This window comes from Camelus bactrianus, chromosome X (assembly GCF_048773025.1).
Source record: "Camelus bactrianus isolate YW-2024 breed Bactrian camel chromosome X, ASM4877302v1, whole genome shotgun sequence".
In the NCBI taxonomy this organism is placed as follows: Eukaryota; Metazoa; Chordata; class Mammalia; order Artiodactyla; family Camelidae; genus Camelus; species Camelus bactrianus.
Genome location: NC_133575.1, coordinates 23,374 through 163,146, shown reverse-complemented (window position 1 = coordinate 163,146; position 139,773 = coordinate 23,374). Strand labels below are relative to the sequence as shown.

The 139,773-nt window shown below is 53.4% G+C and overlaps 3 protein-coding genes and 2 long non-coding RNA genes across 25 annotated transcripts; 3 read left to right on the top strand and 2 right to left on the bottom strand.

Moving 5' to 3' along the window:
• The first annotated feature begins 21,466 nt into the window (after window positions 1–21,466).
• Window positions 21,467–64,508, top strand: PPP2R3B (protein phosphatase 2 regulatory subunit B''beta). 3 transcript variants are annotated; one of them, XM_074359338.1, is made up of 13 exons: window positions 21,477–22,472; window positions 35,815–35,997; window positions 50,965–51,068; window positions 51,246–51,348; window positions 52,107–52,181; window positions 53,321–53,407; window positions 54,204–54,360; window positions 57,107–57,155; window positions 57,574–57,663; window positions 58,211–58,386; window positions 59,404–59,522; window positions 59,639–59,745; window positions 63,658–64,508. In XM_074359338.1, the coding sequence occupies exons 1-13, from the start codon at window positions 22,140–22,142 to the stop codon at window positions 63,806–63,808; spliced, it is 1,734 nt and encodes a 577-aa protein (XP_074215439.1). In that variant the 5' UTR covers window positions 21,477–22,139; the 3' UTR covers window positions 63,809–64,508. The 3 variants fall into 3 exon arrangements, with proteins under 3 accessions (XP_045375065.1, XP_074215439.1, XP_074215440.1); XM_074359339.1 differs by lacking the exon at window positions 21,477–22,472 and adding an exon at window positions 29,653–30,167; XM_045519109.2 differs by lacking the exons at window positions 59,404–59,522; window positions 59,639–59,745; window positions 63,658–64,508 and adding an exon at window positions 58,816–59,354 and having other exon boundaries at window positions 21,467–22,472.
• LOC123617856 (uncharacterized) lies at window positions 64,413–72,727 on the bottom strand. Of its 18 annotated transcripts, none has more exons than XR_006726129.2 (5): window positions 67,523–72,374; window positions 66,986–67,074; window positions 66,560–66,787; window positions 66,390–66,475; window positions 64,413–65,548 (listed from the first exon to the last, which is right to left on the bottom strand). It is a non-coding gene; the product is annotated as an uncharacterized LOC123617856 (long non-coding RNA). The 18 variants fall into 18 exon arrangements; XR_006726127.2 differs by having other exon boundaries at window positions 66,560–66,642; XR_006726135.2 differs by having other exon boundaries at window positions 66,560–67,074; window positions 67,523–67,591; window positions 68,389–72,374.
• On the top strand, window positions 72,359–84,242 carry GTPBP6 (GTP binding protein 6 (putative)). The gene is made up of 10 exons (XM_010958385.3): window positions 72,359–72,716; window positions 74,819–74,956; window positions 75,521–75,591; window positions 75,732–75,862; window positions 76,211–76,281; window positions 77,130–77,288; window positions 77,864–78,072; window positions 78,497–78,645; window positions 79,041–79,193; window positions 79,480–84,242. Exons 1-10 carry the CDS (start codon window positions 72,359–72,361, stop codon window positions 79,601–79,603), a joined length of 1,563 nt encoding a protein of 520 aa, XP_010956687.2. The 3' UTR covers window positions 79,604–84,242.
• PLCXD1 (phosphatidylinositol specific phospholipase C X domain containing 1) lies at window positions 82,640–101,296 on the bottom strand. 2 transcript variants are annotated; one of them, XM_074359341.1, is made up of 7 exons: window positions 100,771–101,296; window positions 97,318–97,462; window positions 93,028–93,164; window positions 90,181–90,309; window positions 89,222–89,377; window positions 88,258–88,441; window positions 82,640–82,999 (listed from the first exon to the last, which is right to left on the bottom strand). In XM_074359341.1, exons 1-7 carry the CDS (start codon window positions 101,110–101,112, stop codon window positions 82,872–82,874), a joined length of 1,221 nt encoding a protein of 406 aa, XP_074215442.1. In that variant the 5' UTR covers window positions 101,113–101,296; the 3' UTR covers window positions 82,640–82,871. The 2 variants fall into 2 exon arrangements, with proteins under 2 accessions (XP_074215442.1, XP_074215441.1); XM_074359340.1 differs by lacking the exon at window positions 82,640–82,999 and adding an exon at window positions 84,568–85,018 and having other exon boundaries at window positions 100,771–100,919.
• LOC141576364 (uncharacterized) lies at window positions 93,114–97,277 on the top strand. Its single transcript, XR_012504726.1, has 3 exons — window positions 93,114–93,531; window positions 95,507–95,574; window positions 96,539–97,277. It is a non-coding gene; the product is annotated as an uncharacterized LOC141576364 (long non-coding RNA).
• Window positions 101,297–139,773: the final 38,477 nt, after the last annotated feature.

Genomic DNA, 139,773 nt, shown 5'->3' with positions numbered 1-139,773 from the left:
GCAGTGGGATTAGCGCCTGCAGATGTGGGCGGACGTGGCCCCGGGCGCCCAACCCCAGGGAAGAAAGCTGTTTCTTCAAACACAGCCCTGTGATGTGGGAGAAAGGCTGGGGCGTTGGCAGTATTTGTCCAGAAGCAAGATCTCTGTCTTGGCCGGGACATGCGAGGCCACTAAAGAGAGACCGTGGATTCTGGCTGTCGGGAACGTGGCCACGAGCAGGATTTATTGTGTTTGCTCAGTTCTGTTCGGGAGGATGCAGCGTGGGGACCAGCCATGTGTCCGGGCCCTGCCTGTCTCGGGGTCTGGGGGGTTCCCTGGGGGCCTGCAGCCGTGGCTGCCACGGGGAGACCTCGCCGTCTGCTGGTTAGGGGGTCGAGGTCCTTCTTGTGCCTTCATCCTGCGTCAGCCTCTCTGCCCGGCCACACGAGGCTCAGATGGGGAGGAAGTGGCTCTGAATTCCATCTGGGTGGTACTCACAGCTTTCTGCCCAAAGCAGCCACTGGCCAGCTCCGGGGTCGACGTTTACGAAGGTTCCCGGGCAGGGGGTCTCTTCCGACGCCGCTGACCCACTCTGCGTTGGAGGGCGGCTTCTTCCCCACGCCGGACGCCACGCCCTTTGCTCCGTGGACACTTAACACAGGTGGGTGATGTGGGCTCTCCCAGGACATGGCCGTTCCACAGAGGAGGCCCCGGGCCCTCGGGGTATCTGTGGGCTCACAGAGATTCCCACTGCCCAACAGACACCTGGGGGTCACCCACACTTCACAGCGGCCTCCCCTCCCCGTTTCCCCCAAATCCTTGGATTATGGGAAATGGTACTGGTGCGCCCGCATGCCCACCTGTTGGAAGCCCACGTGGCAGGAAGAGGGGACGTGAAGCCAAGTTTGAGGGCCAGGCTTCGTGGCAGGAGGGCCAGGTGGCCGGTGAAGCAGCACGTGGACGCCGAGTTTCAATAAACGAAGCAGGCAGGATGTTTCATAACGTTGGGGTATTTTTAATTCAATAAGGGCAATTTAATTTCTTTCAATTAAATACTTTTTAAAAGCCCACCCCTTTCATTACTGGGCAAGTGGATAGCGAAATAAATACTGATTTTATCTGCACCTACAACGAACCCAAGGAAGCAAACACAACCGCGAAGTAGCAGGATGGTCGAGGAGCCTTGTACAAAATTAAGTGCGCACATAAAAGAGAGTCACGTCCTACTGCATCTGGAAACACAGAGGGGAGGAAAACAGAAAATAAGGCTGTTGGAAAAGCTCGCTTTCTATTTGAATGACGCGGAAATTGATATCTCTAGATGTTCCTTTTCCAGCCACGCTTAATTACATAACATCAGCTCATGTAACATTTAAGAAACCGTGGGAGACCCCAAAGCAATTATAATCACTGCTGAGAAAGTGAACCCTTCACGGAAAGCAATGTTTAAATTAACTATCTCGGTGCATTTTAAAACACACGCAATAAAAATCTCCCGTCCAGACGTGTAAACTGGTAAACCTGGGGGGCTCCCTTAAAGAGTAAAGCATGCACTTGGGTGTGGAGGCAGAAACCGTGTGAACCACAAACCTGATCTCAAAATCCCCGAGGTCCACGGGGCCCACCGCGACTCATGACTTCAGTGTCATTTATTTTTCACAGAAAAAAGCAAGCATGCCATGTGTCGATCTGTGTCCCCCAAATCAGGTATGTGGAAGTCCCCGCCCCAGGACCCTGGAATGTGGCTCTGTCTAGAAATCGGGTCTTTACAGAGGTGACTGAGGTGGGGTAACTGTGGTGGTGGTGGCGTCGGTGTATGAAGGGGACACTGGAGACCATCTCACCAGCGGCTGCACAGAGGTTACTTTAATTTTTCACTCACCATTTCCTGTCCATATGACGTTCCGATCGCAGTGCAGACGCTCACAGGAAGAATTCTAGCGGAGGTGGAAACGGGGTGGGGGCGTTTCCACCTCCTGGGGGAGAAAGCGGGAGACTGCACACAGCCCGTGGGCTGCCAGCGGTCCTGGGTCCTCAGGGCAGCAGAGTACACCCTTCTGGTCTCGTTTTAGGGCGAACGAAGGTGAGGGAGAGGCTGCTACAGGCAGATGTCTGTGACGGGGCGGGGGGGCTAGGGGAGGCGATGAGGCCACGAGGGTGGAGCCCCATGAGCGGGATCAGTGTCCTTACGACAGACCCCAGAGAGCTCCCGCACCCCGTCATCAGTGTCCTTACGACAGACCCCTGCTTCTGTGTGAGGAACCAGCAAAAAGTCACCGTCGGTGAACCAGGAAGAAGCCTCCGCAGACACTAAATCCACCCCCGCCGGGACCGCAGACTCCTGCCCAGAACGGTGAGGAATAAACGTCTGTTGTCCACAAGCCCCCCACCCCCGTCTGCAGGCCTCTGTTACAGCAGCCCGAGGTAGGACACCCCTCTCTCACCGAGAGCAGTTCACTGACCTGAGGGGATTATACCTGAGGGGGGTGGGGCTGAGCTTTCCCTGGAACCCCTAACAGACGGAGCTGGGGGGCACAGGAAGCAGCAGGCAGGTGTGGTCCGCTGAGGACTGGCCCCGGATGTCCACGTCCTAGTCCCCCTAAGCTGTGACCTGCAGGGCAGACTCTGCAGGTGCAGTGAAGAAGTAACTCAAGAAGCGGTCCTCCTGGACCAGCGTGGCCCTAAATCCAGTGACAGTGCCCTTTTACCTTAATCATCTCCTTAAAGATCCTGCCTCTAAATCCAGACACATTCTAAGATTCTGGGGGTTGCAGCTTCAACATGTGAATTTTGGGGACACAAGGCCATAACAGACCCAGACCCTGCAAATGGGACCTTATTTGGAAAATGAGTCTTTGCAGGTGCAATGAAGTGAAGGACCTGAGAGGAGGTCCTCCTGGAGGAGGTGGCCCTGCATCCAAGGACAGTGACCTTAGAAGAGACAGAAGAGGAGACACACAGACACAGAGGAGAAGCCACGTGGAGACGGAGGCAGAGATGGGAGGGAGGCGGCCACCAGCCCAGGGATGGACGCCTGGATCCCCCAGAACCTGGAAGAGGCAGGAGGGACTCTCCCCTGGAGCCTTCGGAGGGAGCGCGGCCCTGGGACACCTTGACCTCAGATATCTGGTCTCCAGGATTGGGGAGGGTGGATGCCTGTGGTTTAAAGCCCCTACGTTGTGGTCATTTGTTATGAAAACCCCAGGAAACTCATTCCCCCAATTTAATCCTGACTAAGCCAAGGGGCCTCTCTGTTCCTCAGGCCTTGGTGGCCAGGTCCCTTTGCAGGAAAAGCCATAAACTCCAGTCTGGCTGGGAGCTCCCAGGAGGTCGGCCGAGCCGCGAGGGCCGTGGTTGGGGTCACCGTTCCACCATCACACCCACGTTCCCCTCAGTCTGTAAACATGACCCAGCAACTCTGGGCTGTGTTTTGCAGTGTTGCTGGTCTGACAGATGGCACAACCGCTGGGTGAAATGACATGGCCTGCGGCCACCTGATGGGCAGGTCCCTCCTGTGCCCCCTGGAGTCCCCCAGCCCCATGGGGAAGACCTGCAGGGGTGGGGGTCCCACAGGCGTGGTGGGCAGGGACGGCAGCTCCGCCCTTTGGACAAAGCCCCCACTGCCTCCCGGGGGGGTTGATCCAGGCTTGGTTCTGTCCCTTCCCACGGCCACGGCCATGTACTTGCACGAGCACCCTGAGAGCGGGCCTTGGAACCGTTCCTTTCACAGTCCCCCTGAACGTTCCTTCCTGGCACCTCCCCGGTCACAAGTCCCACGTCTCCCGCAGAGCGGACCTGGGAAACTTCTGTGTGTTTTTCAAAGGACAGGGAAACCGCTTCGTTCCTGCGCCCAACGCTGCAGGAAGAAACACACACCCCGTGTCTGAAGCCACGTTCAACATCCAGGGGCAGGTCTGCCCTGGCCAGTCCTGCAGCAGGACCAGGGAGCAGAGGGAGCCTGTTTCTCAGGCTCAGTGACTCAGAGTCACCCGTCCTGACAGCAGCGTAGCTCTCCTCAGCCCCCTGCTCGTGTTTTTCGAATGGGACCTGGAAACATCTGGCCCATCTCCTCTCCGGTGATCTGCAGGTTCCCAGCACCGTGCATGGGAGGTGTCACCAAGCCCCCACGTCACCCAGTGAGGGGCCGTCTCCCCATTACCAGCAGCACCGCACACCGGGCGGGGCTGCCCTGTGTACAGCGGCCGGCTCTTGGCAGCCCCCACCTGGCCCGAACCGACCGTCTATTTATAGACCCACATCGCCCAGCAACCACACAAACACAACTCCCATGACAGCTGATGGGCAGGGGCGTGGCCCTGAGGTCTTAAATGCACAGATCCTGTTTCTCTTGTGAGCCCAAAAAAGACCCGAGCCCCAGGGCATCCGGGGGCCCCCTCTCCTGACCCAGCTGGGGGCGGCCGGATTCTCTGCAAGGCTCCGCTGCCGGCCAGGACCCAGAGGACAACAGGGGCTGGGCTGTCACCCCTTGCATGGGTCCGTGCGGGGTGGGTTCCGCATTCCCCCAGGCTGAGGTCAATGCTGGCCGGGTGCTGGCTGGGTGCTGGCTGGGTGCTGGCCGGTCTCAGGGTCAGGGCTCAGGTCAGAGGGTATGGCGTGGGTGTGGTGTGGCCTTGGCCGTGGCCAGGGAAGGCAGTTCGTGGAGATTTACCAGCCCAGCTGCCTCTGGTGTTGAGCCCACTCCGTCTGCCTTTAGAAGATGAATAACCAGGTGGATAGACATGGAGGGGGTTCTGCTTAGTGAAATAAGGCAGATGGAGAGAGACAAACACTGTATGTCTTCACTTACATGTGGAATCTGAAAAACAATACAAATGAACAAGTGTAACAAAACAGAATTAGACTCCCACATACAGAGGACAAACTAGTGGTGACCAGTGGGAAGGGGGAGGGCAGGATAGGGGCCAGGGAGTAAGAGATACTAACCACTATGAATAAAACATTTATATCAATGAATAACTTATAATACGAATAAAGTGAATAAGCTACAAGGATACATGGTACAGCAGAAGGCATCTAGCTGATTTTCTGGAATTGTCATAAATGGAGCAATCTTTAAAAATGGTGACTCACTGTGTTATAAACCTGAAACTTAAAATATCGTAAATCAACTGTGCTTAAATTAAAAAAATCAAAGTAAACTGCACAGTGATTAATGAATTGTTTAAAAGATGAATTAAAATAAATAAGATGTACATTAAACAATGATTTTTTTCCTTTAAAAGACCTGCGCCCTGCCGGGCACATCTGTATCTAAGCCGGGGCACCCGCCATCCCGCCGGCGATCCTGACCCAGCTGTCCCCTCTCCGCCGGCTGCGTCTTGGCTCTTGGAACGTGCGAGCGGAAGGTGGGCCCTCTCAGCTCCCGGCTCTGCCCCTATTAATAGCCACCAGCCTTCAGCATGTGTCCCAGCGACAGCCTCGTGAAAACAAGAGCTTTGGAATTTCAGGCGGGGCCGCCGGGCTGGCCCTGCACGGAAGTAGGACGCCACAGCTGTCCCGGGCCCCTGTGTTTTCCATTTTTATTTCCATCTCCCTGGCTGGACGTCTGGAGACCCCGACCCTGTGGGGTCCCTCATAGCCCTCTTCCTCTTCTTTCCCCGAAACAGCCTGTTTCACGGCTCATGAAAAAGGCGTCTCACACTCATCATGAAAGAGTGAACCTTCACACACAGGAAAAGTCCGCCCCCTGCGCAGCACCGGCCGGGCCAGCCCCGGGACCGTCCTCCCCTCACACCCACATCCCGCCCAGCAGCAGGTCCCAGGGGCTCTGTCTGCAAAGCGCACCCAGGTCCAGAGGTTGTCTCCTCCTCTGCGATGTGAGCTACTACAGCCCGTGGTCTGGTCCCCAGCCCTGGGGTCTCTGCCCCACAGCCCCTCTGTGGTCTGTTCTCACCCTGAGCCCCCTTACTGAGCCCCCCAGTCCCGTCCCATCCCCTGGCATCCATTCCCTCCAGCAGGTCCAGAGTAGGCAGGTCCCTGGGAGAAGAGCCTGTTCAGTCAGCCTTGCAGGACAGAATGGCCACTGCCTGGGGCACAAGGCAGGACATGTCACCCTGGGCGGCCGCAGCAACGCACGCAGAGCCTGGAAAACAGACCTGCCCGCCCTGCCAGCCAGGAGGTCACACCCAGCCGTCCCTGGCATGGCAGCTGCCCACCCCCCAGCCCCGCCATCGCCTCCCCCCGGGGCCACGCCCAGCTGAAGGATGGCTGTGTGATGCACCTGAAACGGGGCCACTTCCCAGGTTAGGGGCAGGGTTTGCAGAGTCACTGGGTCGCAGAAACCAGCATTTCTGTGCCTGTCACAGCAGGGTTTGGCCTGTGTGTGTCGTAAAGATGTTGGCGCGGTAGTTCCGAGGGACTCAGCCACGGTGCTCATGTCCCTCTGGCCCACCAGGGGGCGCTGTCCGGCTCCCTTAAACGCGTTTATTCCCAGCACGGGGATGGGTTTGGAGCCACACAGTCATGCCTTGCACATCCCAGCTCTCTAAAGCTACAGGGAAATCAAGTGAGATAATTTATGAATAACACACTGAGTGAAAAAAAAAAAACACAACTGCAGTTGCCAACAAAAAATAAGCCCATAGTCCCAGTGTTGAATTGAACTTTTTAAAGGTAAGCTGCATCCTTGCCGATGGGAATGTAAAATGGTGCAGCTGCTGTGGAAACAAAATTACCATCCAACTACCATGCAATGCAACAGCCCCACTTCTGAGCATTTGCTCCAAAGAACTGCAAGCTGGGTCTCAGAGCCATTCTTGCTCACCCATGCTCACAACAGGACTAGTCACAGAAGCTAAGACATGGAAGAAACCCAAGGATGATGGATGCACGGATGGATGGACGCCCGGACGGGTGGACGGATGGATAAGCAAATATGCCGTAACTAGTATCTGCACATCTCACCTCCCAGTTTGCCCCTTCCCACCCCTCCCCACGGGAACCATGGGTTTGCCCTCTATTCAGACTTAATGAAGCCGCACGCCTGCCCACCTGCGTGAGGCCAGGTCCAGGGCGGTCTCGGGGAGGAATGAGCGGGGACCACGGTTTGGGGTATCTTGTAAGAATCCCAAGGTGTACGTCCGAGTTCCGTGATTTCTCCAAGTAGACCAACCCCTGTGCTGTCTCTGGACCCACTGCTTCGGGGGCCTCTCTAACCTGCAAACACTCCCAGGAGACAGACACGTCCGGCTACTCCATCCCCGGCTGCAGGTTCTGAGTCGGGGCCGATTCTCCCTGAACAACTTCGAGACAAGTAGCTGTGACAGAGGCCGGAGGGGAGGACAGGACAGGACAGCGGGGGAGGGGCCTCTCCGGCCCGGCCAGGGTGCGTCCTTTACGCCGCGGGGTAGGAACCTACCCTCAGGGACTCGGCTCTCCAGACAAAGGTTTGACAAGCCGTGCGGCCCGTGGGCTGGACTCCACCACCCATGCGGACCTGCCAGGACGTGGGGTAGCTGTCCACCACCTTTAAGGGGTCGCACATTAGTGTCAGAAACGTCTGAGGATGCCCATTCCCTAATATTCACAGCCGTTCGATCCCCAGCCCTCGCCCCCAACAGGAACTGAGTAACAGCATCGACGCTTCAGTCTTCTCCCTTCTCCTGTTTCTGCCCTCCCTCGCTGAGCAAAGATCGTTCTAGAGCCTTATGGAATCAATGGAAAAGCAGCTGCATCTTGTCTAGCCAGCTGACCCGTGGTCACCCTGCTTTGTGCAGCTCTCTGCTCTCCCTCGAAATCTGCGATCGGTTCTCAGAGCTGCTCCCAGGACGGGCCCACCGCGGCCTTTGTCAGCGGGGGCAGGACCTGAGGCCGGGACGCCGGGGAGAGGCAGCTGGGCCGTTCTGTCCACGATCCTGATTCTGTTCTGCACACAAAGACCTGCTACTTGTCACCCTGTGCCAGACCAGACTCCAGAACTTCTGTAATCGATGCAGAAAAAGCATTTGAAAAAAAAATCCAACACCGTTTCATGACGAAAAATCAGTACACGAGGACCAGAAAGGCCTCCCTCAACCTGCTGAAGGGCATCGACGAAAAGCCTGCAGGTAACGTCGCGCTGGACATTTATGTGGACTTCAACTCAATTTGAAAAACCAAAGCTCGATTTGGAGGGGGGGGAGAAGCTAACCGGCCGGCCTCCCACCCAGGTCTCACAGCCAGCGGAGCCCACTTGTGATGCAACGGGCGTTAGGTGTCTGGGTTCACCAGACACCAGGGTGAGGGGGCGGGCTGTCCGCAGGCCCCGGGGGAGAGGGTCACCGGGCAGGTCCAGTCGCGGTGGACCCTAAGCCGCTGGTCTGCCCCGTCTGCTGTGGCCCATAAACTTAGGGGACCCTGGGGTCCCTGTGCACCCAGCCTCGGGGACGTCCTTCACCCCCGCGTTCAGCAGGGATGGCACACACGGCAGACGTAAAGCTACCCTGCATGGAAAACAGGTAAGAAGGCAAATGTTCCGACAGACTTCTCCCAACCAAGCACTCCTCTGTTCCCTTGAGAAACAGACCATAGTGACACCACTGCTCCGTCTGAGGTCAAGGCGGGAATGGAAATGCGTGAACATCACTGAAGGGTTTTGAAGGTTGGGTTTTTTGTGGTTTTGGGTGGAACTTTTTCTCATGAAAATGGCTGGGTTTTGTCTAGAATTATTATCTGCTTGAACCAAAAGCACATTTTTGTCTCAGGAGGAGAAAACAATTATGCTATTCAATTTGTGGCTCCAAAGATGTGCTGTAATATGAAGTAATAAAAGAGGGGAAAACAATACAAAGTAAGAGTGAGATTCAATTAACTCACAGAAACCTGAGGGAAGGAAGCCAGTCTGCTCCTAAGAGTGTGTAATCAATAATACGGTTTATGCGTCCCGTCTTACGACTTGATTAAAAAATTCTTCTATTTATTAAATAAGTCCACGTCCTTCTGAGAAGTAATGAAACAGCTGCTGTGAATCTAGGGTCATTTTTCTTCCAAGAACAGTCGGCGTCCTGCACGACCCTCCTGCCTCTCTCTAACTTTGAACACGGGAAGGACTCGGTCATCTCAGAGATGACTTCACCGCATCACCATTCATTCTCCTTGAAGGAAGAGGGAGTAGAGATAAAGGCCAGTGCAGGCGCCGGAAATCGGAGTCCTGCGTCCTCCAAGACGTGTCCTTTCTGGGATGAAGCCGCCCGGCTATGATTCAGGGCAATTTCTGTTTCCCACTTGGAGGGAAATAACAAAAAGCTTTAATAACAGGGATTCGCTATCTGACCTGGGGGCCTCTGGGCCAGGTGGTCCGGCCCTGATTCCCCAGTTGGAAAACGCTGATGGGGCATATTTTTATGTGGCCAAAAAATGTTCCTACGAAAGCATTAGCGAGCCCCTCAGGTGTGCACACAGCGGCCCCTGCCTCCGCCAGCCGGGTCTCCGCCCGCCGGGCACGTGGTGGCTGTGAGAGCGCACGGCGGGGGCAAGCTCGGGAGTACAAGACGGGGAGCGTCTGTGAGCTCACAGGTCACAGCGCCGGCTTCAGATAGCTCCAGCGCAGGCACCCCAGCTCTGAGTAGACCTGGGTACCTCTGCTTTGAAGCGAGAAGGGTGAGGCCCAGCCAAGGGCGCGCACGGGCCATCCAAGTCTCAAGTGGGCACCAGGCAGAGAGAAAACACGCTGGCCAAGCCCCACCCGAGCCTCAGCAGGCGGGGGGGGGGGGCGAGAAAACACGCTGGCCAAGCCCCACCCGAGCCTCAGCAGGCGGGGGGTGGCGAGAAAACACGCTGGCCAAGCCCCACCCGAGCCTCAGCAGGTGGTGGGGGAGAAGAGGGGCAGGAAGTAAACTCACTCCCCACCTCCCCACCGGTGTCGTCACCCCTCCCCGCCAGCAACACACACACACCTCTGCACAGACCTTCACGTCCTAAGTCGGGGGTGCAGACACACAGCACTGCTGAGCCGCGAGATTCCGGTGTGCTATTTCCCCACCCAGGAAGACACTGACCACCAGAACATCGGGCACACGACTCACCCCGCTCCCCTCCTGCCCAAGCCTCTGCCCTGGCAGCCCCACCTCTCGTGGGAATGTTCAAAACGCTCAGAACCACGCCCTGTAACAGAACCTTCCGTAACATCCCCGGTGAGGAGATGGTGGAAAAAAGTACACCCTCAGTTTAGGAACCAATTTAGAACCCTTCTGTTTCCAACTCACCCCCAGTCCAAGGTGACGAAGTGTAAATGAAAAACAGGGGCTTGGATTTGCAACGTGGGGTCTCAGCACTTGAAAGCTCTCCTAGTCCCAGCGCGAGTGGCCCCGATAAGGGCCGGCCTCGGGGCTGCTCTGAGACGAGGAGGGCTCGGCTCGATCCGGGAGAAGGTCCGCCTCAGGCAGTCCCTGACACTCTCTCCACAGCATGGTCTCACGAGTCCGTTTACCGACGGCTCAGACTTAGGGAGACACCTGCCCTGTGCCAGGCACGGCCTGGGAGCTGGGGTCCCAGCAGTGGGCGGAACAGACTAGTTCCCTCTCCTCAGGGGGCTGTGTTCTCATGGGGGCTTGGTAAAAACTGTGAACCCAGATCCAAAGAGCTCAGTGAACCCCAAGCACAAGAAACATGAAGAAGAACACAGCAGGGTACACTGTAGTCGAGCTGCTCAAACCAGCATTAGGAGAAAATCTTCACAGGATCTGAGGGGAGAAAAAGCACGTCACATACTTGGGAACGGGATGACGCTGACAACAGAAGAGAAGATGGGAAGCACCTCTGTAAAATACTGAGAGAGAGAGAAAAGTCAGCCTAGAATTCTGTACCCAGCCACAGTATCTTTCAATGAAGGCAGAAACCAAAGACATTTTCAGGAGCCCAACAATGGAGAGAATTTACGTCTAGCACGTCTGCACTCTGGAGACATCGAAGGACTTCCTTCAGGCAGAAGGAACACAGTGTCCGGGGGAACCGTGGGCCTAGTCCGAGAAACGCAGAGTGTCAGAAACGGCGGTGAGGTGGGTGATTGTGTACGCCGCCGCTTTTCCTGTTATTCAAATCCCCTTAACGCCTTCACCAGCAGGGCTGTTACGGACTGAATGTGTGTGTCTCCCCAAAATTCATCTGTGGAAGCCATGCCCCCCAGTGGAATGGTGTCGGGAGGCAGGGCCTTTGGGAGGTGCTTAGAGTTAGAAGGGGTCCTCGGGGGGCACGGTGGGATGGGTGTCCTTTTAAGAAGAGGAAGAGATAGTAGAGCTCTCTCGCTCTCCATCGTGTAAGGACACGGGGAAGAGGCGGCCTCTGTGGGCCAGGAAGCGAGCCTCACCGGGAGCTGACCCGCCCCCGCCGGGATCTCGGGCTCCCGCCTCCACGACTGTGGGAATAAATGCCTGCTGTTTGAGCACCCCTGCCTACGGTCTTTTGTTACAGAGTCCTAGCAAGCCTTAAACAAATCTGGGGAAAATATGCTCAAAAGAAGACCTTTTCCCAGCACCTGACTTTCCTCTGAAGTTGTTGGGGAGCAGTAGGAGAGCCCACATCTGTAGGAGACGTGAGAATCACACGTCGGGCATAAATAAAAGGGCCGGTGCTGGGTCTGCCCTGGTGACGAGGGCGACGTTAGCGGCAGATTCGCCTGGAGCTTGGCGAGCTCCCTGGGGCAGCCCCGCACTGGGGTCATCACTGGAGTCATCACTCGCCGCTTCTGGCTTTGCCTGGCCCTTCAATGCCGTCCTCACAGCTGCTTCCGTCCAGTGTTCCTGCCCTGTGAGGCTTTGTACGGGCGCCCGGGCTGCTCTGACAGGGGGTCCCTGCTGAGGGGCTGAACAGCAGGAATCTGTCCTCGCCCTGTCCTGGAGACCAGAAGTCTGAGATCAAGGTGTGGGCGGGGCTGGTGCCCCCTGGGGGCTCTGAAGGAGAAGCTGCTCCAGGCCCCCTCCCAGCTTCTGGGGGCTGCCGGGGACCCTCAGTCTCCTTGGGGGTGTGTGGACACGTCAGCCCATCTCTGCTCCGTCTGCACATGGCTTCTTCCAGTGCACACACATCTGGGTCCGAATTCCCCCTTTTTATACACACCCCAGTCACAGCGGATCAGACTCCACCCAAGATACCTCATTGTAGCCTGTAAAGAAGCCCGTCTCTGAATATGGTCAGATCCTGGGGGTCAGGGCTGCAACAGATGGATTTGGGGGTGCAATCCAGCCCCTCACAGGTGGCTGCACCTGTCCTCCACAGCCTGCCTGCTTCCTTCTGCAAGGCCGTGGGGTACCCTCATCCCGTCCACTCCTCCCTGGCCTCCCTGTCCACCTTGTCTCCCCCTCCCACCTTGAAGGCACACTCACTGGCATGCACATCCTCAGGACAATACAGAACACCTGCCCCTCCACAGAGTCCACATGCCTTGGGGGCCACGGCCGGCTGTGGGGTCATCTTACTCCTTTTCTGCAGGAGTAATGGTCATGCATGCTTCTGTTACACAGGCCAGCCTCAGAGAACTCAGGAAGCCAGGTCCTGGGGGGAGCCAGTTCGATACAGAAGGAAGGAGAGGAGGGGAGGACTGGGGTCCGTGGGGTTTCATATTTAAAAGTCATACACTCCTGCAGGAAAAGAAATATATAGAGAGCAACCCCCCGTGCCCTCCTTGTCCTGGGGAGACTGTTAGTCTGCTTTTGCTGGGACTGACTCTCCTGGGGTCTCGGCCGGAACAATGTAAGTTCCTGTGCAATCCCGGTGGGGCCACAGCAGTGGTGAGAACCCAGACCCAAAGCAGGAAGAGATCTGGGGGAACTACTGGCCATCTGAAGCACGTCTGTATTGTCAGCCTGGAGAGAAGCTGGAGCATGAGTTCCTGCAGACCTTGCTGCATGGAACGGGGAGATTTAACTGTGAACATAGGGACAGGAGCCACAAGATTCACTGAACACCAGAAAGGTTCCCCCAATAGTGAGTTAGCAAGGCAGGAAAAGCGTGAGAACCCAGCACCTCAAGGAGCAGACTTTGCAAGCAAGAGGAAAAATCCGATCTTCTACCACAAGAAAGAGAATGGCCGTGGCAGGCCGCCTGGGGAATTGGAATTCTCTCCGGCTCCTAAGCTGTGAATTCGGACGTTTCAGCCACTCTTCCGTACGCTGAGTGGAGGAAGAGTAAATATGTTAACCAGGCTCGGAACCCCTTGGCTTCCCACCCGACACAGCAAAAACACAGTTTCACCCTTCCTCCAGCTGCCCTCCAAAAATAGAGGTGCCCAGGACGCCCGGAATCAAGTGTCGGACAGATGCCCCTGCAAGCTCGCAGGGGTGTTTTTAGAGTGTCAGGACCTAGTCCACTTGTGCCGTGGCCAGAAATAAACGCTCCCACTCAGACGGAGGAGGCGTCCGGGAGACGCGGGCTGGGCGACATTTGGTCTACCTCCCTCGTGCGCACTCGCGGATAGACAGAGCCCACAGAGGGCAGCCGCATCCCCCAGCCTCCTGCCCTGAGTGGGGGTGCCCCGTCCCACCCACGCCTCGACCCCGAGGGTCCGCAGAGGCACTGCCCTTTGTTAGGACGCACCGTTTTCTCTCTCTCCGTCCTCATGGTCGCTGTGTCTGCGTCCCCGCCGCACTCTCAGTCACGAGCTGAAGGAGCAGCCCGGCGCCCTCCGGGCTCTCAGCCCCCATCTGGGGGGCCCCCTCCGAGCTCTAACCACAGAGCCGGCTCTGATCCTGTCCTTACTGGCACTGCTGTCATGCCCGTTTGAGTCCACAGCCCCCGTGGGACGGGCAGCTCTGAGCCGCAGGGGGCCCTGCGTTGAAGCCTCTGCTGGGGCATTTACCACATCGCCCTGTAACCTTCCAGAGGGACACACCCATGTGCACCGCTGGGGATGGGCAGGACCCTCAGACCATACAAGTCCTGGTTCACCAAATGCTTGTGGGTACGGCCTCCTGAATGCGTGAGCTGATGGCCTGTGCCCAGAGGAGGGGACTCGAGCCCTCAGTGAGGAGGGCTAATTGCTAATAAAAGAGTTGGGCACAAAATCCTTCCCACAGGACAGCATGGCTCCTAGCCTCATACAGCCCCTGAGGTGTGTGGTGGCAGGTCCTGTGGACCCTCCCTGGGCACGTGGGTGGCAGGTCTCTGAGCATGCCTTCACCTTAAATCTGCAGGCTCACAGGGGAAAGAGGAAGACAGGAAACCACAGGTGAATTGGGTGGACCTCAGTGTTTGTGGGGTTGAGGTGTCCCACCAATGTGGGTCGTCTGCTGTCTGCATCCAGGTGGGCCCTCCACGTGGGGGAACTGGGCCACACGTGACACCAGGTGAGAAGTGCAGCTGGGGACCCTCAGCCTCTCGGGGGCCACCCAGGCAGAGGCCATCCTGAATCCCTGTCCAGCCGGACGCAGCCCCAGTGGGAGGACAGCCCACCCCACAGCCATCCTGGGGAGCGTTCTGGGCAGGAAGACTCTGGAGAATTCGCTCCGTGGGGCCTGCACGAGGTGAGAGCCCATGTGTGAAACTTCAAAGTCACCTTGATCATTTGTTGGATTGTAAAAATGATGCAAAGGACCCAATTATATGGCATACAGCATACTACTGGATTGTGTTGTGCTACATGCATGTGCATGTGACAGTGCAGCATACAGCATCATTACTTGTACCGTGGTAACTACATAACATACACAGATACCATGTAATCATAGTGCATCGCAGTATGTGAAGCATGTAATCTCACACTGTAATACATATGCATGCACGTGTTATATGAAGTCACATCTGTTATATAAGGTGTGTACATATGTACTATGTGCACGTAACACGTAACTATGTATTCTGCAATTACATGGTACTGTATATTACATGCACGTTATAGAATATAGTATATATACTTACAATGCATGTAATTTTTATATAAGCATATATATTTATCTCAGAAACTCTTTGCTTATTTCTAAGTGGCATATGTGTATGTATCTTAAAGGAAATACATCTACAAGTCATGTGTCTGTCTGTCTATCGTCTATCTCTCACCTGTTACCCATCTATTTATCATACATCCGTCTGTCACCTACGTATCACCTGTACATCCATCTCATCTACCTACCTAATCTGTGTATCCATGAAATCTATCGTCCATCTCTCTGCCTTCTGTTTCCCTCTTATCCCCGTGTCTGGAAGGAAAATCAAACCCAGTACGTGAGTTACTTTTCCAGGACTCAGGTGTCAACAGTCTCCGTGTATTTCGGAGAAATAATTTAAGTTGGCTTGGGCGATGTGACGGGGTTGGGGTTCAGAGGCGGTCCCAGACAAACCCCAAGGGAATCACCCTCTTCCTTCGTGGAACCCAGCGCTGACCCTGCCACGCTCCCGTGGTCGGGAGACGGCTGTTGGACAAGAAAGCCCACCCACGTAGAGGGACGGGTCTTGAACCGTCATGACGGGGAAGAGAGGGGATGGGGACGTTCCTCAGCTCGCACTGCTGCGTCTGAGCACCAGAGATGCCACCAGCTTGGTGGGAGCTTGTTTCTGTCACCAGAAAGCACGTCGGGAGGCGGAGGGGGTCACAGAACTGCCTGGTCCTGTCCCTGCACTGTGCACGCCCACGACGCCACCGCCACGATGGCCTGAACCCACTCCCGAGCTGTGCACCTCCCTCCCCCAGCAAAAGCCGGGGTCCGCACACCTCATCCTCAAAGTGCCTGACCGCGGTCACCGATGAGGATGAAGCGTTAGCAACATTCTTCAGATCCTGGACCCAGAGAGTAATGCAGCTTCCATGTCATGCATGGCTGTGATTTCCTGAAATCTGCTGGTACGTAACCTCTGGGGCATGAACGAGAGCCCTTAAAATAACTCGAGTTCTGTCCTGCCAATGCAGGTCTGTGCCCAGCTGTCCCTGCAAGGGCATGCCCTCTGCCAGGCTCCTGGGGGGACCTGTCACCCCACGCCCAGCGTCCTCTTCAACCTTGGGGGGCAGTGGTCAGAAAAGGACCATGGTGTGCATGGTGTCCAGGCAGCCTCATCTGGACAATTGGGCTGAAGACGCCCCAGTGGTGTCCAGATGACCACCGAGATGCCTGATCGCACCAGGCACCAGGCTGAAGGGCTGCATTCACTCCTTGACGTGTTGAGGACAGGGAGTCCTCAACTGCTTGGCTGCCCATCAGGACACCACCTGGTCCCCCAGGAGCTGGGCGGGGAGAGTGGCTGGGGTCCCGACAGAGCTGTCCACAGCAGGGGCTCCCCGCACAGCCCTGCTTCTTGCTTCACTGCCAGTGAGTCAGCCCAGGAGATCAGAGGGATGGTCAGGGCCGGGCTACCTGGATTCCCACCTGTGCCCAGGTGAGGCCGGGTGGCAAAGCAGTGAAGTGAGAGGAAAAGTTCGTGCAGCTGGGATCACTGGGGACATCCAAGGACGGGGCCACATCCAGGTCACGCTGGAGAGCAGGCCAGGGGATGGTGATGTCACAGAGGTCACCTGGGGGACGCTGAGGTCACAGAACTCACCCAGAGGATGGTGAGATCACAGATGCCATCCAGGGAACAGTGAGGCCACAGGTCACCCAGGGGACTGTGAGGCCACAGGTCACCCGGGGGACTGTGAGGTCACAGAAGTCACAGAACTTGTCCAGGGGATGCTCTGGGGCTTTCAGAGGTCACTCTGATGTCTGAGTCCTGTGTGCCCTGCTGGTCTGGCCCCCTGTCTGGCCATCTAATGGCCGGCTGCCTCCTCCAGTCTGTGAAAGGACAGAGCTGGCCCTTTATCTATCACTGCCCTGTGGAAACCGCACGTATCTCAACGGGACTTTGAGGTAAATCAGAGTCTTCCTTCTCCAAATGCCTCCTAGAGAGGCCGGTTCCCTCCCCAAGCACCCCCGTCCCCTGCACACCCTGAATCTCCCTCTGAAGTGTCTCCCATTTGGTGACAAAGGAAGAAACAAACTTAACGCCTCATGTTCCCAGGGTAGATATAGGACAGGTCTCAGAAAACACATTGCTTTGTGGGCATATTTAGTGGGAAATATTATCACTCACCCCAAAAACAGGCTGAGTTCCAGGGGCGCCAGAGGTGGGAACGGACATTCCCCGGGTGCACTTTTCTGGTGTCTGCTCCCTAATGTCTCTAAGGATAATGAAACCACAGACCCAGAGCCTGCTCCTTCCAGACTCCAAGCCTCTTCATTTCTCAGCCTGAAGTCTCAGCCCCAATGCACTTGGATGCCCCAGAACCCCAGTCCTGCCTCCAGTGTTGGGATCAGACAGAGCCCCACCTTCCTGGCCCTCAAGGATTTCCATCATGTGAATTTCCATCCTCATGCATAAAGAGGTGTTTCCAATTCTCCATCGCCCCTGAAAGACGCATTTCCCCTTCAAATCCGTCTTAGGAAACAATGTATCAAGGACTTGTGAGGCCCTCCGCTTCTCTTCATTTCTCACAAGGACATCTGTCGTCGTCCCCAGACGCGGTGGCAGGTGTCTGCTGCCTTGCCCTGCCCGGCAGACGCATTTCCATGTGCTCATGTGCATTAAGTCTGAGTTCGTGGCCACCCTTTCTCCCCCCCGAGACAGTGCTGTTAGGGGCACGGTAATAAGAGAACGCGGGGTCCTGGCGATGTAACGGGCGATTCTGCACTTTGCGAGGATATTGAATAGACTTCATTATTTCCCTCCAACCCGCAGCGCACTCTGCCATTTGATTACCTGCACCAGAAGCATTTCCGTGCGCCATCCATCACCCTGACCACTGCAAAGCGCTGAATATTCAGATTAAATTGGAGCTTTTTCCCTATGAATAAGGAATTTGATTCTATTCTATCGTACACACTGTCTCTGGGGACAGGAAATTGAGTTGAAGGTGGCGGAAGGCAAGTCAGGAAATTTTATTATCCAAATACAAAATTCTTTTCCTTATCATCAAAACCTGAAACAGTGCCGTGGGGAGACGGCAGGTCAGGGAGAGAATTCAATTAGACGTGAAAATGGAACAGGGGCATTTTTCAACGTACCGTTTATGTTGCCAAACAAGTGGCCGCGAGGAGGGTGCGAGACAGAGACGGATTTGTCAGGGTGTCCTTCCCAGGGACCCTGACTCATGCGTGATGCTTGCGGGAGAATGAGGAGCAGCCCCGGGAACCCTCGTGAGACCTGGCGCCCGGCACCCTCGGCTTTCTCTGGGAGAAGGAAGGGCTCCTCTCCTGCGACTTGCCCCAGACATTTAAGGTACTTAGAATTCACAAAATGCACTTAGAATTTCTCCGTGTGTCTTGGCGGGCCAGCTCTACCGGGGTGGGTAAAGCTCACATTCTTGGACGTTCCCACCAGAACTACCCTATTTTAACAAGGACCCAGCATGTGAGTGTCCTCTAAGAGGGGCATGACGTGTGACCCCAAACTGGCGGGCTGAAAACAGCATGAATCCATCCATCCTCCCCGAGTGCTGGGGACCAGGCATTTGAGGTCAAGGTGTCCCAGGGCCACACTCCTTCCTGTGGATAAAAGGGCAGATTTGTACACTTTTTAATCTTTTTTTTTTTAGCATTTGGGATTTTTCAGTTCTCTTTAGTTTGGTCAGAACTGCTATGAATTCATTTCATTTTTCTTTTTTTGCTCAACACTCATTCTTTGAAAGCTTATCAAATTGAGTGCTAACAAAATTTTTTTTTTAATTATCAGGTCTATATGACGTTTTACCTAAAATGCTACTGGTTACATAGGACCCACTCAGTGCATGTGCCCTCCTTTCTGTCCAGGTTGCAGGAAAACTGTAGCATTTAAAGAATGACCATAAAACCGTCTTTGCTGAAAAAAACTTCAAAGGCCATTTGATCCCTGGGTCTTCATCTGGAACCCTCTCCCTGGAAACACTTTGCTTTTAATGAAGGGAAAAGCAGGGGCACTTGGCCCTGTGTCTGAGTCCCACAAGGAAGGGGGTGCAGGGGTGTTGGGGTTCACAAGAAGGAAACGTTTCCGAGACAACCCTGGGGCGTGCAGAGCTCCAGTGACAGAATGTGTCTGCTGGGGCTGCCCTGCCGGGACGCACCAGCCACCTTCACACGGTATGAAAGGAAGTCTCATCCAGCAAGAGATGAAACCAAATGCCGCAAAGGAAAGCAGTCAGGAATAAAGCAGAGCAAATGAGCGGAAGGAAGGGGGAACGAGACAGAATTCTTCTGTGGCCTCAGGACACGCCCATCAGAAAAGAGCCCCACAACATACTTGTTTGAACCCCCCCCCCACTCACTACTTTGAGAGGAAACCACTTGAAGTCAAACATACGCACCTCACGGCTATTTTGGAGTCTGTTTTCTCCTGAGAGACAAAGACAAAAAATACATAGAAAACAAGGAAAGACAAAGTTTGATCATTGGTGGCAGATACAGACGTGATCCGTCCGACCTCTAGCTGCACAGGACATACGTGTACTTGGAGCTTCGGGCCAGCCCAGGACCAGTGAGACTGACCACACAGGACACTTGGTCCAGGGCATTCTCACTTCTCACGCTCAAGGTGTGCACTCAACACTCCCACCCTGGCTCTGGCAACAGGCAGGTGTGACACAGAGCCATGCATGCAGGGAGTACCTGCATTTCTGAGCAGCTCCAGGCGGCGCTGAAGCTGCGGCCCTGCCACAAGCTTTGAGCTGGTGGCCCCAGAGGGGACCTGGGCTCAGGTGGGCCAAGCAAGGGCTGCCCTTCCTCCCACTCCCCTGGATAACACACAGGCAAGCCACGTCAGCTTCTCGGGTCCCTCTGCCCTCTTCCCCTACCGGGTCCTCCGGAATCTCCCTCTCCACGTGCACCCTGTCCACCATCACCCTCTACGCCCCCAACTCCCCCGTCTTCCCAAAGGCAGATGCAGCGGGAGAGCTTCCAACCCTGCAATCAGCAGACCCTGCCTCCATTTAGGGGCAGGCTGAGCACATCCCCGACCCCACTGGGACCCACAGGGCTCTCTGTATCCACCCACCCCCACCCCAGAGTGGGATCCTGTACAGACTGAAGGCATTCTGTTTGTGTCCCAGCATTTACTGCTGCCCGCTTGGCAGACATACAGGCTCTGCCTCAGGCCTCACCGTGGAGCCTGGGGTATAAAGCCGTCTTGTGCAGGCACTCAAAAAGACCATTCCCCCCCCCAAAACCACATAGATGAATGGCTGCTGGCTTAAAGACCCAGAGTGAAAAGCACATTTGTTCTTTGACAGGATGTCTGTGTACGATAAACTCAAACAGAGACGTGTATTAATATTTACTTCTCTCCAGAAGTGACAGCCTGGCAGACACAAGTATCAGCCTCTCAGTTAATAGAATTCCTGTGATACGGTCCTCCTGTGACCCAGGACACTCGAATTTTTGTCTTCAGAAGTGAAACACGAGGACAGAGAATGTCACCTGCTGTATCAGTAAACAAAGGATGTTGAGGCCATCAGGCCCTCAGGCACTACAGCTGCCCCAGACTGTGCCCCCTGAGGGGCGCTCAGGATGGAGAAAAACAGGACACTGGCCCCAGACGGTTAAGGTGCACACGAAAGGAATGATTTCAGTGAGCCCAGACTCTTGCATCTTCCCATAGGGAGAAAAGCGCTAAATTCATTAAATTAAGATATAATTAAGATTTCTTTAATTAAGAAACCTTTAATTAAGTAATCTATCAATGTTCCAACTACCTGCTCTTTGTTGCAAAAACTCCTACATATCCTGGTTCCTCCCCTACCTCTTTGGAGCCGTCCCTCAGAGGTTATCCTGGGCTTCGGTGCTCAGCAAGTCTTCCCAGTAAAACATAATTCTCAACTTTTGGATTGTGGATTTTTTTTCCCAGTCGACAAACACAAACGAAGTTTGAAAATATACACACAAAATAAAACCACAGTTTAAAACTTACTTAGTGACTCTGGCTATATTTATTTATACTGCTGAGAAGTAGGAGACCGCCATCCCCTATGAACTTGAAATTACCTTCTAAAACGGAGCAAACCCAAGTGAAAACTTTTAAAATAAAGTTATGTTAAGGGAAAAAAAAGTCCTACCCCCCCAAAAAATCAAGAGACAAAGGAAAGACGTGCACTTGTGCTATGCAGATGATCTAGCGACCCTGTCAAAAGGGTAAACTGAAATACACCAGTCATTGGGCCAAAGGTCATCTAAGTAATTAATTCCACTTCCATCAAAATAGATTTATTGATTATTTTTGCAATTACAAAATCGGTTCATTCTCACCCTAAAAGGCGAGCTGTTTAAAGCAGCTGGAAGCCCCCAACCCCATCATTATAACCAATAAACAAAATTAAGGTAAACGCGACCCCTGCGGTCTGAAGTTGTCCACTATTATCTAAAAACTGCATTCCTACCCTGCCCCCGCCTCGAGCTCGCTCCCGCGCTCCACGGGCACTAACTGCGCATGCTCCCCTACTGTACACCCCTTCCCCAACCAAGCCTCCCGCTCGCTCCCGGCGGGTACGCACTGCGCATGCCCCATCCACCGGCCAACTCCCCCCACCTCCCTGGCGAGCTCGCACCGCGCATGCTCGCGCTTACGCGGCCCTGAGGGCTCCCCGCTGGCGGGGCTTGCGCCCCTAAAAAGCCTGAAAGCTGAAAGGCCTCGGGTGGGGCGCCCGCCAGCCCCGCCCCCGTCCTCATCACAGCTCCTGAGCGACCCCCGGCCCGCCCAAGCGCCCCGGCACAGCGCCGACAGGAGTCGTGGGCGCCGACGGGCGGCGCTGTGATGACGACACTCGTCGCCATGACGCACGACGCAGGCGACCTTCTTTGGGAGCGCAGGCGGCGCGCCCGTTTTGAAGCTGCCCTGAGCTGGGCGGGCCCCGCCGCGGTCCGGCCGCTCGCCTCAGCCAGGCCTCGCGAGTCCGCGCAGCCTCTGGTCGGGGCGACACCTCACCTCCGACTCAGGACCCCAGCCCGCGACCCCCTCAGGGCCGGGCGCCGCCTCCTCTTCCTCGGAACCCGGACCCGCGACCCCCGCCGGCCGCTGCCTCCTGTCCGGACCCATAATCCCCGCTGGGCCGGGTCCCCTACTTGGTCGGGCCCCGCCTCCTCCTCCCGCCCCGAGCCCCTGACACGCTGGGGCTCGTTCCCTAGGGCGGCGGGCCGTAGCTGCCCTGGGGAGGTCCGTTCAGGCCGGACGTCGGTCCCGGCTCCAGGCAGGTGCGCAGGAGGAAGGGATTCCCCCCGGGAAGGAGGGCCCGCGCCCCGGAGATGCCGCCCGGCAAAGTGCTGCAGCCCGTCTTGAAGATGAAGGTTGACGAGCTGTTCCTGTGCTGGCTGAGCGAGTCCAGCACGCAGGCGATGCTCCAGGACTGCCTGCAAAGGATCAAGATGCCCGGGAGGCCGGAGAGGGGCGGGGGAGACGCGGGGCAGCCGGGGCCCCCACTCGCAGCCCCAGCCCCCGCCTGCAAGCCGCGCGGGTTCGATGGCCTGGGGGTGCCCAGCCCAGCTCCCGCGTCCACTGCGCTCCCCCTGGGAGCCACCTCTAGTGCCCGGAGTGGGCCACCTGTTCGAGGGCCTCGTAGATCCGCAGGGACAAGAGTAGTAAGTTACTCTTCCTTCTGCTAACGCCTGCAAAGGTTTCTTGGGTGGCGTAACCACGTGTGGCTTGGGAGTGGCAGAGGCTGGTGGAGGAATGTCAGGCGTGAAAGCGCTTGCACGTCTAGTCTGTTCCCCACCAAACCTTCCCCAGGAAAGTCCTGCACAATGAAAAATGTTGTCTTTGACAGGGTCCCAAGTTGGTCATGCTTCTGAAGTTTGTGTCTAGTCGGTTTTAGTTATCCCCGTGGCCGTTTCTTCCACCCAGTTTAGCTACTGAACCTAGAGGTTTTATCCCTGTGTGTCTTGTTTTAGCCCTAATTTATCTACAATAAGGGAAGTTGGATAGCAGTGTATTTTTATGTATTTCTTTGTTACTATTTTAATGGAGGTACTGGAGATTGAACCTAGGACCTTGTGCATGCTAAGCCTGTGCTCCACTATTGAGCTATATACCTCCCTACTGACAGTAGTGTGCTGAAAAAAAAAAAGGAAAGGTGCTTTCTGACAGTCAATACTGTGTCTTTTTAAAGTAATAAAGCATCTCCAGGTGTTAAACAGAAAAAATGCATGGTTGGTACACGTTGTATCTCTAGAACACACCCAAGCCTGAAGTGCTATGACTTTTCCACTGGGACGTGTTGATGAGGTTTAAAGCTTCCCAGCTAGAGCCGGCACCCATCCCCACCACAGCACTAGGCACGTCATGAAGAAGTGTGTCTTCCATCACAGAGTCTGCTGGCTTCCCAGCCACAGTGGACCAGCCACTGTGGTAGAGGGAGTGGTGGATGTCAGTCCAAAGGGAACTCCCCTGGCTCTAAGTGATCGGTGGCTTTCTGACCTGTCCTACTGGATCCTAGGACATTTTCCCAAAAGTGCGTCTTCAAGGAGAGGGAGGCAGACCTGGAGGCAGCTTGGGAGGCCGTCCAGAAATACCCAGAAGGAGGGTTATCTGGACCTGCAGAAACATATGGCTCCCCACCCATCCCTGAGTCTGCCCCCTGCACTTTCCCACTGATCTGCAGGACCCCAGTGTTGTAGAAATCCGTAGACCTCTCTGAGTGCAGAAGTAGAGATGTCGGAGAGAGGCAGAGAGGAATTGTTTTTAACCCTTGATGTTGAAAAAGTCCGCTTTGTTGAGGGTTTCTTTACACACTATGAGCAGTGCCTGTAGGTGTGTGGGACTTCTGTCACACTAGTGTATGAACACACTCGGCACCAGGTCACTTCTGGAGCCCTGTGCCCCTCAGCCCCAGGTGACCACTTGGACTTCCAGGGCCTATGTTTGAGATGCTCTGTAGTGGTGTGCAGTGGTCCCTAGTTCCTTCTCCCTGCTGAGTGGGATCCCAGTGACGGATGGACCACCGTCTGATTGTCAGGTCACTGAGTGCCGTTTGGGACGTTTCTGCTCCACGAAGGAAGATGCTGGGAGCTTGGTGTGCACAGGTGTCTGCATCTCTTGGATGAATGACCTGGGAGTGGAATTGTTGGGTTTGTACACTGTGTGTTTCACTTGAAAATCATAGAAACTAGAAAGCCTCAAAAGCCCCCCAGTCTAAGGGGGCTGTCACCTCCCAGTCCGGCAGCATGCCCGCGGGTCTCCTCGCCAGCGCCTCCCCAGCACCGGGTGTGCTTAGACTTTTCATTCCAGCTGTCCCGCCGGCCGTGTTGTGGGTCATGGTTTTATCTGCACCTCCCTGTTTTCTGCTGACAGCAAGCATCTTTTCACGACTTACCGCTGCTGTGAGCTCTGCCCACTCCTTCTGCCCTTTTAAAAATCAGGGGTCCGTGTATTACTGAATTGTATGGGCTCCTTCCGCAAAGTCTGATGCAGCCCCCTTGTGAGACCCCTGTTTTGCACGTCCTTTTCATGTCTGCAGCCCGCTTTGTTACTCATTTAAGGTGTCTTTTGAAAGTAAAAGCTGTTATTTTCGATTCTTTCCATTTTCTCTTTGTAAGGTTCTTATTGTCCTGTCTATGAAACATGTGTCTCTCTCAGGGTCTCAAAGCTTTTCTGCCGTTTTCCTTCTAAAAGCTTACTGGTTTTCGCTTTTACATTTAGACTTCTGATCCATTTCACGTAAGCTGTTGTGTGTGGTGTAAGATGCCCGGGTGCCCCAGCAGGTCTGAAATCTCTCCCTTTTCTCGTTGAGTTGCGTGGTCGAAGGTCAGCTGGCCATGTGTGTCTGTGTATGTTTGCTCATCTTGAACCCCCTGACCTGTGGTTGTCCTCTGACCCTCCGGCACTTTGTAGATTAACGTATGTAGATTAACGTATGGTGTACGGCCAACTCTCCTTTTCAGAGGGCTCCAGCCGTTCTGACGTTTGCATTCATGCATCACATTGAGAATCAGCTTGTCAACTGGAAAAGTCCCTTAGAGTTTTGATTGGGATTGCCTTGACTCTGTAGGTCAATTGGGCATAGTTAATCCCTTAAAAAGGTGGAGTTTTCCAACCCATAAGGGCTGATGTCTTTCTGTTTACTTAAGTCTCTTGTCAGTTCTCTGAGCACCGTGGTGTACGTCCAAGTCTCGCACATCGTTGGTTAAATTTATTATGCATCTATTTAGATCTCTGATTCTTTGCAGCCATTTTTGGTAGTCTTAGGGGGTATCCAGCTAACCCTTCATTTCATCAGGACATGAGACCATGTTCTGGAACGCTAGAGGTGGGCTCCTTGGAGACACACTCTCGTATGTGACCACGGGTATGTACACGTGCAAGTACCTACACACACACACTCATTTACTTTGACAGTTCTGTGATGTTTGAGGTGGACGTGTTGCAGACAGAAAGGACCTGGAAACACTCAGATCAGAAGCTTGGGATTCCGAGAGCATTTCTGGTGGGAGCCTGGAGTTTGCCCAGTGACTATGTCTCCACAGTGGGGCTGTGCTTGGCTACCTTCAGTTCTGTTGATATTTCAGCAAAGAACACTTTCTGGTTTTTGTAGCTGGCATTGACCAGAATCTCTGCAGGAAGGAGGGAAACTTTTCAGAACTTTTTATCACCATTCAAGGGTTTGCCTTGTTGAAATGGCTGGAAGAATCTCTCTTCCTAATGAGTGGAACTAGGAGGTTTCTTGGGAGAACGTGGTCCTGTCCTCTCACCCTCCCGCACAGGGAGGGCCCCACCCGTGTTCACAGATCCTGCACTCACCGCAGCCTGGGCGTGCTCGTGGGGGCGCCTCAGCCCAGCCTGCATCTACCCGGACTGGCTCTGGCTGCTGCCTGGGCTGCCCCTCCGGCACCCAATTGGCCCCAGAGTGGGCTGCGTCGGGAGCCTTAGGGGCCTGGGACACAGATCCGCCACAGCCACTGCCCAGGGACAGGGGAGCTGCCAGCCCCACTCTGGGCCTCACCCCCCGGTCTGCAGTTCCCCAGAGTTCCCCATAGTGGCCTGTGGGCCCTACCAGGTACCAGCTTCCCCCAGCCTGGTCCAGGCTCCTTGGCCAACGGGCTGACATGAGGCTCAGTCACTGGATGGTTACTGAGGGCTGAGGGGTCACATCTAGCAGAATGCAGTCCTGGGAGCACTGCTTCAGATGTCGTGTTTCATGAGCCCTGGTTCAGTCCTGGTTTATTCCTGCTTCGGTCCTGGTTTAGTCCTATTCAGGAGTCCTGGGTCAGTCCTGGTTTAGTCCTAGTTCAGTCCTGGTTCATGAGATGCTAGAGGTAAAGTCAGGGAGAACCTGCAGGGGCTCCCTTGAGCTGGCTCTCTATCCCTACGGTCCCACCAAGGCTGAGGGCGTCCCTCATGTTGCCCCACATTGGATGGCGACCTCACAACGGAGCCTGGAGGGAGAGGCGGAATCAGGGCTCTCCCCACCCCAGAGGAATCACCTGCAGATGCCAGTGGTGTGAGCCTGCAGGTGGAGGTCTTGGTGACAGTGACTCAAATCCCACTGCTTTCAGGAAACAAGGGTTTAATGAGTGTTTAGAGAAAAGCTATGGTCTCCCCACCTCCACCTGCTCTGTAACGTTTATTGCCCCGGATCTTCCCAGGAACTCAACACAGTGCTGTGCAAGGTGGTAGAGGGGAGGTGTTTCAGGTCAGAGCCAGACTAAGGGGGCTTTCAGAGCCTTGAAGGTCACTTTGGGAGCAGATCCACAGCAGAGAGAGCTGTAGGGAGTCTGTGTTGGTGTTGTGAACTCATCACCTGCTCGGCACAGTTGGTGACATCCTCCAGGCCACCCCTTGGCCAGGTCAGTGCTATCCCAGGATCTGCATCAGGGTCAGGCATGGTCCGTCCAGGCACGGCTCAGAGGAGCATTCCCCAGCGCTTCCCCAGCGAGAGGCTGCCCCTGGCCCCCGTGGCTCTGCCTGCTTCTCAAGACAGTGTCTGCAGCCTGGCCCGTGGCTCAGGCATCTGGACATGAGAGCCTGGACTGGCCAAGGGGAGATTAACCTAGTAATGTGTCTGCACGTGCTGAGTGCCCGCTGGTGGTCAGAGCTTCCCTGACGGCTGTGCTGCTGAGAGAGTGGTCGCTGCAGTGGGACCGGGTGCTCCCTGTCTGCACAGGCGCCTCAAGCGGTCAGTCCTGTGGAGGGCCACCTGCCTGCCTGTCCCATGCCTGCCCTACCCCATAGCCTGTGGCCTGGGCACATCTCCTCCGCCTGTTTCCTCACCCCTGCCCTCCTCCTGGGCTGTCCTGAGGGTGTGCCCTTGGTCTTGGGGGAAAACATCAGAGGTTACTCAGAGCAGGGCCTGGGGTCTCAATCCCTGTCTCTCTCAAGAATTACCTTTGGGAGTGGGAGGGGCTGTTGATCTTTTCCCAGTTTATTTAGAAGTGGAGAAATGGGTAAAACTTTCCTTTTTTCTATTTGGATTTAATTTCTGGTTTGTAGCAAGATTTTAATCTACAGGTTTGGTGTGTTGGGGTATCTCGGTGTCCCCTCACACCTTCCGCTTGGCAGTTGTACATGTCCCGGCATCACTACAGAACTTAAACAGGAACAGAGGAGTAGGGAGCTGGCTTAAAAAGGCAGGATCTGTGTGACCTGGAGGCCTGTGTCGGGCACTGACCAGCTGTGTGTGTCCCTTGCTGCCCCACCTGCTGCGTGCTGGTGTCTCACACTCAGTGGAGCATCCCCGAGCTTTTCTGTAAACACTCACTGGGCTCAGAGCGAGAGGTCCGCCCAGCTCCCATGTCTGGTGGGCAGCGGGACCAGGTTGGTGGGCTGGTCCTCCAGGGTCTCTCATCCCCAGTCCACCAGGCCATGTGTTCCTGGCATAAGCACCTCCAGTCTGTGCCTCACTGGACCTGTGGTCACCCTGCTGGCCAGTTGGCCAGGGCTAGTCACAGGTCCAAGCCCAGGTCTGGGACAGGACACAGAATCCGCCTCCATCTGGGGTTGGGACACAGGCTCCGCCTCCCTCTGTCGGGGGGGGGGGGGGCAAGGCTCCGCCTCTATCTGGAGTTGGGGCACAGGCTCCGCCTCCATCTGGGGGGGTTGGGACACAGGCTCCGCCTCCATCTGTGGGGGGGCCAAGGCTCCGCCTCTATCTGGAGTTGGGGCACAGGCTCCACCTTCATCTGGGGGGGTTGGGGTACAGGCTCCGCCTCCATGGGGGGGTTGGGTACAGGCCCTGCCTTGTCCTGGGAGGAGCTGCAGAGCAGGGCCAGCCACAGAGAACCTGGCTGGTTTTCAGGCTACAGGAAGGGCCCTCTTCCCCACGGTGGGCAGGGAAAGAGGGAGCTGGACTGAACGGCAGGTATGGCCTGTCCTGGCAGAGACGCAGCGCAGATCTACAGGGCTGCGCCTGTATTTGGAAGTCTCCCAGACAAATGATGCCCCAGTGCTGATGTGGGCCCTGTCTGGCGCCCTGGGGTCAGAAGTCTGTCCTGGACCTGATCCCTGCCTGGGACGTGGAGCTGGGAGGGCCTTCCTGCGTGTGGCGTCTTGGGGTGGACATGGCAGATCTTAGGCCCCGTGGTCTCACACCACCCGCGGCGGCACTGTGGTTGCCTTGTGGTGCATACACTGCCCTGTCGTTTGTCTGGAGAGCCGGAGGGGTCACCAGCCGACCTCCGAATCCTTGAGGATGGTCCAGGAGTGGGGAGAAGGGCAGAATAGGGGGAAAAGCTGGGAAAGAGGCGGAGGGGACAGGAGAGAGGGTGACTCCCGAATGGGAGTGTGGAGGGGTGCTGGGGGCGCTGAGCTTGGAGAGGCGCGCAGGTGATGGAGTGGAGAGAGGGAGCTGCCCGAGGTCCCCGGTGGTCCCTGCTGGGCCACGCGGGGAAGGGCAGGATACACAGGCAGTAAGAGCACGGTGAAGGGAGGGTGGCTGAGGAGCCGGCCAGGCCCAGGGGACTCGAGGGCAGCGAGTCAGCACTGTGTGACTCTGTAATGGTGGACACACGTCACTGTGTGTTTGCCCAAACCACACTGTGGCCAGCAGATGCACGTGGAAGGAAACCTCGAATTCCGTTCACAACAACCTACCAGTGTGGTTGATATGGGCTCAGGGTTGTTACAGAGGCAGTACCCAGTGCACACTGGGTGCAGGGTGCTCACAGCAGGGGACCTTGGGCCAGGGGTGGGGAGCATGCGCAGCTCTGCTTTCTGCCCAGTGTCTCTGTGAAACCAAAAGTGCTGGAAAAAAAAATCCATTAGAGAGACAGGAAGAGGGTGGATCGGTGAGGTGCCTCTTCACCACCTGGGTCATCTTCTTGGGGGCTGGGGGAAGGGAGGGACGGGGAAGGAGAGCGCTGGCCTGGGAGGCGTCCCTGGGGTCCTGCGGTTTCGGGGGTGAGGGACGCAGGTCAGACCTAGAAGGTGTTGGGGGGTACCCTCCAGGTGTGGGACCTGGCTCCGGCTGTGGGTCCCCTGCTTTCACTGCTCACGCTGCCTTAGGATCTGTCCGTCATCCGCGTCTCTATAAGATATTCTACCCCAGCCACGCCGTCTGCATGTCATCGCACCCGCCACAGGCGTGGATGGTGGCCTGGAAGCTATAAAACCCGTCCCGCCACCCTGTTTGAGGAAAGAGTGCGGGAGCCCTTGCAGTTTAAGTGTGCGCTTGAATTCCGAAGTGCGGGTGCTGCCCCCAGCTCCTCTGTCCCGGCCGTTCTCCGGAGGGAACCGGCACCGCGGGGCAGCCCGCGAGCTCGGTAACAGGCTCCTTTCGGTCCTGGACAGGCTCCCCTGTGTGGAGAGAAGTCCCCTCCCTCCCAGGAATAGCAGGCGACTCCCACGTCTTCCGTCGTGCGACCAGTCTCCGCGCTGTCCCAGTCCTGCTAAGCGCAGGAGGGTCTGGGAGCGCAGAGTCGCCCCCCGCCCGCGGGACACTTGGGGAGTCTCGGCTGCGTCCCTCCTGCCCGGCGCGGCCGCCGGGAGGGGCAGGCGGGCCGCACCGTCCCCCGGCGCGGCCATGTGCCCTCCTCAGCCTGTGGAATGCGCGCGGCCTGGGCCCGGCCCCCAGAGCGCCCGGCCGGCGACGCATGGAGCGCGCTGAGCCCGGCCGCCCGGACTGCCCCGACCCCGCCGTCCCCGGCCAGCCCCAGCCCCAGCCCCAGCCCCGAGAGCGCGCCCGGCCCGGGCCCCGGCGGCCCATGCGAACCGACATGCGGCTGCGGGACCTGTCCCTGCGCCAGGACCCCGACTTGCGGCAGGAGCTGGCCTCGCTGGCCCGCGGCTGCGACTTCGTGCTGCCGTCCCGCTTCAAGAAGAGGCTCAAAGCCTTCCAGCAGGTTCAGGTGTGGCGGGGCGTTCGCATGCCGGGTGGGAATGGAGGGGCCGCGGCGCTCTCGGGGTGACTCCGCCTGCGCGGTGCCTGTCTGTCGCGGATCAGGTCCCATCCCTTGGGTAGAGCCGGCTGTCTGGGGCGGCCTGGGAGATTTGTCAGGGAGAGAGCTCTTTGAAGGGAGGCACCCACATCTCTCCTGCAGTTTCCTGCCCAACACCGCGGCGCGCTGGGAATGACCGGGGTGTTCAGGGCTCTGGAGCGAGGCAGGGAGAGCAACCTCAGAAGGTGGTGACACAGGGACTCGGCCCTCCCGGGGAGCCTACCCATGGCTGCTGGAACGTGCGGCACCTGTGTGCAAGGCCCCAGTGCTGGAGCGCAGAGCGGCGTCTGCTCCCAGCATGTGTTGTCCCAAGGGCTTCACTGGATAGTCCCTCCGTGGAGAGCCCTGCCTGCCGGCTCCAGTAGCTCTGGGGCTTGTGAACATGCCGGTGCGTCTGGGCGCTCACGGAGTCATCCCGGTCCTTGGGCTGCACCCTGTCGGTGCTTTATAATTTAGTGCGAGGACACCGTGTAATTTAAAAGCCAGGGCCACCCTGGACCTTTCTGTAACTGGAGGTTCTGCTGTTTTACAGATATTTGGCACGTTAATCACTTGTATTTTCTCCCAAGCGAGGACTTAAGGTCATGTCGTGGCCTCAAAAAAAAAATCACGTCGAGTCAAACCAGGCTGCTTGGGGTGGGGAAAAATGAACTGCTTTCTGCTGATGATTTAATTGGACTTTTCTCTAGGATCATGTCTCACATTTTGCACAGCTTCTCAGTTTTGTTTTTTTTTTTTTTTTTTTTTTTGTCTGATCTCTGTCTTCCAACTTGGGAAATTTTGTCCACGCATGGGTATTGCTTTTACATTTGTCCGTTGTTTTGAAGGAAAGTCTATTTAAAATCTGAACGTGAGACTTTCAAAGCAGAACCAGCCGAGGAACCATCTTGTTTCACACAGTAGGGAAACGAGTGTCTGCTGGTTACTGTCTGTCGGACGTGGTGCATCCGAGGTGCAAGGGGACGTTCCCTCCCCTCAGCAGCGGTTGTGACTTGATGTGGGGCAGGGTCTCCTGGCTCCCGGCAGACCCATCATGTCTGGGCTGTTCTAGGGTGACTGTTCTTACAGAATCACTTTTTGGGAAACATGTCTCATGAATGCCTTTAAGAGGAAGAAGTTTCAAGTTACAGAAAATATGCTCCAGCAGTTCCCCAGGAATGCAGCATGTGCTGTGCAGAGTGGGGGCTCCTCAGGTGCAGAGGCTGAACCAGACAGCCTTCCTTGTGGGGGGGCAGGTACTGAGGGGGAGCGTTTCCTGGCTTCCTTCTCCCCTGGATGTTTGCGTGTGACCTCGGGACATAGCCTTGGGTGGTCGGTGGGAGTCATACAGGGTGTGGGGCGGGGGGAGATAGGGGCGGGGGTGGGAGGACATGGAGGGGTATGCGGGGGGCATGGGGAGATGTAGGGTAGGGGATGGTGGGGCGGTGCTTCACAGGTGACAGCCACACTGGACTCGGGTCTGTAGGGTGGCAGTGCCATGCGTGTGGAGCTGTCCTACTCCCGCAGCCCCGTGTCTGCCCACCTGCCCCACCTGTGGACGCTTGGGCCCGGCGCTAGCTGAGCAGCACTGAGACCCCCAGATCGTCCACTGCAGTGTCCCCTAGACCTTGTCTCAGGCCCATGGTGTCCCAGAACAGCTGTGCTGCCCGCCCCGACCCTCCGTCCCCCAGGGCCTGAATTGCCTGTTCTCTGCACACCAGGCCTGGGCTCCCCACTCCTCACACTGCCGTGTGCCCTGGTCCCATCCAGCTCCCTGCACAGTCCTTCAGGTGGACGACCAGACCCCACCGAGCACTGAGACCCCAGTGCAGCCATCCCCCAGGTGACAGTCCTGGACGTTGAGCTGACCTCTCCTCTTGTGGAGACAGCCTGGCCTCCGGGCCCTGGCCGTCTTGGACACCAGGCGGGGCCACAGCACTGCCAGGGTGGGCCCTGAGTCCTCCCTGGACCCACGATCCCGGGACCCAGCACGCGGATGTGGCTCCTTCCCTCCGTGGTGCGTGACACATGGTGGCAGCGCCCTGTCCCCAACTCCAGCCCTGCCTCCCAGCTTCATGGAGACCACACCGACCTCTAGCTGTGGGTACAGACCCAGCTAACCTCTCAGGCCAGGTGGATGTCCAGCCCCCACCTCGGCCCCACTCGGCTTGGCCCCTCGTGGGTCTGCAGGGTGCCCTGTTCTCCCCCCACCCCCCCGAACCCAGATGCCCCTGGAAAGCTCCCATGGCCTGTGTCGGCCCCTCAACACTGGTCCCTGTCCTGTGGTGATGAGAGGACATTGGGACAAACCCCCGGCCAGGCCTGCCTTTCTCATCATTGTTTTGGAGCCTGTCATGAACTTGGACCGTGTGTCTCTCAGTGCTACCCCACTGTTTGCAAGTCGAGGTGGTGACCTGCCGCCGTGAGGGAGGGGTCCCAGAGCCTGAGAAGAAACTACCATGCCTACAGGGTCCGGGTCCTGGCCTACTCCTCCACGGGCCCCTGCCGGCTCCCAGCCCCCACCAGGGGTGGGCTGGGGTGGGGTCTGCCTGCTCCGCTGCCTTGCCTGGCCTGCTCCTCCCATCCCGCCCCCTGTGCTCTGGCTCCGGCTTGCCCTGCACGTCCACTTCTGTCAGAGTTGGAGCCCAGGTCATTCCCAGCACCCCTCTGGGGCCCCTCACCGCGTCCTGCCCGGCTGAGGTGGTGTTTAGAGGAGGTGTCACAGTGCACCTGCCTGGCTGGCTTTCTTGGGCAGAGAACCCACCCCGAGGGCGCTGGCCTCTGCACAGAGAGACGGCGTTGCCTTCAGGCGGGTGTGGACGGTTCAGCCCCGCGTGTGTTCTGGCAGGCACGGGCCAGCTGGGGTGGCTGGAATTGTGATGAGTCAGGGAGCACTGGTCCGCGTGCCCGCGACAGAAATAGCTCTCTGTGAGCAGGCTGCCATCACCCGCGTGCCCGGGACAGCCTCTTGGGGGGCGTCAGGCACGTGGGGGAGCCCAGCTGCACGGCTCTGGGAGCCAGGTGCCCCCCCTCCAGGGTTGGCTCTTCCACCTAAGAGGCCTCGGCCCTTTTGAGAATTCTGTCTCCACTCCCTCCTCTTTCTCTCTCTCCCTCTCTCTCATGCGCGTGCACACTCACAGTTGTGCTATCTCCATCTTCACCATGGACTTGCTGCCTGACCACAGGCGCTCAGGGAACCATCCCGGGGATCCCTTCGGGCTCTGCCGAGGCCTGTGTGCTGGCCGGGGAGGTGGCCGGCTCCCAGCCATGCCCTGTGTGTTGGAAGAGAATGCGCGTCCTGCAGCTGTGCTGGCCGCACTCTATTTCTGCCCTGGAGATTAGGCCTGGGAGTCTAGTGCGTCCGCACTGGGCTGTTTTGTTTCCCCGTTGTCCAGTGGCTCCGTCACGGGTGCCTTGGGCGCGGAGCCCGGCCTGCCTCTGCCGTGTTGCTGTCTGTCCCCAGCGCCTTTGCTCTGTCTGTGCTGAGCTGCTGCTCAGCCCGGGGCTGGTGCAGCTCCCAGGAGGGACCTGGGGCAGGGGCCGCCTCTCCAGCACGCCCAGACCTCAGCCCGCCTTGTGGATGTAAACACCACACCAGCCTCCTTTCCACAGCTGTCTGCTGCTGCGCCTTTTTCCATTTGTTACCAGGGTTACCCTCTGTCCTTACACCTTGCATGTGTCTTTTTAAGTGAATGTTATTTTCTGTTTTCCGTCTGATCTCTGTGTTCTAACTGGAACATTTAGTCCCCTTACATTTACTGTGACTATTAGCCTGTCAGACTTTTCTTTCATGATCGTATTTTTGTGCTTCTGTCTGAGCTCTCCCTTGTCCCCTTTCATCTTTTCCTCTTCTGGTTTGGAGGACTGTACCCTCCACACTCACTTCCCACTTGCCTTACAAATGGCAACTGCTTCATTTTTCTAGGTGCAGAGATAATCAGTATCTTTATCCTCCAACTGAAAACCCTCCAACACTTCAGCGCCCTCACCCTTTCACTTTGTGCTGTTGTTGTCCTGAGAGAGTCTCTGAAGAGAAACGAAGTGGCATCCTCCTCACTGATGCACGTGGTGGGTGAGCGTGGGCTCACCCGGACGCCCCACTTCCCTTGCCCTTCGTTCCATCTTGAACTTCAGACCTTCGTCTGGGAGCCCTCTGCTTCCGTCTGACACACGTTCCTCATCATGTCCTCAGGCGGCTGTTTGCTCACAGCACGCTCACTTCTGTTTCTGTTTTGTTCTGGTTGTTAAAATGTGTCTGTGTTAGTCTCGCTTGTCAGATACCTCCCCAGCGGGCGCAGCCCTAGGTTGGGTCTGTCCTCCACTTCTGGCCGGTGCTTTCTGTTGAGCCTTGGCTGCAGGGCTGATTGTTTTCTCCTTTGCAGATCATCCCCCGTTCAGTTTTGCTTCTTGTACTTGGGCTGTTTCTGAGCACCTGCTGGCTGTCTTTGGCTTCTCCAGTTTCACTGTCCTGTGTCCAGGTGTGGGTTTCTTTCCGTAACCCTGCTCGGGGCTCCCCAGTCTGTGGAGGGTGTCCGGCTGTCCAGGCTGCAGCCTGACCACATCTCTCAGTCTCATTTCCGCCTTCAGTTACCACACCTCTCCTGAGCCGTGCCTGGTCTGCTCTGTAACCCAGCAGACAAGTGTCTCTCTGCTCACCCATCCCTCATTTCTGGAAGGTGTGTTTGGGTCTGTCTGTGTTCTGCTCCCCCTGTGTTCTCAAGCCTGTCTTACTCCTGGAAGCATACGAGGCGCCTTGGGTTCGGGTCCTGACACGTGAGTCCGGAGGCTCTGCGGGTTCCATCCTGCTCCCTTGTTTCTGACGACTCCCCCGTAGTGCCTTGTGTCCACACGTGTTCGATGGTTTTTGATTGTGAGCCACGCATCTTTTGGGAGTGCCAGGAGTTTTCTGAGTCCTCAGATGAGGACGGGGCTCCCCTGACGGGCAGCGATCTCGCTGTTTCCAGGGCTGCCGCTGGGACAGCTCTGCGTTTGTGGCTGGAGGGGTGGGGACCACCCCGGTGACGTAGGTTTGGTTTCCCGGCTTGGCTGGGCACCCGCAGTGGCTGTGAGTTCTGGGCGGGGGGGGGGGGGGGGACACCCACCCGCCAGCTTACTGACGCGGGGCCAGGTGCGAGGCCAACTGTTCTCCTCTTGCTCCCGGAGTCAGGAACGGGGATGTATTTCCAGTTTATTCTTTGCCCGGAAGGTGTGGCCCTCCAGGATCCCCACTCCAGGCAGCCTCCTGTGCGGGTTGAGGGGCCACTCTGCTGTCACCCCGGAGGGTCCTGTCTCTCCGCTCTCCCTGAGTGACTGGTGCTGCCTCGTCCTGACAGCAGAAGCAAACATGCATGTGGCTGGGCAGCTCAGTGTGTGTGTGTGCGCGCGCGCGCGCACATGTGTACGCGCGTACCACCCCGCACCTGGAGTTGCCTGCGGTGACGTCAGGTTCTGCCCACATTTGGGTCGGCCAGGCTCTGCGCCCCCCAGGTCAGACCCCCTCTGTCCACCGTACGTCAGGAGGGGAGGCTGCTCCCCGTCCCCAGGTCCTCACTGAGTGTGTCCCCGTTCTGTGTCTCAGGTCCAGACTAAGGAGCAGCCCCCGCCGCCTGCCCCCAGCCAGAGTGTGCCCGCCTTCTACTTCCCCCGCGGCCGCCCGCAGGACTCGGTGAACGTGGACGCCGTCATTGCCAAGATCGAGAGGACCTTTGCCCAGTTCCCACATGAGAGGGCCACCTTGGACGACATGGGCAGAGTGGCCAAGGTGGGTGTCTTCGCGGTCATGGTCATGCATGGGGTGGCCCCTCTGAGTCCCGCTGGCTGGGGTTCTTCAGCGTCTGAAGCACAGCGAGGGTTTTGTGCTCACTTCTGTCCTAAATGTTGACAAATAGGGGTGCGTCCACATGGTGTCTGCCTGGGTTTAGTGAGTGTTACCCTCGCCACCTGTTAGGAAGCCGTTTCCCCAGAGGGAGGGTCTCTTCCCTCTGAGGTGCTGCTGTTCTGGTGGATGAACGGGGACCCCCAGTCCGTCCGTCCATCTGTCAGTCCCGAGGGCGCAGCGGGCTGAGACTTAGCCTGAATATTCCCATCACGCTGTGTGCATCTTTGTTTAGGAATGTGGTTTTTCTTTCAGGAGTGTTTCAGGAGGATCCATGTGGGCGCAGGAGGACCTGGCAGGGCATTCCTGTTTCTGTGTGCTGCCTGTGCTGGGAGCACGCCCAGGTCCCCCCAGGGGTGTGTGTGCTCCGTACAGCTGCTCCAGGGTCCCCTGTGGTGGGGCTGCGGGGACAGAGCAGACTCACCATCCCTCCACGAGGGGCTGTGGGTGGCCGAGCTTTGAGGTTCCCGCACCCCTCCTAGCTTGCGGTGACCCTGGTCGCTGTGCCTGCGCATCTCCGGGTGTCCCGTTCCCACGCCCCGATCCCCTGGGCCCCGCTGCTTTGCAAAGCGCTTCTGGATTCGGCGACATTGGGTCTCCTGCCGTGGATTGCTCAGGCCTCTCCTTTCCCCTCCCTCCCCTCCCTTCCTGTCTCTTCCCCTCCTCCCCACCTCCGTCCCCTCCCACAGAGTTTTGTTCACGTCTGGGGTGCTAACCCTTTGTGTGTCACGTGCGCTCTGAAGCCCTTGGTCTGTCTCGTGCACTCTGAAATGTTCTCCTGTCCCTGTGCTGAGTAACTTCACTTGCTCCCTTGTGCTTCCAGATTTCAGGGGTTGCCCTCTTCCTTCTCCTGACAGCTTCCTTGAAATGAGCTTCCCGCGCACACAGCTCGCCCGTGGAGAACGTGCAGCCCAGGGGTGGTCAGTGCGTCACACAGCTGTGTGGCCCTCACAGTCAGCTCTGGTCGCCCCAAGGGCACCTAGTAGCCTCCGGCTGCCACCCCGTCCCCTTCTGCTTCAGCCCTTGGAACCACGACCCCGCTCTGTGTCCATGGACGTGCCCGGGCCGGTGCCCGTGCTGAGCTTTTCCTGTGACTGGACTCACACCACGTGTGGTTCTGTGTCCATGTTTCTCACCAAGCATCCCGTGTTCCAGGTCCCTCTGTGCTGGACCTGGAGCCTCACACCTCCTCCTGCTCTGACACTTGATTATCCACTTGTCCCTCCACAGACCCTTGGTGGTCTGCCCGCTGTCCGTGGTGCTAAGTGTGCGGTGAACATGCACGGACCGCAGCTTTGTGTGGATGCAGGTGCTTGTGTTTCTCTTCGGCGACACCCACAGCGGGGCTGCTGGGCCCAACGGCACTTTCCCAGGGTTCACAAGCCTGTTCCGCAGAGCAGCTGCCCCACTTGATGGCCCCCAGCACTGGGCGAGGGCTCCAGTGTGTCACACCTCCCTCCCTCCCCAGCACTGGTGCCTGAATTGACCGAACCGTCCCACCCTAGTGGGCATGGAGTGGCACCGCCCTGTGGTTCTGGTCTGCGTTTCCTTGACAACTAATGTTGAGCCTCTGCTGGTGTGCTTATTGGCCATTTCTGTGTCTTTGGAAAAATGTCTCTTCAGATCCTTGGACTACTTTTTCAACTGGGTGGTCATTTTATTGTGAATTGTAAGAGCTGTTTATTTATTTTAGACACAATCCCTTACCAGATCTACGGCATGCAAATATTTTCTCCCATTCTCTGGGTTGCTTTTTCACTTTTTTAATACTGTCTCTTTTTTTCTCTAATTGAAGTATAGTCGATTTACAACATTCTGTTAGTTTCTGGTATCATCACAGTGATTCAGTTTTTTATATATATATTCCCTTTACAGTTCTTTTTCAATATAGGTTATTACAGGATATTGAATATAGTTCCCTGTGCTGTACCTTATTGTTTATCTACTTTATATATAGTAGTGTGTATCTGCAAATCCCAAACTCCCAATTTATCCCTCCCCACCCTCTTTCCCCTTTTGTAACTATAGTTTGTTTTCTGTCTATGACTCCCTGTTATGTAAATAAGTTAATTTGTGTCTTTTTTTTAGATTTCACATATAAGTGATATCCCATAATAGTAGTCTTTCTCTGTATGACTTACTTCACTTACAATGATGATCTCCTGGTCCATTCATGTTGCTGCAAATGGCAGTATTTCATTCTTTTTTATGACTGAGTAGTATTCCATTGTATAACTATACCACATCTTCTTTATCCAGTTGTCTGTCGATGGACAGATTTAGGTTGCTTCCATGTCTTGGCTATTGTAAACAGTGCTTCTGTGAACATTGGGGTGCCTGTATGTTTTTGAATTAGAGTTCCCTCTGGATATATGCCCAAAAGTGGGATTGCTGGATCATATGATAAGTCTATTTTTAGTTTTTTCGAGGAATCTCCATACTGTTTTTCAGTGGCTGCACCAAACTACATTCCCACCAACAGTTTGGGCGTGTTCCCTTTTCTCCACACCCTCTCCAGCATTTATCATCTGTGGACTTTTGAATGATGGCCATTCTGCTTGGTGATACTTCATTGTAGTTTTGATTTACATTTCTTTTATAATTAGCAATATTGAGCATTTTTTCATGTGACTATTGGCCATTTGTATGTCTTCATTGAGAATTGCTTGTTTAGGTCTTCTGCCCATTTTTGGATTGAGTTGTTTGTTTTTTTTTTTTTATTATTAAGTTGTATGAGCTATTTGTATAGTCTGGAAATTAAGCCCTTGTCAGTCATATCATTTGTAAACATTTTCTACCATTCTGTAGGTTGTCTTTTTGTTTTGTTTACAGTTTCCTTTGCTGTGCAAAAGTTTGTAAGTTTAATTAGGTCCCATTTGTTATTTTTGTTTTTATTTCCATTTCCTGGGTAGACAGCCCTAGGAAAACACTGCTAAGATTTATGTCAGAAAATGTTTTCTTCTAAGATGTTTATAATGTCTTGTCTTACGTTTAAATCCTTAAGCCATTTTGAGTGTATTTTTGTGTATGGTGTGAGGGAGTGTTCTACCTTCATTGATTTACATGCGGCTGTCCAGCTTTCTTAGTACCACTTGTCAAAGAGACCATCTTTTCTTCATTGTATGTACTTGCCTCCTTCATTGAAGATTAATTTACCTTAAGTCTGTGGGTTTATTTCTGGGCTCTCTATTCTGTTCCATTGATCCGTATGTCTGCTTTGGTTCCAATATCATGCTGTTTTGATTACTGTAGCTTTGTAGTGTTATCTGAAGTCTGGGAGGGTTATTCCTCCAGCTTCGTTCTTTTTCTTCAGTATTTTTTTGGCAATTCTGGGTCTTTTGTGAGTCCATGTAAATTTTAGGATTATTTGTTCTGGGCCTGTTAAAAAAATGTCTTGGGTAATTTGATAGAGATTGCATTAAATCTGTAGATTGCTTTGCATAGTATGGCTGTTTTAACAGAATGAACTCTTCCAATCCAGGAGCATGGGCTATTTTTCCATTTCTTTAAATCATCTTTAATTTCCTTAATCAATGTTTTGTAGTTCTCAGCATATAAGTCTTTCACCTCCTTGGTCAGGTTTATTCCTATTTTTTATGTGATTTTAAAAGGGATTTTTTTTTTTATTTTGCTTTTCTGATATTTCATTGCTAGTGTAAAGATATGCAACTATTTCTGTATGTTAATCTTGTGACCTGCTACCTTGCTGAATGAGTTTATCAGCTCTAGTAGCTTTTTGTGTGGAGTCTTTAGGGTTTTCTATATATAGTATTATGTCATCTACATATAATGATAATTTTCCTCTTCTCTTCCAATTTGGATCCCTTCTATTTCTTTTTCTTGCCTGATTGCTGTAGCTAGGACTTCCAAGACTATGTTGAATCGAAGTGCTGAGAGTGGGCCTTCTTTTCTTGTTCCCGATCTTAGTGGGAAGGTTTTCAGTTTTTCACCATTGAGTACTATGCTGGCTGTAGGTTTGTCATAAATAGCTTTTATTATTTTGAGATGTGTTCCCTCTATACCCACTTTGGTAACAGTTTTAATCATAAATGGCTGTTGAAGTTTATCAAATGCTTTTTCTGCATCTATTGACATGATAATGGGTTTTTGTCCTTTCTTTTGAGGATGTGGTATATTACACTGATTGATTTGCGTATGTGAACCATCCTGTGTTCTTGTCAAGAATCCAGCTTGATCATGGTGTTTGATCTTTTTTACGTGCTGTTGGATTCTGTTTGCTAATATTTTGTTGAGAATTTTTTATTGATAGTATCCTTTGATGCAAAAAAAAGTTTAGTAATTTTTTAAATATATAATTGACAAAAGACATTACATTAGTTTCAGTCTTGTTGATAATTTTTTGGATTTGACATCAAAAGCAAAGGCAACAGAAGCAAAAATAAGTGGGACTACATCCAAGTGGCTTCTGCAACAGCAAAGGAAGCCATCGACAGAGTGAAAATGAAAAGGCAACCTACCACATGGGAGGAAATATTTGCAAATTGTATGTCTCATACGGAGTTTAAATGTTTTTAATTTTATCGAAACCGTTTTATCTGTCTCTTTGTTTGTTGCCTGTGTTTTGGTGTCATACGCAAGCAATCATTCCCTAATTCTAGGTCGTGAAGATTTACTCTTGTTTTTTTCCCTAAAGATTTTATAGTTTTCAACTCTTACATCTTAGTAATCTTTTGATCTATTTGGAGTTAATTGTTGTGTATAGTGACAGAGGGGTTCGATTCCCTTCTTTTGTGTATGGGATTCCAGCTGTCCCAGCGTCATTTTTGAAGAGCATGTTCTTTCCCCATCGAGCGGTCTGGATGCCCTTCCTTCTTGAAAATCAGCAGACTAAATGTGAGGGAGTCCTCCTGGACTCTAAGTCAGGCCCCCGATCCATGTTTCTGTCCTTATGCCAGCACACAGTGTTTTGATTACTGTTGCTTCGTGGTAAGCAGGCTTCTGAACACTCTGAAACAGGGAAGTGTGAGTCCTCTGACGTTGTTCTTTTCCAAGTTTGTACGGGGTCTCTTGCAATTCCATGTGAATTTTAGGGTCAGCTTGTCAGGTTTTTGATTTTTACAAAGAAGGCAGCTGACATTCTGATAGCATTGCCTTGAATCTGTAGATCAGTCTGGGGAATATTTGCCATCTTAATAGTAAGTCTTCTGATCCATACGCCAGGGATGTTTTTCCATTTACTTAGATCTTTAATTTCTTTCAAAAGTGTCTTGTAATTTTCAAGTGCAAATTTTGCACTTCTTTTGTTAAATGTGTTCCAAACTATTTTATTCTTTTTGGTGCTTTTGTAGATGGAATTATTTCCTGAATTTTATCTTTGGATTGTTCATTGCAAGCGTATAAAATACAATTGATTTCTGTGTACTGATCTTGTATCCTGCAATCCTTCTGAGCTCATTCATTCATCCTAACAGTTTTTATTTTAGTGTATTCGGGGGCCTTTGTGTATACATGATCATGTCACCTGCGAGTAGAAGTAGTTTTACCTCTTCCTTCCCAGTGTGGATGCCTCTTATTTCTTTGTCTTGCCTAATTGCTCTGGGTAGAGCCTCGAGTACAGTGTTGGACAGAAGTGGTAAGAGTGGAGGGTCTTGTCTTGTTCCTGATCTTATAGGAAAAGCATCTCGTCTTTGACCACTAAGTGTGATGTTGGTTCTGAGGTTTCCATACGTATCCTTTCTTTATTGGTTGAAGATGCTCCTTTCCATTCCAGGTTTTTATACAGAATGGCTATCGGTTTAGTCAGGTGCTTTTTCTGCATCTGTTGAAATGATCCTGTGGTTTTTGTTTTTTCATTCTCTCGGTATGGTGTATTTCATGAGCTGATTTATCCAGTGTTAAACCAGCCTCGCGTTCCTGGAACAAATCCCACTTGGTCACGGTGTATAATCCTTTTCATGTGTTGCCTGAATCTGTTTGCTATTTTGTTGGTTTTTGCATCTGTGTTCATAAGAGATGACGGTGGCACTCCCGTGATTCCTTTGTCTGACTTTGGCTTTAGGGCATTACTGCTCTACGAAGACGAATTGGGAAATGTTCCCTTCTATTAGGAATTATCTTTTTGAAGTATTTTTTAAAGTTTGTGAGTATTTTTTTATTACATAATTCTTACGTTAAACCTAGAAAACCAGATATATTCAGCTGAGTCCAGATTCTGCCTCTGTCTGTTCAACCGTGTTCTCCTCCTCCTCCCTGTAAGTAACCGTTTCCGTAGCTTTGGTTAACCTTTTATCGTTGTTTTACTTTCTAATATGAGCAAATACACATGAGTATGTGTATGTGCACACATTTAGTTTCTTCTCTTTCTTAGATGTAGAACACAGCACACTAATCTACACCCAGGTATTTTTTCAGTACACCTCGGAGATGAGTCCATGTCGGCACAGGTGACCCTCACTTTGCACTGTTGGGTAGAACCGTGGGAAGAATTACTAGTGTTCTGTAACCTTTGAAAAGTTTGTCTTGAACCTTAGAAACTCCTTACAGTTGGTTATAAATGTTCAGGGAAATGGAGAACATAGTAGGAGTAATATTTAGTACACTAAAATTTAAAACATTAGAAGCACTAATGTTTAAAGTGGGTTTTTTGTGGGGAGGGTATAGCGCAGTGGTAGAGTGTGTCTTAGCATGCACGAGGTCCTGGGTTCAATCCCTAGTACCTCCATTAAAATAAATAAATAAATAAACCTAATTACCTCCCCCATTTAAAAAAAAAAAAGGCTTTAAAAAATAAATAAAGTGGGTTTTTTTTTAGGGGGGTTGTTTTGGTAGAAAAGTTTAAGGTCGTCAGAATAGAGCTTGTCTCCCTGGTGTTGCGTAACTCATGCCCCAGAGGCGAGCTGGTGGCCGTGCTGCCTTCTCAGTCCTGGTCCGCTTCCAGCACCTTCGCCTTTGCGCTTTCTTTGCTGTGAACCATCTCTGAGAGGTCCCTTCAGATGAAGGTTTCGCCACGTCGCGGCCTCATCTGCGTCCACTGTTGGCCGTGCGAGGTCCTCGGGCTGCACCTGCGGCAGCGGCGGCCCTCCTATCGTGGCCACAGCGTCTCCGTCTACAGGCCGCTCACGACGGGCAGGTCAGTACAGAGTCCCTGCTTGTCTCCTGGTTCTTGTCCAATTTGTGATTCAAGGGTGACTAAATGGGTTATCTTCTTTACCATTTTACCCCTCATTGTTTGCCCTGAGACAGCTTGACGAAGAGGATTATCTGTGTCTTAAACTCCACCAAACCAGCTGCCTCACTTCTGTGGAAACACATGCTTTCCTCTTGGACTGTTACTATCCTTCAACATTATTACTTTCTTTAGGATTTTAGTTTCTGGAGTCCATTTTGGTCATTTATATTTTTTCTAAAACAATTTTTTGCATGACTATAAATTTATTACTGTAGAGCTTTTTCCTTACCTTGTTGTATGACTTTTTGAAATCTTTATCAAATGTGCACATGTGACCTTTTTCTTTGTAGGGTTATTTATTTCTGCTCCCTTTTAACTAGTCATGCTAGACAGCAGCTTAGACTGATTTTTTCAGATAAGCATCTGCCAGCTCCTAGAGTAGTTTTTGTTTATCCCCGTCAGGAGATCTCGGCTCTTACCTTCGTTACTTTCTTGCACTTTCTCCTGTTGTTTTTTGTAGCTCTTGAATTGAACAATCCATGCTTTCCTTCAGTCAGCTTTACTGGGGTAAAACTGACACAGAGCAGACTCCCTAGTTGCAAACATGCAGTGTGACGCACTCGACAAATGTGCACCCGCTTCACACAGGGTGGGGAGCGCTGCCCCCAGAATGTCCCGGGTACTCTCGTACTCGATCCCACCCCTTCTTACCCACCTGGGTCCTCGGACCCCTACTCCGTGGAAATGCATGAGGCCAGACGAGGAGTTCAGGGGAGGCTTTGCTGGGACTTGTGCTGCAGCAGGGGGAGTGAGAGCAAGAAACAGGGGCCCTTGGGGGGTGCTAGGGGAGGGAGGGGGTGAGCAGGACCCTCAAATGGGGTGAGGGTGGGGGCGTGTCGGGTCGGGCAGGAGGGGCGGCTCACCCCCTTGGTGGTGCTGTGTGCAGGGAGCACACCTGGCACCTGCTTTTGCTCAGAAGTGGCAGCTGGGTTTGGTCTTTTTGTATCGTGTTGTTCGTAACCTGCCCCAACTGCGCATGCCTGCAGTTATTTTTGGTCCTTTATTGTTTCCTTGAGTCTATTGCTGGAGGAGACGTTTGTCCCGGAGTCAGCACTGCAGCAGAGCGTAGCGGGTCCCAGGTCCCCCATCTCACCCTCTCTCCCTGGCCCTCTGGTGCTTGTGTTTTGCCTTTTGTAGAATTTCACGTGAACAAGATCGTGTTCCGAGTGGTCTCTGGTTTCCGACTTCTTTTGCGCACGTGGTTGTGATACTCGTCCGTGCCATTTGCTGCTCAGCCGTGTCCTGGGCAGCTGGCCGGCTGGTTTCCTGTTTCCTGGTGGAGGACTGCTTGTTACGGTCCTGTCTCCTGAGTGAAGGTGCTGGGTGTGTCTGTAGGCCACATTTGTGTGCATGTGTGCATTTCTCGGTTATAAGGGCCTCAGGGTTGAATTGCTGGGCCACCTGGTGACCGTGTGTTTAATTTCATAGAGACTGTAAAGCCGTTTTGCAAAGTGGCTGTCTGGCCCACACTTCCAGCCGGGGGCGTGCAAGCTGCTGGTCGCGCTGTTATGTGTCAGCACTTGGTACTGGCGGTGGAACTTCAGCCCTGCAGGTGGGTGAGTGTAACCGAGTCCAGACTTGTTCTGCTCGCTGCACGACAGGCCACCAAATCGGAAGACAAGGTGTTGGGGCAAGGAATACCGACTTTATTTGGAAAGCTGCAGACCGAGGATGGCAGACTCATGTCTCAGAGAACCATGCTGCTCCAGTCAGAACACAGGCTCCTTTTGTACAAAAAAGCAGGGAAGGGAGTATGGTGGTTGTTGCAAACTTCTTGGTATGGGAATTCTTTGTTCCTGCAGCCGTCCATGTGGGCCAGGTCATGGTGCTCCTGCAAAACCTCCAACAAAACAAATGTTTTCCTCTGTTCTGCAACTTGTTATCTTCACGTGAGTGCAGAGCTGGCAAGACTCAGCCTAGGAAACAGGGCCCAGGGTTCAAGCCAAAGGAGCAGATGTAGTACGGAGTCAGATTTGTTCTTTTCTGTTTCAGTGCCCCCCTGTCAGTGTCCATTCACAGCCTTGTGGCAAAAGGGGCGGCCACCGCTCTGGCTACCTCCTGCTGAAAAGGGGCGACGAGGGGGTGATTACGGAATGGAGTTGCTCAGCCTTGGACAGGGAGCACTCCTGGGTGTCTTTAGTCTGCAGGATAATCTCTCTCTCTCTTTTTTTTTTTTTCTCTTTCTCTTCATTTGTAACTTTAACCTGATAAACCCCTTAGAGCTTTGTGGGGTTTGCTGCAGACACAAGCAGGCCCGTTGTCACTTTGCAGAGTACCAGGCAGTCCACATCGGGGGTGACTGCCCTAAGGAGGCTTGAACCACTTTGAAGGCTTTTTCTGTCCGAGTGGGCTGTGCCTCCGCCCATCCTGAGAAAGTGTCCACAAACACTGGGAGGTATCTGACATTTCCTGCGGCTCGAGACAGTGGAGTCGAGTCTATGTGCCAGTCCTCAGTGGGGCAGGTTCCTCTGTGTTGGGTCCCCATCTGGGGAGGTCTGACGGTGGACTCTGGGTTATTTTAGCACAAATCACACAGTTCTCAGTGACTCGCTCGATGGTCTTTTGCAGGTCAGGCCCCATTATATACTTTTGAACCCATTGTAAGGCGGCGTCTCTCCCGTAGTGGGTACTGTTATGTGTGTGCTGCAGCGTAGCGTCCAAGGTGCCTCAGGGCCTAAGACAGTTCCTCGTGCACTACATTTCCAGCCAGGTGAGCTGTGATCAAGAGGGAAACCCCACTCTTCGGGCCTCTCCTTGGCCTTTTCTGAGAACACTGGCTGGTAGCTGACATTTCCCCAAACAAGGCCAGGAGCATTCTTAAATTCCTGAGGCAGGACTGTCCAATACTGTTGGACTGCCTGCGTTTCTGGGCTCTGCCACTCAAACGCAAATAGCTGCTGTGATTCTTCTGCAGTGGGAATGCAGAAAAAAGCACCTTCCAAGTCCAAAGCCGAGAACCAGCTGTATTGTCCTGGGACGGCTGTGAGCAGAATGAGCGGATTAGGCACTACAGCGTGTAAGTCTCGGACTGCCTCATTCATAGCCCTTAAGTCTTGGACAAAGCGAGGCTCTGCTGGGTTTGGCTTTTTGACTGGGAGGACAGGGGTGTTGTATGGGGACCTGCAAGGTTTAATCAGTCCTGGTTTGAGAAACTTCTCGAGAATTGGCTGAATTCCCTCTTGGGCCTCTTGTCTCAGAGGACAGTTTTAGCTCAGGTGTCCCAGCATCGCCTTTCAATGGCATATGTATTGGCCATGCATTTCTGGCCTTCCCTGGGGTGCCGTCGGCCCACGCTTATGGCCTTCATAGACCTCGGGGGAAAGAGCTCTGTGTCGTTTTCTGGGCTTTCCGTGAGTGCGATCTGCAGGCTTAAAGTGTGCTCCAGTGGGACCCTGATGTCAAGCTGTTCTGCTGAAAAAGTTATTTGAGCATTTAATTTACAAAGGAGATCTCGGCCCCAAAGAGGGACTGGACACTCTGGCATATACAAGAAGCTGTGCTTCATGGTGAGGTCCCCTAGCTGGCATTCCAGGGGTTGTCAGAATGAACGCTTTTGTACTTCTCCAGAAACTCCTGTGACTGGGATGGACTGGGGAGTCTTCGGTGCCACCTTAGTGTTTACCACAGAGTATGTTGCACCCATATCTGTTAGAAAGTCAATCGGTTTGTCCCCCACTGTCAAAGCTACCTGGGGCTCCTGTGGGGAAATTGGAATTGGGAGCCTCAGATCTACAGGAGCCCCTGGGCCTCTACATTCATCAGAGTGTTCCTCTCCTTTTACAATACGAGGGGCTCCTAGCCTTCTTAATTGTTTTCCTGGATCAGACTCACAATTACGTAAAGTGCGCACGTTGGTGGGTAGAACTATGTATCCCCTAAAAATACAGGGCCCTGCACAGGCAGAGGACTGACACAAGAAGCCGCCGAAAGGAAGCCCCAGCATTAGTGCCAGTCGAGAAAAAGCGTCAAGACTTCCCAGTACTGTGGCCACATCATTTGGAAGCGCCCTGGTGAGGACAGACGAAGACGGAGTTACTGCTGCAGCGAAACTTACTGAGTGAGTTATTCTCATTGGAAAACACACAGCAGGGAACACGGGTCCTTTTAGGCCTTGCTCCAGTACGCACCGGAGGACTGTAATTTTTCCTGAGACACACATCCCTGGTACGACTTGTGCTCCAGTACGCACACGCTGTTTTCTACATACCCAAGATGCCAGCAAGTCCAACGAAGCATAACATCCAAAGGTCACACCAGGAACTGTATTGCCGGTTCCTTTCCAGCCTCCTTGGGGAAAAGGGCCCAGAGATAGAACAGCACGTCGTAGAACCTAAGTTAATGGAAGCTGCTCATACCAACGCAAAAATGTGCTCTCTGGAAAGCCGCCTGGGTGTCTCCCTTCCTGGAAGCCATCACCTCTTCATGTGCAAGGATGGGACAGGCTCTGAGAGCACGCAGCATCCTGCTGTGATCAAGTTTCCCAATCAGCAGCTGTTTCCTTAGCTGCGGCATTTTATCACTGGGGGGGGCCCAGTGCCGGCCGTTTCCTTAGCTGCGGCATTTTATCACTGGGGGGGGCCCAGTGCCGGCCGTTTCTTTAGCTGTGGCATTTTATCACTGGGGGGGGCCCAGTGCCGGCCGTTTCCTTAGCTGCGGCATTTTATCACTGGGGGGGTCCAGTGCTGGTGAAGACTGGCATAGAATAGCCGGGCTCGGCTGAACCTGCGCTTGTCGCCAGTACAGCCGCACATGTCCAGCTGGTAAAGTACACGTCTCTGACACAGCACAGAGTCAAGGAAGCCAAGACATGAGCTGAGTGAGGTTGTGGTGAAGGACACGGGGCACCCCCGGGTGAAGCGGTGAGTGTCTGGAGTGAGCGTTTCCCTGTCGGGTAGCCTAGGAAAGCAACCTCTGCCAGCTGAGAGGGCGGCACTGATTACTGCAGGTCCCTCGCTTGTAGCGTGCGAGCACTTTCATGGGCCTTGCAGTCTGCTGTCGACCTGATAACTCCTTCCCCCAGCTTCAGAGGGGTCTTTACTTGCTTTTTGCTGGGGTTTCTTTGATTTTATCAAACCCAGACTACTGGCCATTAGCATTTAGGGCCCCTGTGGGTTAATGGTGTAGAAGGAATTGTCCCGTGCCGAGGGTGGCTCCTGGTCCGAACGCAGTGCCTTGTCAGCTCTCAGATGGCAACACCAGACCCGGTCCCTGTGCCCCAGGAACTAACAAGGATTTTCTAATTGATCCCTCTAAGGAGGGGGAGCCAGTCCGACCACTTCCTGAGCCCCAGTGCCAGGAACTGGGGCTGGCTGTGTAGGAAGGAGTGGATACACTGGCAGAGCAGCCAGAGCGGCTGGGACAGCTGGCTCAGCCGGAGAGTGGATGTTCGAAGGATCATATCCTAACGCGCATTCCTTTCCTTTTCAGATTTTCCCTCCTGTAGTAGCACAAGTGCTTGCCCACAGGGCATCCCATCATCTTTCCCACTTTTTCAGAGTGTCTGAAATTGCAGGCGTGTGCAGAGCCCTTCAAAGGCCACCGCTCCTCAGCACCGTGCTGTAAAACTGTAAATAGCCACTGATCCTCTCTAAGCGCTTTGCCTTGGCACCAACCAGCCGGGCCGAACTCCGGGCCTGTGGTGATTTCAGGAACCAAGTGGAACCCGTATATTCTCCCTGGGAACATCCTACTCTCAGACAAGAACAGGTTTGGTTTTTTCCCTCCTGTTCTTTTCCTCTGTTTAACAACAGTAAAAATTTTAAGCACCATAAAACTGACTTGGCAGTAAATGGAGAAATGGCACCAAAACAAAATGAAACGAAAATCCCAGAGGGCAAACAGAAAGCCCTAAATAAATGCTCCGGTTTGGTCTTGGGCTTTTACATACACCGATGACACAGGAGACCACAAGCAACGTGATTCACACAGCAAGGGTGGCAGTATATGGCGATAACCCGGCATAAACCCCTCGTGGGGATCCAAACAGGTGCTCTGGCCACACGCTGTTCATCTTTCTCTCAGGCGTGGGTTCGTAGCTGTAACCAGACCACTCACTCAGAGTGTGCCTCAGAGCACCTCCTTCAGGTGTCCGCGTCTTCGCCGCCGCAGTGTCAGGCCGGGCTTCACCCTTCTCCTTCTGGGGTCAGCAGTTCCCCTGCCCACGTGTGTTCACACCTGCGGCTGTGGTCTCTCGTGTGCCAGTACTTGGAACGGGTTTATGCGGTTGCCCGGACAGCCAGGCTGCCTGGAGGCAACGTCCCCACTGAGGCAGCGGCTCTGACTGCGCTGAGTCAGTGGGAGGGGTGGGGTCCCTAAGCTCTGTCCCTCCGTGGGTCCCTGGCCATGTGTCCACAGCCTCGCTGCTGGGACTCCACGGGGGCCTGACCGCCCTGCGCGTTTACCTATGCATTTTAAACAGGGGGTCTGTTTCTGCTCGAATCCGAGTCGTTTGGGGAACAGCAGGCATGTTAACAACGTGGGGCCTCCATCCAGGATTGTGTTCCCCCTTTGTTCGTGGTAGAGCTCCACCTGCCCAGGCCTGGAGCCGCGTCCCCGTGGGCTGACACGAGCTGAGTCGTGCGCGCCTGCGTTACGAGGCGCTGTTCCCTCCTGCCCTGTCCCCGGCCTGGTGCCCACCTGGTTGGGATTGGTCCTTCTCGTTGCTGAATTCAGTGTCCAGCGTGCACTGTGTGGTGTCTGTGTCTCTGTCCTGAGAGGGCCGCCCCGGCCCCGCCCCGGGCTCCAGGTGTACATCTCCTGGACTGGGGGTCCCTGCGCCCGTTCTCCGGAAGAGGGTTGCAGTCCGTGTGATGTCGTTCCCATCGTCCAGACTCTCACTGGGGAGCCCGGGGTCCAGACTCCCGTGGGAACGTTAAATCATGGCTCAGCCTCCCGCGGCATCAGACCCCGCCTTTCCCGTTGTGGGTTCTGACCAGACGCATCAGTGCAGGGAGGGCTTTGTCTGTGTCCCTGCGGTCATCACACCCCCGGCCTGGGCTCCGGAGCATCCATCTCCTGTCCTGTCCTCCCCGCCCTGGCTGCTGACCCAGAGAACTCGATTTTCTGTCTCTGACTCTCAGAGGGTTTGCTGAGTGGGAATTCGTTGTTCAAACTCTTTCTGAGGAACAGGTTGTCGTGTGACTTTCTCTGTGTGTCTCTGCCTTCTCCTCTCTGCCCCCCCCGTTTTCCCTTGTGTTCGAGGTGGAAGCTCAGATGCTGGGTTTTCAGCCTCTGTCCCGGTTGGTACCTGCATCAAAAGCAGTAAACATCACCCTGATGTCACCGCAGTCCCCAGGATGTGATGTGTCCCAGCGTCCCTAGTGTGTCCTAACCTGCAGTGTCGTTTACGCTCCCGTCACCTCCTGTGACCTCTCATGACCTCCGGTTACGGGTCATCAGAAGCTGTTTCACCCCCATTGTTTGGGGACTTGTCAGCTGCCTCAGTCATGGTGGCCGCATGCCGCCTCCAGTCATGGAGGGTCCGCAGGGACACTGCGTTTGTCCTGGGGTGACAGCTGGAAGCGCAGCGTCCTCCTGCCCCATGATGCCCGCTGGCCGTCGTGGAAGCCACAGGCTCTCCGGGGGAGGCCTGAGGTTTGCACAGCCGTGTGGGGGCTCCAGTGGCGCAGGGTGCGGAGCGCTGACCTGCGTGTCCTCTGCTGCAGGCCTGCGGCTGCCCTCTCTACTGGAAGGGGCCACTCTTCTGCGGGGCCGGCGGGGAGCGCACGGGCTCCGTGTCTGTCCACAAGTTCGTCGCCATGTGGAGAAAGTGAGTCCGGGGCGGGCACGGCATCCCCATGATGCCCTGCTGCTGGGACGGGAGGGGCGGACACGGACCTGCAGGCCCGCCCGGCCCTCCCTTCTCCCCGTCATAGGGCACCTGACCCTGAGTCCGGGTGGGGGCTGTGGGCAGACCTGGGAGGACAGCGGGGTGTCCTGTCACTAGAGTCCTGCAGAACTGTCATGACGATGCGGCCAAGTTTGTCCACCTGCTCATGAATCCCGGCTGCAACTACCTTGTACAGGAGGACTTCGTCCCCTTCCTGCAGGTATGTCCCCACGAGCGCCCCGCACCCTGTAGCCCTCTCAGCCACTCTTGTGTCTGCACCCCGCCTGGGCTGGGGTCTGCTCCGTCCTGGGGGCACCGCCTCCCCCGAAGCTGGCTCTGTGCGGCCCTCCACACCTGTTTGGGGGCAGGACGGAGCAGACAGGTGCACCCCTGAGCCTGGGAGGTGTGGTCTGATGGCGGGGTGAGCTCTGTGGTGCGTGAGGCTTTCTCCATAAAGCGGGTTGCGGTCAGCGGGACGCTTATTCTCCAGGCGCTGCTCCAGCCCCTCTTAGCGCTGTTTGTTTGGCACTTCGTTGTCCGTTCCGTGGCAGAGAACTAAAGATGATGCATGGTTACGTGTCACCCCGTGTTCCACTGAAACACGGCGTCACTGAAGCCCCCGAGGCAGGTGGGATAGAGGAGACATAAGGGCTCCTGGGGTTGGTGGAGCCCTTTGTTGCATGAGGGCACTTCAAATTCCCTTTCTCGAAGTTTGAAGGGGACCTGGGTGTCGGTGCTCACGTGTTCACACAACACAAGCCAGGTTGCCCTGGCCGTGAGCGGTGCTGCCATGTGCGTCCCGAGCTCGTGGCCCAGATGTCCCATGTAACCTTGACGTGATTTCATAGACTCGAGCGTTTGGGGTGATCGTGTGTGAGCGGCTCGTGGCTGGCTGTGTGGGCCACTGTGCTTCACAGGAGACGCTTCTGGTCCCCGCGGGCCAGCACGTCCCAGGCGTGTCTTGTCCCCCGTGTGCAGGACGTGGTGAACACGCACCCTGGCCTGGCGTTTCTGAAGGAGGCGTCCGAGTTCCATTCCCGCTACATCACCACCGTGAGTATTGAGCAGGCCCGGCCACGAGGCCTCTGCGGGCCCTGCTTCCTCTCTATGAAGCTGATGCCAGCCACCCTCTCCCTGGGCTTGTGCGTGGGGTGAGGGCGTCTCTGATCCGGACGCGCAGCCGGGCGCCCTGGGGGAGCCCCACGGTCTGACTGCAGCACAGCAAGCCCGAGTGAGGGGCGTCAGAGACCCTGTCTGGGGTCTGGGCAGGAGGGGGTTAACAGCGTGTCCTGGGCCCCAGCCTGGGGGTCTCCTTACCTTCAGGAGAGAGACTTGAGGACATCACAGTCCTCCCCCCTGCACCTGTCCTGGTCAGGGTCACCTGCGGAGGACGGCTCCTCCCACACGCTCCTCCTCCAACTCTGAGCCCGAGTGGCCCGGGCAGCCCGAGGGCGTGCTGCTGGAAGCTTGCATTTGTCCTGCAGAGCAGAGCGGACACAGGGGGGAGAGCCAGGCCGCCTCATCCCGGTCAACGGTCCACTGTCACCCTGGGGGGGGCGTCACCAAGTATGGTGATCGGAATTGGGGTTTATTCAGAGAACAGTGAGGGCTGACCTAAACCCAGCTGTGTGCCCAGGGCTCCGTGAGCACGCCGGATCCTCAGAGCACAGGGCAGGGAGGGGCTGTCTGGGGTGAGGGCAGGGGAGGGGACTTTGTCGCTGGGGACACCCCCATCTGGGTCTTACTGTGCAGGGGGAAGGGGGTCACTCTCTGGTCTTAAATTAATGCTGTCCATTCCATAGTAAGTTGTTTGCGGAAGCTTTTGAAGCCGTTTTTTAAACCAAGCCCAGTGTAAGGAGGACTCCAGCCTTCCAGGAGCTCCTGTCCCCTGCCCCTCCCTCCCCATCCCCTGCCCGCTCGGGTTGTCCACCTCCTGCATATGCGCCCCCCAGGGTGTGGAATGTGGCCGGAGGGACAGCTCCTCCCCACTGAGTGCCACCCCGGGCCAGAGGCAGGACCCTGTGGGACTGGCTGATGCGTGTGGGCCAGGCGCCCTCTGCTGGCCACGCAGGGTCCTGCAGCCTAGGGTCCGCTGATTCCTGGTGAGGCCCAACAGTCCCAGGCGAGGTCCCCGGTGGGGCCATGTGCAGCCCCCAGGGTCCCGGGCTCCGCTAACAGACCTCCTCCCTCAGGTCATACAGAGGATCTTCTACACGGTCAACAGGTCCTGGTCGGGGAGGATCACATGCGCAGAGCTCCGGAGGAGCACCTTCCTGCAGGTGGGCGGGGCAGCAGGGCGAGGTGGGTTCCTCACGTCCTCCTGTCCCCTCGCCCCTCCCCTCTTGCATCGTCCCTCACTCCCCCTGCACCACCCAACTCCCCCCCACCCACCCGTCATCCCTACTTCCTTCCACCCACCCAACCCCCATCCACCATCACCCTCCCTCCCCAACCCACCCATCATCCCTACTTCCTTCCACCCACCCAACCCCCATCCACCATCACCCTCCATCCCCAACCCACCCATCATCCCTACTTCCTTCCACCCACCCAACCCCCATCCACTGTCATTCTCCCTCCCCTCCCCCACCATCACCCACTGATCCCTCCCTCCCTGCCCCACCCACCACCCACCCACCCATCACCCCTCCCTCCTTCCACCCACCCAAACCCCATCCGCCATCATCCTCCCTCCCCCACCCACCACCCACCCACCCATCCATCCATCATCCCTCCCTTCCTTCCATTCATCCTGCGTCCATCCTTCCACCTGTCCAGGAGGCACAGCCCGCCCTCTGGGAGCTGGCATCTCCCATGCCCACACCCAGTTCTGTGGATGGGCGTGTTCACAAGGTGGGGTGCTGACCTGCCTGCGTCAGCATACCTGCTCACGGTGCTGCTCCCCATGGCTGTGAGGCGGCCCTGACCCGGGGGCGCCCCTCCCCTGGGTACTGAGCTCCCAACCCCTGAGCGGGTCTCCACCAGCTCTGAGCCCCCACAGTCACCTGTGAGACCCTGGGGTCCCACCTGCAGGAGGCCCGGCTGCCACGGAAACTCTCGGGTTTGTGCCTGCAGAATGTGGCGCTCCTGGAAGAGGAGGCGGACATCAACCAGCTGACAGAGTATTTCTCTTACGAGCACTTCTACGTCATCTACTGCAAGTTCTGGGAGCTGGACACGGACCATGACCTTCTCATCGATGCGCAGGACCTGGCCCGGCACAACGACCACGGTGAGGACGCGGCCTGTGGATGGCGGGGACCCGCGGCCAGGGTGGGCGTGGGCTCTGCCCTCCCATGAGACCAGCCACGGCTGCTGCCCCTGATCCTGGAGGCCTGACGCCTCATGCTGTCCCCCCCGGAGTGGCTTTCACTGCAGGACACACAGGAGGCAGGGACACACGTCAGGACCCACGAGGGCACACGGGGAGGGCCCGCTCAGGTCCTGTGGCGGGAGGGAGGGAGGGAGGCCTCAGCAGTGCCGGCTGCTCCTCCACGCCTGCCACCTCCACGCCTGCCACCTCCACCCCCACTTGCGGGGCTCTTCCCACCCCGAGGCCCCTTGGTCTGTCCTGAGTGTTGGGAGACCGCCACCCACCTGTCAGATTCCTCCAGGTCTCCTAGGTGAGCCCCAGTTTGGGCAAGTCTGTGGGTGCAGCTCTGAGCTCACAACACCTGTTCCCCAGGTGAGCAAGCACTGTTGCTGCAGGTGGCCAGTGTCTCCACCCTCCCTGTCACACCCTCACCCCACTTCCTGCTCCCGGGTCAGGGCCTGCGTCCGTGGAGGGATGGCCCCGTGTCTGTGAGGGTGGCCTGGCCCCAGGCTGGGGAGGGCGGGTGAGGTGCTGGGCCCTGTGTCAGCCCCACAGTCACTGTGACGAGACTGTCTGAGCAGACTCGTTTGTCTGAGGGCTCCCTTCCCGCCTGTAGGGCTGACCCCTCACCTGTCCTGCCTTCTCACCACAGAAGGGCTTGAAAAGTTGACTTTAAGCCCCTTCACGGTCCAGGTGCAGCAGGGAAGAATCCAACGCAAATAATTTTTTTGTTAAAAAAAATCGTCACCTGTCACCTCCATTATAAGAAATCCAATTTTCAAGGCACACAGAATGGCCTGAAATTTGAGCGTGCCGTGTGTGGGCTCTTAGTTTTCTGGAAGGTTTCCTCAGACCTGTGTTCGGTGTGACTATTTCACGTAACCGCACCCGCGAGCGCACGTCTGAATTTTCTACGTTTGTTTCATTCGTGCTCAGCGTGGACGGGACAGTCCTGGATGTGAGCTCCCTGGGGCCGCCCGTCTGCTCCCCCACATCTGTCTGCAAGGGTCCCGCAGATGCTGGTGTGTGGACACCTGGGTGGACGTGGGTCCCTCTCAATGCTGCTCCGAACTTGATGTGTGGTCTCAACTCTTACCTGTGCCCTGAGCCCCACAGGAGTGGCTCCGAGCACAGGCTCGTGGTGGCTAGAGGAGGGCGCCACATCAGGGGTCACCCCGGCCTTGCCCGTCCCTGTGGCCCCTCCCTGAGAGCCCACGTCCCTATAGCCCCGTGCACTCCATCGAGTTCTCATGTATGGGGGCTCTCGTGGGGCCGGCCTTGGGGGTTTGTCACCAAGCAGGCTGGTAGCTGGTGGCCTCGTGTGCTGGAAACATTAGTAATAGGGACGGCGGCCCTGTTGTCCAGGACAGAACAGTGGGTGGCTCCCAGAACAGGGCTCCCAGTTATGGGTGTGGGTGCGTGCCATGACATGTCTCCTCCCTTGCACGAGCCTCTTTCAAAACATCACGGGCTCCTGCAGGAGCAGGGGTCTTCCTACCATCATGGGAGGGAATGGGCGGGGGTCGGCGCTGATCTGTCCTGTGTCCCTGCGGACCAGTGGGTTCCCTGTTTTCAGATCGCTGGTCGTGGGAGTGAGTCCGAGTCCTGGGGCTGCTGTCGTGGGGGCGGGGGGGACCGTAACACCAGGAAAGTATCCTCCCAGGGAGCATTTGTGTATTTACGAAGGACCGTCATCCCGGGCAGGGGGTGGTTGCAGTTTCCTGGGACAATTGTAGCAGATGAGCAGAACCTGGGGCTTAAACAGCCATCTTCATCCCCCTCAGCAACAGGGACCTACACCCACCTTCCCTGAGTCCTGGAGACCAGATGTCTGAGGTCAAGGTGTCCCAGGGCTGCGCTCCCCCTGGAGGCTCCAGGGAGGGTCCCTCCTGCCTCTTCCAGCTTCTGGGGGTTCCAGGCGTCCATCCCTGGGCTGGTGGCCGCCTCCCTCCTGTCTCTGCCTCCGTCTCCACGTGGCTTCTCCTCTGTGTCTGTGTCTCCTCTTCTGAGGACACTGTCCTTGGATGCAGGGCCACCTCCTGGAGGACCTCCTCTCAGGTCCTTCACTTCATCACATCTGCAAAGATGCTATTTCCAGATGGGTCCCATTTGCAGGTTCTGGGTCTATGATGGTCTTAATTGTGTCCCCAGAATTCGCACGCTTAAGGCGTATCCCCCAGGAACCAGCCCTGCTGACATCTGGACCTCAGACTCCAGCCTCCAGGACTGGAGGCCGTAAACCACTGCTGTTTAAGGCACCTGGTGTGTGGTGCTTCGTGTCAGCAGCCCCAGCGACCTCATTCAGTGCTTTTCCCTTTTACTTCCGAGTCGAGTGTGCCTTGACATGCATTTGTGTTCAGACTACAGTCAAGCTGAGGGTTTGGGAGCAGAGTGACCGCGTGGATACTGGCATGTTCTGTCTTCACACCCTGTTTCCATCTTGGAGCCTCCAGGCCAGCTCTTCTCGCTTGTGGCTTTAGTTTGGACTCAGGTCCCGGATTGGCAGGCGCTGGGCAGGCCTGGGCGGGTGTGTGCAGGAGACTCAGGTCCCAAGATCCTGCCCCGACCAGGCCTGGGCCCCGGCGAGAGGACCCGAGCCCGCCCAGAGGCTGCTACGTCAGGCCAGGGCCATGCGTGGTGGCTCACGGCCCCTTCTCCTTTGCAGCCATTTCCACCAAGATGATCGAGAGAATCTTCTCAGGAGCCGTGACGAGGTATGTCCACACTCACTGCACCCGGCCCATCCAGTCAGGGTTTCGGCCGATTTTCCGTGCAGCCACCCGGTTCTGTCTCATGTACTGCTGACCCGAGGTTCTTATGTTGTGACAACAAGTGCCTGGTCCCACGAGGTCGTCAGTAAGGGGGACACGGGTGCCTGGTCCCACGAGGTCATCAGTAAGGGGGACACGGGTGCCATGGCAGGCGTTGGGTGTTGAGACCACAGTACTCTGTGACCACGGCAGCTGCTCCTGCCCACCTGGGGTCCTGGGGACCGTCGTCTGTGGTCACAGGGTCTCTCTTGGGCCTCCTCCCCAATAGGAGCCACCCAGTGGGATGTGGGCAGGGACCCTGCACCTCAGGCTGCTTCTCCCTGACCTGGTCTTTGTCTCTCAATTCCGGCCTTGAATCCAGAGGTAAAAAAGTGCAGAAGGAAGGAAAAATAAGCTACGCTGACTTTGTCTGGTTTCTGATCTCCGAAGAAGACAAGAAAACCCCGACCAGGTGTGTGTCTGGCAGGTGTCCTGGGCTCCCCTTGGGAGAAGACTTATAAGCCCTGGGCAGGTGGTTATCCTTGAGAAAGGGTGCCGCCCAGGGTCCATCCAGGCTAGGTCAGTCCCGGGTGGGACTCGGGCACGGTCCAGAATGGGCAGGGTCGTCCAGGTAGGGTCTGTCCAGGGGCATTCACCCTAGGTTCTCTGTCGGGGGGCCTGTCCCTGGAGGGGGTGGTTCACACTGAGTGGAGGGGGTTCCCAGGGGGTCTGTCTCTGGGTAGAGGGGTTCACACTGGGTGGAGGTGGTTCCCCGGGGGGAGGCCTGTCCCTGGGGGGGGGTTCACACTGGGTGGAGGTGGTTCCCAGGGGGTCTGTCTCTGGGTCTGTCACTGGGTGGAAGTGGTTCCCGGGGGGAGGTCTGTCCCTGGGGGGGTTCACACTGAGTGGAGGTGGTTCCCAGGGGGTCTGTCTCTGGGTAGGGGGGTTCACACTGGGTGGAGGTCGTTCCCAGGAGGTCTGTCCAGCGTCGTGCTGAGCACAGCCCACTGTGACCACAGCATCGAGTACTGGTTCCGCTGCATGGACCTGGACGGGGACGGGGCACTGTCCATGTACGAGCTGGAGTACTTCTATGAGGAGCAGTGCCGGCGGCTGGACAGCATGGCCATTGAGGCCCTGCCCTTCGAGGACTGTCTCTGCCAGATGCTGGACCTGGTGAAGCCCCAGAACGAAGGTGACGTCCTGAGACGGGGTTGCCCAGCCCTGAGACGGGGGGACACCCTGTCAGGGGACACTCGGTGAGACAGGACAGCCCTGTATAGGGGTGTGAGGGGGATGCCCCCTTGGGGAATAGCAATCCCCACCTCAAGCTGCTGCAGGGCAGGGCGCGTGTCATCTCGTGTGGCATCCGCACCGTCATATGGCGGGTTCCTGGGGTGGACACAGCATGTGTGTCCCAGGCCTCCTGCCCCTCAGCCATCACGTGTGACGGGTCCCATCCTGTGGGTGAGCACACGCTTCTGGGCTCAAGAGGGCGGAGGCCCGGGCCCCACAGCCCCGTGCCTCTGCCTGTGCTTCTCCGTTCCCCAGCGGGGAGACCACGTTCGGGACCACCAGTGTGGGGCAGTGCTGAGGGTCAGCTACCCCGGTTCCCCCCATCCAGGCCCTGTGCTGCCTCTTGGGGGTGTGTGGTTACCTGGGAGCAGGAGACCCACCAAGCACATCCTGACGCCTCTCACCCGAGAAGGTGCTTCCAAGTGGGGTCCAGGACGCCTTCCAGTGTGAGAGGAGGCTCGGTGTAAACACAGATGCTCAATCAGTGTTATGTCCTGTCTGGAGGCCCTGGGCTCAGGTGCTGTAAGGGGTCGGCCTGGGCACAGTGGCCTGGGCCTGCTGTCTGACTGGGGTTTCCTCTGCTCTGCGACAGCTCGGGTCCTGGCGCTGAGGCCGAGGGTGCGACCCCCGCAGCGGAGTCTCTTGGCCCCTACGCCCACCCAACCCACCACTACACCCCCCCCCCCCGGGGCACACAGGTCCCCCCTGCGCCAGGCTCCAAGTCCCACTCCCGCCCCGGGCTTCAGTCCGCGCTGGGAACAACCCTGCGTTCCCTGTTTGCATCAGAGCGCTTGCGGTTCGGGGTTCTAAAGGCGGGTCGCTATGCACAGCGGACGCGGCTTCTGAAAACGGGGGGGGGGGGGGGGGGGGGGGGGGCGGGGGCAGCTGGTCCTCACGTCCCGCCGGCCGTCCGCAGGGAGGATCACGCTCCACGACCTGAAGGCCTGCAGGCTCGCCCACGTGTTCTTCGACACCTTCTTCAACGTGGAGAAGTACCTGGACCACGAGCAGAAAGAGCAGGTCTCCCTGCTCAGGGTGAGCGCGCGGGAGCGAGCGCGCGGGAGCCGGGGAGCGGGAACCCGGGAGGACAGGGGCCCGGGAAGACGGGAGTAGGCGCGGCGCCGCCCTGCCTGACGTAGCGCTTCCCGCAGGAGAGCGAGAGTGAGGGCCCCGAGCTGTCCGACTGGGAGCGGTACGCCACGGAGGAGTACGACATCCTGGTGGCTGAGGAGGCTGTAGGGGAGCCGTGGGAGGACGGGTAAGCTCGGGGACAGGGAGGAGGCTGGAGGGAGGAGGGCGACAGGGACGCGGGGGTGGTCGGCAGGCGGGACAGAGACACCTCCCCAAGTGTCATGGGTTCAAGAGCCTGCAGGCCCAGGGCCCTGAGGCTTGGACGGGAGACACCTGCGCCCCTCCACCCTGCCGCTCCCTCGTCTGCCACTCTCCGGGAACAGTCCCCGAGGTGTTGCTGCCCCCGACCCACGGAGAGTGGGGACCTGCAGAGGCCCGAGGACTCAGAGCCTTCCTTGTCCCCGGGCACTCACCCCACCCCCACTCACGACTGCCCTGCTGGCTGCCCAAACCTCATTCCATCTGGACCCCCAGAGGTGTTCATTCCGAGTCAGTCCCTCCACCACCCGACTCCTCGAAGGGTCCTGGCAGGGTCCCTGGATGGTGTCTCCCAAGAGCTCCACCTGTTCTCTGAGGATGGGGCTGGCAGGCAGATTGAGGGGCACAGTGCCTCCTGGGCAGAAGTCGCAGACATCAGGGGGCGGCCAGGAGCCTCCCCAGGTCGCCTCTTCCCAGGACATGGCCACTTGGTGCCTGGTCTAGGGTGTGCGCCGCACAGGCAGGTATGGTCGGGAGTGGAACCCAGTCTGAGATTCACCCCCCTGCCTCTGGGGAGGGGGCCTCCACACAGGGGTCTTAGTGTGGCAGCAGCATTGCTGCCTGTTCAGGGGCCCTCCGACTTCAACCCAGAGGGGTTTCAAAGTGACAGGAGGAAGAGTACTGCCTCACCCCAGACTCCTCCCCACTCCCAGCCCTTGGATATGTGGCTTGTTAGTTTCTGTTCCTGCTCCAGAGATTCTGTACCAGGTCCAAGAGTTTCTATTCCAGGTCTGGACTTTCTAGGTTCAAGGTTTCTGTTTCTGGTCCAGAGTTTCTGTTCCTGGTCTAAGATATTCTGTTCCTGGTCCAGGAGGTTCTGTTCCTGGTCTGGAGTGTCTGTTCCAGGTCTGGGGTTTTCTTTTCCTGGTCCAGGAGTTTCTGTTCCTGGTTCAGGAGTTTCTTCTTGGTCTGGAGTTTCTGTTCCTGGTCTAGGAGATTGTGTTCCAGGTCTATAGTTTCTAGGTTCAGGGTTTCTGTTTCTGGTCCAGAGTTTCTGTTCCTGATCTAAGATATTCTGTTCCTGGTCCAGGAGTTTCTTCTTGGTCTGGAGTTTCTGTTCCAGGTCTGGAAGTTTCTGTTCCTGGTCTCAGAGTTTCTGTTCCTGGTTCAGGAGGTTCTGTTCCTGGTCTGGAGTTTCTGTTCCTGGTCCAGGAGATTCTGTTCCTGGTCTGGAGTTTCTGTTCCTGGTCCAGGAGATTCTGTTCCTGGTCCAGGAGTTTCTGTTCCTGGTCTGGATTGTCTGTTCCAGGTCTGGGGTTTTCTTTTCCTGGTCCAGGAGTTTCTGTTCCTGGTCCAGCAGTTGAGCCTCTCCTAGGAAGTCACAGATGTGGAATCTCACGGCCCTTCATGCTGGCTTCTTGCTCTCAGCATGGGCATCTGAGGCCCATGCACGTCACTGGGTGGGTCAGGTCAGCCCGTGTGCATCTGGTCATGCCTGTGGAGGGCATCCCACTAACACTGAATGGTGTCCGTGGCTCGGAGAACTGGCCACATCCTCCCCAGCGATGGGCGCTGGTGGTCTCCACTGCGTCCAGTTTCAGGCACACGTGAGCAGCTGTGGTTCTGTGGGGATGAAAGTGCATGTTTCTCCTGGATCAGCACCTGGAGGGAGGCTCTGGGTCACGTGGTAGACACTGTCACCTTCAGGAGGAGCCACCTAGCCCCGATCCCCATGGCTGCACCACGTGGCATCCCCACCATTGGCGGTCTTGGGTTCCTGTGGCTCCATGACCTCCCGACTGTGGGCATGGTTAGGGGGTTTTGTGTCTTAAATTTTAGCCAGTCTGAAGCCTGTCACAGTATCTCATGTGGCTTTAACCTTTGTGCCCCCGTTGGCCCATTTCCGTGATGTGTCATGTCTCCTGCCCCCTCTGCACCACGGACGATCTGTTCTTTCGATCTGAGTCTCAGCTGTCTTTGTGTCCTCTGTACACAAGTCCTTTATTGGATGGGGTTGGGGGTGAATGTTCTCTCCCCATTTATACTGCATTTTTTCATTCTCTTTCCCTCGTGTCTTGATGGCCGGGGAGACATCTTCATTTTGATGGACAGCCATTTATCAGCTTGCCTTTTGGGCTGTGCTTTGGTGTCATGTGAGAGACCACCGCCTAATCCACAGATACGTGGCTCACAGACGGACAGGAGGACGGATGGGGCGTCGCCGGGGGAGATGTGGACCGGGATGTGGACGGCCCTTGGCGGCGGGAAGCCGGTGGGGTGGGGGTCACAGGCCCGGGGCCCGAGAGCCCCCACCCACCCTGGGGGGAGCCAGTCTCTGCTCTGGAAGGTTTAGCATTGTCCCCCTGACACTTGGGTCTGTGACCTGCTTTGAGAGACCCTTCCTGTGGGGTGTGAGGTCTGTCCCAGGTGTCTCATGCACGTGGGTGTCCATTCCCTGCACAGACTCTGGCTTCATCTGTACTGAGAATCAGCTGACCATGCACATGAGGCCTCTGTGTGAGCTTACTCCGTCCTGCTGACAGGAACCTCTGTCCAACCCCCAGCACCACACAGTCTTGACCCCGTGGCTCCAGGGTCAGCCTCTGGCTCTGGTCCTGCTCAGACCTGTTCGGGTCACCCTGGCTGCTTTCCTCCCATGTGAGTAGTAGACTCGGCTGGGTCTCCAGATGCTGAGCATCAGCACCGTGGTCGCTGACCATCTGTGCCACTGTCCTCGCTGGCCGCCCGGCCATGGTTTCCACAGCTCTGTGGTGACGTGGCTGCTGCACGGTGAGACCTGCCAGCAGTCTTCAATGCACTGTTGGTGTTCTGGGTCCTTTGTTTTCACGTGGATGTTGAAGGCTAAGCTTGTTTGTCTGTACAAGCGCTGTGCTGCACTCTGAGAAGGAGTGAGCTTGGTGGGGACAGGGGGGCGTCTCAGTCACGTAGAGTGTCCTGACCCATCACCATGCGCCCCTCCACTTGTTCAGGTCTCGCCCGACTCACCCATCAGCGCTCTGTGGTTTTCAGGGTACGGCTCTTGTGTGCATTTCATGAGGTTTGTGCTGAAGGACTTCATACTTTCTGGTGTTGAAAAGTTACTGTTAAAGTTTGGATTCCAGCTGCTTGTTGGAGGTTTATTCATCTTTTATTTTGCAGCTTTATTAAATGCAGTAAGTCTCTAGGCCTTTCCGTAGCTTCTAGGATTTTCTGTTCACAGACAGCGAGTCTGTTGTGTGGGGCAGCTCTGCCCCCTTCCTCCTGCCCACAACCTCTTCCTCCTTCCCCATGTGCTGCCTGGAGCATCCAGCTCGGCCGTGAGTGGGTGCTGGGTGGGTGCAGGGGTGGCCTGGCCTGTGGGTGCAGAGGACAGCACTTCTCTGTCCATGGGACTGACCTGTTGTCCAGGGGCACGGGACAGCGCTGACCTGTTGTCCGTGGCACTGACCTGTCACCCAGTGGCACAGGGGATGATACTCAGTGCTTTTTGATGGTTGGAGCAGCCCTGCGTCCCCATGAGAAACCTGGCCGTGGTCTGTTTTCCTTCCTGTGCGTTCTCGGATTCTCCCTGCAAAGGCTGCTTGCAGTTTCCTGTGACTGCCCCGTCGTGGTATCGGGTCATGCTGGCCTCCTGCAGAGTGGGGGCGAGGGGCCTCCTCCCGTTTCCTGGAGGGCCTTGTGCCCAGCAGGTGCCGGCTCTCCCACTGGTAGAGCTCAGCAGTGTGTCTGCGGCCGAGTCTGCAGCACCCGAGCTGTGCGTCGGGTGGGGGCCCCTGGCAGCGTGTCGTGGCCGTGGTGGGGCAGGTGGGTACCGCATGTCCTCACCTGGCTCTCCCTGCAGGTACGAGGCCGAGCTCAGCCCCGTGGACCAGAAGCTGAGCGTGCTGCGGTCCCCGCTGGCCCAGAGGCCCTTCTTCGAGACGCCATCTGGCCTGGGCGCCGTGGACCTGTACGAGTGTGGCTGCGGGGACGACGACCTGCAGCCCTTGTGACCCGCCCACCCACGGGGCCGTCCTCGCCTCCTGCTGCTGGACGCAGCGGCTTCTGTTGAGCTGTTTTACGGAAGATGAGTGCGTTTGTATGGGATGGTAGGTTTTTATTTATTCACCACGGGAGCTGGCTGAGGTGGGCGCTGAGGTGCGTGTCCCGCCCCACCCCCGGAGGGGCCGACACTCGTCCAGGAGCCCAGGCCAGCCTGGCAGGGAGGGGACACAGTCCTGGGCTCCCCTGAAAATCATGATGGTCTCGCCCCACTGGCCAGCTCCCTAGATAATGTCTTTCGAGACTCAGCCTGGTCCCGGCTGACGGTTCACCCTGGAGGGAACCAGTCTGCTCCAAAAGGGTGGGTCTCAGGGTCACGTGATGTGCTCGAACTTTGGGGCTGGGTGGGGTAGTCAGGAACATTCCAGGAGCCCCGGCCCCACTGCAGCCCCAGAACCTTCTGTCTGTCCTGCACAGGCATCTGGGTGCAGCCCCAGAACCTTCCGTCTGTCCTGCATAGGTGTCTGGGAGGGGGCGCCACCCCAGCCCCAGCCCTCCCCACTGAGGCCACACCCACGTGAGCTTATTTGAACGTTTTTGTGTAAATGTACAAAGTATGTAAAGTTAACTTTTATTTGCTGTGCAGAGCAGTTTAAAAATGTTTTATGAGATCACGTTTGTATTTTCAAATAAAGAATTTGAGGATTTTCAGCCACAGGCTCAGCTGGAGACAGACATAGCACCGGGGTTTCTGGACACGGCTCACAGACGGACGGGGGGACGGATAGGGGCGTTACTGGGGGAGACTGCAGGGGTGTGGACGGCCCTCGGGGTCGGGAGGCCAGCGGGCTGGGGGTCACAGGCCCTGGGACCCGAGAGCCCCCAGCAGTGTGACCAGCGGTCTGGCCATGTGGCCTGCACTCCAGCCACAGTGCTCCTGACACCACCCCGGTGGCCGTTCTCTCCCGCGGTCAGTGCTGGCCTGTGCACGACAGGGTGGGGCCCTCCCCTACGGACAGTGGAAAAGACCCCAGCGTCCGCCCTCCAAGGTCTGCTCAGGCCACCCCCGTGTCCAGGACGGCTCATGGTTTGGCACCAACGTGAAACTTACAGGCATGAGCGGCCCCGCACGTCCGGGGGAGGCATCTGACAAGCACCCCTGCCCAGGCCTGGGCAGGCCGTCCGATCATCTGGGCGCTGAGCAGGCCTTGGGGAACCAGTTTCTCTGTCCAGCAGCTGGGCCCACAGCACGGGACACAAGAGGCTCCAACAGCAGGGCCAGGGCAGAGAGGAGGTGCTGGGTTCTGTCTGCAGAGCTGGATGATGAGGGGCCGCACAGGACCACAAAGAACGCACAGGAGCACACAGGACCACACCGGACCACTAAGGATGCACAGGACCTCACGCTGAGCTCCACAGACAGGAGCAGAGCTGGTTCCGGCCCTGCCTTCCCAGCCCAGCACAGCGGTCAGGCAGTGAGGAAGCTGCGGCAGGTGGGCCCCCAGTCGACAGCCACACCGCCTTGTCCCCAAGTACGGGGTCAGATCCACGGGTGTGGGTGGCCAGGGTCACTGTCACCATCACCTGCCCCACGGCCTCAGGGACCCGAGGCCCGGGTCATCCACACACACTGGCCACTGAGCATGGCTGAGTGGGGTCATGGACGAGGCGATGGAGGAGTTCCCACCACAAGTCCTGGTGGGTGTCGGTCACTCCAGTCAGACTCGCCTGGGGACAGATAGGCCAGGAGCCTAGGACACACGTACGGATGTGCGCTCGCACACAGATGGACGAACGCATGGACACAGGCAGCCTGGTCACCTCTTTGGTGGTCCCCAGACAACTCAGGGATAATTGAGCAAGTCCCAGGAAGATGATGGGATCCCATGCCCACCACAGCTGTTTAGAGGAATGAGCCAAGACACAGAGGCCAAGACAGTGGGGAAGATGCTCCCGCAGGCCGGCCACACTTCTGCCCAGAGCCCCCCGGCCGGTGCACTGACCACGCAGGGTTGCCCAGAGCACCCTGCCCAGAGCATTTCCTCCTTCCAAGGGCTGTCCCAGACCCACAGATCGCACCAGGGCCCCGGGCAGCACCGTCCCAGCCCAGGCTCAGGGTCCTGGGTAGGAGCCAGGAGAGAAACTGGGAACCCCAGGGAGCCCCAAACCCAGTGTTCTGAGCCACATAGGCCCAGGGACACACACCTGAGGACCCCGTGTGACCTAAGTCCACATCAAGATCAGAGCACCATGGGTGGTGCCTTGGATGCCTGGGCCCCAGACAACCAGGCCAGTCCCCAGGGCGTTGCCCACATGGCAGGCACCCAGTGATCCTCCGCATGGTGGCCTCGGGTCAGTGTGACCAGCGCCCGAATCCCTGGTTCTGGACGTGCACAGGAACCCCTCCCACCCCGACCTGGGGCAACGGCCTTGCTGTCACCTGGGAGACCCAGTGGCTGGGTGTCCTGCCTCCCCCACCCAGGGCCTGGGGGAAGAAGAGGTGACACCCACGTGGCCCCCCCAGTGTCCGCTCCAGCTCTGCCAGCGTCCCACACAGCCACGAACCGCCCAGAGCCCCAGCCTGGGACCTACCCCCTGGGCGGGGACAGATTCCACGTTGATGGCTTCCGTGGAAGAGCTCAGAGTCCTCAGAGACAGAAGCGGATGTCAGAGACGTGCTGCAGGAGGAGAGGTCAGTCCCCACCCTCAGCCGGCAGGCCAGGAACAGGTCGTGTCCCTCACAGTTCCCCCGAGGGACTCACCTGTCTTGGGAATCAGTTCCTGTTCAGAGATGGAGGCTGGAGATCCGTGAAGAGTTGGAGCCCTGGAGGGGACGGGCTGGACGCTGGTGGAGGAGGACACAGAGCCTGATGGAGACGGATGGAGGGCCGGCCCCAGAACGCAGCCCCAGTGGCCTCTCTGACACTCCACTGAGTCTCCTCTTCTGAGCTGTGGGCCACCGCGGGCTCCCAGGGTGGCAGGAGGTGCCCCTGGATCACATCCCACCAGGACAGCACGGTCTGGACACGGCCACCCACCCGGGGAGCAGCCCCCATCCCTGACCAAGGCAGGACCCTGTGTGACCAGTGGCCCCCAACGGCCAGCCCTGCCTTGAGGTCAGTGGGGATGAGGCATCTCCACTCAGCTCCGCAGGTTACCAGGGCCTCCCCTCAGGGATGGAGACTCACCCAAGTCACCAGCCCTGCCCAGCAGCCTGTCCACGCTTAGGCCTAGCATATGACAGCGCCCAGGGAGACATCACAGCAGCCCCGAGCACCTGAAAGGAGTCAGCGGTCTGGTGGCCCGTCCACGTCATCCACAAAGCACCCTTCCAGAGGAAGCCCAGCAGCTGTTACAGGCAGGCTTGTTCTAGTCGCCGTGGGGCCGAAGGGCCCGACGTGACCTCGGACCCAGCAGGGAGACTGCACCTTTTTGGGGCCACAGGACACCCCACATCCAACGGTGACAGGCCTCCGGTCCAGGAATCAGCTCTGCCCCCAAGGGCCGCACGCGGACTTGCCCCCAGGCCCCGCCTCCACCCGCAACACAGGGACCAGCCCTGGGTCCCCCCTCTTCCCCCAACACACGGGGCAGCCCAGTGAGTCCCAAGTTCGAGTCCTGCCTTAGTCCAGGGCCCAGCTCTCCCCTCAGCACCAGGGACCGCTGGGGCTAGATGACTCTCTGTGGGGGTGGTGTCGGGTGCAGAGTCCCTGGTCTGCACTCACCAGATGCTAGCAGCTCCTCCTCCCCTGCTGTGACAAGCAGACATGTCCCCTGACATCACCAAGTGTCTCCTGTGGGTTAAAACTGCCCCAGTTATGAACCATTTCTATAGACAGGGCAGATGATTGACAGATACATAACTGATAGACGGATGGTGGATAATTGATTGACAGATAACAGATAGACAGATACATGGATAATAGATTTTTGATAGAAAGTCTCCACGTCAGGCCTCTTGCTCCCCTGCCTCCCTGGACGGCCCGCACTCTGAGTGTGTCTACTTGGACTTTAAGCACCCAACCCCGCATCTCTCCGCCTTTCTTCTGTGTCTGAGACAGCCTGTCAATGGAGCGTACATCTCGGAAGAAATCTACTTTTACTCATAATAAAAAAGCGTCCATATTAGACAGGGTTTCTCATGACCGACATGAGGCTGGGTGGACTGCAAGCTGCATCCCTGGTCTCGATCCACCACATGCCAGGAGCACCCCATCCCCAGTGTGACAACCAGTAATGTCCCCAGCAGTGACAAGTGTCACCAGGTGAGAGCCACAGGTGCAGACGGGTTAGGAACAAGACCATCACCTGATGGCACCCTTGGGTGACACTGGGGGACCCAGAATCCTTAAATCTTTGGGGTCTGGTGGCCCCACAGTGAGGTCAGCTCTATCAGTCCCGCTGCTCAAGCCAAGTGGCCAAGACCACAATGCACATCAGGCCGGAGGAGAGAGGTGCTAGGGCTCGGACACGGGCAGTCACTCTGCTGGGGGCCTGGATGTGAGACTGTGCATCCTGGGAGCCGCCATCAGGGAAGGGAGGCGCGCTTACACAGAGCCAGGTCAGCTGCTTGAGTCCCACGGGTGCTCACCTCCCCATCAGGAGGGAGGCCCAGCCCAAGTGTGCGGTGAGGGCAGTGTGTGCGCGGGGCCAGAAGCAGGAGGTAGGGCACGGGCTGACCCCCCGCGGCTCCTGTGTCTGCGTCTTCTTTTCCACGTAGCCCTAGCTGGGTCTCAAGACCTCAAGCTGTCCTGGGAGGCCCACCTGGGAGATAAACTAACTCTGGAGGGTAAAGAGAATGGATTTGTATCCCACTCGGACTGGGGGCGGCATCTCGGACACAGCAGTGCGCCCCCAGGGTTCCCACACGGACGTAGCCGGATTCCCTTCTTTCCTGCAAAGGGCCACACGTGAGTCTGCATGGCAGCCCCTCCCACGAAGGGGTCCTGGATCCCCGCTGGCCACGCGGTCACCCCGCGTGCTGAGTCACCACCCCCAGCACCTCCATCCCAGCAGGCACCATGGCTGCTCCTGGCTTTGTTGGTTTTTCTGAAACATTGTGAGAGTTCAGCTTCCCCAGAGAGACACTGGGGATCCTGTGCATGCACACTTGTCCTGAGAGAGGTCACCTTGCGAAGGGCAGCGGGGCCGTGGAACCAGGAACCAGACACGACGGACGTGCGAAGGGGTCAGGGCCCACCACCCAAGTACGACCTTGGCACACTGATGTTACCAGACAAAGGGGTCTGACCCCCAGGGAAGGGGTCCTCCCCATGCCTGGAGGAGAGGTGCGTCCTGATCTCCCAGGCAGAGCGCTGCCCTCAGAGCCTTTCCACACTGCCCTCCTGCCCTCGGACCTGGAGTGAACACGCAATCTCGCCCTTCCTGGGTCTTCACTCCTTACAAAGGGCTTCCGTGTGGACGCAGCACCTCAAGGCCGGGCCCTGCTCCCAGCTGACCATGGGCCCCAGTCTGTGTGTGGCACCGGCTGACGTGGGCAGCACAAGAGCCTGCCCTCCCTGTGGGAAGTGGGGCTTCCCTCCAGTGCCTGGTGTGGACAGCGAGACCTCCAGCGAGAACTAATCCACCGACAGCTCTGGCCGGCCCCTCGGGCCCTGTAAATTTTACTGACGACCCACTGCTGTGAGTGTCTGGTCAGGAATCTCTCTGGCCTAGCAGGGTAAGCCACCCTCCAGCATCCAGCAGGCATGACTCCCTCAGGCTCCCATGTCAGAGCCTAGCTGACCTGTGGGGGGCACTGGCTCAAACCTGACCCCATGCTCGGAGGCCCGTGGCCAAGGTGCACACCCATCGGGCAGCCGCGCAGCATGGGGTGATGGCCCTGGACTCAGACATGGACACAAGCATCCTGTTCACCTTAGGGTGCGGCAGCCCCGGCACCGTGCTCAGGAGTGGCCGGCGGGGCCGGCGGTGACCCAGCCTGACTTCCACAAATCCAGCAAGACACTGCAAGGATGCTGAGGCCAGGCAGAGGGGCCCTGGCTGAGAAGGTAAAACACACCTTGAATTTACAGGAAAAAAGATCAGTTTCACAGATTATTGCCGTTCCTCATAGAGCGTCCTCAGCATCAAGACACACTTCATGTGAACGTGCATCTGCGGGGACAGATACAGGGCGGAAAGTTACCGTGCACAGCAGCTGCCTTCCCTGAGCACAGACTCCGGTGAGTGGTCAGAAATGGCCTTCTGTCTCCATGACAATGCAAATCAGCCGCATTGACCCAATCAGCACCTGAAATGTTCTCGGTAAAACACATGGTTTCACAGTCTCACTCTTTGCAGAAAAATGCCTGTTATAGGCTGAATTATGTCCCCCAGATTTACTTGCTGAAGTCCTGACCCCCAGGACCTCAGAATGTGGCTGGATTTGGAGATGGGGTCTTTACACAGGTGATGAAGGTAAAATGAGGTAGGCAGGATGACACTGAGAGCCCTCCAGGGTCACCCCAGTACCTCAGAGCCAGCCCCCCAGGGACACCCCAGCACCTCAGAGCCAGCCCCCCAGGGACACCCCAGCACCTCAGAGCCAGCCCCCCAGGGACACTCTAGCACCTCAGAGCCAACCCTCCGGGGACACCCCAGCACCTCAGAGAAGCCCTTCGGGGGCACCCCCGCCCTCACAGAAGCCCTCTGAGGACACCCCAGCCCTCACAGAAGCCCTCCGGGGCACCCTAGCACCTCAGAGAAGCCCTCTGGGGGACCCCAGCACCTCAGAGAAGCCCCCCGGGGGCATTCTTGCTGGGACCAAGGACCATGTGGTTTTAACATGACCCGCTCGTGGACATTCCTGTTGCTGCCTGGCTGTCTACCACCTTTGTGATTGAGGAGGGACCAGCCACAAAAGGGTACCGGCCACCAGAATTCACAGATTCGTGAACTTGTTATTCTAAGTTTTAATTCAACCTCTCACCCTATCCACAGGGAAATGGCCCCCAGGAATTACTACCTGTGCCTGGATCCACTGACAACACTGGGTCAGGACTCCTGAGAGTTCACCCATTTCCTTCAAGGCTAACAATCTCCGTCTCAATGTAAACTTGGGATTCTGCACAGCCTGATCACATTTAGCTGGTGTGTACACGACAGGTCCTGGCCCTAAAGGTTCCTGCTCATCCCCTACACCCATTCCTAAAGGGGAGTTGTGTTTGCAACCCCATTTCGGGCTACATCTCTCTACATTCCTCTGGGGTCTCCCTCCTTCTCTGTTACAATGATGTGGTTTAACATCATCTCCTGAAATACCAGAAAGGCTTTCTGCAGACACTAAAGGAACATTTCAATTAAAACTGTTCTCCTGTAAAAACAAGAACTCCTAAGAGGCAGCTGGGATTCTGTGTGACCCTCTCAACACCGTGCATTTTGAGGTTTGCCAAGAGGATACAACTGGTAAGTGTGAATGGGAGGGCCGCTCCTTCGGAACCAGCCCACCTCCCACTGTCTGCAGTGCTGTGGGCTCGGCTATCATTTCCAAAGCCATACCTGCCAGCCAGATGTGGGCCCCCAGGGCAGGGCCTGGGACTCCTGTCCGGACTCACACCCCCAGGGAAGCACTCAGCCTTCAGAGCCCCTCCTTCCCCTACTGGGAAGCCCGAAGCAGCATTTGGGACCCCCAAGGGAGAACAGCATCGGACACCCATAGCAAAGTCAGGGGTCCCTGGGGATGGGCTCAGACCCCTAAGGCAGGGTCCAAGACCCAAAGGGCAGCACTCCAACCCCCTAAGGCAGAGTCTAGGATGCACTGTGACAGACTTGGACCTGCCATGCAGGGTTCCCAATCTCCAGGGCTGCACTCAGACCCCCAAGGCAGGGTCTGGGATCACCAAGTATGGAATGGAACCCCAAAGTCAGGGTTTGAGACCCTCAAGGATGAGATGGGACCCCCTCAAAGCAGGGTTCAGGACCCCTTGGGTCCCCCTCAGACTGCCCCAAGGCAGGGTCTGGGGCCTGGGGCTGCACTCCCATACTTGGGCTACCAACGCAGATTTAAGACCCCTCCACCCAGGGCCAGATGGGAGACTCCAAGTTCAAGTTCGGGATCTCCAGAGCAGACATAGAGCCCCAAGGCAGAATTTCGGATTTGCGAGGACTGGCCTGGACCCCCAATGCCGCAGTCGGACTACCAACATAGACTTCCGAGCCTTGACTGGATTTGGAGCCCTCAGGAAGTGTTCACAATACCCGCCGGGCTAGATTCCAGACCCCAAGGCAAAGTCTGGGACCGCAAGGGATGGGATTTGATCCCCAAGGCATGGTCTGGGACCCAGACTGCACTGGAACCCCTAAGGCAGAGTTCAGGATCCCCGGTGTTGCCCTCAGACTCCCTCTTAAGGCAGGGTCTGGGACCTGGGGGCTGCACCTGGCGGGGGGCGATAAGCGCGAGCATCCCGGCCAAAGAGAACCGGACCCCGGCAGTGGCGCCGGGAGCCTGCCTCCCGGCCCCGCCCGCCCCGATCTGGCGGCGGCGAGCACGTGACCCGGGTGGCCAATGGGCAGCCCGCAGGGAGCACGGGCCCCGCCCACCGCGTCCGGGCGCGCGCGGAATGTGGGCCGTGCGCGCCGCCGTCCGCCCGGGGACTTGGCTCTCCCGGGTGGTTCGGGGCTGCAGGGCTCCGAGGGCCGCGCCGCCGCTGCCGCCCCGTCCCGAGCGCGCGCTCGCAGCCTTCCGCGAGGGTCCGAGGGGCCCAGAGGGGCGAGGGGCTGCAGAGCCGGGCCCACGTGCGGATGGCGGGAAAGGTCGGGCTGGAGAAGAGAAGGAGGAGGACGAGGAACCTGAAGATGAGGAAGAGAAGGAGGAGGCGCTGCTGAGAAGGGACCCTCTGCTGCCGGCGGGGACCCAGCGCGTGTGCTTAGTTCACCCCGAGGTCAAGTGCGGACCCGGAAAGCCGCAGGGAAGCCGAGGTGACCGGGACCGGGGGCTGGGCTTGTGGGGGAGGAACTCCGAGGCCTCGTGTTCATAGGGCGATGCCTTGGGGGCGGGGCTCGTGGGGCGGGGCTCCGAGGGCTGTCGTCAATAGGGCGATGCTTTGGGGCGGGGACTTGGGGGGGGCGTGGAACTGAACCACCACAACCCGTCAGCTCACGGCTGCCGCACCCCTGCTGCGCGTCTGGAAATCCTAATTCTGGGCAGGGCGCCTTCCCCGGGGCACACAACGGATCCGGAGCCCCTCCCCTCTCCGCTGCGTCCCCGATTATCGCTCTGACCTGCTCCTCTGCAGTCTCCCATCCGTAAAGGAAAAGAACCCAACAACCAACGCCGGGGTGCGCATGGCGTGTCCCGCAGCTTTGAGCCTTTTATCGACCCGCATTTCACTCTGTGGCGCTCAGTCCGAAGCCCAAAGATTGTGCACACACGTGTTCACACGCCCGCTGCTGCAGAATCCGTGAACCTGGCCGAGACCCTGAGTGCACATCTGCCTGGGGCCTACAAACATCGCCTGCACCCGTCAGCAACCCCACTCTGTTCCCGCCCTGGTCAAGCTGTGGGGACAGCAGACAGGCCAGGCAGGAGCCCGCTATGTCCAGAACCCAGCAGGAAGGTGGACAGGGGCGGGGAGGGGCCGTGTCGCCAGGGTGGTCCTCGATGGCCTGGGGAGCCAGACCCCACAGATGAATAGGGAGAGTGTCCAGAGAGGGCTCCTGAGGGACCACGTCCTGGGTCCTCCGGCTGTTTGGGGGGCTGTTAGAGCCGAGCCACTTCCATGGCGCAGACCCCCAGACAGGCAGCTGGAAGGAGCAGGGGCAGCAGCAGAGAGGCCAGGGGAGCTGCGCAGTGGTTCAGGATGGATCTGGGGATTGGATGGTGGGGGTCGGGCAAGAGCACCGGTGGGGTTTGCTGATGGGTCATACCCGAAGTTTAAGGACGGAAGTAAGGGAAGGCCAAGCACCTGACCTGAGTGACCTGAAGGTGGCAGTGGGGCAGGCCGGGGGCCATGGGGAGTCACGCCCCAGAAAACTGCACCTCTCACGGCCCAGAGGAAGGGGGACCCTGCTCCCAGCTCCTAGAGGAAAGGGGACCGCGCTCCCTGGCCTTGGAGCCCGCTTGGCTCCTTCCCACCAGCCTCGTCGCTCACATCTCCACTCCGCACCTGTGTCCTGGATGTGCCCTGAGGCAGGTCAGGTGACCACAGAGATGGCAGCACCCAGGTGTCTGAAGCAGGGTGGGGCCGCTCCTCTGAGGTTCTGTGCTCCGGCGCAGCCTCCTGGGTGGGGTGGGAGGCTCAGAAGGGAGACATCTCATGTGGGGCTCGAGGCACTTACTCCACATCTAACCAGAGGAGGAACCAGGGAGCTTGCAGAGCTGTCCTCCCGGCCCCTCTAGACCACGGCAGCCCCATCCACCCCGGTCAGACCCCCAAGCCCCACGTGCCTGCACAGCCCAGAGCACGGGTCTCAGCCTGCTCTGCTCTGCCTTCTCCCTCTGGAGGGACTGTCGAGGGGAGAACCTGGGACGGGGCAGCTCACAGTGGCCCTCCAGCCATGGCATGTGCCCTGTGCCCTCTGTTTCTGCCCTGAGTGGACACTGCCTTTCCCAGCCCCCCTCTCCACATGTCTGTTCAGTCAGGGGCCCTGAGTGGGCGCTTTCTCAGTAAAGGGGCAGCCTCTAGGACTAGGCTCTGGTCATCCAGGACAGGATCCCCATGGTGACTCAGCCTGCCCCGCAGGGAGGCAGCAGCTTCCGCAGGCCCTTGGGGAGCCTCACAAGGGAATGCTGCTGAGTGGGTCTTGAGGGACCAGGAGTCCTCAAGGAGAAGACTCCCCACTTCCAACATACGGGGCCGGGCCTGCATTCCGGCTCTGCTCAGGCGTCTTCTCCCTTCCTGACAATCTGCCCAGAAGAGCAGAGCTGTGTTTTGAGGAAACGCGGATTCGGGCGCTCTCTCGGGACCTTCATGTCCTGAAGGCAGCAGGAAGCCGTCCCTGCGGGGCATATGGGCCAGGGCACCGGACAGGGCTGACCTGGTTGGGAAGTGACCCTCACACTGGCCTGTCTCCCCCCACAGCTGAGTGGCAGGTGGCTGAGGCACGAGCGCTGGTGCACACGCTGGATGGCTGGTCGGTGGTGGAGACGATGGTGTTGCCCACCAAAACGCCAGACAGGAAGCTCATCTTTGGCAAAGAAACCTTGGAGCACCTGACGGGTGGGTCCAGCACACGTGTCCTGTCCCCATCCCCTCCTAGAATCAGAACAAGCATGGGCTGTCCTTCTGGGCTGGGTGGAACTAGTCTCAAGGGAACTTGGATTGAAAAGTCAGAATTTAAACAAGGCCCCAGGGCCCAGCTGAAGCATTTAGAATCTGGTACAAGTCAGCCCTGCAGCCCCAGCCCAGCCGCCCCGGGGTGTGGGTCCTCCCTGTGACCCCTGCCCTCCATGGACCCTGAGGGTCCCCTCCCCACTCTGCTGTCCAGCTCACAGCTTATAGCAGGGTGCCCTGCAGACGCACCGAGAGGCGTGCTCACCTCCTGTCTGTTTCACCCCAAGTGTAATGTCCACTCAGTCTCCATGAGGTCACGTGACCTCCGTGTGTGAGACCTACTCCCCTGAAGATGGACACAATCCTCCCTGACCCCCAACCCGCGTGCTCTGATTATTGTATTCAGAGAATCGGGGTGTCTGGGGAACACTGCAAACCAAAGTGCAAGGTCAGTCCCCAGACAGACGTTGTGGGCATGTGGACCTCTGATGGGCCGTTCTCTTTTCCTAGAGAAGATCAGAGGGTCCAAGGAAATCACTGCCGTCTTTCTGAACGTGGAGAGGATGGCGACGCCCACGAAGGTACCTCAGAAGCTCACTGTTCCCCACCCGCAGTGGCTGACGGAGTGGGTCAGCATCCTGCCATGAGGACACAGGTCACGATGGGCCTCGTGTCCCCGCAGATTCCATCCCTCACTTCCTTATTCTCTTTCCTCTTCCAGAAAGAACTGGAAGCTGCCTGGGGCATGCGGGTGTTCGACAGATTCACGGTGGTTCTTCACATTTTCCGGGGCAACGCCCGCACCAGGGAGGCCCGGCTGCAGGTGGCGCTGGCCGAGCTCCCCCTCCTCAGGTGCCTGCAGAGCCTGGGCTGGGGAGAGATGATGGACCCCTTCTTGTTTTCACAAATTTAGGACGTTGCCAGGTGTGGTGAGGGCGGAGTGTGGCCGTTGGGACTGGGAGCTTGTGGGCGGCAGGTCTGAGCAGCGTGTCTGCTGGGGCACGTCGCCCACGAGGGAGGAATGTCACCCTGGTGATGGACCCTCTGTCCCGGCCGGTGAAGGCCCATGCAGGAGGGATGGCCCAGCAAGCCCATCCCCTCAGTCCAGAAACCCCCCAGGGTTCTGTGTGCCCCCTCCTCAAGTCTGACACTGGATGGCCATGTGCTCCAATCTCCTGAGCTGACCCATTTCCACGCCAGGTCTCACCTGAAAAACAATGGTGCCCCCCTGGACGGACGAGGCAGAGGCTCTCGCTACATCATGGGATCAGGTACAGAGTCCGAGCTCTCGTCCCTGGGTGCTCAGAAGGGGGGTTGTCACGGCCACCACCCTTACAAAGGGGACAACATCCCTGAAAGGTCCAGACAGGGCAGGGGCTGCATATGGGCCTCATATGTGGTCACATTCAAACAAAAGAGGGCATTGAGGTGGTTTCCTGGGGCAGCAGTAACGAAGGACCACGGACCAGGAACTTGAAATCACAAGAATCTTCCTCCCTCCAGCCCTGGAGACCAGACGTCTGAGGTCAAGGTGTCCCAGGGCCGCGCTCCCTCCCGAGGCCCCAGGGGAGGGTCCCTCCTGCCTCTTCCAGCTTCTGGGGGCTCCAGGCGTCCATCCCTGGGCTGGTGGCCGCCTCCCTCCCGTCTCTGCCTCCGTCTCCACGGGGCATCTCCTCTGTGTCTGCGTCTCTCCTCTCCTGTCTCTTCTGAGGACACTGTCCTTGGATGTAGAGTCACCTCCTCCAGGAGGACCTCCTCTCAGGTCCTTCACTAATTGCATCTGCAAAGACCATTTCCATAGAGGTTCTGTGTGCAGGTCCTGGGGGTCGGGACGTGGATGTGTCTGCAGCCTCACCCATCCTGCTGTGGATGCATAGGGGCCCTTCTGAGTTGCTGTCAGGGTCTTATTTCCTCCCAGGTAAAGGGGAGCCCAGGTGACCTCAGAGGTCAGCAGGACAGAGCTATCTCAGAACAGAAGGGCCACGTCTGCCTGGGGAGCAGGCCGGGGGGTCCCTGTGGCCCCGAGAGAGTGCCTGTCCACGGCCCCGCAGGCACCTCTGTGGCTCTTGCCTCTTTCCCCCGTATCTGCTCGCTGACTCATCATCTTGGGTGTTTTTAGGAGAATCTTTCCTGCAGGTGCAACAGCGTCTCCTGAAAGACAAGGAAGCCAAGATTCGGAGGGCCCTGGAGAGGCTCCGGAGGAAGAGACTTCTCCTGGGGAGGCAGCGGAGGCGGCGGGAATTTCCTGTGATCTCCGTGCTCGGATACACAAACTGCGGTGAGGAGTGGCCCCTCCCTGGGCCTGGGCTGCTGTATTTTAGGAGAATCCACTTGTAAACCCGTCAAGATAGAGCCCGTCTACACCTTCACCCCTGTCTACACGGACAGCCGTCCACCCCACAGACATGCTGCTCCCACCCCATCTACACCCTCACTTGTCTACATGGACAGCCACCCGCCCCACAGACATGCTGCTCCCACCCAACACCATCAGCACCCTCATCTACATGGTTGCCTCCCCCCTCACATACATCACCCCATCTACACCCTCACTCTTGTCTACACCCACCTCACAGACACGTCACCCCGGTCTCCACCCTCACCACCGTCCACACAGGCCGTGCCCCGCGCCTACCCCTTATCCAGGAGGCCTGCATGGTGCCGTCTGTGTCTACACAGCCACACACAGCACCCAACGGCCCTGCAGAGACCTCTGAGCTCAGAGACCCTCCGAGTGCCCGGCTCACTCCCCGGAGGCCTGTGGTCAGATGTGTACAGTCCCTCAGGTCCACCATGGACAGTGGGGGATGCCAGGGGCCTGAGACACATCACCCCCTTGTGACTGACTTGCAGGAAAAACCACGCTGATCAAGGCCCTGACAGGGGACGCCGCAGTCCAGCCTCGGGACCAGCTGTTTGCAACGCTGGACGTCACGGCCCACGCGGGGTCGCTGCCCTCCCGCTTGACAGTCATCTACATGGACACCATTGGGTTCCTCTCCCAGCTGCCCCACAGCCTCATTGAGTCCTTCTCTGCCACCCTGGAGGATGTGGCCCACTCGGTGAGCAGGGAGGGGCTGGGGCTCAAGGACCTCAAATGCCAGCAAAGGGGAACTGGTCCCTCCAGCATGACACCATAGGGCCAGGTCCCTCAGTACAACACAGCGGGGGCAGGTGCCTCAATCTGACACCACAGGGCCAGGTCCCTCAGTACAACACAGCGGGGGCAGGTGCCTCAATCTGACACCACAGGGCCAGGTCCCTCACTACAACACAGCGGGAGCAGGACCACTGGGGACTCCTTCCACTGTGGGCCAGCTTTGTCGTCTTCGTCCCTTAGGACACAGGGACTCCATGGGGGCAGCTCCACCCCATTCTGGGTGAGTGGTGCCCTTGGGGCCTGTCCTCAGTCTGGAGGATCCTCCCTGGTGGGGCTGGGCACCACGGACCCCGAGCACTCTGACCACCTGGCACGTCTGGTCCCAGGACCTGCTCATCCACGTGAGAGATGTGAGCCACCCTGACACCGAGCAGCAGAAGGCCAGCGTCCTGTCGGCCCTGCGGGGCCTGCGCCTGCCGGCTGCGCTCCTGGACTCCATGGTGGAGGTGCACAACAAGGTGGACCTGGTGCCCGGGTGAGTGTGCGCCCGGCCGCCTGCTGCCCTCACCCACCGGACCCTGCCCCACAGCAGACTCCGGGTGCCCCTGGAGATGAGGACAGGCTGTCCTGCTGGTGACGGTGACCACATTCTCGGAGTTCCCGCTCCTGCTTTCAGAGTGCCCTCCCCAACCTGCAGCGGGTCAACCCAGGGTTACCGACACCTGGCAGAGCGGCATGTTTGACCCCTTCCCCGCTTGCCCGTATCTCAGCCCAACCTCAGCTCAGCATTTCTCTCCCCATCCCTTGCTCTCAGCCTCTGGCAGGGCCATGTCCTCACCTGGACAAACAGAGGCCATAACAGTGGGGCTGGGGGCAGGGCCCCTTGCCCAGGGCCCCCTCACTGAGCGGGGTCTGCCGGCACCCCGACAGGCACAGCCCCATGGGACCACACGCTGTGGCCGTGTCCGCCCTCCTGGGGCTCGGGCTGGAGGAGCTGAAGGCCAAGCTGGAGGACGCGGTTCTGAGAGCCACGGGGAGACGGGCCCTCACCCTCCGCGTGCAGCTGGCGGGGGCGCAGCTGAGGTGCGTGGGGGGGCTTGGCAGGAGGGGGTGGGGAGGGAATCACTGTGTAGGGCGGGCCCTCTGCGGGGGCGGGTAAGGCGGCTCCACAGGGACACCAGGATGCCGAGCAGCTGTGTCACCTGCAGGGAATCTGAGTTAATCCTGTGGTGAGCTCCTGCCAGGTGTCCGGCACACTTGTCCACACTGGGGGTGTCGCGATGCCCTCGCCGAGAAATGAGACGCCTCGGTAGGGGCTCCCGGACTCTGTTGGGGTCACCCCTTCACACCAAACGTGCCTTCCTCCCAGCTGGCTGCACAGGGAGGCCACAGTGCAGGCGCTGGACGTGATGCCCGAGGCCGGGGTGGCCGACGTCAAGGTTATCATCAGCAACTCTGCTTACGGCAAGTTCAGGAAGCTATTTCCAGAGTGAAAGGATGGCCCAGGCCTGGGGCTGCAGCGTCTCAGCCTCAGAGGGAAGCAGGCACCGTGGGGGACCTCCCTCCTCTGCCCTGTCAGCCTTGGCTCAGGGGTCGGTGTGGATGGGGCTCTGAGCAGTTACAGTTGACTGTCGCGGCGTCTGGAGGCTGATTTCCCTCCCGGGATGACTGAGCCACCAGGAAGCTTTGCCCTGTTTGCGAAGCAGCCTTCTGTTGCACCAGCCCCCTGAAGAGGCCCCGCAAAACGTGGCCGTGAGGGAGGTGACACAGGTTCCCTGACCCCTGTGCCCACCGTTCGCAGCCGCCGGGCCTTGCACTTCCCCACGGCAGCGAGCGGCAGGGGTGTGGTTAAGGTTCCCAGCCACCCCGCGGAGGAGACAGGAGGAACCCCTCGTCACAGGGCCTGGCAGACAGAGCCCACCACACACACACCCACACCAACGTCAGTCGTCTTTACCCGAAGCACAAGCACGTCAGGCATCTTCTCGAACAAGCAGGAAGCTGCGTCGCGGAGCCAACCCCACAGAGACGGGAGCCAGGGCGCCCCCTGTGCCCCCGATGCTGGCTTAGCAAAGAGCCCCCTGGGCCCCCAGACAGACACCCCCGGCATGCAGACAGGCCGGGGGTCCTTCAGCTTTTAAAGAGGCTCACACCTCGGGGCGATGGGAGGGTGTACAGTTGCAAGCCTCTAAAGGGAAAGCCAGTGAGAAGGATCCCTTCCCTTTGGGCTCCAGGAAAAGTTTTGTCTTTTTCCTTCCATTTCTATTCGTCATTATGGGGTGTTCCCTGCGTTGTCCCAGAGTTTCAGCATAACTGGAAGTAAATCTCTACCCGTCTTCTGAGCATGCGAATCCGGGGTGTGTGTGTGAGCTTTCCTCGTTTTCTGAGACTCGGTTACACACACGGCCCTGCAGGCCCCTCCCTCGGTGGATCCCAAACCTCCCCGCCTGGCTTCTGTGACTGCTGTCCTGTGGGACTTTGGCCTGGGAGCGGGTAGCAGACAGAGTGGTTTCTCCAACAACGTCCACGTCCGGATCCCCAGGACGTGTGAGCGTGCGACCTTATGTGACCAGGGGACCACGGAGCGCCCCCATCCCCCAGGGAGCCCACCTCGTCACACGTGGCCTCTTAAGCAGGAGGCAGAAGTCAGGTCGGGGCTGGTGTGAGGGCAGCACCAGAGGCTGGAGTCAGGAAACGGCTTTGCTGAGATGCTGGCTGTGAAGACGCAGGAAGAGGCCGTGAACCCAGGAATTCCGGGGCTCAAGGGCTGGGAAAGGGAGGAAACGGGCCTCCCTGGAGCCTCTGGGATGACCAGCCCTGCCCATCCTGACCGTCACCCGGGGACGATATCGGACTCATACCTGCAGAACAGAGAACTCATCTGTGCCGTTGGAAGCTGCCATCTGTGGGCGCCTTGGCACCATCTGCAGGGCCACCTACGTGGGGACCCCCACCCCCATGGGGTCCTGGGGTGCAGGACAGGACAAGAGCCCCCATGAACCCACATGTGTAGGACGGCCTCCCCGTTCTGCTCGAGAGGAGTAGGCTCCAGCAATCGCAAAACTAGGGGTGGGTCCCACAGCCCACCTGTGCTGCGTGTGGTTGGGAGGGGTGGGAGCTGGCCAGGGTAAGGGACCAGTCAGCCAGGGCCTCACAGCACCCGCTCCACTGGCCTGTCCCCTACATTCGGCTCAGCCCCTGGGGAACTCGCTCCTGGGGGATCTCCGAGCCAGAGGGGGCTTTGCAGAGACCCTGGTGGGCGGGGAGCATCCTGCCTGGGCCAAGCCCCCAGGCTCCCGGGTCCCAGCCCAGTCGTCTGCCAGGCTGTGTCCGCCCTGGGTGTGCCCATATGTCCCCAGGGGCTCCCTCAGCATCCTCACGGTCAGGGTTCCTGTGTGCTTGGCCGCCCACTTCCTCCCAGGTCCAGCCTACAATCTCAAGTCAGGTCCACCCCCTCAATTCCTCCCTGTCTGCCAGGCACAAGGAAGGACTGTGGGGGTCAATTCTGGCCTCTGGTCGCCCTCTCTCTCTTCCTGGTCCCCCTCCACTCCCTGAAGCCCCGCCCCAAGGACTTAAGGGCGCAGAACTCAGCCCAGGGCTGCCTCAGGCACAGGTGAGCCGACCACAGAGCCAGACACCCACTGTGGGAGCTTAGCAAGTAGACCCCAACGAGGAGGACAAAGCAAGGGTCTCACGGGGCCTGGGACGGAGGGCCGCGGTCTCACGGGGAAGAGGCCCTCAGGGGTCCAAGGAGAGGGTTGGGGGTCTCAGGGAAGAGGCAGGGGTCTCAAGGGCCCCAGGAGAGGGTTCAGGCTTGCCTAGGGTGAGAACAGGAACACGACCACCCCCACCCCATGCCCAGACTCTCCTAAGACCCTCCTTCCACTGCCAGCGTCCCCTCCCGGTGGAGGTCCACTGCCTGGAGGTGCCCAGGGCTGTGAGAACAGGACGGTCAGGGGGCTGTCATCACAAGAAGGGGGTCTGGGCGGGGCAGCCCCCAGCAGTGCCCCCACTGCATCCGATGTGGGATGGCAGAAAGATGGTTTTGAGAGCCAACAGCCTCCATCGCGCTGGCCAGTGGGTTATTCACTTTTTCAGCAGCTGTATTCAGGGCGACACCACCACGCTGGCTGTGAACAGTGAACGCGGGGCCAGCTCTGCTTCCTGGGCCGGCAGCCCCAGCGCACAGCCTCGAGGCCGCCCCGCCAGGAACATCCTCCTGCGGGAACCCATCCCTCAAATACCAAAGTCTCGAAGACTCGTCTTGAAAACGAGTACAGAGTCTTCACTTAACATCCCCACGGAAGAGCCGAAGTTGTCACCAGAGGCACACTTTGATTCGGTGCTTGAATTTATAAAGCAAAAGTAAACGGGAAGGAGGCGCGAGGCGCTGTTCCAGGAACCTCACCGTGACCTGAGAAAAGCACGTCCTCAACGTAACATTTCTAAGGACCCTTCCTGAGCATCAGCACGAGAGCCGCCCACAACCTCCTGGCCGTCTGCGTGTAACCAACATCCACAAACACGGCTGACTTTAATGTCTTTTAATCTTTCCCCAGAGAAAACTGACCCTTGTTGAACCGTTCCTGACACAAACGCGAGGTGATCGTGGTTGGATCCAGCGGGTCACTGAGTCGTTCTCGTTATTAAATGTGCAGCCTCACCTCCACTCGACCTCCCGCATGAGCTCCTCGGGGCCGAGCGGCCAGTTCGAGGCCGAGGCAGCCCGGGGGGCTGCCCGTGAGTTTCTCTTTCTGGATCTCAGGCGCCTCCGTTCAGTGAGGACCACCGAGCACCCAAAGCAGCAGCAGATTTTCTCGTGGAAAATGACGCATCTGACCTCCAGGGAGCGCGTTCCAACGGGGGTGAAGTGTCATCGTCACGACGCCCTAAGAACCCAACCCCGAAGCCCCCGGGTTATGGGACGGGGTTTCAGATCAGAGCCGCAGAGGACTCCCTGGTGCCCTCTTAAGACAGACGTGACCCTGACAGCACCGTTGGGTCGGTCCTTCGGCTGAGACGTATTTTGCTGACCTCGGAGTTCGTGAAACTCCTGGCCATCAGGAAGCGGAGCAAAGGCCTCGTGGATGATACCCAGCCTCCCTCGGGACCAGGGGACAGGGGATGTCGAGTCCCCACAGGGTCTAACTTACGGAGGCTTCTGAGCCGACCAGCAGAGGCCGAACGCTGCAGGGACAGCGTGTTCCAGCACCGGGAGAGGGGATGCCATGCAGGGACTGGGGGCCCCCGGGAGTCAGGAGGCAGAACGCAGAGCCCACAGAGTGTCCGCAGGCACAGCAGTGCAGACGGGATGGCACTGGTTAGTCTGACGGGCTCCCGGGGCCCGGGGCTGCAGGCGTGGCCTCTGGTCCCTGGGCCCGGTCCTGGGTGCTGGGAGGGGGAAAGCTGTCCTGCCTGTGCGACTTGGACAGAGGGTGGCCAGCTCCCACGGGGCAAGTAAGTTGTTTTGTCCTCGGGGGTCAGCGAGCCCTCCAGGGACAGCCTCCTCTATACGCCCGCTCCAGGTCTGCAGGGCCCCAGATGTCAGAGCGTCAGGAACACAGAACATAAAAAAACAGTTAACATGATGAACAGACGCCAGATACGAGTCAGAAAAGGCCCAGAACTAGGCCAGCCTGGAAACTGGCAAACATCCCCCGGGGCCCTGGGAGGACAGGAGGAGTTCCAGGTGTGCAGGGACCCAGGGGTGCAGGGCCTAGGGGTGCAGGGACCCAGGGGTGCAAGGACCCAGGGGTGCAACAGGCCAAGTGCTCAGGACAAGTTGGCTTAAGATCAGCGCCTGAGGGAGCAGGGCAGCGCACACCTGGGCTGGAGTGCTGGGTGGACAAGGGAGGTGCGGGCAGCTGAGAGCAGATGTGGGCACATACAAGGGACTGTCAGGAGGACGACAAGGTTGCAAGGCAGCACCAGCACCAGCGTGGACATCGCAGCGTTTCACCTGCGTCCTGACACCAGCATCACTCTGCTCACACCCGTGTCCTGACACCCGTGTCCTGACACCCGTGTCCTGACACTTGCATGAAGAAAACGTTACAACCGGGCTCTGGGGATGGGAGGAGGCCTGTGCTGAACACGGTTCTTGTTCATCTTTGTAACAAAACTCCAAATAGCCCCTTACAGTCATTCCTCCGACAGTTGGGAAAACCACAGTAAACCAGTGGCTCCCGAAGGAGCCCGTGGGCCTGGGGGAAAGGGGACAGGTGTGACTTCACTGGTTAGAAGTGGGTTATCCGTCACTACCTGCTCAGACGGTCTCAGTAGGACTCCAGCCTGCTCAGTGCCATCCCACAGTGCCCTGAGGGCTCCACAGCCCCGAGCTGGGGGTGTGATGTGCTGCTCTAGTCCCCTGGGCGGGGCCGCCCCTGGGCGCCGCCCCCCCGCAGCGCTGCCGGGCGGAGCCTACAGACCCCACGACCCAGGTAATTCCCTCTGAGGATGCGATCGTGCAAAATCACCTTTAATCTCCACCTGACGTGCTGACTGCACCCCAGAGACACGAGACAGAGGGGCCGGGAGGCACCGAGGGTCCCGCCCACCTGGCGGGACCCGCTCTCCTCACCCACGTGCGGGGGAACGCCAGGGCCAACCCCCTGGGATGGAGGAGCAGCCGTGGCAGCTCCGCGTGCTGAGCTCGAACAGGTCGCACCGTCAGCCCTGAAGCAGCTTCTGGTTGAGTCTTATGATGTCGCTGACGAGCGAGTCCGCCCCGATGAAGTCCCCGGTGATGATGTTGGTGCACCGTGCACCCGGCCCCGGGCACTGCTCCCGCACCCACGCGCCCAGGTACGGCAGGCTGGGGAGCGTCAGCGTCCGCAGGGACGCGGTCGGGTGCGCAAGGATGTACTCCAGGTTCTCTGTCAGGTTGATGCCGGCCACGAACAGCCCTCCTGCAACAGGGAGGTCAGAGGGCGCGGTGCCCACGAGTAGGGAGGTCAGAGGGCGCGGTGCCCACGAGTCCCGGCTGCGCCCGTCAGCCCTCCCTCGAGTGCCGTCTTTGTCGTCTTCAGACTCTCAGATCTCGGACAGAGACTGAGTTCTCACGGCAGGCAGGGTGGTGGACAGAATACTGTCCCCAGAAACATCCACGTCCTGATCCCCGTGTGGCACACAGACTACTGTCCCCAGTTTCAAATCCTAACCCCCGGAACCTGTGAACGTGTGAGCTGACGTGGCGGGACGGAGCTTGCAGGCATGACTAATCTGAGGCTCGTGAGCTGGCGAGGAACCTGGATTATCTGGGGCCCTGTACCTCATCCCAGGGCCGCGACAGGGCCAGGCAGTGGGAGGCGGGAGACGAAGCAGGAAGAGGGGAGACGAGGGTGGAGTCAGGGAGGGAAGAGGGTGTGACCTGGGCTCAGAAGTCCCGGGTGCAGGGCCTCTTGGAGCTGGAAAGGCTGGAAGCAGAGTCCCCTGGAGCTAAGAAGGACCAGCCCTGCCCACATTGACGCGGCCCTGGGACACGTGGGCCGGAGCCAGGACACGTCTGCTCAGTCCTCGGGGTTTGTGGGCTCTGTCACAGCAGCTAAAGGAGACCCCCACGTACAGAGTCTGCACCCCCTGGCTTCCAAGGGGGCCCCTGGGGCTTGGAAATGCAGACGCTCGGCCGTGGCCCAGGAGTCGGTGTGTCGGGGGAGGGCTGGGCCCAGGTGAAGGTGTGGGTGCCCCTGTGGCCTGGCGCTCCGCACCGCGGGCATATATATGTATATATATGTATGCAACACACCCATAAAAGAGGACATTTTGTCATGTCTGGCGCCCCTGTGGCCTGGCGCTCCGCACCGCGGGCAGGTCGGGCGTGGGGGCCGTCCTGCTGCTGCAGACTCTTGACTCTCACCCTCCGTCCAAGCTCCTCAGCCAGAGCCGGGAGGGAGGGAGGGAGGCCCCGACTCACCGAGCCGCCCTGGGCTGCCTCCGAGCTGGCCCTGCTTCCTAACGACACGTGGCTCAGCTCGTGGGGCTGCAGAAAGGCCGCCGTGTGCGAGGTCAGGGCCTCGCAGAGGTCAGAACCAGGAAGGCCCCGGGTGCGATTTTCAAAAATGGGAGTAAAATTCATACGGCCATTTTACAGCTCGTGGTTTCAGCACATTCACAACGTTGTGCAGCCACCACCTCTGTCTGCTTCCAGAACCTTCTCACCCACCAAAGGAGACCCCGTCCCCGTGAGCAGTCGCCCCCGGCCCCCGGCCCCTGGCCCCACGAACCCACTTTCTGTCTGTGGATTCGCCTGTCCTGGGCGTTTCCTGTAAGCGGAATCACACTCTGCCTGTCCCTCTGTGTCTGACCTACTGGACCTCGTTTTTAAGGTCCATCCACGTGCGCGTGTCCTAAGCTCACTCCTTTTCACAAACAACACTCCACTGTGTGGACAGACCACGTCTGTCTGTCCATTCATCCAACCACAGGCATTCACCCTGGACGCTTCCCGAACAACCTGGCACCACCAGGCCTGGGACCCGGCTGATTTCAAGGTCCAGCCAGGTGGGCACCAGGCCCCCCACACCCCAGATCCCACCACTTGGCTGTTCTCAACAACAAGGCCCCAGAGCTGCACCCCCAAAGTGGGGATTTCTTCTGGGGAAACAGCAGGAGACAAACAGGGAACCCAGAGGTCAGTGTCCAGAGGTCAGTGTCCAGGCTGCAAACAGCTGCTGTTTTAGTGGAAACGGGTCAGAGGGAGCCTGGGCAGAAGCAGGCCCCAGACACCAGCAGACGTGTCTGTGGGGACACTGGGGGGTCATTTGAGTAAAACCATCATCGATCACGTTGGCGCAGCGAAAACAGCCACCTCCTCGCTACACATGGTACCATGCGAAACGGGCCAGGAGTCAATCAGCAGCAGGACCCAGGACAGGACACTGGGCAGTGGGCCCCGGGACCCGGGCGTCCCCCAGCAGCCCTGCCCTTGACCATAGGTGCAAACACCTGCACCGTGAACCACGGGCGACACAAGTTCCCCGTCATCAAAGCAACGGTGCAGCAACGCAGAAACACCACTGACCCTCCGAGCAGCCGGGAAAGGGCTGACTTCCTTAAAGGAACCGACAACCCACGAAGATGAAGCAGGGGACCCCGCCGGAGACACCCGCGGCCAGAACACACTCACTGTGGGGGGGATGCGATCCCCTCTCTCCCGGCCCCTCCCCAGAGCAGGAGGCCGGCACCCGGTGCACAGCTCAGCCACAGGCACCCCGAACTGAGGGAGCAAAATGTGACAGAGAGACAGGGTGAGGGAGACAGAGACAGAGAGAGAGAGACAGAGGGAGAGACAGAGAGACACATAGAGACAGAGACAGAGAGACGCAGAGGGAAGGGCACAGACAGAGGCACAAACAGAAGGAGAGACAGAGATGCAGAGGCAGAGAGAGGGAGGAGGTGGAGCTGCCGGGCATATGGTTGAGTGTCTCCCTCCCCTGGTCCGTCTCCCACCAGAGTCGCGGGGCCACTCAAGATCTGCTATGAAAACAGGCTAACGAGTGTACACCCTGAGCACTGCCCGTGACAGAAATGCCAGGCACTCCTGTCCCTGAGGCCTGTGTGCAGGGAGACATAGACATGACCGAGTGAAAGCCACGTGCACATGGACACGGTCAGTCCTGCTGGACGGCACAGCCTCACCTGCAGAGCAGACGGGGTGGTGGACCTCCCTGGGGAGGCTCTGTTTACACAGCCACGTCAGTGCTGTGTGTGTGTGTGTGTGTGCAAGGGTGCAGGTGTACACATAGAACCTCATATAGATTGGGGGTGTGTGTATGTGTGTGCACTGACTGGTATGCATGGGTGTGTGTGCGTAGACACACATGTACACATACAAGTCTGTACGTGTTTGTACACAAATAATCCACGTGGGACATACACGTGTACATGTGTATGTGTGCACATGGGCCTGTATGCTTGTGTATGTGTACACAGATGCATGCCCACATATGCTGGTGTGTGTCCATTACACAGGCACGTGCATGGTTGTGTGGGTGTGCACACATTACGCATATGTATTGTACAGACACGCACACGTGCACACACCTGTGCATGCACATGTACACACACAGCGTATTTCTTTCACCTGGGCCCCAAAGCAAACTGTGCACCTGGCAGCACGTGGCACCTCCGCGCAGAAGGCATCACGCACCTGGGCGGCCGCAGCTCTTCATGTGCTCCAGGTAGCGGATGAGGTCCTGGGGCTTCACCTGGTTCCCCCACCAGTAAGGGATCCCGGGCCACAGTTCCACGTGCCGGCTCACAGACGTCTCATCCTCGTAGGACAGGAGGACCTGCTGGCCCCGCGACCACAGCTGGCGCAGCGTGGGCACCTCCTGGAGGGATGGATCACCAGGGCGCCCGTGAGACGTGGCGCAGTGGGTTCTGGGGGGTCTGTGAGAGGACAGTGGTGGGTGGAGATATTGGGGATATCTGTGAGGAGATGGTGGTGGGTGAGTACTGGGGATATGTCTTTGAAGAGGTGATGAAGGTAAAATGAGGTCACTAGGGTGGGTCCTGATCCTATAGCACTGGGGTCCTTGTAAGAAGAGGAGGTGAGGACCCAGACACACACAGAGGGACGGCCACGTGAGGACACAGGGAGGAGCCGGCCGTCCACACCCCAAGGGGAGAGGGCTCGGGAGACACCAGCCCTGCTCACACCTTGACCTCACCTTGACCTCAGATCCCAGCCTCCAGGACTGGGAGACATGAAGATCTGCTGTTCTGAGGCTCCGATTGTGAGCAGCAGCCCCAGGACAGACCAGAGGACACTCAGCACAGACATGGGGAATGAAAACACTGTGCAGACTTCTGCACAAGCACCAGCGTGACCCCTGGTCCAGAGAAGCAGCTGCACCCATGATGTCACCTGGGACACCCTCCCAGCACAGGTGCCGCCCTGGGCCACACTGTGCACCTGAGGGCAGTGGTCTCCTCACTGGGCGTCCAGAGGACCCTGGTAGTGGCCCCATTGGCACCAGAATGATGTCCACGTTATGCAGGGCGGGGCCAAGTGAGCGGGTGGAGCCTGTGATTAGAACCCAGCTCGCCCTCCCCATTGTCCCCGCCGCCCCCGCCATGGAGAGGTGTGGGGAGGCTGTGACCCTTCTCACCCCTCGGGGACACAGCATGTCCCCAAAGATGTTCTTGATGCAGGTGACCAGGTACTCGTGCAGGTCCTCTGTCATCCCCTCGAAGTTCCTGCACGCCAGGAGGACCACCTCCCGCGGGTGCTTCTCCAGCCACTCGGAGATCTCCGTGAGCGTGTCCTGGGCGGGGCGGAGGGGTGGTCGTGAGAGGGGAGTAGGGGCTTCCCTGGGGGAGGCTACCTTGTGAGGGGTGAGAAGGGGCTTCCCCAGGCAATCCCCTCCTCCCCGGGTCCTGGACACACAGACATGAAGCAGGGCAGCTGCCCTCGAGGGAGGCAGCCTCACCCAGGTGACAGCCGGGCCAGCTTGTCCTTGCTCTGGGGGAGACGTGTGTGTGTGCATGAGTGTGCCCTTGTGTGCGCGCCTGCAGGGGCACGTGTGTGTGCACGTACGTCGGTGCCTGCACGTGCACAGATATGCACGTGCGTGCGCACACTCCGGAGGACACCGCTTGTGTAAATGTGTGAGGTCCGGAAGCTGTGGGGAGCGTGAGAGGGCCAGCAGGTGATGTGCAGAGTGACGTCCCAGGGACATGGCCTCCAGATCCCTGGGGGCCTGCAGGGGTTCACGGGGGACTGAGGGGTGGAACAGGAGGTGGCTTATCCAGCAGCCAAGAGGATGGATTGAAAACCCCCAAACTGGACGCAGGAAGACGTATCTCACTTAGCAAGACGCCAGGAGGCAAGGCAGAGGCCAGGGCACCAGTGCAAACACAGAAACACACGCTGGTCAGGAATTCCAGCTGACCGGCTGACGGAAGCCAGCCCTCTCCCATCTGGGGTGGACGTGTGTCCGTCCCCTTAGAGGCCAGCCTCTTCCCACCTGGGGTGGACATGGTTGTCCCCTTAAAGTCCTCCGGCTCCTGCCTAGAGTGGACACGGGTGTCCCTGGCTGGTGGGGCCTCTGCACCCCACCCCCCGTACCTCCACCAGCGCGGTCGTGTACACCATGTGGACGAAGTGCAGGTTCCTCTCGGAGCCCTCCTCCATGTGCGCGACCCGCAGGTCCAGGTACCGCACCCCAGCGTCCAGCTGCTCCGTGACGGTCAGCACCTGCGGACAGAGGTCGGTCATCTCTGCTGGAGACAGAGGGCAGCTCCCACCTCAGTGCTGCCCTCTGGGGCTGGGACGGTGCTGGGGGAGGCCGTCTGATGGCCGTGCTGTCCAGAGTCAGACCCATAGCTGTGGTGCTGCCGGGGCTCAGGCAGCCACTCGGGGGGACCCTGCATCCGGAACCCTCTCCCGGGGACGCTGGCCCTGTAGAGCCACAGACCGTGCCTGGTGAGGCCCCGTCCTGCAGGAAATGCCTGGGGCCCTGACGTAGGTCTCAGGACGTCCGTGCAGGGTCCCACCTCACCCTTTTCCCAGCCAGTCACTGGGCAGAACCCCTCTGGGTTCAGCAGCCCCAGGCCAGGCTCCAGGACCCCCCACCTGGACCCTCGGACATCCGGCCACACAGGGACAGGCACTGGAGGGGAGGTCCCCACCCCACAAACAGCACTAGGAGAGCCAAGGAGCCCAGAGAGGGGCAAAGAGAAGGAAAGGCCCCCCTCCTCACAGAGCGAGAGGACGAGGCCACAGTAACACTAACATGAAGAAGAGAAGACGGTGCTGCGTCCTTGACACGGAGCAGTAACGGGAAAAGGGAAAACACAGGAAACAGAAGGGAAACGGTACCCCCTCTACCCAAAATAAAGGGCAAAGCAGTGTTAACCTGAAGAGTAAAAGAGGTGGCACCGAGTGCTCTGCACACAGGACGAGGAGGAAGAAAGCAAGAATCTAAGTGAGCGCAATCTCACACCCCGGGTGTCCCTGCAGGGAGCTCGGTTCCCTTTTGCTCGACCCCTGTTGACAGATGAGGAAACCGAGGCCCGGGAGGGTAGGAAGAGGCCTGCTCTGGGCGCGGCGGGGGCCCGCGCTCCACCCTGCACTGCAGCCGCGCAGAGCTGCCCGAGGGTCCTCAGCACAGTCCTGTTACACGGCTGCCTCTCCTTTGGTTACGGTTCTGGGTGGAGTCTACGCTTTCCGGCTGTGAAATGGGCACTCATTCTTCCAGTGTTTGCAGAACAGTCTAAAGGGGGCAACAGAATTCGCACGGGAGTGACCCTGCCGCCCAGGCCTGTGCTGAGATCTGGACCCTGCAGAGGACCCTCCCTCAGGCGGGGGTGCACGCCCCCCCAGGTGTTCCTGTTAGAAGTAAGCGACCATCCCCGCCACCCCCCACACACTGTCCTGTCTTCCTGTGAGCATTACATGTTCAGCCCCTTCTGATGACACTGGGTATTCCGGATCCAAAGACCTTTCAGATCTGTGGGCTCAGCTGCGTGGATGGCACTACTGCCCTGTGGCCGGATCCTTCCCCACAGGCCTCTGTGGTTCTCTCTCTGCCAGGTCCCTGAAAGCTTCCAGCCTTTCCTGCAGTGCCACCCATCCCCTGCACCCCCACCCCCGCAGAGCTCCCCATCACCCAAGCACGGCAGGACCCCAGCCCCGTGGGATCCCAGGACTGCCGGACTCCTGGGCTCCAGACGACCTGCTGCCCCTCCTGCCGGGGTCTGGGCTGCCCCTGCGAGGCTCCAGCTGCAGGTGCTTGACGCAAGTCAGGAATGTTGTTTCCCAACATTCCAGACCTCCCTCTCTGCCCCCGCACATCCCCAGTGGGATTTCGGCAGCCCTGGGTGTGACTGAAACTCCCAGAAGGAAGCAATTACAAAGGAGAGCTGGGGGTTTGGAGCCAGTCAACCGCTGGGAGGACTAGCCTCTGGGAGCAGAAAAGCAGGAACACTGAGGCCCCAGCGCAGGCAGAGGGGGCTGGGGGTCAGCGGCCCCCGGGGTGGACTTGTGTCCCCACCAGCACCCGCACCCCGGCGTGCTCCCTCCCCCAGCCCGGGGTTCTGGCTAATGTGTGCGCAGGGTGAGGGACCACAGGCAGCTCTGTGCCCGTCTGCGCCCGGGCCCCTAGGTGACTCCGGGAGGCCCTTTCCTCTCCACGCCCCCTCCCAGCTGCTCTCCCGTCCCTAAACCCTCGTCCATGCCGTCAACACAGGGGAAGGGCTGCCGGAGGAGGATGTGAGGCAAACAGACTGAAAAGGAGAAGTCCATTCTCCTGCTGAGTCAGGGCAGACCCAGCTTCCCTCACTCCCGTCCCTGGAGAGTTTCCAGGAGAAAACATGTAAGTGTAGGTACTTGGCCACTTTTTCAGATGCACGTACACCTTTTCAAGGAGACCTCTGGCCAGCCCGGCAGCTTGGCACGTTTTCTCCAGGCCTGGGTGTGTGTCTAAGACACGTGGGGAAGAAAACGCCCACCTCCCTGCTCCAGATGCAAACCGGCACCTCCCTCAGTGGTTGTCATGTGGACACGGTCGGGCAGGGGGTTCTCCTCTCTGCTGCACAAAGGGAGCAGATCTTCCATCTCTTCAGCGTCTCTTCAGCTGACATGCGCCCCATCCTGCCTTTACAGTGTTCCCAGTAAAACCTTGTTCTTCCCTATCTGTTTGGGAGGCTTTCTGGCTTGAAGGGGGTTTGTCTTCAATCCTATTTCCCCAACAGGGATGAGGACGCTGTCCCCCAACTCCCGGGACCCCTACCTGGCTGATGGGACACTTCAGCACCACGGGGAGGGAGCCCCCTGACTCCCGGGACCCCTAGCTGGGTGATGGACACTTCAGCACCAAGGGGAGGGAGCCCCCTGACTCCCAGGACCCCTACCTGGGTGATGGACACTTCAGCACCACGGGGAGGGAGCCCCCCCGACACCCAAGACCCCTACCTGGGTGATGGACCACTTCAGCACCACGGGGAGAGTGACACATGGCAGGGTCTTGCCCAGAAACTGCAGCAGCCGTGACTCATTGTGGGAAATGGGGGACCTCTTGTCCAGGCAGTATGTCATGGTGTCGTGGCTCCCTGGAGGAAAACCCGAGGGACATGTCACCCGTTAGCCTCTTCCTCCTGCTCTGTGTCCAGAGCTGCACACGGGAAACAAGCGCAAAGCACCGGCAGGCAGTGGTGGCCCCGAAACTCACACCCACGTGGGCTGGGGACCAGGATCTTAACTGGACATAGGGTGTCTGCAGATGTGATAAAGTGAAGGACCTGAGAGGAGGTCCTCCTGGAGGAGGTGGGCCTACATCCAAGGACAGTGTCCTTAGAAGAGACAGAAGAGGAGAGACACAGACACAGAGGAGACGCCACGTGGAGACGGAGGCAGAGAAGGGAGGGAACTCACACACCCAGGAATACATGTTAACTGCAGAAAAATGAGAACATATAGGTAAGTGAAAAAAAATTAAAATTCTCTACAGAGATATAGAAATTTATATGTCTTTTTATATTATATATTATACACATTATACATATTATATAAATGGATCTGTTTATATGTGGAGACAATCCATTATTATATGTAAATATACAGTTACATATATTCTAAACAAGCAACAGGATCAAACTACGCAATTTTCATCTGCTTCCTTACGTAACAGGCTACCGTCAGCGTGTTGTACACAGGGAGCCCTAGCCGTAATGGCCGTGTCGCTCCCTGGATGTTTATGAACATGTGTACCCAACAGCTGTCACTGGAGGGTTTTTGTTACGCTCCTCCCAGTCCTGCATCCACAGGTCCCTGTCCTCTCTGAAGTCGGCCAAGTCATGCCAGGGATCGGACTCGGGCCATGCTGGGAACCCAGCTGATGGGACACCTGGGCGGCTATCTGGAAAAATGCGGACTGGATCGTGCCCCAGGAAAATGAACTGCCAACGAGTCAAGGATTTAATTTCTCCTAAGCCATACTGTTACAGAAGAAAGCCTCTGGCGGATGTGAAAGCCTGAGTGATTCTCAGAAAGCCTGCTGAGTGAGAGCAGGGACCCAGAGGACATGCCGCAAGGCCGGCCGTAGAAAGCCTGGGGGAGGCAGCACCGAACTGGGGTGAAAGGGACCGGAGCAAGGCTGCTTCCCCAGGGGGGCGCGGGTCGGCCAGGGCCACGGGGCTACGTGGCAGGGCAACACACGAGGGGTCTGTGCCGTCTGCCACATTTACACGATTCCTGAGAAAACCTAGGACAGAAGGAGCCATGAAGGAAGCACAAGTGATGAGGGATGAGATGCCATCACTGACCCACAGGTGATACGTCCTGTGAGCAAAGACTCGGGGACTGGGTGGAAGCCATCACTGCCCTCCAGGAAGAACTGGGCAAAGGGGTGTCCAGGTGCGAAACCTGCGTCCTTCCACAGGGAGCTGCTCCGGGTCTGCACGTGTGCCGTGGGGCTCTCCACCTCGCTTTTTGGTGAAACAAGACGGGAAAGGCCTACGTGATCCTCAGTGGGTGTTGGTTAAATTAATCGCACAGTCCGCATAGTGGGACTCTATGTACATTTAATATTGGAGGCACACAAGGAACTGATGAGGAGTGATTCCCATGGTGGCTGGTCAGGGGAACAGGGCAGAGGCCCACCTGGGGACTGCAGCTCCCATTCGTAGGGGAGGGGCAGATGCCCACCAGTGTGGTGCTTCTGTGTGCACAGAACGTCCTTGAAGGGTCCTTGGGCCCTGGAGGGAGGACTGGGGTTCTTAGGGGGAGATGGGCCCACCTCCTTCTCTTTTCATGTCCTTCTGGTGCATCAGCTATGCTCTTAAAGTTTGGCTCTGAGTATGCAGAGTATAAAATGAAAACAGGTTTTCAAACAAGTATTTGGACATAGCAACACTAGTCACACAGCACAAAGGTGGAAACCTTCCAAGTGTCCATCCAGTGATGGATGGATGAGCAGAATGAGGTCCATGCACACAGGGGAATATTACTCAGCCAGGAAAAGGAGCAAAGCTCTGACACAGGCTGCAGCGTGGGAGGACCCTGAACGCAGGATGCTCCGTGAGAGAAGCAGACACAGAAGGACACACAGTATGTGATTCCAGTTACAGGAAACGCCCAGAACAGGCAAATCCACAGTCACAGGAAGTGGTTAGTGGTGCCAGGGGCTGGGGGAGGGGGAGGGGAGTAATGATTTAATGTGCAGAGGGATGAGAATGTTCTGAAACTAGACAGCAGGGGCAATGCCTCAGTGTTGTGAATATGCTAAAAGCCCCTGAACTCTGTAAGTGGGTGAACTGCGTTGTATGCAAATTGCATCTTAAAAAACTGTCAAAAATAGCACGAAGTTGTACATAAGTCATTCCTCCACCAAATTTATAAATTCATTTGAAAGCGTGAAGGACACTGACTCCTTTCTTCTCTCCCACGTTTCCAGGGAGTATCGTTCCAGGACCAGCGCCCTCACGCTGAGCTAGTAGGAGCCAGGAGGTCGGACCCCTGCAGGTGGGGACTGCGGGCAGCGGGGAGACGGACCCCCGCAGGTGGGGACTGTGGGCAGTGTGGGAGAGCATCGAGGGCCACGCAGGGCCTCCAGAACCTGCTGCAGGACATGGGACCAGTGGGGCAGGTCTGTCCAGGCACCACATGTTGCCTCTTGTGATGTGGGGTCCGGGGGACCCCAAGCCAGAGAAAATCGTGTCTGCTGGTCCTCAGACACCCCTGGAGGAGTGAGGGCTGAGGCACAGCCCCCAGGCCTGGCTCAGGGAGCCAGGATGTGCCTGGGGTGCAGGCCTCTCCTGAGCAGAGGCGGGCAGTCCACAGGTCAGGAGAGGGGGGTCTCCCAGGAGGGGCGGAGCCGGAGCCCCTGTTCAGAGGCCAGTCCACGCCACCCCCTGTGCCTCAGCCCTCTCTCCTCCCTGTCCACCTGGCCAGCTTTCCTCCCAGTGGGGGCTCCTCCCACAGCTGGGGCTAGGGTCCCATGGACCCACGTCCCCGAACAGCCTGGGGGTCTTGATGAGGCCTGGGTCAGGAGAGCCACAGAGGGCCCTTCTGTGGCTGGGAGGCCTGAGGGCCTGGGGGCTCTCTTCCTGCAATGTCCTCCAGCTGCTCCACAGCCCTGTCCCCACAGCTCTGTCCCCGCAGCCCCGTCCCACAGCTCTGTCCCCGCAGCCCCGTCCCACAGCTCTGTCCCCGCAGCCCCGTCCCCAGCAGGGACGCACTCAGCTGAGGTTAGAGAGAGCGGGGCTGCGGCTGGCGGACCCTGCACCCAAGTTTGCGGGCAGTTCGCTGCCTGTCCCACACCCCGAAGGGATGAGTGGGCCTGGGGCCCCCTCCGCCTACAGAGGGCAGGGCAGCACAGAACCCGAAAGTCATGAAGGAAGCAAAACAAACGGACAATGTCCCAACAGCAAGAAATAGCACAAAGCTGGCCGTCCAATGGAATCAGTATTTTCTGTTTGTCCAACAGTCCCTGCAAACAAGAGCTGGGCCAGGGCAGCCAGCGGGCAGTGCTGGCCATCACAGGCCAGCGAGGTGCCCGGCGTCCACGTGGCTGGAGGAGTGCGGGTGAGAACAAGGAGCGCGGGCACCTCCAGGAGGTCACTGGGACGGTGTTGGCCGGCGGCGACCCTCCTCACCCCGGCTGTGGTGCCCGTGGCCATCTCTGCAATGTCCTGAGCACAGATGTCTCTCCCTGGCACTGGCACTGGCACCTGCCTGGTCACCGTGGGGTCTTCTCCTGCTTGCCCCCACCCAGGCTGAGACACCTGTCCAGGGCTGAGCTCTGCAGCACTTCTGACAATAAAATGGGCTCGAGTCCAAGCTTCTTTAATTTGCTTAGAAAGTCCCTGGACCATTTACTGAGCCTCTCGGGGCTGGGACCCAACTGTGAACCCTCCAGGCTGAAGCACAGATGCCACACGAGCTCTGCTGGGGAACGCGGATGTGCACAAGCAGCCTGAAATTCCCGGGGCCCCAGAGGGAGAGCTGGCCGGCCAAGGGCAACATCACCCCAAATCCCCCAGACGTCTCGTCTCCCTGAAGCTACTCTCTCAGGGGTGTGCCGCGTGCCTCCCGGGAAGGAAGTGGACAGAGAAGGGAAAGCACTCGGGTGTGTGCATGTGAGTACATGTACGCACTTGTATGTGTGTGCGCGCACATGCATGTACATGTGTACGTGGGCACGCGTGTCCTACGTGGTGTCCCTACACCCAGGTCTGTCTCCCGCCGGGAACGCAGGGGCCTCACCTGGGATGGAGAGGTGGTGGAGGGGCACGTCCCAGAGCCGCGGGCACAGCGCCGACATCCAGTCCGCGTTCTCCGTGGTGCAGTGCAGGCCCGGGGAGCTGCCAGATGTGCTCACTCGCCCACCCATGGAGGCCAACTCTGTGATCTGACCCAGGAAATAAGGTTTTGCATAATTAAAACAGGGCACCCAGAAAACACAGTGCTGGTTGAGGGAAGCATGGCTTTGAGAAAGAGGAACAAGTAGACTTCCTTTCAAACAGAAAGTAGGATGGGGTGGTGGGGAGTGGACAAGAGCTCTGGACAGAGAAACACACACACACACCCCTACACACACACACAAGAGCTCTGGACAGAGACCGAGACAGAGGGACAGACAGACAGACAGATGGGGGTGTGGAAGAGAGGGTTTGCGGAAGAGGAAGGGAGGGAGAGACATAGAGGGGCAGGGACGACAGACCCAGGAGCTCAAATCCACTTTCCCGGGTGGCTAGAGCAGGTGACGGGCCTCCAGAGGCCCCCCGACCTCTGGTCATGCACTGACCGCCCCATCTGGGGACTGCAAAGGGGCCCAGGCTGTGCCTGTGGGGTCTCTGGCGTGGCGGCTTCCATCCTGGAGGTGGTGGAACCTGGGGCCCAGGTCAGCACCCCACCTTTGCTCTCCAGGGCTCTGCCTCTGCCTGTCAGTGCTGGTGCAGGAAAAGTGATCTGAGAGGCTCCAGGATGAAGCGTGGAGCGGGGGAGGGGGCCACCTGAGCAGGTGAGCTACGGGACTGCATTTCCGCAGTGTCTCCCTTGCTTGTCCGGGTCCTGGTGCCCCCAGGTCTCTCTGTGGACTGGAGGAGACCTTGTGGGTCCTTCCATTACAGCTGTAGCCGCTGCTTCCTGAGTGCCCACCGTGGGTAGAAGTGACCTTATTCTCAGGACAAGCAGATAAGGTGTGTGTACCCTGCCCACACCCGCACAGGTACAGGAGGGAGGCTGACAGAAGCATCCTTCGGGGTGCAGCAGGCAGGACCGGGCCCCCCAGGTCCCTCAGCTGCTGAGGCCTGCACCACGTCCACCAGGGTCCAGCCGGCCGGCCTACCTCCTCCACCCAGTGGGATGCCATCAGGGGCTCAGCTCTGCTCCCCAAATTCCTATGTTGAAGCCCTGACCCCCAGGACCCCAGAATGTGACTGTGTTTGGAGATGGGCCTTCCCAGAGGTGATGAAGATAAAATGAGGCCACTTGGGCGAGCCCTGGCCCCATAGGACTGGCATCCTTATAAGAAGAAGAGGTGGTCAGGACAGAGACACCAGGCACACACCCGGGACCACAGGAGGGGCCCACGACTCTCCTCGACCACGTGTCACCCAGGCCCTGCCCTTGTCCTTCACCTCGACCTTGGCCCATCCTTGCTGGGCGGGCACAGCCCCGTCTCAGCAAGAACCCTGCTGAGTCAGTGCAGAGTGAGGGCACCAGAACAGACCACCCCAGCATGGGCCTCGTTGGCATGCGGGTTACTTTGGGCTGAAGGCCACCGAGAACCAGCAGACGCAGGTCTCCTCTAGAACCGGGCACAAGCTTTCCTCCTGCAAAGGAGGCTGACACTGACAGAAAAGACGCTCGTTGAACAAACCCCACTGAACACCCTTGTTCACTGGGGCTTCCTGGCTGCCTTCCTGTAACTTACTCCCCTCAAAAGAAGCTTAGCATCTAAGTGTCCCCTCCCTGACGTCACAGCCCAGGGTCTGGGTGTCCCGTCCCTCCTGTCAAATCCCGGGGTCTACGTGTTCCCCTCCCTCCCAGCACAGGCGGACGTCCTGCAAGTGGAGGGACATAAGAATGAAAACACTTCACTCGCCGTGGGACAGAGTATGTCCCCCCATCATGGAAGGGGATGCTGTTGTAAATGACACTCACCCCACACAAGCCCGGACTTTTGAGAAGCTGTGTCCCCAGGGGTCCCCACTGCAGACCCTGGTCTTCACCTGTCCACTCACCCAGAGCCTGGACTCACTCCTGAGCCCCTGTGCCTCAGTTTCCCCACCTGTGAGAGGGACAAGGCCCTCTCACCGATGTTGAAGGCGACCTGAGGGTCCAGAAGGCCCCTCACCCTCTGAGTGTGGGATACAGATTTGAGCAGAGACCCTTCCCCACTAAGACTCGGCTGAGACTCAGGACCCCCGGTTTCTCGATCAGGACACACAGACCCAGTCCCTCTGGGCTCGTTAGCCGGGTGCTGACCCGCTCCTTCCCAGGATCAGATCCAGGACTGGTCACTCACGTGTCCCCTCCTCCCCAGCCCGAACTGTGCCCGCTGCCCTCACACTGGACAGAAGCCCCGCTCAGGGCACCTCCTGAGTCGGGGCCTCTGGTGCACACGCCATCAGGCCACCTTTCACGCCAGCCCCACGCCTGGGCCTTCACATGTGGGTTTACTCCTGTCCAGGAGAGACCTCCTCTGCCCCAGCTCTCCAGGCGCTGCGGACCTCCGCTCTCTGGGTCCCAAGCACACAGTCAGGTATGCTCAGCGCTGGTGCCAGCCCAGAGCGCCCGGGAGATCCCCACCCCGCAGGTGCAGCTGCGAACTCCATCCTCAGACGGCACACCTGGCAGCCAGCGGGTGCCCCCGAGCACGCTGATGCCTCCCCCGTGAGCACGGGCCCGTCCTCAGCGGGATCCACCCCACCCTCTGCTGCTCAGTCCACACAGGACTAAGCTGAGCGTGTGGGGAGGACCCTGCTGGGTGCAGGATGAGTTAAGATTCCAGTCCTGCCGACCCACCCACCGTGGCCAGGTGAGACACAAGCGCCACCACCAGTGACTCTGCAGGGAGGCTCCCTCCCCACGCACGTCTGCAGGTGGTGACGGGCACACAGCAGGCACGCAGGAAATAGTTCTCAGGTGAATGAATGGGTAGCAACGCTCACTGTGCTGGCAAACCCGCAGACATTCTCAAAGTCCTTGTCCTCACCTGGGCCCCCCAGTGCTCAGCGGGTCCCCGGATCGCTCACAGGCCCCCAGTCACCTGGTCCCCCAGAGGCTCTCTGGGCTCCCCAAACACTCAGTGGTCTCCTGAACCCAACCCGCCTTGATGGCCCTGCCCCCACAGCCCAAGGACAGGACAGGGACCTCGGTCAACAAGTTATTCTCCGACCCCCTGGGTCAGCAGCACAGGAGACTGTGGGTTGTCACGGCCCCCCTGAGGGGCTCCTGTGGGCTCAGGGGCTCTGGCCCAGCAGGGCTCACACCTTTGTGCGGGGACACAGCGCCTGCGAGTGGACGCTTTCCCTCGGTGGTCCTGGCCCTCCAGCCCCTCTCGCTGCCCCTCCGGCCTTTGGGTCCCGGGGAGGAGGGAGGAACCTAGGACCTGAGGGGCAGGAGGGTGGAACACCCAGGACCTCCACCCCACCTGGAGGCACGCCTGCCTCCTCTCCCCAGGGGTCTCTGAATTCAGACTCTGGTACTTACCACGCGGCCGCAGAACCCAGCAGTGTTTCTGGCTGCAGCTCCAGCCTCTTCCGCGTGTATCCTGTTGGAGCCCCAGGCACTTCCTAAAGCACTCCTGGCTGTGATTGGATGCCAGGAACACCCACTCCTGCGGGGCGGGAGGAGGGCGAGGAGAGCCTCCCAGAGCTGACCTGCCCCAGCCCCAGGACGGGCCGGCGGCAACGCTGCAACTCCAGAGGAGACCCCACTGTGGGGGTAGTCTGTAGGAACCTGATCCTCACAGGGGATGTGAGGGCATCCTGACTGTGACCAGGGCATCCAGTGGTCAGATGACAGGACGTGAGGATGTTTGAGTGTGACCATCAGGCCTAGAGGTCAGAGGACAGGGACAGGAGGATGTCCCGAGTGTGACCTCAGGGTCCAGTGGTCAGAGGATGGGGACCCCAGGAGGTCCTGGGTGTGACCTTGGGGCCCAGAGGCCAGTGGACTGGATGTGAGGATGACCTGGCTGCCTGGCCGAGCTCTGGCCACTGTCCATCTTTGCGGTCACTGGACCCCAGGGCTGGAGCAAACAAGACTCTCTGCACAGGGCGCTGTTTCCTCATCCCCGCGGTGCCCACGCCTTTGATGTCTGAGCACGTTGGTCAGCAAACGGCCAGGTCCTCCACTGAAGTGCCAGCCCTTCTGCCCTGAGTGGCCCTTGTCCCAGCCATGACCAGAGTGTGTGGCCTCAGGGGCACAAGAGGGTCCCCAGGGCATGTCCACACCTGCAGACCTGGTTGCCCCTGACACTGGCCCGAGCTGACCACAGCCCAGTAGGGTCAGTCCCTCACACACCCCCATCCCCGTCTGCTCCTCTTGGTCAGTCGTCCAGTCAGCAAAGAGCCTTGTCCACCTATATGGACTCCCATGCTGGCAGGAGGTCAACGGGACACGTGGACAAACACCAGCCGGGGCAGCTCAGAGGGCTGACTGAGTGAGTTCTCCAGGGGGCCTCCCTCCCCCTCTGACCAGCACCCTCGACCCTCAGTCACCACCGCAGGTAGACTTGGGGACACTGTCCTCTTATGGGGATGTCCATTCAGCTGTCCAGCAGCATCCATCCGACTCCTCTTTCCCTCCCTCCCACCCCTTACATTTCCTGCCCTCCCCCCACCTTTGCTCTCCCCTCCTCCTCTGGTCCCGAGCTCTCCCCTCTGCACCCTCCACAGCCCAGGGCCCCAGGTGGAGCTTGTAAAAGGGGGCCTGGGCTTCCTCCCCCCCCCCCCACTCCCCACACTGCCTGCAGACTAGACCGTCCCTCCTGGCCAATGCCCACCTTCCTCCAGGTGAGGTCTCCTCCTGCCCTTCACCCTCCTGCCTCCAGGGGGCAGAACCATGGCCCAACGTTGTCAAATCCTGGAGCCTGGGACTTCATCAGGCTCCCCAGCAGAGGGGAATTAGGTTGCAGAACAGCTGAGTGTGGAGCAGGGGGAGTTTCCTCATCACCCAGATGGGCGGTGCAATCACAGGGCTGTAAACGTGGATGAGGGGCAGGAGGGGGGTCAGCGATTCTGTGGGAAGGGCTCCCCCACCATTGCTGGCTTTGCCCTGGGGGCAATAGTCACGAGCCAAGGATGCAGGGCTCCCTGGAAAGACAGGACAGGGACCCTCCCCTGGAGCCCCCCGAAGGAACCGCCCTGCCCACACCTGCACCAGCCCAGGCAGACTACGTGGGACTGTGACCTACCAGACTTCTGTGGAAGCTGTTGCAGAAGCTGCAGGGCCTAACACAGGGTCTGTTTCCTGCAGCTGCTTCCCCTGCCTGACTCTGCCCTCCACCTCCTTCCTCCAGCCCAGCTCAGAGGCTGCCTCCTCCATGCAGCCCTCCCAGCTGTACTGAGGCCAGAAGCTCTTTCTCTCCCCGAGGCTCCTGTAACTCAGGTACAGGGGGATGGAGAGTGGGCTCTGTCTGGTCTGAGACCTGATTTACCCTGTGTGAGTCTGCTCGGGCTGCCACAACAAATACCACAGGCCTCCCCACATCCTGGATGCTGTAAGTTTGACCTCAAGGTGTCTGCATGCAGGCTAGCTTCTCCTGAGGCCTCTCACACTGGCGTGTAGATGACTGTCTTCTCTGAATGTCCTCACGTGGTCTCCCCTCTGTGCCTGTGGGTGTCCTAATCTCTTCCTGTAGGACATCAGTCCTATCGGATTAGAGTCTACCCTCGTGACCCCGGTTTACCTTGATCACCTCTTTAAAAACCCCATCTTTAATACAGTCACATCCTGGGGCCCTGTGGGTTAGGGATTTAGCACGTGAATTTGGGGGGATACAGCTGAGGCCCTACCATCCTGCATAGGAACCAACACGTGCCTCAGTCCCTCCTCCCCTCACGCCCCACGGGGGTGATGTGACAGTGAGGGCGAGGCTGCCGTGCAGTGTTTGTGTCCCAGCTGGGGAGGCCACCTCTGCTCTCTTTTATGGAGCAGCCGCAGTGCCAGCCCCTCCTGAGGTCAGAAGTTCTGGGGTTTCGGGCTGTGTCACCTTCTGTGGTAGGCCAGTGACGTGGGTTAGTAAAAGAATTACCAGAGACCGAGGAAAGTTTAGGGAAGTTTAGTGGGCATGCTGCTATAGGCAACAGCAGGCCACACAGATGAAAGCGTGTTTCTGTGTGCCGAGGGTGGGAGTGCCGGGTCTGTTATTGAGGGAGGGGGCTGCATGATGAGTTTGTGCACAGGTACCTGATTGGCTGTAAGCTCTGTCCCCGACTTTGATAAGGGCAGGATGTGATGCCTGTCCACCTGGGGTATTGTGGACAGGGCTATCTCCAGGGGTGATGAGTTCTGCCAGGGTAAACACACATAAAGAGATATTTTTATGCTGCAGAAATGCAGGTATGCGAAGGGTCCTGCCGTGGGGGTGGCGGTTAAGGTGTCAATGACTCCAGGCACACAGAGAGCCCAGGAGTAGGGGTTTTACGGACTTTAGAGCAGTTTCAGAGTGCCAGGCTGCCCCACAGCACGTGGCCCACGGAGGTGCTGTCAGGGAACCCGGAAGCCAGCAGCCTAGGAGGGGTGCTGGGGACTCTCGGGGCCTCGTGGGGTGTCTCTCCCAGCAGACGGCCCAGCCAGAGTGGGGAACCTGTGAGGGATTACAGGTGGGAGGGAGCCACCATCTCACTGATGCTTCAGAAAGTCCACACTGGGATGGGATGTGAGATACACCGTGGGGGTGGGAGGTTTGTCAGGGCCTGATGGAGGAGCCAGGCATGAGACCCAGCTTGGGCCACGGCTGTAGAGGGGAAGTCCTGTGGGGACTGGCTCCAGAGGAGGTGCTGACAGTCACTGGGGCACAAAGAAAGTGGGGGACTGGGAAGCCCCAGGTGTCTGGGCTCAGCCACCAGGGCAGGCGGGGCTGCCTCCTGGGGTGTGGAGAGCAGCAGGGCCACAGTCCTGTGAGGGGCCTGTCAGCCCCAAGGTGAGAGGGGGATGCAGTGGATGGACAGATGCATCTGGCCTGGGAGAGGGGTCCAGGGAGGAAGGGGAGAGGCCGGGTCAGGGCAGGTAGGTTACAGCAGACATGTGTTAATGAAAAATACTGCACATCTTATCAGTAAACGAAGAATGCTGGAGCCATCAAGTCATCAGCGGCTGCCCCACCCCCCAGTGAAGACAAACCTGCAGCCTGGCCTCTGCAGCCACTCACAATAGTGCCCTCTGAGGGGACTCAGAATAAGAAAGGACAGGACACTGGCCCTAGAAAGCTAGGTGCTTGTCGAAGGAATGAATTCAGTGAGCCCAGATGTTTGCTCCTTCCATACATAGAAAAGCGCTAAATTCTTTACCTTGAGATGTCTGGTTTTCTTCAGTTAACAAACAACGTTTAACATTCTGACTGCCTGGTCTTTGCTGTCAAACTGTCCCTGCATAACCTGGCTCCCCACCACCCCAGAGCAGACCCTCAGAGCCATCCGAGAGGCGGTCATCCAGGGCGTGAGGCTTTGAAGTGAAGCTATGAGATCTTTGGTTTTGTCTGTTTATACGTCTGTACACATTATAGACATGAGGTGTCTACTGCTAGAAATACCAAAATTAGATTTATAAAAGAGCTCTGCTTAATTGACTTTGTCGACTGAAATAAAATCACACAACCTGAGAGTTGTGGGCTAAGTTTTATTGGGGTCAGAATGAGGATCATAGCCTGGGAGACAGCATCCCGGAAAGCTCTGAGAATCTGTTCTGAGGAGGCAGGGGGACGGGATCAGGTGTGCTTTCAGTGCAGGGGGACGTCCTGTCAAGCACACATCTAGGCAGAGGCTGCTGCTATTCCCGAGGAGCAGATGTCACTGTTAATGATTTTAGTGCTTTTCTAGAATGAGGAGATGCAAAAATTGGGGTCATAAAATCTTGTCCTGAAAATATCTAACCACGTGAAGGCCTGTTCAGCCAGTTTTCCCAAAGCACAGATTGCCTCATTCCTGACCTCCATCCTGAGCTCGGTCAGTGGCTGCCGTGGCTGATGATTTAGTCCAAGCAGAGGTAGATGGCAAGTGCCAGTTTTTACTTAGCCACTTAAAAGTAAGCACTCACAAATTAAATACTTCTAAAATAAAACCTGGCCAAATTGACTTTCAGGTTCACATGAACTGGAAAATACTCAATATTAAGTTAATACCTGGTATCAAGTTTAGTTTAAGTTTGTTGATCTAATTAATACAGATGTCCTTAGAGTCATCAATGTTAAGTATAACACCTTTACTGTAACTAGGTTTCATGAAAATCAAATAAGATCTTGTTGCAGATTTGTCAAAAAAATTTTAGTAATTTGGTGTGATCAAATTCTTAGAAGTAAAATAAACACAAATGATGTAAGAACTTCTGGGTAAATGCTTTAAAAATATTTTTTAGGAATATCTGCCTGAAATAATCTCTGCAAATATTTGGTATCTTAAAATTCCAGACTTGTGCTAAATTAAGTTAAATGATAGTAGTTTATTAAATAAGTAGGTCATTCCCAAATGAAGTAAGATATTAAAACATTAATTCCTGAACATTGGCTTCCCTTTGCAGAGAGGCTAAAGGTATTTGGGAGTGTTGACAAAAACATTCGGCACCACCCTAAGAGATTCTCTATAAGAAAACGTATGGGTTTAGAAATGATTATTGTGTTTATGCTTGTCAATCTACAAAACACTAATGCAGAAGGCAGTTCATAATTGCTTATTTCCTAGTTTTCTCCTGAAATTAATGATTTCAAGAGGTAAGTTTTCGAATTTAAACATGTAATCATAGCTACTATAAATAATGAAGAAACATTTTGGTATCCAGTAGAAAAACAGAGTGCATGTTGTCAGCAAAAGAAGGTATAAAAAATAAGATTGCATTTTGCTACTTACAATGGGGAGGTTCTAGAGGGGAGAACTAAGGGCTAAAATAATATGGACACAGGAAGTGACAGAAGGTTGTGGAGGAGGAATCCTGAGAAAAGAGTTTCGTGTATGGTCGGGATTGACTAAGTAAGTGGATTTTTGTTAAAAGTAAACTGGCACAAGACTGGGTTAATTCTCTATGTCAAGAAAAAAAGTTTCTTAAAATGCTACTTTTCATAACAGATTGTGGGAGTGAGCTGTAAGTAATTTGTATCTGTTTTTAAAGCCACTGTCACTTGGGTTAAGTAAGTAAGTATTGTTTCACAGTGACCTATGATTTTATCTGACCTAGTGTTTTGAAGCTTTTTAACAAGCTTCCCAAATATCAAATTTCGATTAAAGTTGTTTTGACCTCCAGCTAACTTTGGGATGCTTCAGAGGGCCCCAGAAACATCCCAAAGATAGATGTTAAAGTAATTAGATATATTTGGTATGTTAAATTGCTAAAAAAAATTGTCAAGTGATTGGGGATAAAGCTTAGGTTTTATTGTAAAGATAAAAGACACACAGTTATTCCAAAATTTATAAAATTCCTAAAAATCTAATATGTCCTGGTATCAATCATAATTCTAATTACCTTAAAATGTTTTATGTCAGAAATATCCAAGTTGGTTGTCAATTGCATTATAATTAAATCTTTAATCATGCCATTTTAAGTCTTGTCAGTTATATAAACAATGTTTTACTCTGCTAATTTTACAAAATGAAGATCTTCAGGAAGATTCATAAAAAATGGGACTATTAAACAAGTATGTTCCTAGTAACCTTTAGATCATACCACTGAACTGGGTAAATTATGAAACTCTAATTGAAACTTGAAGACTTCATCCAGATAAAAAGAAAATAATTGCCTAGAACTAAATAAACTGATCAATGCAATTGATAACCTTATGATTTTTGAGGGTTGTGTGAAGGAAAATCTGGGCTGGGCTAATAAGATAACTCACAAGTCTAAGAATGTGGGCTAACAAGATAACTCACAAATCTAAGTATCAGAATACTGATCTGAGTTCTGCTGGACCAAGTTGTTAATCTAAGGTAATTAGTGTTGGTTTGCTGTTTATGTGTTTTTGCTAGCCAGCTGGATTTTCAAAGACACATATCTGGCTTTGGAATGTGGGTTTGCTGCCTCCCTGCCTCCACTTTTGTGATAATGATGCAGCTAAAGCTGTTCCATGCCTATTGGCCTAATATCCCAAGCTTGTACTTTACCCTATAAAACCTCATGCGCACGTCTTGGAGGTGCTCAGAGCTTCGGAGCAGAAGCCCCTCTGAGCCCGCTGGCGTAATACATCTGAGTGCTCCAACCCTCCGAGTGGTGCTTGTTTCTTAGGTGGCCTGTTGTTTCCATAACAGTTGGACAGATGCACCTGGCCTGGGAGAAGGGTCCAGGGAGGAAGAGGAGAGGTCAGGTCAGGGCAGGTAGGTTACAGCAGACCTGTTAGCCAAGGTGATCAGGGGACACAGTGGTTGGACAGATGCGTCTGACCTGGGAGAAGGGTCCAGGGTGGAAGGGGAGAGGCTGAGTGGGAGCAGGTGAGTTACAGCAGACTCTGTGCAGGGGACTGTGGTACTGATGGAAGCAGCTCTGAGCCAGAGAGGAGAGGCTGTCAGGTGCTCAGCATCACTCTCCTGTTCCTTTGTAAAGCTGCTGTGTCAGAGTTTGAAACACCGCCAGGGGACCCCTGAGCCCAGCACTGCCCTGGCTTCATCCAAGGGGCTCAGGTGGAAAACAGAACCACTGCAGGCCCCGCCCATGTCCCCACAAGGAATGAATCCCTCCAGGGCACTGGGCTCACAGACTTCAGGAGACCCCTGCCCTCAGGATTGGTCTCTTCCTTGCTCTAACCTGCTGGTCAGAGGCTCAGGTGCCTCATCCATAAGAATGTCTTAAAAGCTGCATTGGCTGATTTCAGACATCTGAGTGTTTCCAGCAGGTATGGAGGTGAAGATGTGTGAAGTTCCTGTGTCTGCAGGACCTTCTTATAGAACTGGGCAGTTTTTTTTATCAACTCAGTTATTTCATATGCTAACAAGTGGGAGGATTTTTTCAACTACTTCGAGGAAGTGGTTGGGATTCCCAGGAGCTGGACCACCACCCACTTTTTGACCTTTACTGGTCAGCCTCGGAGCTGTCAAGGCGCTTGTGGGAGCGTCATTTACCATGTGAATATATTACAACTAGCATATAGTGAAGCTCAAGGCGGACTGGGAGTTGAATATCCTGCCACTTTGGTGCTACTTGCTGTGTTATTTCTTGAATGGCTGTGCCCTGCCCCCTTCCTTCCTGTGTCAAACGCCCCAAGCATGATCTGCTTAGCTAACTAGCTTTGCCTTGTCCAGAATGCCATATATGGGGCTATACTGTGTGCAGCCTCCTCAGGCTGGATTCTTTCACTTTGCAATATGCACATAAGACTTATCCATGTCTTTCCATGGGTTGATGATTCATTTCTGTCTATTGCTGAGTAGTATTCCACTGAATGTATATGAGAGGAAAAGCATTTTTTCCCTCTACCCTTCTAGGTTCTTGGTTGAGACCCCCCTGTAATAAAAGACAGATTGCCAGGAGAAAACCAAACAGAAGTTTAGTAATACGTGTACCTTCTGTATACAGGGGAGATACTGGGTCACTCACTGCAATGGCCAAAGACAGCACCTTAAATTCCATCTTCAGCTAAAAACAAAAGCAAGACCTTGGGGGAAGAGGGGAAGTTATGGAAGGTTACCATGGAAGCTCAGAGTTCTTGTTATGCAGATTTAAGTCAGGACTTCTCTATTGATAAGAGTTACTTGAGGTTTAATCACCCTTCTATTTCTGGTACAAAGAGGGACGTACCCTTACAAATGTAGATTCTCCTATTAAGTGTTGCTCACAGAAGGGCGAGTTCATCTCAGTTTTCTGAAGTTCTTTTTTTTTTTTTTTAAATCAGACTGAATTCTTATGCAAAAGAAGCCTGTCTGGGGGTAGCTTATTGTGAACAAAAATACTGCAAACCATACCAGTAAACAAAGACTGCTGAAGCCATCAAGTCCTCTACGGCTGCCCCACCCCCCAGTGAAGACAAGCCTGCAGTGTGGCCTCTGCAGCCACTCACCATGGTGCCCTCTGAGGGGACTCAGAACAAGAAAGGACAGGACACTGGCCCTAGACAGCTAGGTGCTTGTCAAAGGAGTGAATTCAGTGAGCCCAGATGTTTGCTCCCTACCATACATAGAAAAAGCACTAAATTCTTTAACTTGAGATGCCTGGTTTTCTTTAGATAACAAATCATCTTTTATTGTTCCAACTACCTGGTCTTTGTTGTAAAGCTCCTGTATATCCTGGCTCCTCCCCTACCTCTTCGGAGCCGTCCCTCAGAGCCATCTGAGGGGCTGTCATCCCGGCTGGAGTCCTCCTGCCAAATAAAACTTAACTCTCAACTTTAAGGCTGTGCATTTATTTCAGTCGACATTATTGTGCTCTCAGTGACAAGGATGTACCCTGATTTTCTTATGCATTAATCTATTGAAGGACATCCTGATGTCAAGTTTTCAGCCAGTATGAGCAGAGCTGCTGTGTGTAGCTGCATCCTAGTTTGTGTTTGGACATCGTTTTTCAAAGCAGTTGCCTAAATACTGGAAGCAGGATTGTGGGAGCCCAAGGTGAGACTTGTTTAGCTTTGGGGAAATCCACCAAACTCGCTTATGAGGTGGCTGTGCGTGCGTTCCAGCCATAAGGGAGTCCTGCCTTTCCTCACCACCAGCAAAGGGGTTGTATGGTCATATTTTTGGAGTTCAGTGGCCCTAACGGATGTGTTGCGATACCCTGTGAGTGTAATTTGTAATTCCCTAATGGTATTATCATAATGAATATTTTTTGTTATGTGTATTTGTGTGTTGTTTGGCTGGATATCTGTTCAGATCTTTACCCATTTTTTTATGGGGCTATTTTAGAGTTCTTTGTACATGGTGTTGACAGAAATAAATGCGCAGCCTGAAAGTTAAGAGTTAAGTTTTATTTGGCAGGAGGACCCCAGCCAGGATGACAGCCCCTCAGATGGCTCTGAGGGACTGCTCTGAAGAAATAGGGGAGGAGCTAGGATATATAGGAGCCTTACAACAAAGACCAGGTAGTTGGAACAATAAAAGATGACTTGTTATCTAAAGAAAACCAGGCATCTCCAGTTAAAGAATTTAGCTCTTTTCTGTGTATGGGAGGGAGCAAACATCTGGGCTCACTGAATTCATTCCTTTGACAAGCACCTAGCCATCTAGGGCCAGTGTCCTGTCCTTTCTTATTCTGAGTCCCCTCAGAGGGCATCATTGTGAGTGGCTGCAGAGGCCGGGCTGCAGGCCCGTCCCCACTGGGGGGTGGCGGCAGCCGCTGATGACTTGGTTTCGGCATTCTTTGTTTACTGACATGGTTGCAGTATTGTCACTCACATTGCAGTATTTTCATTCACAATGGTGAGTCAAAATCATTTATCCGATACGTGTTTAGTAAATATTTTTCTTTGTTTGTGGCTTGTCTTTTGGCTTTCTGAATAAGATCTTTCAGAAATCTTTAATAAAGTCCATGCTGTTACTTTTTCTTTTGTGGATTGGCTTTCTGTGTTGTGTGATAAAACTCAAAGCTCGTAATCTGCTTCACCAAAACCAGGGTCATGTAGATATGTTTCTGTTTATCTCTATAATTTGATGATTTGAATTTTAAATGTGTATGCATAAATTTGAGTCAATTTGTTTTAAGGTTTGTGTCTCCATTCAGTTTATTACATTCAGCCTATAATTGATTGTTTCTTAGCTCTTTTGCAGAGGTTAGGGTTAGTGCAGCGGACTGAGCAGAACTGCCCTCAGGGGGGTGGTGCTGCCTGCACGGGAATGAACTCGCGGTCTGCCAGTGGACTCGTCTCCGTGTGTGGCTGATGGTCCCCTGATCCCCTCAGGACCCACTGGAGCTTTGGGACAACATGAGGTGAGGAGAAAGGAAAAGTGGGGAAAAGTGGGGAGAAGCTTCCTGAGAAGCTTACTGCTGAGGCCCCAGGAGAGAAAAACCTTGATGTGGAACCCTGGGATGTGAGTCAGTTTCCGTGCGTGGTGCAGATGGTGTGCCGTGCCCTTCTCTGGTGTGTGGTGTCCAGTCTCCCCAGCGCCATTCATTGAGGGGACTACCCTTTCCCCAGCACACGTTCCTGGCTTCTTTCCTGTGAATTAACTGATGACAGATCGTAGGTTTATTTCTGGGCACTCTACTCTGATCCATGTCCCTATTTTTGTGCCAATTCCACATGTTTTTGGTGGCTGTATTTTCATAATGCAGTGTGAAGTCAGGGAGGGAGATGCCTCCAGCCTGTTCTCTTTTCTCAGAATCCCTTTGCCTATTCAGGGCCCTTTGTGTTTTCCATACAAATATCAGGAATGTTTGTTGTGTTTCTGTGAAAAATGCCCCTGGAGTTTTCACCAGCCTTGCCTTGAATTTGAACATTGCTTTGGGTAGAATGGACATTTAGAAGGCATTATGTCCGTCCACGAGCACAGGACACACTTGCACTTGTGCCTGTTCAGTTTCTTTCCTCAGTGACCTGCTGTTCTCGCTGTGCAGCTCTTCCATGTCTTTGCTAAAATTTATTGGTAGGTTTTTTTTCCCCCCAGAGGGATGAAATTGTAAATGGTGTTTTTTTTTTCACTTTTAATTTTTTTCACTTTATATGTTTTTGTTTCCTTTTTCATTTTTTATTGAAATATAGTCAGTTTACAATGTTGTATCAATTTCTGGTGTACGGCATGTTTCAGTTATGCATGTACATACGTATATTTTCAAATTCTTTTTCATTATAGGTCACCTCAAGGTATTGAATATAATTCCCTGTGGTGTACAGTATAAACTTATTGTTTGTCTATTTTATATGTACTCGTTCGTATCTGCACATCTTGAACTCCCAGTTAATCCCTTCCCACCCCCATTCCCCTTGGTAACAACAGAGATTATGTTTTTGTCTTTTTTTTTTTTTTATTTCAATAGCCTTATTGTGGTATGGTTCCTGTACAGTGAACTACATGTATTTCAAATATACGACTTGATGAATTTTGATAGATGCACATACACCAGTGAAACCACCACCACAATCAAGATAGCTAGCATTTCTACCAGTCCCCAGGAGGTGCAATTTTCCAATTCCCAACTTATCCCTTCCCACCCCCTTCACCCCCGTTTTGTTCTCTGTGTCTATAAGGTTGTTTTCTATGTCTATGAGTCTGTTTCTGTTTTGTAGATAAGTTCATTTGTGTCTTTTTTTTTTTTTTCGGATTCCATATATAAGCCATATCATATGGGAGAAAAGGGATTGTTTTTCAAAGTTCTCTCTCTGGTGGTTCATTATTAGTGTGTACAAGGATAACTGTTTTTTTTATGTACTGATTTTGTGCCCTGCAGCTTTACTGAAATCATGTTTTAATTCTAACAGTGTTTTGGTGTTTTGATGTGGAAAACTTGACTTTAGAAATCCCCCATTTGTACTACAGCTCATCCACAGCACCTAAGACAGGGGCTCCTAATAACACCTTTCCACAGCGCATCTGAGTTACGTGTGGGCTCCTACAGGGGCGACCAGCTTCAGCACTTCGGGTGAACTGGGTCTGGTGAAGGGCTGGCCTCTACAGGGAAGTCTGAGGTCTTCTCTGCTTTTTTGGTGTGGTGTTGACATGGTTGTTTTCAAAAGTAATTTACTTTGTAGTAATTAAAAAAAAAAAAAACCAAAAAACAAAAAACTTTAAATAGCACTACCAGGTACTCAAATCCGCCACTCACATAAAACACTCCAGTGTATTTTACCCCCAAATTGGGATATTCTCCCAGAGAACCAGCACAAAAACCCCAAATGAATAAATTTTATGGTTCCACCCTGTAATCACATCCGCAGGCCCACTTCAGTTTCACAAAGGCCCCAACTTATGGAAATGTTTTTTTCCATTCTGATTCAGTTTTCCTTTTCTGAAGCCATTATGTGACTTCTCCTCATTTTCAAAATCGTAATGGATTTAAAGCCCAAAGATAGTGCCATCTGGGTGGCCTCTTCTGTGTGGCTTCCTTCACTTAGACCGCTTCTAATGCTCATCCAAGTTGCATCATGAATCTCCAGGGCTTCATTCACTTTCTTCCCACTGTGATTAAAAATACGTAACACAACATTTACTATTTAAGCCACTTTCAATACACAGTTCTGTGGCGTTAGTTACATTCCCATTGTTGTGCAAATAGCTTCACCGTCCATTTCCAGAACTTCCTCATTGTCCCCAAGTGAAACTCTATCCATTAAGCGCTAGCTCCCCTCAGCCCTGGCAGTGACATTGTTCCTATCTCTGATTTTGACTTCTCTGGGTGCCTTGTGTAAGTGGAACCATGTAACACTTGTCCTTCTGTGTCTTGCTGATTTCACGTAGCACAGTGACGTCAGGATTTATCCACGTTGTAGCACGTGGCATCATTCCTTAGCTGTTAAGGCTGTGTCGTGTCCCATTGTGTCTACACCACATTTAGTTTATCCATTCATCTGTTGACGGACACTTGAGCTGCTTCCACCTTTTGCTGCTGTGAGTAATGCTAGTACGAACATGGGTGTACCCATTTCTGTTTCAGTTCCTGCTTTCGTGTATTTTGAACATATACCCAGAACTGGAATTGATGGATCACATGTTAACCCCATGTGTAAGATTTTGAGGTGCTACCATGTTGTTTTCCACAGTGGTTGCACTGTTTTACTTTATTCCTCTATCTGGCAGAAACATACGTTAGTTTATGAATCTATTCCCATTCGTTTACCCATTCAGCCTATGATGAATATTTTAGTTGTTATGTCTTTTTGTCCATTGTGAATAGTACTGTTATGAATATCCATGCTAAATTTTTTTTGCTTGAACACTTGTTTTTAATATTTTGGGGTCTGTTTCTAAGAGTGGTGTTGTTGAAGGTAACTATATTGTAATCTTTTTGAGTAAATGACAAACTGTTGTCCATATAGTCTGTGCCATTTTCCAATTCCAAAAGTAATGTTTAAGGGTTTCAATATCTGTACAATTTTGCCAATATTGGTTATTTTTAGTTTTTTTTTTTTTTTTTTTATTGTAGGCATTGTATTGTCTTTGGAGGGGTATGGCACTGTGGTACTAATTTGCATTTCCATCATGACTAATGATATTTTCCTGTGCTTGTTGGCTATTTGTCTTCCCTGGAGAAGGGTCTATTCAAGGTCTTTTACTGTTTTCAAGTTTGGCTTGTTTGTCTTTTTGTTTATGAGTTGTGAAAGTTTTTGATATATTCTTGATAAACATTCTTTTCAGGTATATAAAATGCACATATTTTCTTTGATTTTGTGGGCTGTCTTTTCACTTTATGGATAGCAGCTTTGATGCACAAACGTTTTTAATTTTGAGGGAATGCAATTTACCTTTTTTCTTTCATTGTTTGTGTTTTGCTGTCTGATCTAAGAAGATTGCTAAGTCCAAGGTCATGATGATTTATCCCCACTTTTTTTTTTTTGACAGTTTATACAGCTGTCCCTCACTATTTGTGAGGTATTGGTTCCAGTGCTCAAGTCCTTTGTATAAAGTGATGTAGTATTTGCAAATAACCTAAGCACATCTTCCTGTATACTTTAAATCACTTCTAGATCACCTAGTGCAATGTAAATGATGTGTAAATAGTTCTGAAAAAATGTAATGTGAAATGGCATGCAGCAAAGTCAAGTTTTCCTGTATGAATTTTCTCAAAGTATGTTTTGTCCCCCCGCCCCATGTGAAGTTGGTTGATTCTGTGGATGTGGAACCTGCAGATAGGGAAGGCTGACTGTAATTTTATTTTGTAGTAAATTTAAGCTTTTTATCTATCTTGAATTAATTTTATGTTTGGTGTGCAGTAACGATCCAGTTTCATTTCACTGCACTTGGGTAGCCAATTGCCCAGAACCATTTGTTAAAAACACCATTTTCCCCCAATTAAATGTTGCCCACTGTTGTAAAAAATCAGTTGCTCTTAGATCCATGGGTTTTTTACTGGGCTCTCCATTCATTTCTCTTGATCTGCAGGTATATATTTATGCCAGTATCACGTTGTTCTATTTACTGTTGCTTTGAAATAAGATTAGAAATTGGGAGATGTGAGCCTCCAACTTAGATTTTCTTTTTCAAGATTGTTTTGGCTCTTTGGAGCCCCTAGTGATTCCATATGTATGTTAGGATAGGGTTGTGTGTTTCTTCCCAAAGGCCGCGGGATTCTTCACAGGAATCACATTGAATCTGTAGGCTGTGTTATGTACTGTTGTCATCTTAACAAGATTAAGTCTTTCCATCACCATGGGATGTCTCCATATTTACTTAGGATTTCTTTCAGCAATGCTTTATAACTTTCAGTGTACCAATCTTGCATCCTCATTAAATCTGTTCCAAAGTATTGTATTAATGCTAACATTATTTAAAACGAACTCGTTTTCTTAAAATCCTTTTCAGATAATTGCTTGATAGTGCACACAAATAAAGTTTATTTTTGTTTACTGATGTTTTGTTCTACTCGTTTGCTGAATTAGTGTAGTAGCTGAAATAGTTTTTAGGTGATTCTCTTTTCTTTTCTTTCTCTCTTCTTGCTTGGGGGAGGTAATTAGGTTTATTTATTTATTTGACTTTTCAGTGGAGCTACTAGGGATTGAACCCAGGACCTCAGGCATGCTAGGCATGTGCTCCACCACTTGAGCTGTACCCTCCTCCCCCAGTTGACTCTTTAGGAGGGTCTGTATACAAGATGATGTGAACTGTGTCTTTGAATAGAAATAGTTTTACTTTTCCTTTCACATGTGGATGCATTTTCCTTCTTTCCTCATTGCTCAGTGTAGAGATTCCAGTACAATACTGAGTAACAGTGGGGAAAGCCAGCATCATGGCCTTGTTCTCGATCTCAGGAGTAACGTTTTAGTTCTTCAACATTGAGCACGATGCTTGCTGTGGGTTTTGCAAAACACTTTTTATCACATTGAAGAAGTTTCCTGTTACTTTCTTGGGTGTTATGGACATGAAACTGCACTGGATTTTGTGTAATGGCTTTTGCTGCATCAGTGGATATAACCGCGTGTTTCGATGTCACATAGTTACTGTGGTGTATTACGTTGCTAGGTTTTAGTATGTTGAACAACCTGGACTTCTTTCTGGTGCAGAGACACTTGCTTGTACTGCATAACCCTTTTAATGTGCCTTTGGCTTCATGTTGCTATTATTTTGTGGAGGATTTTTCTTTCTTTTTCTTTTAAAGATTGTAATTCTTTATTTTGTATATTGGCTCAGCACTTGTGGAGGATTCTTACATGTGTATTTAGAAGGGATACTGGTTTGTAGTTTTCTTTTTTAAACATGTGTTTGTGTGATTTGAGTGGATTGTGGTTGGTGTCAGTGGCCTAGAGAGTTAGGGCTGGGGTGAGGCAGCCATTGGTGCTGCAACTGGGGCTGGGTTGAGGTTTCTGGCTACGGTTATGTTTTATGGTTATGGCTCATTGGGCAAGAGCTCAGGGTTAAAGGCTAGTGGCTAGAGTCAGTGCTCAGGGCTCCACTTGGGCTTGGAATAGTGCTTGAGGATTGGGATTGGAGCTCCTGCAGAGTGTACAGGGGGTTGAGTTAGGGGTTAGGGTTAGAAGTAGGGGCTTAAGAGTTCAAGGTTCAGATTCAGGTTTGGAGTTTGGTGTTCAGGTTTGTGTTTGATTCCAGGTTCAGTTATTAGTTTTTGTTTGTTTGTTTGTTTTTTGTTTTTTGTTTTTCTTTTTTTAAACCTGTTAGGGTTAAGGGGTATGGGTTAAAGTTAGGGTTAGGGTATTGTTTTGGGGTGAGGTATGGGTTAAGGTAGGACATGTGTCTGAGTCAGGGCTAGACAAAGGCTCCTGTTTAGTCCAGGATCAGGGGCAGTGTTGGGGTTTAGGATTATTGTAGGAGTTGTAGAGTCAGGGTTAGAGGGTTAGGGGGAGAGGGTCAGTGTTTACACTTTAAGGGTCAGGGCCAAGGGTCTAGGGGCCTGGGTTTGGGGCAGTTAGGGTAATGGATTATAGGTTAGGTGATTAAGGTATAGGTGAGGGTGTTAGGCTTAGAGTGTTAGGGTTAGGAAAGTTAGGTTTAAGCATGACTGGCCCACTTCCTCCTCTTTCCTCTCCATCTCTCTGAGGCCTCCAGGATGGGCAGGATTAACCCAGGGTCCCACGTGAGTCAGGGAGTTGACTGTAGCACTGTTACTGCCCCAACTCGACCTCAGTCAAGGCTTGTGGGGCTTCAGAAGTCACACAGTGTTTCTCTCTGCCCTCTTACCTGGGCAAGGCACTGCTGTCCTCAGTCTGCCTGGGCAGCCCCAGGTTCCAGCACAGTGTTGGCTCCCAGAAAACTCAGGAGACAAGTGTGGACTTAAACAGGACTGGATGGAGGGACCTGCCAGCCCCCAGTTGCTCCCTTCGTGAGGGCTGAGGGGCCCCTCCTGGAACTGGCTGGATCCTTGGTCCCATCTGAGTGGGTATCAATGGACAGTCAAGTCAGGCAGGACAGCCCCTGACTACTGACCTATTGGGCAGGAATTCATGGTCCTCCAGCTCAGGCCAGCCTGGGCCTGTCAAGCCCCTGTTGCGAGTTACTAAGCTGACTATGCTTCTAGGCAATTCAACAGCACCCTGGGCAGTGTAGAGAGCACCTTGGGATGTTTCAATTCTCTACATCCATGTGGTTGACCAAAGGGCCTCCTGCTTCACAACTTCTTAGCTTGCTAAGAGGGGTAGTAGACCTCCAACCTTGAATATCGCCCTGGCCACAGCAACTATACACCAGACTGTGGCCCTGCAATCCTTTGGTCTTCCAGTTTTGACATTCATACCCATGAAGAATCCAAGATATGGGAGCAACTGGACCTCACAATGGCCAGTTTCACACTGATGCTGCATGGTCTTGGAGACCCACATGCATCCAAGGCAGTGTCCCTGTGGCCTCTAGAAAGCCAGGCAACTGTGGATTCCATGTTCTGGAATATCTTTGAGAACTTTCCCTAATTAAATGAGCAAGTTTCCTTGCCACTCTAGTATTTGGTTTTTACTCTTGTGAAGGAGAAAGCAGAGATTAGAACATGTGCAAATTTTGTTCTGTGGAGATGGGTGATTAATGTGGGCAGGGGACAGGCATGCCTCTTGAGCTCCCACCTCCCAGGGACACCAGTGAGTTCTGCGTGTAAAGTTTGTGGTGTAGTTTGAGTACAAATCCTTAATCAGGTATGTGTTTTTATTTTTTCTCAGTGTGCGGCTTTTCATTTCAGTATTTTCAAATTTATTTTTTCTCAGTGTGTGGCGTTTCATCGTGTTTTATGAATAAGGCCTTAAACAGAGTTTAAATTTTCAAATTTTGAGAGTCAGTGATATAAATTTTACTTCTTTTGTGGATAGACTTGGATTTTTTCCCCTTTTTTGTTTCTTTACTTTTGGGGGGATTTTTGTAAAAGTTAATCACCCAGGCAAGGTTATTTATATTTTCTTACATGTTTTCTTGTAGAATTTTAATAGATCTATAAATTAAAAATGTTAATGTACAATTTCAAGTAAATTTTGGTGTAAGCAGTGAAGTTTCAGTCTACATTCATTTGATTACATATGGCTTCCCATTGATTGTTGTTTAACTAGCTTTGGAGAAGTCAAGGTATATTTGGTTCCACTTCAGTTTGAATTTCCAGGTTTAGTGGATTCTGCAGGCCTGTTCACAGGGAGCATGGCCTGCACTGAACTGAGCGGTTGTGGCCTGCAGTTCCCCAGGTAGCCAGCAGACGGCGCCACTCCCACTTTCTGACCCTCAAGGTGCGCGGTGTCTCACTGTGTGGGTCTTGGCTCCTGTGGGAACGTGGCTACTCGCGGCGCTGGTGGAGGCTGGGTCTTTTCAGGACCCACTGTGATTTCGAGAGGAGTGGGGAGTCCTGCTTGTCAGCGCGACAAACAGGGAACAAGGACCGCGACCAAAGTGCCTACCTGGTCCCGGGACCGCAGCACCCAGAATCCACTGTGTGGCATGGACTACAGTACCCAGAATCCTCAGTGTGACCGCCCATCCGGGGACTATAGTACCCAGAATCCTTGGCGTGCCTGCACATCCTGAGACTACAGTACCCAGGATCCTTGGCGTTTCCGCCCATCCAGAGACTACATTTCCCCGAATCCTCCGCGTTTCCGCTCATGCTGGGACTACAGTACCCAGAGTCCTCGGCGTTTCCGCCCATCCAGAGACTACAGTTCCCCGAATCCTCCGCGTTTCCGCTCATGCTGGGACTACAGTACCCAGAGTCCTCGGCGTTTCCGCCCATCCAGAGACTACAGTTCCCCGAATCCTCCGCGTTTCCGCTCATGCTGGGACTACAGTACCCAGAATCCTCGGCGTTTCCGTCCATCCAGAGACTACAGTTCCCGGAATCCTCCGCGTTTCTGCTCATGCTGGGAATACAGTACCCAGAATCCTCTGCGTGCCCCCATCCTGGGACTACAGTACCCAGAATGCTTGGCATGCCAGCCCATCGAGGACTGCATACCCAGAATCCTCAGTATGCCTCCATTCCGGGGTACTACATACCCACAGTCCTCTGCGCTGTCCTGGACTCCAACGCCCAGGGTTTTCCGCCAGGCCAAGAAGCGCATTAATCCAATCTGGTTCATTGGCTGCGATGACATCTTTTCCAAGCCTGTAGTTTGTTACCTGGTTTGGTGACCACTCTGGGCCACCCTTTCCTGCTTGCCTTCTTTTCCTCGAAGGTGGACAACCAGGACCCGTGAGCATGGGCCTGCAGCAGCCTGGGCAAACCTCGCAGGCATAGGCCTGTCCACAGTTCCCGCAGGGCAGACCGAGGCCCGGGGACTTCCCCAGATGCTGGCTGGACTGCCTCTCTGTGTGCTCCTTTGGGGCCCAGAGTCCTTTCCCCTGCCATGGGGCTCTCATGCCAGTGATGGTCACCTGGCGCCAGAGGCATCTGCGCCTCAACCCCAGGTTTCTGCCCAGCCCAGTCTTTGAACTTCTGTGACTTCCCTGCCAGCCCCAGGGCTTGAAAGCCCTTCTGCCAGGTGGGAAGGCCTTTCTAGCCTGGCACTTTCTTGCTTCCTTTGGTGTGTCTGAGCTCCTTTGTCATACCTTAACTGACCTCATCTGCGTGGGTTTATATCTGGGCTCTCTGTTGTGTTCCTCTGGTCCATATGCCTGTTTTTGTGCCAATTCTATGGTTTTTTTTTTTTTTTTTTGGTGACCATAGCTTTGTGGTGTCGTGTGAAGTCAGGGAGCGAGACGCCTCCAGCTTCTTCTCCTTTTTCAGGTTCACTTTGTCTATTTGGAGTTCTTTGTGGGTCCACACAAGTATTAGGGTGATTTGTTCTTTTTTTGTGAAAAATGCCATTGCAATGTCTTATTTTAGGGAGAAAGTGGGCAGTTTTAGGTGAGAGGGCCCTAAAGTAAGAACCAGATGCCAGTTATAGTTTATTTATAGAAATTCCCATGGCTCATGGGCCTGGAATGAGGAGAGAGGCACGTTTGTGGGTGGGCTGATGGTTTATCGAAGCTTGATGATTAAGCGCTGGTTATTGGTTATGATAAGCATGCTGACTGGAAATGTTTGGACTCAGTGTGGTAGTATGATTAATAAACATATGTTCTATATACTGTCGATCAGTTCAGTTACCCCGTGAGTATTTGTAGGGACTGGAATCTAATATGGATTGAACTGTTTAATGTGTCCTGTAATAGCAATAGGCTGATGTACATGCTTATTCACATGGGTTAGATGGTTAGATAATTAATTCATGATTATACATATCAGTATTGTGTATGATAAAACATCTGTATTGTGCTTATGTATGTGGAAGGGCCCATAATGCACAAGGTACATAGTAATGTTCATTTTTATGATGTCATTTTCTCACACTTACATAGTACTTAAAGATAGTACTCAAGGAACAAGTTAAGAAACTTTTTCAGGGAATAGTTTAAGTAGAATTTCAACCTTGGAAGCTGAAGGTGGAGCTGGAGCTTCTTACTGGGGTCTCAGGGAGATATGTTGTTCTCCTTTTCCTGTTTACAGGACCACAGTAATAAATAAACGACAAAGACTCATCATTTCAGGAGGTTATTTTCAATAATGCTGTTATTATGAGAAGGACAAGAATTGAAATAGTTAAAAGAAAGTGTAGAATAGATGCTATTTCAGGTTTCTGTACCCAAAAGACAAGACTGAAGCTGATATGAATGTAGCACAAGCTTTATTCAGTGGTCAAAGGCTGGAGAAGTGGGGACTTAGTTCACAGGTCAGCTTCGCACCCTTGTGGTGAGAGGGATTTGATTTTGAACAGTAAAGACAAAGGAAGAGGCGTGTTTGTATCCCAGCTGGGGGGGCCCTTCTCTTCTCTCTTTGATGGAGCAGCTGCAGTGCCAGCCCTCTCTTGAAGTGAGCAGTTCTGAGGTTTCAGTGTGTGTCACCTGGCCTGCTGAAGTGCTCAGTGTCAGGGAACCCCGGAGCCAGTACCCTAGCAGTGGTGCTGGGGACACTCAGAGCCTCAGCAAACATCCCTTCCAGCAGACAGCCCAGCCAAAGTGGGGAAACTTTGCTGGAGTACAGTAGGAGAGAGTCACCAACTCATTGATGCTTCAGGAAGTCTGCATTGGGCCAGGATGTGAGATGCACCATGGGGTTGGGATCTTTGTTAAGGCCTGATGGAGGGCACAAGATCTGGCTTGGGCCAGGGTTGTAGAGGAGAAGTCCTGTGGGGACTGGCTCTGGAGGAGGAGCTGACAGTCACTGATGCGCAAGGAAAGTGGGGGGACTGGGAGGCCCCAGGTGTCTGGGCTCAGCAGCCAGGGAATGTGAGGCTGTTTCCTGGGGGTGGAGTGTGGTAGGATCACAGTCCTGTGAGGGGCCTGTCAGCCCCAAGGTGATAGGGGGATGCAGTGGATGGACAGATGCATCTGGCCTGGGAGAGGGGTCCAGGGAGAAAGGGGAGAGGCCGGGTCGGGGCAGGTGGGTTATAGCAGGTCTGTTAGTCGCTGTGTATGCATTCCACCAGCAGTGAGGGAGGGTGCCTGTCGTTCCTCACCACCAGCAATGGGATTGTCGTATTTTTGGAGTTTAGTGGTCCTAATAGGTGTGCTGTGATATCTTGTGATTTTTAAGTTATCATTCCCTAATTGTATGTGATATGTAATTTTTAATTGTATATGATATTGAGCATATTTTTGTATTCTTATTTACTCCATCTGTTTTTTCTGGGTGTCCATTGAGATCTTTACCCATTTTTATTTTAGAGTTCTTTGTATGAGCCCAAATCATTTATCAGATACGTGTTTTGTAAATAGTTTTCTCACAGTTTGTGGCTTGTCTTTTGGATTTCTGAATAAGGTGTTTGAGAGTAGGAATCTTTTATAAAGTCCATAATATTATTTTTTGTGGATTGACTTTTTGTGTAGTGTGGTAAAACTCGAAGGTCATAATCTGCGTGACCAAACCCAAGGTCATGTAAATATTTTCCTGTTTATCTGTATGATTTTGATAGTTTTTGATTTTAAATGTGCATGAATACATTTGAGTGAATTTGTTGTAAGTTTTAAAGTTTGTGTCTCCATTCACATCATTCGTTTTGGCTTCCAATTAATTGTCCCTTAACTATTTGGGGGAAGTTATGGCTATTTGGCTATATTTCAGTTTGAATTTCCAGCTTAAAGGATTCAGCACAACTGCCCTTGGGGCGGGGCGTCCTTATTCAGAAATCCAAAAGACAAGCCAAAAGCTGGCTGTGAGGGCCGCTTGGTTCCCGCCCTCCTGTCCACAGTGTAGTGGACTGAGCAGAGCTGCCCTTAGAGCACAGCGCCCTCCACCACCAATGGCTGCGAGGGCTGCTGGGTCCGTGCTTTCCCATTGGCTGGCTGGGCCCAGAGCCCGCCTCCCCCACTTGTGGCGGGAACGTTCTGCCTGAGGATTTGGCTTCCTGGGCAGCTGACTGGAGCTGCATCTCCTCTGTACCTGCCGGAGCTTCAGGACAACAGAGGGTTACGTCCCTGCTGATGGGAGCCCAGTCGCCTCAGGACCCAACAGGAGGTGCTGCTCTGAAAGAAAATGTGAGGAGAAAAGAAAAGTGAGGAGAAGTTTCCTGTGAGGGGCTGACTTCTGAGGAGAGTCCCTCCTCAGAGGCCCAGGAGAGGAAGGGCTGGATGTGGGAAGCTGGGTTTTTGTCCGTTTGCGTGTGTGGTGTAGAGTGTGCCGTGTCCTTCTTTGGTGTCTGGTGTCCAGTTTTCCCAAAGCGCCACTTGTTGAGGGGACTGTCCTTTCCCCGGTGTAGTTTCCTGCCTCCTTTCTTGTGAATTAATTGACCACATACCCCTAGGTTTTTTTCTGGGCTTTCTCTGGTCTGTGTCCCTATTTTTGTGCCAATTCCACACTTTTTGGTGACTGTACTTGCCTACTGCAGTGTGAAGTCAGGGGGGGAGAGGCCTCCAGTCTGTTCTCCTTTTGCAGCATCCCTTTGGTTGTTCAGGGTCATCTGTGTTTCCACACGAATGTTAGGAATGTTTGTTGTGTTTCTGTGAAAAATGCCACTGAAGTTTATTTTATTTTATAGAATTATATTCAATTCACAATGTTCTGTTATTTTCTGGTGTAGGGCACAGTGATTTGATGAGGCTAGCTTTGAGTTTGAGCACTGCCTTGGGTAGAATGGACATTTTAACAGTATTGATTCTTTCTGTCCATGAACAGAGGGTATCTTTCCATTTATTTGTGTCTGTTCAGTTTCTTTCCTCAGTGTCTTAGAATTTTCAGTGTGCAGGTCTTTCACATCTTTGATTAAATTTATTCCTCGGTAATTTTTTGGATGCAATTGTAAATGGGATTTTAAAAAATGTCTCTTTCTCACTTTTCATTATTAATGTGTAGAAAGACAAGTGATTTTTGTGTATTGATTTTGTACCTTGTAGCTTTAGTGAAATAATTCATTAGTTCTAAGAGTTTTTTTGATGGTTTGATGTGGAAAACTAGAAATCAGAAGTCACCCTGTTTGGACTCCATCCAGGTCCCCCACAGCGCCCAAGACACAGTGGCTCCTAATCTTCCCACAGTGCCTCTTAATTACATGTGGACTCCTGCAAGGAGATTAGCATCAGCACTTTGGGTGAACTGGATCGCGTTAAGGGTGGGCCTCTGTAAGGAAATCGGATCTCTTCTCTGCTTTTTTGGTGTGGTGTTGACATGGTTGTTTTCAAAAGTAATTAAGTTTCTAAGAAAGTTTCTTATAAAGTTTTCTTACAAAGTTCTGTATAAAATACTTTAAATAGCATTACGCAGTACTCACATTTGCCACCTCACATAAAACACTCCAGTGGGTCTTACCTAACACTGGGATACTCCCCCAGGAAGCCAGCACATAAACCCCAAGTGAAGAAATTGTATGGTTCACTTTGTAACCCCACCCACAGGCTCACTTCAGCCTTCCCCATTACCCCAAATTATGGAAATCCTTTTTTTCCATTCTGGGCCAGTTTTCTTTTTCTGAAACTATTACTGAGGGTTTCCCTCTTTCTCAAAATCTTAATGGATTTAAAGCTCACAAGATATGAGTACGATCTGGGTGGCGTCCTCTGTGTGTCTTCTTTCACTTGGAATGTTTTTAATCTTTATCCAATTTGAATCATTAGTGATTCATTCACATTTTTCATTGTCATTAAAAATACAGAAGATAACACTTACCATTTAAACCATGTAACTATGCAGTTCGATGTATTAACTAAATCCATATTGTTGTACAGATGCCTCACCGTCCATCTCCAGAACTTACTCATTTTCCCCAAGTGAAGCCCTGTATCCAGTGAACACTGACTCCCTTCAGCCCCTGGCAGTGACACTCTTTCTATCTCTGCATTTGACTTCTCTGGATGCCTTGTATAAGGGGAATCATATGATATTTGTCCTTCTGTGTCTGGCTTATTTCACTTAGCATAGTGACTTCAATATTTATCCATGTTGTAGCATGTGTCATAATTTCCTTACCTTTTAAGGCTGTGTAGTATCTCACTGTGCATACACCACATTTAGTTTATCCATTCATCTGTTGATGGACAGGTGAGTTATGTCCACCTTTTGCTGTTGTGATGTGATTAGTGCTGCCATGGATATGGGTGTACCCATTTCTCTTCCAGTTCCTGCTTTCAAATATATTGAACATATATCCTGAAGTGGAATTGATGGATCACACTTGAACCCCATGTGTAAGTTTTTGAGGAACTCCCATATGGTTCTCCACCATGGCTGCACCATTTTATTCCTTCATATGGCAGAATAATATGGTAGTTTATGGATACACCCTATTTGTTTTATCTGTTTAGACTTTGATGGATATTTCAATTGTTCTACCTTTTGGGCCATTGTGAATAGTGCTGCTATGAATATTTGTGGGCCTTTTTTGTTTGTTTGTTTGTTTGAACACCTATTTTTAATGTTTTGGGGTCTATATCTAGGAGTGAAGTTGTTGAACCATAAGGTAACTGTATTTTTATCTTTTTGAGGAAATGACAAACTGGACACATGGGCTATACCATTTTCCAATTTTTCAAGTAATATTTAAAAGTTTCAATCTCTCTACATTTTGCCAATATTTGTTGTTTTTAATGTTCTTGATTGTAAGGCTTCTAGTGTGCCTGAAAAGGTACAGCATTATGGTATTCATTTACATTTTCATCGCGACTGATTTTAAACATCTTTTCATGTGCTTGTTGACTATTTGTCTTGTCTGGAGAAGGGCCTATTTAAAAAATATATGTTTAATTTTATTTATTTATTGGTTTTTCTTCTTTTTCACTTTTGTTAGGTAGATTATTACTGTTTGACTGCACATATACATTATATTTCATGTAAATACACACATACAATATAATGTACTTTTTTTTTTAGTTTAAATATAGACAAGGGTGTATTTAAGTCCTTTTACCATGTTAAAAATTGGGTTTGTTTTGACTTTTTATGAGTTGTAAAAGTTCTTGATATATTCTTGATAAAATTTTTTTCAGTATATAATATGCAAATATTTTCTTTGATTTTGTGTGCTGTCTTTTCAGTTTCTGGATAGCACCTTTGATGTACAAATGTCTTTAATTTTCAGGAAAAGCAATTAATTATTTTCTTCCCTTGCTTGTGTTTGCTACCAGATCGAAAACAATTGCTTAATTCAAGGTCATGATGACTTATCTCCATTGTTTCTTTGAGAGTTTATACAGCTTCCCTCCCTATCTGTGAGGTATTGGTTCCAGGACACCCAGTGGATACTAAATATCTGTCTGTGTTCAAATCCATTATATAAAGTGGTGTAGTATTGGCAAATAATCTAAGCACATCTTCCTGTATACTTAAAATCATCTCTAGATCACTTATAATAAATAATACAACGTAAATGATATGTAAATAATTGTGAAGAAAATATGTTATTTAAATAGTTTCTGGCATGCCACAAATTTAATTTTTTCTTTATGGAACATTCTCAAATTATTATTTTTTTATCTGAAGGTGGCTGATTCTGCAAATGTGGAATCAGCAGATGAGGGCTGATTGTCACTTTACCACTCTTTAGATTTAAGCTTTTTATGTATCTTGAGTTAATTTTGCATGTGATGTGAAGCAAGGATCCAATTTCATTTATCTTGGAAATCAAAGGTTTTCACTGGATAGACAATTGCCTGGCATGATTTGTTGGAAACAGAATTTCTTCCCCAATTTAATGTTGTCCACTGCTGTGAAAAAAATCAGTCAGTGCATGTGTCTTTTCACATTAGAGTGTTGCTCTGGGTACATGCCCAGCAGTGGGATCCTAGACTTTTCTAAACAGGAGGTCACTATGTGGAACTTACACTTCAGGAGACGGAGCTTTAGCTCCACCTCCTTGATGGATGTCTTAGATTATTAGGAATTCTTCTGCATAGGAGTTTTCTATTCAATCCCATTTATTAAAAAAAAAAACCCAAAAACCTATGTCATCATTTAACTTCACCAATGTAGACATCTGGACAGTTATTTTAATCTTTTGGTTATAATCCAGCACTACAGATTTTGGTTGCTCAGTTTATTCCTGCTTTGGCTATTGAGAACCCTTTCACTGGCTCCTGTTTCCTTTGGGATCATTCCATATTTGTTTTTTTTCCCCCTGTACTTCCTTACCTTCTGATACAAGATTCAAGGTTATCCTGGCTTGTATATTGACTGTCTTAGTTCTAGTATAAGCCATTTCTTCAAAGAGTCCTGATTCCTTTAATTAGAGAATGGTATTAAGAACTTACATATGGAAGGAAAATGTTCTCCACTGACAATGAAAGGAAATGTGTGCATGTGTTCCCACCTTAGTGTATTGTTACTGCTCAGGGAGCACTGTCCCCCCCCCATCTGCCACAACCACATAATGTTTTAAATTTAAGTTACTTATAAATGGCCAAAGCAAGAGGGACACTCTGACCCCTGCTCTATCTCCCTAAAAGCAGGAAATAAGTCTGTCACGTGAAAGGTTCAGAGGCACATATAAACATAACTTGTAACTTCTTTAATTTACCACCCCAACCCCAAACTCTGTCTAGATTCTTCATTTAGTACCCAAAAGCTACATTTCCTTGTTCTGTCAATTGCTAACAAATTTATAGTTCTCTAGATGTATGAAATCTGCCTGTTTTCACTACTTCTTTCTTCACATTTCTATGAGAGTTTTGTGTGTAGGAATTAAAATTTCTTTTCCTCCTGTGGCTCTGTCTTGTGTTAGTTTTATTATTAGTCCAGCCACAAGAAGTCAAGAGGGAGAGAGAGTGAAATTTCCCCCTCCCCAATAGTATACACTCCTAATTATAAAGATTTCTATGTGGAAATGTCTGTATTGATATTAAGCAGAAGACAGGTTTATACTGATGCCTCCAACTCGATCCATTATCATATGGATAGTGTATACCCGCCCCACCGCTGCTTATCTGTAACTCCCAGTCAGACAGTAGAATCCTGGTTCCCACCATCTTCCATCCATTCAAGCCATTTCTCATTCTGCTCCAGATGAGTGGTTTCAGCGTGCTTAGCTCCTGCCCTGTAGGATGGATCTTATAGATTCCACTGTTTACCTGCAGTATGTTTTCCCTTTAGTCTGCACATTCCATTCATTCCTGCAGTTACTGAGGCTGGCACCTTCTGCTCCACCACATCACTGAGTGTTTTCACACATTTCCAATACAGAGACTTTGTTGCATCCTGCATTCCATCCTGTGACACTACTATTTGATCCCTTAATTGATTTGTTGGGTCATAAAAACCTATGTGTTTAGACAAATGCATAATGGCAAATGTCCATCAGTAAGTATTGTATGGAACATTTCAAAACTCCCACATGACCAGTTTACCTTCTCTTAGTTTTCCCTTTCCCTGAATTTCATATAAACTGGGTCACATAGTGCATATGTAGCCTCTCCAGGCTGATTCTTTCACTTGTCAAAGGAAAATCAACATGGAGTTGTTATTGAGAAGAGAGCTCTGCCAAATGCATCCAGGAGCCCATTCAGAAGTTGTGACCTATCTTATCACATCTCAGCCTGAGTCAAATCCCAAGTTTTGACCTGATGAAGTCACCCAGAACATCTGCCAGAAACCTGTCTACTTATTGCATTCTTGGCCTCAAATAATTCAGGACAAACTGATCACCTGAGTTTCTAAGCCATTATGAATAGACCTCCTGTGCGTTACTTGATGTTTGTTTTTGTTTGAACAGGTTTTTGAAGCAGTTGTCTCAATTCAAGAGATGATTTTTTTGGATTCTAAGTTGAGACTGTTTAGCTTTGGAAGAAACTGCCAAACTGTCTCCCAAAGTTGGCTGTACCTGTATTCCACTAGGATTTTGAATATAGTTTTATATGATAATTTTCTATCTGTATACCTTCTTTAGCCAGATGTTTGTTTCTATCTTTACTCATTCTTAATGGGGTTGTTTGGTCTAGATTTTATTGGTATAATTTGAGTACAAATCCTTTATCAGATACACATTTTGAAAATAGTTTCTCCTAGTTTGTGGTTTCTCTTTTGCCTTTATGAATAAGACCTTTCACGGAGTAGAAGTTTATAGTTCTATAAAGTCCACGTTATTAATTTTGTGTTGATGTGTAGATAGGCATTTGTTGTGAGTGAAAACTCATCACCAGACCCAAGGTCTTATAGATTTTCTCCCTTTTCCTTTTAAGATTTTTACAGTTTTGTCATTTAAATTTGTCTATAGGCAATCTTGGGTGAAATTTTGCTATCAGTTGTAAAGTTTGTGTCTATGTTCTCTTCGTTCTATACATTTTTAAATTAATTGCTCATTAACCAGTTTTTGAGACAACATAGTGAGCTACTTGGCTTTGTTTCAGTTTGTATTTCCAAAGGCACTATGTACAGCAGAACTGCATTCAGGATGAGGTCCCTAGACTTTGTGAGCTCAGCGTTCCCTGCTAACTTTTCTGATGGTCCACAGCGGGGTGCCAAACCCACCTCTCACCCACAGGGCACAGGTGCATTCTGCCCATGGACTTGGCCCCTTGCACAGCCGGCAGGGGCTTGGTCTCTTCAGGACTGTCAGGGCTTCGTCTTCTAGACGGTGGGGCTGTGTCCATGCTGTCATGGGCTGAGTTTTCTTGGGCATCACTGTGAAAAGATGCCATAAGAGTGAAAAAGACAAAGTGAGGAGAAGCTTCCTGTGCGCAGCTGACTGTTTAGGGGAGTTCTATCTTCAGAGGAACCTCAGAAAGAGGTTGATGTGGAGAACTGTGGCGTTTTAGTTGGTTTTGTGTACAATGGAGATGATGACCAGTGATGTTCTTTGGTGCATGGTGCCCCATTTTCCTGGCGATGTTTATTGAGGGGAGTGTCCCTCTCTCTTTGTATGTCCTTGGCCCCATTTTCATGAATTAACTGACCACAGCCATGTGGGTTTATCTCTGGGCTCTTTATGCTGTTACCCTCGTCTGTGTGTCTGTGTGTGTGCCAGTTCCTCACTGTTGTGGTTACTACAGCTCCGTGATACAGTCTGATGCTAGGGAGGGAGATGCCTCCAGTTGTGTCCTTCTTTCTCAGAACTTCTTTGGCTGTTCAGGGTCCTTAGTTGTTCTGTATTAATATTAGGAGTGTTATTTCTATTTCAATGAAACATATCATTGAATATTATATTGATGTTGCAGTGAATTTGTTGACAGCTTTGAGTAGAATCAATAATTTAATACTAGTAATTCTTCCAATCCATGAGTACAGAATATTTTTCTGTTTATTTGTGTCTTCTTTAAATTATTTTTCAATGGTTTATAGTTTCTTTGAGTACAGGTCTTTCACATCCTTGGTTAAGTTTGTTCCTGGATATTTTGTTCTTTTTGATGCAATTATTAATGTGATTGTTTCCTTGAATTTTCCTTCTGATGGGTTATTATTATTGTATAGAATGCAATTGATTTTTGTACATTGATGTCATATTGCACTTTACTGAATTTATTTATTTATTTTAACAACTGTCTGTTAAGTGTTGTGGGAAATTGTAATTTTAAAATCTCACTGTTTCTCCTGCATCCCAGGTCATGCACAGGACCCAAGACTCGGTGGCTACTGGTGTACTCCTCCCACAGTGCCTCTTAATAACAAGTGGACTCCTACAAGGGCGATGAGCATCACAACTTTGGTTGACCTTGGTCTGAGTAAGTCTTGTCTTCTATAGCAAGGTTTGATGTCTGTCTTACCAACTTCTCTGCTGTGGTATTGATATGGTTTTTTTTTTGAAAAGTGATGGACTTTCCAGTAATTTCTATGATGGTAAAAACTACTCACAGTTGCCACTTTATACAAAATTCTGTAGGGTGTTTTACCCCAAACAGGGATAGTCTCCTGAGGAGCTGTCATATAACCCACAAATGAAGAAGCCGTGTGGCGTCCACATCACTGTGTGGCCCGCCGGCCCCTTCAGCTGCCACCACTTGGTGCAGCTGCTGGTTCTCTCTTTCTGGGTTTGTTACTGAGACTCTCATTTCACAACCTTGATGGATGTAAAGCACACATGATGACCATGTGATCTGGGAGAACTTTTCTTTATGGCTTTTTTCACTAGGGATCTTTTCAGTGTTTATTAATGTTGTAAATTGTATCAGTACTACATTCCTACATTATTTTCATTGTGATAAAAAATACATATGACACTTTTAATTGAAATCATTTCAAGTACACATTTTTGTGGTATTAACTACCTTTACATAATTGTACAAACACGTTCAAGAACTTGTGTGCCTACTTTAAGCATGGGAGGTGCCCAAGAAATTGAGTAATTCCCTGAAATGGCCCAAGACATCACCTGAAATACCATCTTTCTCTAACACCAAAAGAAAGGAAGGTTATGTTCATTATATAGATTTAAATCTTAGCCTTCTCTATTGATTCATTTTTTGAGATTTAGTCTTGCTTCTATTCCTGGTACAGAAAGGGAGATTACTTTTCAAATGGAGATTTCCGTTATAAATGTAAATTTGCCTCACAAAAGGCAATTTTGACTTGGGTTTCATAGAGACTCATGTGTCTTATTTTTTAAGAAATCTGACCATTGTAATCTTCATGCCAAAGAAATATATTTTAGGGTGTCATTTGCCCTCTTTCACATGGTTGTACGCCAACTTTCTTATGTATTCATGCACGGTAGGACATCCTTATATTTTAAAGTTTTTAGCCACTATGAGTAGAGTTGCTGTGCATAATTGCATGCTAGTTTTTGTTTGGACACTTTTTCAAGGCAATTGTCTAAATACTAGAGGTGCAATGTTGGATTCTCAGGTTAGCATTGACTAGGTTTGGAAAAAACTGCCAAATTGTCTTTCAAAGTAGCCACACAATTATTCCACCTGCAGTGAGGGAGTGTTCCTGTTTTTCTTCATCTTCCATCAATCACACGTATTGTCATTTTTTGGAGTTTAGTGGTTCAAATAAATGTGCAATGTTATATCATCATTGTTTTAACTTGCAATTTCCTACTGGTATATGAGTTTTGAGAATATTTCTATATACTTGTTTACTATCTGTGTAATTTCTTTGGAGAGGTGTTAAGATCTTTACCTATTTTTATTGGGGTTATTTGTTGTAAAGTTCTTGGTGTAATTTGAGTCCAAATCCATAATCAGTCATGTGTTTTGTAAATTTATGTTTCTCAGTATGTGTCTTGTCTTTAGATTTTCTGAATAAGGTCACAAACAGAGTTTAAATTTTTCATTTTTAAAATTCTTTAAATAAATTTACTTCTGTGGATAGATTTGGGGATTTTTGTAAAAGTTCACCACCTAGACAAGGTTATGTAGATTTTCTTACATGTTTTCTTTTAGAATAATTCCAGATGTGCATTATATAATTGTATGTGGACAATTTAGAGTACATTTTGTTGTAAGTGGTAAAAACTGAGTGATTGTGGCCTGCTGTTCCTAGCTGGCCAGCAGGTGGCACCACGACTGTTCTCTGATCCTCAAGGTGCACGTGTCTTGGTGGGGGGTTTGGCTCCTGTGGGAACTTGGCTCCTTGCGGGGTTGGTGGAGGCTGGGTCACTTAAGGACCCGCCGAGGTTTCAGCTTCAGGACAACGCTTGTCCAACCAAGTCCATCCAGACAGGAACCAGACACCTTCAAGAAACACCAGGAGGGATTCTTGATTCAGTGTGGGAATAAAAGGTGAGGGAAAAGTGGGGAGAGGCTTCCTGTGTGTGATTGCAAATGAGGAGGTCCATTTTCAGAGGATCCAGTAGAGGAGGGGCTTGATGTGGAAAATTTTCATATTTACTTGATTCTGTGTTTAGTGTTGACAGTGTCTAGTGTCGTTTTTTGGGGTATGGTGTCCCATGTTCTTGGCACCGTTTATTGAGGGGATTGTCCTTTTCCCATTTTGTGTTCTGGGCTCTTTTGCCATGAACTAACTGACAACATAAAGATGGGTTTATTTCTGCAGTCCCTATTCTGTTCTTCTGGTCCTTGTCCCTATTTCTGTGCCAATATCTTACTGTATCTCTGCCAGTGACTGTGGCTTCCTAATGTCGTGTGAAGCCAGGGAGGGAGACGCTTCCAACTGTGTTCTCCCTTCTCAAGGTTGCTTAGGCTATTCCAGGTTCTTTTTTGTTCCGTACAAATGGTAGGATTTCTTGTTTTTTGTTTCTGTGAAAAAAATGCCACTTGAATTTGGTGGAGTTTGCAGTTGATGTGTGCACTGCATAGGCTTCATGAGTGTTACAATAATGTTCTTCTAGTGCATGAGCACAGCTTTTATTTTGTGTGTGTATCCTCTTCAATTTCTTTATCAGTGTTTTCTAACTTTCCATGTGCAGGCCTTTCACATCCTTGGTTAATTTTATTCCTAGGCTTTTTTTTCTTTTGGTGCAATTGTTAAATGGGATTGCTATATTAATTTCTCTTTCTGAAACTTCTGTATTAGAGTATAGAAAGTCAATTAATTTTTGTGTATTGATATTATATCATGTAGCTTTACTAAAGTTATTTATTATTTTTAAATTTTTTTTTTTGCATTTTGATGTGGAAAAGTAGAATTCAAAATTGCTGCTGAGTTTTTTTTTTTTTTAATCACATCCAAGTCATTCACAACAACCAAGACACAATGGGTTATATTATTATCTTATGGTGTCTGTCAATAATATGTAGATTCCTGCAAGGGTGATCAGCTTAACCATTTTGGATCAACTAAAACTGGAAAAGGCTTGGGCTCTACAGTGAAGTTTGATGTTTTCTCTGCTTTCCTGTTATGATTTTGACATGGTTGATTTAGAAAATTATTTACTTTCCAATAATGTTAAACATACAGAATACGTGCAGTAGCAGTACAGTGTACTCTTCATCTGTAAGCTCAGGTTTCTCACTCTTCACTGATGTAGCACTTTTCATGACAATCTCTAGTGTGTTTTTACCTTGAGTAGAGATGCTCTCTTTGTGTCACCACATAACACCCAAATGAGGATTCATTATGGTTCTCACTTCATAATGCAGTCCACAGGCTCAGTTCCACTGTCAGCACCTGCTCCAACTGTATGGCAATGGGTTTTCCCAATCTGATCCAGTGTTTTTTTGTTTCCTGGAACTGTTCTTGAGACTTTCCTTATTTTCCCAACTTTGATTGAATCAAAGGGCACAAGATGCGTGTAATCTGGGTGGCCTTTTCTGTATGGCTTCTTCTTCTTAGGATGTTTTCATTGTTCATCCATGTTGTGACAAATATCAGTACTTCATGGTTTTCATTGTGATTAAATTTATTCCATATAACATTTACCATTTAAACTGCTTTAAGTATATAGTTTCATTACATTTATGTCATGTAGTTTTTGGATATTAACTACACTTACATTGTGGTAGAAATATTCTCAGCATTCATCTCCACTACTTTTTCATTTCCCCAAGTGAAACTGTATCCATTAGGCAGGAACGCCTAACCCCCTGGCAAGTACATTGTACGTTTTGTTATTGAATTAGACTTATACGGATACATTATCTTAGAATCATAGAATACTTGTCGTTTTTTGGTTTGATTTGGTTTGTTTCCCTTGAATGACTGCAAGGTTCATCCACGTTGTATCATGTGTCAGAAGTACCTTCACTTTAAAGGCTGAACCCTATTTAAATGTGTATATACTACATTCTGTGCATGGAATCATCCATTTGTGGACACTTGGGTTGCTTATGTCTTTTGGCCAGTGTGAATAGGGCTGGTATGAACATGGCTGTAGAAATGTGTTTTTCAGTCTCCGCTTTCTAACCTTTTGGGTTTATACCCTGAAGTTGAATCAACAGGTGATACATTAACTCTATGTTTAAATTTTTGAGGAACCACCATACTGTTTTCCACAGTGGCTGCACCATTTTACTGTATTTCTTTCAATGACAGAATTATATCAGTTTATTGATGCACTGTAGTTTGCATATCCTTTCATCCATTGATGGACATTTGAATAGTTTCTACCTTTGAGCTGTTTCAAACCATGCTGCCATGATTATTAGTGTAGTGTAGCATTTTTTGTTTGGACACCTGTGTTAAATTTTTTGCCATATATGCATATATATGAGGGAAGTTGCTGAACCGAATGATAGTTGTTGGGGGATAGCTGTGACTCAGTTATGGTCATCAAGACCTTAGCAGACCCAAGTAACCTGTAGCTCAGTTTAAATTGAATACTATTTACCAACGTCATCGACCATCATAATGTGTTATTCAGTCAGTGGTCACAGGACATTCAGTAATTACACATCCATGTGCAAACCAGTAAATAGCTTGCTTTATTACCCCTCTACTTACTGCTTAATCTCATACTTTGTCTGTCCTTATCACCTTGCCAACCCCCCCAAACAAGTCAAAGGATGTAACTATGTAAGATTCAACTGACTCATCTAACAAAGATACTGCCCTTACTTCACCCAACCAGTTACTATAACTACAAAGTGGCCTTTTAACTGTATCCATCAACTGCTTAGATATGTAAGGCTTATATTGATAGGCATACCCCTAGATCTGCTATTTACTTTGAACAAAATTAAAAATACAGTACATGGTAACAGTCTGCAAAAGAAACATTGTATGTTTTAATAGTAATTTTAACACAATGTGGACTACTATACCAAATACCAAGGTATCAGTTAAATACATAAATCTCGTATGTTGAAAATCCTACTCAACCTGTTGTTGTAGCTTTAATAATTAAAGCAAGGCAGTGAAAATGCCTGGACGAGTTTACTAACTCCATAAACACATAGATTTCATTTGAGCCTTTCTAATAACTTGTAATAAAATTACACATGCAAGTTTCTATATTCCCATGAGAATGCCCTCTAAATATTTTAAAAGGGTAAAATGAGCAGGTATCAAGCACCCTAGATGTAGCTTTCAATGCCTCGCTGAACCATGCCCCTATGGGAAATGACTGATAAAAATTAAGCCATAAATGAAAGTTTGACTAGGTTATCATAACTAATTAGGGTTGGTAAATTTTCACGCCAGGTACCACTGTCATAACATGAACCTCAAATAATAGAAAGTCAGTGTGACGTGTGCTAAAGAGTATTGCAAAATGAAGTTAAGTCTGAGCTACGGTGTGCAAAGCCATAGCTAAAGTGAAAATAAGCTACTAAAATGACTTTAACATTCCTTATTACAGGTCAGTAAAGATTCAAAGTAGTGTCCATGTATTAGTGTGGGGGTAGATACCCAACTATACTTATCTTTAAATCAAAATAAAATAATTATAATTATTTTACACATTTAAGTAGGATTCAGCCTTTAAAACTAAGGTAATTCTGACACATGCTACAATGTGGATGAACCTTGAAGTCACTCAAGGGAAACAAACCAAATCAAAATTATTGGCCAGATGAATACTCGCATAATACAAAAAACAGAAAGGATTTGTGGTGCTTCCTATGGTGTTTATAACCCACAAAACCTGATAAACCTCACCACTCTCATGAACACAGTCTGTATGTCTATGTACCAGCATCTTCAGCAACCCCCCAAAGGAGCAACAGTGATCATAATGATCAGATATAAGAACATTAGTTCTAGGTGTAACCTATGGGGTGGGAAGATAAGGGTTTCATTTTCTACCTTGAGTACAAAATAATATATACAAAATTGTGATGAAATACCAAAGGAGAACTTAGTTGTAAATTAAGAGTGCCCAACACAGTCAGGCCACAAAGCAGGCACACTCAGCCCGTCACCATCCTCAAATAGCGATAAATTTTCATAACCCATTAACAAGTAGTAGACATTAAAAAGGACAGCAGTCCTTACAAGGTGGGCACACTGGAGAGTGTGCTTGGTTACATCAAAGTGTAGTTTTTAAAAAAGCACCTGGTTTACACCCAGTCGATTCCATACTTCATGAAAAGTTTGAACTAAAACTAGCTGAGGCTTCCCACCAAATTTAACTGTCATAAGTAAATTAAAGATTCATTTAACATCTAAAGTGTAGAAGATAGACATTTAAATCTGGTAGCATAAAGTACCATTAGGGAATGATGAAATAAGTTAAGTACCTTGAACCCAGATGAGGTACTTAGAAACAGTTTAGTGGAACAGACTCATCTATATGTAAAATGGAAGATCCATGAGTAGAGGTAGTAAACCTAACAAGGCTGCTGGCAGCAGGTTGTTCAGAAAAGACTTTTAGTTCAGTTTTAATTATTAATTAAGAATATAACTTCTAATACAATTTTTAATGTTTTTAAAAAGGGACAGGTTTTTAGTTACAGGATAAAAACTCTAGAGAACCAATATAAACAATGTTGCAGTTGGCTTAAAAACAGCCACCCATTAAGAAAGTATTCAAGGTTGGGGAAGGTATAGCTCAGTGGTAGTGTATGCAAGGTATTCACAAGGTCCTGGGTTCAATCCCCAGGACCTCCATTAAAGAAACAAATGAACCTATTTGCCACCTCCATCTAAAAATGGCAAGTATTCAAGGTCAAGAAAACATTCATCACAATTCCAATATAAAAAAAAACCCTCATAATTTAATACTGGACTAATCTATTAACTAGTAAAAGCAATACTCTTCATATAGGCAGCAGGAAATACTTCTCCTTGCATACACTTATATCAGAGTGAATAAGTTACTGATAGTTTACTGTAAAATAAACCCTAATCAATATTTAATTATTTATAAAAACAATTCTTAATCTAACACAGGTATGAATTTCTAGGAAAGATTAAAAAAAAAAAAAAGTAAAAGGAACGTGGTGATCACAAATCCTGCCTGTTTACCAACAAGATTTCCTCTAGCACTTCTGGCCTTAGAGGCACTGCCTGATCATGGACATGTTTAATGGCCATGGTTCCCCGACCCTGCCAAAGTAGCATGATCATTTGTTTTGCACATAAGGGGTTGGGAGGATGGCCCCACAAGGTTTTATTATCGCTTTTCATCAGTGAGATTGACCTTCCCAATAAGAGGTAGTAGCCATATAAAATGAGAAGATCCTATGGTGCTTTAAGCATTTAACCTATAAAGTAAATAACTGAATATTAAGGGATAACATAGCTTTTAATGGCTTAAAATATTTGGTTGTGGTGGCCCTGGTGAATAAAACAAACACCAAATTGCAAGTGATTAACATTTAGACCAGCTATTGAAAATGCTGTGGCATGTATTGATCTAATACATTGATTAACAGAACGTGGTGCTCTAGGGATAACAGTTCAATCCAAATTTAGAGTTCATTTCAACAATAGGGTTTATAGCCTCAGAACTGGATCAGAAAATCCCAATGTTGCAACTGCTGTAAATGGTTTATTCAATGATTAAAGTTCTGTGAGATGTGAGTTCAGACTGGAGTAATCTTGATTCGTTTCTACCTTTTATACATTTGTCCCAGTATGAGAGGACAGGAGAGTTAAGGGCCGCTTTACAAAATCACCTTCAAATTAATTGGTGATACAATACAATTTAAATAATTTTTACATACTCTACTGTAGAACATGGTTTGTTAGGGTAGCAGAACTCAGCGATTGCATCAAACCAAAACCTTTATTTCCTGAAGCCTAAGTCCTCTTCCTAAGAATAGGTTTATAATCTGTTATAATAGGTTGATAATATATATAATATATATATATATATTACATTATATACATAGTGTTAAATTATATATAATACATCAATTTACATATATAATACATCAATTTACACATATATATTATATTATATATAGTGTTAAATTATAGATAATACATCAATGTACATTATATACATATAGTTGCACCAGTGTTGGCCTTAACCATGGCTTCCACATTAGGAGCTCCTCTTCCCATACCTTAGCCACTGTCTGCTCATGTGAACCTAGACATACTTCTCATACTGGCTGTATGAAGCCTAGCCATGTATTCCACCCCCTGATCTGCATTACCTTCATACTAAAAACACACACTCACCAGAGCTCTGTGGGCAGCAGCACAGACAATCTCATGTGAAGTAAACTAGCATTTATTGGTTTATCATTCCTACTGATAAATAGATCATTTATACTCTCAGGCATTACACAAGAATATCTGATTAATTTCCCCCTCCCAACTCCTAGTCAGATTTTTATTTACCTCTAGTGTAGCAGAAATCAACGGAGCTCCATTTGACTTAACAGAAGGAGACTCAAAAGTTGTATCTAGCTTCAAGTAGACTATGTAGCAGGTCTATTTTCTCTGGCCTTTATAGCAGGTTAGGTCTATATCATGATAATAAATATTTTCATAATCTATTTTTAGGAGCATTTCAAATCCCTAGATAACAGAATTATATACAGAGAAATTACATACAGCCAATGTTGTCATTCAAACACTCCTCCTAACAATCTCCTTCCTTGGACTTTGAATATCCTACCCACAATCTTGAGATGATCAACTTATACATCTCCTATGAAAAAATAAATTAACACTAACAGTAGTCCTGTGTATGTTTCACTACCCATCAGTGCATCGGGCATCCCACCGAAACATTGATATGTTTGACAAAAGAGTTATCTGAAAAGTAAATAAAAGAGGTCTAAGAACTCTTATTCCTAGAATCACAGGAATTGATCTTTCCCTTAA

Bases quoted from the DNA above. Each gene is read 5' to 3' on its own strand.
- PPP2R3B (XM_074359338.1), top strand. From the start codon at position 22,140: ATGCCGCCCGGCAAAGTGCTGCAGCCCGTCTTGAAGATGAAGGTTGAC. The intron at 53,408-54,203 runs GTGGGCGGGGCA...TTGTGCCTGCAG, and splicing joins GGAGGAGCACCTTCCTGCAG to AATGTGGCGCTCCTGGAAGA. The intron at 54,361-57,106 runs GTGAGGACGCGG...TCTCCTTTGCAG, and splicing joins GGCCCGGCACAACGACCACG to CCATTTCCACCAAGATGATC.
- GTPBP6 (XM_010958385.3), top strand. From the start codon at position 72,359: ATGTGGGCCGTGCGCGCCGCCGTCCGCCCGGGGACTTGGCTCTCCCGG. The intron at 72,717-74,818 runs GTGACCGGGACC...CTCCCCCCACAG, and splicing joins AAAGCCGCAGGGAAGCCGAG to CTGAGTGGCAGGTGGCTGAG. The intron at 75,863-76,210 runs GTGCCTGCAGAG...TTTCCACGCCAG, and splicing joins GCCGAGCTCCCCCTCCTCAG to GTCTCACCTGAAAAACAATG.
- PLCXD1 (XM_074359341.1), bottom strand. From the start codon at position 101,112: ATGGTCACACTCAAACATCCTCACGTCCTGTCATCTGACCACTGGATG. The intron at 89,378-90,180 runs GTACGGGGGGTG...CGCCCCGCCCAG, and splicing joins ACACGACCGCGCTGGTGGAG to GACACGCTCACGGAGATCTC. The intron at 88,442-89,221 runs GTGAGAAGGGTC...CCATCCCTCCAG, and splicing joins ACATGCTGTGTCCCCGAGGG to GAGGTGCCCACGCTGCGCCA.